Below are 144179 nucleotides of genomic sequence, written 5' to 3' on the forward strand. Positions count from 1 at the left end.
GTCAGTCTGCAGCTGCAACTCTGCTTCTCCTAGGATCCGCAGGACTGAATCAGTAGGGCTTTTGCCCCACACTTTCCTGTGGGGTTCACCAATGTCTAACTTAATTACTTCACCCAGAGTTTGACCTGTTGGGACATAAACAGAAATATAGAAACTTTTATTCCTTTTTTGTGTAATAAAGAAATAAACAACCTCCACAAAACTAAAAACTACGAAGCCAGATGCCACCTCACCCCAAGTCAGGCAGCTTAAAGGCAGTGCTCAAAGGTCTAGTGATGTTCTTCTGCCAATTTAATTTAATACCAGGAGCTATTCAATGCCAGTGAGCATCTGTAACTTAATAGCAGCAGGTGATCTTTGCAGCAATTCAATTGCTCCAAAACAAAGCAGCATAAGAAATGTTTAAAACTGGCATGAGATGCTCTTAACTCTATCTGAAACAGGAAACTATGATGTCTCTTGTCTTGCTGCTCCTGGACACTGGTTTCTGCTATTTCTTCCTCCATTGAGAACAGAGGATACAAAGCAACAAAGAACATAGCAAAAGATGACACTTTTTTTTCCCCCCTTTTCTATGCTACTATGTTATAGAGTCTGCCAAATTCCCAATGATTAATTATTTCTACAGTGTGAAACAGACCCTTAGCAACACAAAAATTGAGAAGACTCTCCATCTTTCTTGTTCTACTAGTAACATGAAAGGATTTCAAAGTTAAGAGAGAAACTTTCATATACCTTAAGTGCTTATTTATTTGTTCTGTTAAATCAGTGCCTTTTAAAGAGACATTCACAAAGAAAGCAATCATGAATTTAATAACACATTTGGGCCATTTAACTACTCTGCCTGTGTGGTATTCCTTATCCCAGGGAATACCTAACCCCTTGTTTTTAGAATGACACTACTACTAACGAGACTATAGTAACAAGTACTTGTTTTGTAAGAACAGGCACTACATACCATAGACTGATTTACTGATATCAAGGTGATGAAAAAAAGTACTCACGGTCTGTTCCGGAGAGAGAATCTTCCATTGATAACTCAGCTAGAGGAACCACCAATTCAGATGCTCCAGATTCCCATTTCTTACGATCTCCTAGAAGTGGATGGTCACCTTCTTGTTGTTCCTTACCATCTTCAGACCCAGCCGATTCAGAAATGTTTTTACAGTTCTTTTGCTCTTTCTCATCTTCTTGAGCTTTAAGATTTTGATTTAATCTTCTCAGTATTTCTCGTTTATTCTGAAAAAAATACCCGACATGTATTACTCAAAACAGTATGTTTCTCAAAGGAAGAAATCACTAAATGAAGCTGAATACAACCTGACATACTTGCACTGCCAAATCTGGCTTCTTTATTTCCTCCTCAGCATCCTGGATAGCAGCTACATTTTCATCCTTTAAGTCCAAGAAGCATGAAAAAAACAAACCAAACAAAACAAAACCTTGAAAATAGCAGTAGACATAATAATGAAAAATCATGTCTATAAATTTTCCTTTGACAGCTGCACAAAGACTGCAAAAGAACACGTGATCCTTCTGGTTTTATGGGGTTTCCCAAAGACAGAATTTCAAAGGAGAAGAGACAATTTTAGTGATATGTAAACAGACTGAAAATCAAAGTTGAAATTGTAGAATTTGTAGTCTCTCTGTACAATTGCTCTGTGTGCAATTTTTCAGTCAATTATAGTTGCATCACTCTAAGACAAACTATCCATGTGTAAAAAAATCTGCTCACAATTGAAGTATCTGTCAAATGTTTTATTTTTCCAGCTATCAACTGACATCTTCCTATTTAGCGCTTGTTACTTAAACGGTGATAGTTGAGGTAAGTGCATAAGCATTTACAGTGTAAGAACCCAAGATCACAGAAAAGAGAAATGAGAAAACCTCTAATACTGCTCAAAACAATAAGGAGAGACATGACTACCAGATTCAAGTCTTTTACACCTTATATGCAGCACATGCTTTCAAACTCACTGAAAACAAGAATGAATATAAATTAGTCCTATTATTCAAAATTTGTTTTCTCACTTCCACCAGGTTACCAACTCCTTCATGCCCCTCTTCAAAGGCTGATGAAAGTGCTGCCTTGATCAAAACTGTAACTGCAGCCTAGGGCTCATCAGAAACCATTTTTTTCTAAAAAGTAATGAATTTGTGGTTCAGTGTGGAGATGTATTTCTACTGCTGCCATGCTTGGTTTCTTTTACCCTTCTTTTTTTCCCTAATTGGAAGGAACAAGTACTCCTAACAATTTCTTTTTTTTTCTACCTGGTCTATAGGTTCTTCTAAAAACTCTTTTTTTTTCTGAAGTAGGTGGTTTGGTTGTTATTTTTCCATTAATTTTACCCTCTTAGGAAAAGTACCTACCACACCCACTTCCTTCAAAGCAGAAGTCATGGAGATGACTGGTGTACTTGGCTTCACTGGAAGCTGTGGCTTAGGAAGAGCTGCTTCAAGCTCTTGTAGTCCATGCACAGGACTGTGTTCTGTAGTTCCCACATGAAAAGGCACATCAGAATTCTTTACCCCTTTCGCTATCAGCTGTATAAATTCAATTAAAAACAAATATCATATTGACTTCAAAACTTTGCATATTAAACAGTATTATCAAATAAATGCCTGTGACCCTTAGAAAAGGATAATCATGCCACACATTTTCTAAGGAAAGATAATTTCCAACTATACATGTGAGCTGTTTAAAATTTATCAGCTTTGCAACATCTTTATGCTTCAGTAAGTTACAGATTATTAGTAACATACTTCAGGTGATCCTAATGATTCTTTGGTTTAATGTTCTTAAATTCTTGAACCAAATTCTTCATTCAAATATAACTACGATAAGGCTTCTCAGAAGAGAATTCTGACTGACAGATGCTCTCTTCTGTTTCAGAAGGGAATCTAATTATCTAAGCATGAAAAAAAAAATCACAGTACGGGATTTGAGTCATACAAAGATACAGCACCACAGACTGACTGCATTTAACAGATTTAACAGTTTTCTTACATGTTCTTCCCACGCTATCTTCTCTCTTTCATATGCTTCCTTTCTCTTTCGATCTAACCGTTCTTTCAGAACTGCAGCTCGAGCATTTACTTGGGCCTACAGTAAACCAGCAGCAAAACCAAACCAAACCAAACACCAAGAAACAAATAAGGAAAAAATATAAATAAATAAAAAAAAATTATCAAGAGCATAAAACACATTAGTACCCCATTCCATGGAACATTTTGGGATTAACTTCATTATTACTGTAGGCTGTGACAATCAAAATCACAAGTAAGTGGAACAATTGATCTATGTTGCAAACAGGGGTAACTCCTCACAACTTCATTGGCTCTTGGTTTGCTTATGTTTTTAGTATACACTGTTACCTTAAACAGTAACATATAATTAGAATCTCTACTTAAAATTACTTTTGAACTGAATTTTACTAAGTTACTCAACATATAAAGTTTTAGTAGTTGTTTTACCTCTAGTCTTAAGGTTAGGCATATGGTTAGCTTATTTTCACATTGCTCCTTGCAGATAATGGGGAAAGAAAAAAAATCATAGAGTAGACGCAGTAATAATACTTGACATATATCAATAACTGTCTCTACCATACAATATAAGAACATTACATGCATTTACCTGAAACACACTTCATCAGAGAAGTATACAGCTCACCTTCCAAACCACATATAGCCCATGTCAGCAAACTTAAGCAGCTTTGCCTTTATTTTTTTAAGCTAAAATAATATTATTTAAGATACATCTTCCCTCTTGGTATCAAAATGCTATTTTAGTTATACCAAAGTACCTTTAGGGCTAAAGCTAACCTAGAGATAAATGTTGAAGACAGAGATAGGAAGAATCCTTGACTTGCTATGCTAAGGCACAACATTTCTTTCGGGATTAACGGCTGAACATTGTTGTTACTTCACTATGGTTAAAATAAAAACCTCCTGTAATGCATGCATGAACAAATTATTGATAGCAAAAATAAATATAAGAAACTTCATGAGACATGAAACAAATTTAAGAACAGTGAGTTCTATCTCCTCTACCCCCACAATTACCTTCTGCATTTCTATCTTTTTGCGTTTCAGTTCTGCTTCCTCACTTGATTCTTGTCCATCAGAACTGGTGGCTTCACTCTGCAAAACAGGAGTCCTCAGAAAATTATCCTTTATTAATGCATTTAAAAACTGAGACATTTGAGTGACTACTTGGATCATTTAGACCAACTGTATGACTGACACGGGTCAGAATTTCACTAGGTAACTCCTCACTCAGACTTAATGTCTACTTGGATAGAATTTCATATTTGAGATTTTTAAAGGGCTAGCTTTGCTTGGTTTTTTTCAGTCCTTTGGGATATTTTTCCCTTTTTCTAAAAAAAGACATGAATCTCTTAGAAGCCAAGAAGAAAGTAATGTGCCTGCTGTTGCAAAAGAAGTTACCTGACAATGCTGATTCTCACCTGCCACCCCTCATCACTGTCGCATGCTCTGCAGGTAAGGTATACAAGAAAGGTTAGATGTTCTTGAACTCCAGTTTCTTCCATTGTATGCACTCCAGAGAAGTGAGGTGGTGGGTAAGGGGTAAATGGGTGTGGGGTAAAATGTAAACAAGTAAGTCTATCTTTGAAATCTGTTTCCAGTCTCTCTTACTTCTTTTCATAGCCTCTGCATACTCCTATTTACAGAACAAACTGAAAGAGCTACAGAAAAAGGCTCTGACAGGAGCTTTTTATTGTTCACAACCAACTTGTGGAGATCTTTTAGTTAAACAATTCAGAAGGTTTCTTGCAGTGTTAGAAAAAGAGTATTATTAGAAATAATCTGACAAAACACAATCAAGAATGTTACCAATTTTTTAAAGTTAACATTAAAAATTATAAAAATAAAAAAAGGTTATGCTTTCAATCACCTAACAGGAAAAAAAGATGACTGGAAAGTACATTTCACTTTCCAGTGCAATAGAAAACCTTCAGAAATAATAATTTGGCACTTGTCATAAGCAAAGAAATGAATACAGATTAATCTATTGTATATAAAATACCTGCAGCTAGGGTGGATGCACCTCATTTTGAGAGAAGTGCTGCAGCTGCTCATTGGAAAAACAGAAAGAAACAGTGCAGCAGAGCCATGGCTCTATGCTGGCAACATCTCGGCACTGTTATCAGTATTTTAAGGGTATTCAGGACACAGATTTCAGAGGGCTGTGTATGGGGATGACTAGTCTCACTACAGCAATCTCAAAGCTTACTTAGAAGAAGCAGAGTAGACCTAGAGTCATGAGTGTAATTAGCAGCAAATGCAATTACAGCAACATGGGCTTATGGTGGATCACCTTCGTGTTTTATGTGAGTCAGGTCTAGTGATAAGACTTCACTGACCAGCCTCCACAATAACCTCCCAGACCCTGAATTTCCTCATGCTCCCATGAGGAAATTGAGGAGAATGGTCCATGCTGGTCACAGACGTAGCCACTAGCACTACTGTAGAAAGTTTGCATGCTGTTCTGAGGTACTCTGGGTCATCTGACTTAAGATTTGAAGGGCTCCTCTTCAATGCACTAAAATGTTTCACCTCAGTCAAGGCACTGAATTTGGTTCCCTTGCATCCGATTAATGAGGTGAACTCCAAGTTAAAGAAATTAGGGGAAAAAATGGACTATTTTAGCATTAAAAACAAACCAAAACCCAACAAAAAACCAAAACCCAACCACCACCAGCACAACCTACGGCAACAACTTTTGGAACTCTGTTTAGCTGATGTGGTAGTCCAAAGAAACCGAGTGGCACTGGGCATCAAGTAAATGGATTGTTTCCAAGGGTGCCTTGGACTACTTGACACCTTAGGAAGCATTCATTCTTCATCTACTTAATGAACATATCGTTTTGGTTTTGGTTTATTACAAATATATTTTGGAGAAGTTATGTATGGGGGGGGAAAAAAAAAATTTATTGATTAACCTTATGACAGGAATTTCTAACTTTAATACACAACTACAGAATCTAGGAAAAGAATCACTTCATATGTATTCTGTTTGACCAGATGACTTTTCAAACCAACCTTCTCTCCACGAAGTTTTGCTCTAATCTGTTGACGTTCATTAAAGTTTTGTAGCCGGATCTGTCTTAATCTTGCCAAATATTCCTAAGGGAAAGAAAGTGACTAAGTTTCAGTTATACTGAAACTGTCTTCAGTATGGTTAATTTAAAGGACATAAGACTCAACAACTTCTAAAAAGAACCCAAACAAGAGTTGGGTGAGCTCCCCCATTACTATCATCACATTAGCATTTACTGATCTCCAGAAAAAGTCCCATGTAATGAAAATAAAGACAATTATCCTTGTGTTTTACATATTGGAGACTAGGACTGCTTACATTTTTCACTGTAGGATTAAGTTATAGAGAGTTATGTGTGTATGGATGCAAATTCAAGAATTTCTCTGAGACACAGAACTATTAATTTCATTATTAAAAAAAAAAATCCCAACAATAGACACACTCAAATCTAAAACTTTATAAAGTAAATTACTTCTGTGGGGTTTATAAAGTCCTTTTATTTTGTTATACAGATAAACCATGCAGGGAGACTAGGCACGATCACAGTTAAAACAGCGCTATTTGTGATGAGCACAGTGGCAAGCATGCAGCAAGCATACCTCTTCCTCCTTGTTTCTGGATTTCCTTCCCCTTGCAGAAATGGGCCTGCCTCCATAGATATCTGCCACGTTTTGCAGTGTACCCTGTTTGCCATTTAACAGTATCACATTTACAGTGGCTGGGGCAGTACAATTACCTGCTTTATCCAACAGCTTTCACTTAAAAGAAACCAAATCCATCAATGATCTGCAGTTCTTCTGAAGTTAACTGGTAACACCTTTTCACTTACATGAAACATGACAGTAGTAACTCAGGAGTTATCCTGAGTAGCCAAAGAGAGAGAGAGAGCAGAGCTTTAAGAATATAGTTGTCCTCTCTCTGCAATTCTGATCTTCTCCTCCTGTGTTAGAGAACTTAAATTCTGATGGTCACAAATCTGGATTACACACAAATTGTATAGAAATTGTGGCACAAATTGGCATTTCTGCTTGTGGAGCCTAAAATACAAGTGGAATCTTTCTATGGTCTTACACTAACATTTTTCCACAGTGACAACTTTTTAAAAAGTATACTACAAGTACCAAACTCAAACCCCTAATAAAATACTTAAATACACATGCCACCTCTAAGAAGCTGTGTTAAATCCCTAATACATATGCATTCATAGTGTACAATCTTGATTAGACGGTGTCCTAACTGTCAACAAATGATTCAATTGTAAGGAAGTCCAATACAAAATGTTGTAAGAATCACTTAACTCAAAGTTTCCTGCTAGGATTAAAACCCAAAATAGTTAAACTATTTTGTTCATAGTGCACCATAAGCCTCTGATGAATAGGTTAAATACATCTTGATTCATTAATACACAGTCAAGAAAGCAAGCATCTACATTAGATGGATGTTAGATAGATAGATGTTAGTTAGATAGATCTTCTGTCTTATTAAATACCAGCTTCCTCAAGTTTGAGTGCAGAGAACCATCAGTAAGCAAATATTCCAGTTAAGTTCTTGATAGAGAGACCTGAAGCCAAATATTTTGGCTGAACAGCCTCTCAAAATGATTAAAAAAAAAATACAAAAAAAATCAGTAGCTGAAGGAAACAGCCCATTTCTGTGGTTTAGTGATTGGGGGATTAGAGAAAAAAATTGAAGGACCCATCCTGCAGATAAGAGAAATACCATACATCAATAAGGACTAGAATTCTGGTTTCAGCTTGAGCATTAAGCCCCACCTCCATTGAGAACTATTGCCAGATAGTCAAATTATTCTCCTACACAAATAGAAGAACTTCTGCTATCAATGGCAAATAATAGTACACCAATTTGGAATCCTGACTTCAGGTTCTAAAGTCTTAAAACATCTGGAAATTACTTCTGCAACTGCTCAGTAACCTCCTTGTTTTATTACACCAGCCAGTTAAGAATAAAACATTTGGGTTTAGTTGAATGTATCACAGAAACATTAAGCTAAATACTTGGGTATCTTGCCTATCGATCTCATACATTTACATTAATGCTGACAAAGTTAGCAACAAAATGTCAGCAAGTGCTGCTAAGGACTTGTCTAAGAGGCAGCACTCTTAGCAAAAATTGTTTGTTTTTCCAAAATTATTTAGTGGTCTTCCAAGTTTTTAAGAACAAAATCAGTTTCAGACTGCTTTAAATCACACACACAAATCTAAGGATACTTCATCAAGCAGTGCTTCCAAGTATCTAAGAATTGCTTACTGTAAGCGAAATAATGCCTGAAACAAAGACCTGGCTGTAAATCATGATCTGATATTCAGACATAACTCGAGATGCTTCTATAAATCTGCAGTTGGTCTCATCTCACTGCAATGCCAGCATAGTCAGTTTAATTTCAGCAGCTGACAGTGATACTGTGAGACTTCCTTGTACAGGAACAGCATGGAGAAGCACTCAAAATCAAAATTCTCTGCATTATGAAAACACAGTTCAACAAGTCCTATTGCCAATGAGTCATTTCCAAGATACCTTTACTGCAAAAGATACTTCCTGAAGCAATACTGAACTTAGAACTGCAGGCATAAGAATACCAAAGATTTTATGACACTGCCCACTAGTTTCTCTTTAAAGAGTGAAGGCTTTAGAAACATTAACCTTAACACAGAGACTCCTTCATAATACCTTGTCAATAAGCAGAATGTGTTCTTATAAAGCACAGTACTGTAGCTGATCATTAGTTGTATCAAGCTTAATCAAATGTAATTTCAGGTTCAAGCTACTGAGTAATATACCAAGCCTGATTTTAAGCAAAACTTTAGAACTACAAACAGAGAAAAACAAATGTTCCAAAACACACAAGATCAAGTTAAAGACACGGGGGAATTTTTTTTTCTTTTGTTAATAAATGGACTGCCATGAGAAAGGTATCATACAATTCTGCTATGTTTCCATAAAATCAGTAACAAAATGATGAAAACCTACCTTACATAGGTTTTTTTTCTTCTTTAATACTCAAGGAAAATATTAGCATTAGAATTAACCAGGTTGGAAAAGACCTTTGAGATCACTGAATCCAGCACTACCTAATCAACTAAACCATGGCACCAAGCGCCCCATCCAGTCTCTTCCTAAACACCTCCAGTGATGGTGACTCTACCACCTCCCTGGGCAGCCCATTCCAATGGCCAATCACTCTTTCTGTGAAGAACTTCTTCCTAACATCCAGCCTAAACCTCCCCTGGTGCAGCTTGAGACTGTGTCCCCTTGTTCTGTTGCGGGTTGCCTGGGAGAAGAGGCCAATCCCCACCTGGCTGCAGCCTCCCTTCAGGTAGTTGTAGACAGCAATAAGGTCTCCCCTGAGCCTCCTCTTCTCCAGGCTAAGCAACCCCAGCTCCCCCAGCTGCTCCTCACAGGGCTTGTGCTCCAAACCTCTCACCAGCTTTGTTGCCCTTCTCTGGACACATTCCAGCAACTCAACATCTTTCCTAAACTGAGGGGCCCATAACTGGACACAGTACTTCAGCTGTGGCCTAACTAGTGCTGAGTACAAGGGCAGAATGACCTCCCTGCTCATGCTGGTCATGGTGTTCCTAATATAGGTTAGGATGCCATTTGCCATCTTGGCTGCCTGGGCACACTGCTGGCTCATGTTCAGCCTACTATCAACCAGTACCCCCTGGTCCCTTTCTGCCTGTCTGTTCTCCAGCCACCCTGACCCCAGCCTGTAGCACTGCATGGGGTTGCTGTGGCCAATGTGTAGAACCCAGCACTTTAGCCAGTATTTCATGGTTATGATACTGCTTCAAAGATTCTTAAAGCATAATGCAGCGTTAACATACATAGGAAGACAAGATTCCATACCATGTGTCCCTGAGCTCGAGCTTTGTTTTCCATGGCTTCTCTCTTTCGTTGCCAGAATTCTTCAACTTGCACAGCTCTGTCTGCAGCTATCCATCCTTTCTGCCTAAGGAATTGCAATACAGCCAGATGAAAGTCTCTGAAATAAGACACTGAAAAAATCCCTCTGCATTTATTCTAACTAGGACATACACAAAAAGTGTAAAATATCTGTCAGGAAGACATCTTCATAAAAATGCCTTTCATAATACAAAATGAAAGTCAGAGTTCCACAAAACGGAGGAAAATAAGCTCAGCTAAATTAAAACAATTAAAAATTAAATAAAATAAAATCAAGAAAACCCAAACAATAAGAAACAAACCCCAAACCATTACTTTGTCCTTCCAGATCCTGGCTGTCAAAACAAAAATCAATGTCCAAACAGTTATTTCTGAAAATGTCGCAGCTTGATTCATTACTGCTACAAGTTGTGAAAAAGAAGACTCCTTCCATCAGAAATGGGCAAGAATTCATCACCTGAGTCAGTCAGTAAGGTCAGTACTGCAGCAGACTTACAGGATTGACCTATGTTTAGACTAAGAGCTTACATAGTTAGTAAAGGGCTAGAATTTTCAGAAGGTTCTGGCAACTCCTTTTGAGGGATCTTAGGGAATTTTTGTTTGTTTTTTAAAGGGACTGTAAAAGAATTTTCCTACTTTAGAATTAGCCAGAACAAGATGGGGTTTTGTCACATGTTCTACCCCAGGTCAGAGAGACCTGCTTAGGTAGACGAGAAGGCTACGTTAAGTTACTGTAACTGAGCACCTGGGAAGTCTCCTACTGTACACACATGGTCATTTTGCAGAGGAGCCTGTTTCTGACAAATCGTTTAGACGTGGACTCAGAGGAAGCTTTCTATTAAAAAAACCTGAGCAGTGGTGTAAAGTAGTCTAATAAATGGTGAAATGATGACAATCTCCCTTCCAAGGTTCGACTAGCCTAGCATGACTGAAGAGTACTGGGGGTCCAACAACAGATGGGAAATTGCAATAAGCCAATAGCAATAACCCATCAGGCTGAGACTGTTAAAGGATCATTTCGCAAGACAGGAGCTATTGCTAGCAATGCATAAATTAATTAGCACACTACTTAAACATCCTTGCATCTTGTTTTTTCTAGCCCCTCCCCACACCTCTCAAGAAACAAGGAAAGAAAATATTTCTATATGCTATGGTTCATTAGAAGGAAGATAGAGATAAAGCTCCTTTGCATAATAAAGCAAGTGCTGTAGATGCTCTGAAGAGGCAAGATGATGCATGCAGGTGTTACTAGTAAAGAAACAAACACTTGTTAAGTTTCTGTACACATATTGGACTCACTCTTAAGATTTTTACTGTAACTGTTCATTACATATGAACTCAGTTGTTGGACAGTGAAATGTACCCAAACCTGTGTCATATAGCTAAAGTTTAGCTTGTAACGCTGGAGAGAAGCTTCCCAAGCAAAAAACTCCATATCCATGTTGCAAACCAAAATTCACAGGAAAAAAATTATTTCAACTGAATTTTATGTAAATGTTTCTCCCTACTCTAAAGCTGAGTGACTCATTCTGCTAAAACACATTCTAACCAGATTTCTTTGAGGCTGCATTTCTGTCCAAGAGAGACTTTTTAAAGATTGTTGAAGATACTTAGCTTTGCTTTAGTTACAGTAGTGTACACAGGAAGACTGCAACTTAAGGGGACGATTTCTCAAGTTATTTAGTTTATGTTAACTGTCTTTAGGAAAGTTGCAATTATTTAAATTCTTTGCTTGAGCTAAACATCCTGGACACTTAACTTTATATTTCACATTCAGCTGAAAAAAAATCAAGTTCAGGAAAGAAATAAAGGTAGACTTGGTATGTCAATAAAATTACTTCCAGGTAATAAAGTACAAACACTTTGTCATTCACTTCAAAAATGGAAAGTTTTTAAAGTCTACCTATTTAGAAACTTCTGCACTGTATTTCCATTTACAGTTTCCAAGTTCATTTATTTGAAAAATACTGAATCAGTTTCTCTTCAGGAACTCCATGTCACTTCTAATTTGAAGCCCTCTACAGTTCCTCTTAGTTTTAACACATTTAGAACAGTTACCCAGGCACGGGCAAGTATAATAGTAGCAGTGATACTGTTTAATGTATGAGGCAGTGTTGCCTAGCATAGGGAAGATTTGAGGACTGTGGCACTTTGTGCAAAGCACTGAGAATAAATAGAGGAGGATCAAAACATGCATCTACATCATCTGGGAAAATGCACCTGCCAGTATTGAGTTGTATCACGAAGAATTTTACAAGAGCTCACAATAGCCCAAATTACTATTAAAGAAATTAAACATTTTAGCTTGCTGTGGTAGTTTTAGGCTATGGCTTCAAAATTTTTTTCACACATCTTGAACAGAAAGTAGTAAAAAGTAAACAAACCACTATTGGGCATAAAAAGGAAAATAATGATAATTCTAAACAATCCTGTTGGAAAGATAATGGACTTAAGCTAGTAATGTAAACAATTTCTTCTCTCTTTTTGCTTCCTCCAGCTAGGAGATACTAACTTGCTTCTGCTTGACCTTGGCTGCACTGCTTTTGTTGTGACTAGTATTAACTTCTCTGCTTCTGTCTCTCGTCCCTTTTGTACAGGAGGCAAGGGGGAGAGCAGGGAGGGAGAAGCTAGTAGCTTTCCCTGGTCCTTGGCCAGGGGAGTTCTTGTGCTGTTCATTAGTTGAAAATACTGTGTATTTTGTGCATATACTTGTGCAAGTTTTCCACCAATCAATAAACAGCAGCTAACAATTCTGGGAGCATTCTAGACACTGTCCTATGCTAGAATCAAATGCTTAGATGTAGAGACAGCAGTCAGAATCAGATGACAGGAGAAGGAAGCATCTGGACAGGTAACACAAAAAGTGGAGCTATGAAGAAAAGCAACAGAGAAGGCTTACAACGTTATCTGCAACTGCATCAAGCCAAGAATTTTGGCTGAAATCCGGTTTAGTTGCAGCTGTTAGTAAACCAATTTTTCCCACTACTAGGGAAAGCCAAGTTTTCCATTGATTCTGAAAGAATTGTGGTCTGTGAAGGACTAAGACAGAAACAGACAGCACAGTACCAATCGATAAGCGATTCTGACTACATGGAACAAGACATGGAACGAGAATCTAACATGTAGGGACAGATTTATGGATCATTATAGTCCAACCTGTTTGCATTGGCTTGTTTAGACACCTCCTTCAATCTTTTCACTTTTTTCCTAACTGCATCAGCATCAGGTAAATGGTGATGACCTGCAGGCCCCTTAGGAGCTCCTGGATGTATTCCATGTGGAATTCCTCTGCAGATAAATATGTACAGTAACTTTCACTACTTTCATTTAAAGCATATCACATGTAGCTTCGAATGGAAGGCAGCCATACCTTTGAGCAGCTTCTCGGCCTTGTACTCTTGCGTTTAGTTTGGCTTCATCTAGTCTAGTGTTTTCCTTTTGCTGACGCATCTGGTCAAAAATAGCATGATAGTGTTCATATTGTCCTCTGGAAGGCACAGGAAAAGGACTGACACCACCTCCACCACCATAATACGGTGCCTGGAAATCAGAAGAGGTTGAGTGGAACAGTGTTGGTTTTTTTCACAAGTCCTTGAAATTTTCACCTCTTCAGCAGAATTAAAGCATTAATATGCCTTGCAACATACTAAAACTTAATTTTCTGTTGGCACTCCATAATAAAACATCATTTTACCTCCCTCTGTCTAGTTACACATCTTTCACATATTTTCTAAGTTATTGGTAGCAAACTGACTGTAGTGTGACTGAAGATAGATGTTCAGCACCGCAAAAAACAAAGTTTCAGCACAGAAGCTGAAAGCAACACAGTACTAACTGAAGTACCAGTGAGTGATTTATAGCCAAACATCAATTTTTTTTATGAAACCAGAAATTTTTAAGTACACTTCCAAGGTTGCTGAACGGCATTAAGTGAGATTTCACTGAGAATCACCATTGCTACCAATCTATAATTTGCCTTCGCCCCCAGAATTCGCTACTAAAGCTCAGAGGAACATCTATCTTAAGTTTTACGTGAATTATCCCTGTCAATCTCAAAGATTTTGAGTTCTTACAGAACACTTGCATGTAAAAGAAATAAAACAAAGCAAAAAAACAAACAAAACAAGATGTTGCAAGCAGCTGAGTAGTAGCCAAGGATGGAAGCAGAAAATGTGAAACTGGCAAAATAAGGTTAAGGTTGTCAGCACAAGCATCAAAATGTTCCCATTACACCTGGGGGAAGCAGTCAAATAGTCCATCCTAGTGAATCTATGGAATTTGTTTTAACAAGTATCAATGTTCCTTCCAGAGTGGTCTTAAGCATTTTAAATAAATTCAAACATGTGAGTGCAGATGTGACAAGTTTAAGATAGCCTTCTTAGAAGCTCTTGAACAGATTATGCTTGACAATGAAATCTAGCTTACATCTTGAATTGCTTGACTCCCATCAACAGCTCCCAATAATCCACATATGATACAGTAACAAGAACTATTTATCCAGGCATTCAAATAAATACACAGGTATGTTGTTCACCTTAGTAACTTACTGTATGAAACTACACTTTCTACAAACAAAAGGAAAAGTCTTGCTTTGGACACCATTTCAAGTTCCACCTATCATCAGAACTCAAGTTTTCAAGGGGATTACCTAAAGAAATAGGATGATCAATTCATAAGCAAATGCTATGAAGCAGGTGCTCATCAACAGTCTGCAGAACAGATACAGCCCCTGCTAAAATCACAAACCCAAAGCCAAGTCCTTGCTACTTCTTTCACTACTCTCCCTCAGAAACAGGTGTCAGCAACCAACCCAAAAAGACAAGAGAAGAAACCCACAAAGTGCATGACCCTGCCATCCCTTCATAAGAGGCTTTATGGTCTGCATTATTGGAAAGCTTTAACAAAGCTACTCAGCAGCACTGTCAGGGAGTTGCTGGATACACTGTTTTCATGTAGAAGAAAAGTAAAGTCAAGTCAGTAATACCCTAAAAGTACATGGAAGTCTAGAGCAATGCTAATCTAACAGCCTGCAATAAAAACTCTGCTGAACTACCCAATTTAGAGAAGACATTTCAATGAATTTTTAGGCATGTCTGCCATGACATTTTGTATCAGTGATGCTTAGATACATACAATTACTGACCCTCAGTTTCCCTAGATGACTAAGAATACTGTTAATAGTGCAGCTGTAGCTACAGCAGACAACTTCATAGGTTTGCGGAGGATCTTGCAATAAAACTGTTACAAGGTCATCTGAAACATCATCCAAACATGACAATGCTGATACACTATGTTGCATGGAATCTTGTATGGAGTGCCTGCCAGTTTCATTTTCAGTGAGAAGGATGACATGAGAATCACATAATGTTTTCTGATCTTAAAATTAAGCCAAGACCTAATAGTTTTTAAAGTCTAGTGTGTTTACATTTGGGTTTATATTTAATCTTTAGCTATATGATGTGTGGCACACCTCCAAAGATGATGTCTCTTTTGAAATAATGTATAAGCAGCTACTGAAACCTGGTCAAGTACTTGTTTATTCCTCACAGAAAACTGTCACAGGAATCAGACTACACTAAGTAACTAAATTATGTAAGAGGCAAATGACTAAATGGTTTACCAATCAGGATTTACTCAGGATTTTTTTTTCCCTCCTTCTGAATGATTAAATCAGCATATATAAGCATTTACATTGCTAAATAATGAAGAATGTTAGAACCAGGTGTTTAATACTGGGAAAGAGGTCCATTATCATAATGAGAACGTGGAGAAAGATTTCAACATAAGAACTCCAGAACAAACTTGAATGTAAAAGAAGCTGTTCATGCATAGATCCAGCACAAAAATAGCAGCAAAAGCAGGAGTGGAAAGTGGTGCATGAAAACCATTACTGGCAAAAAGAGAAGAGGTTCTGAAATGTAGTTAAGTGTGAGAAATGAAAATTGCACGTGATCTCCAAAAGCCAGGAGAGACTCTGTTATACAGTTGCTTTTAAATCATTCCTAGATTTATAATGGGCAACCCCAAAAGTTGACCTCCAAGAGCAGATCATTCTGAAAAAAAAGACCATGCCACATAACCAAAGGTGGGGAGGGAACAAACTACACCACATTTCTGCATCTGCTGCCAACCTTAACATCACCACTTCCACCAGAACCAGTCACATTCCTCCATCCTTGTTCCCTGGCTCTGTTCATTCGTTCCATCTGAAGGAGAAAACAATACAGGAAAACATAATTCCAAGAACCACTGAGTGAAAATTGAACTTCACTAATAACACATTTTAAGCATATTTTACCCTTTCTTTTTCAAATCTTCTCATTTCATCTGCCTTCAGTAAACTCTGCAATGAGTAAGGATTAAACATGTTAAGTAACTGGGAAATCAAACTAATCCATCTTCCTACACACCACAGTACAAGATATTTCACTGAAATTACTACAGTTGGAAAAGAAATTCTCAAGGATCTCATCTACCTGATTTCTCTGACGTTTTTCTTTTTCAGGCACTTCTAACCTTTTCTTTTTTGAAGGTTCCTGAAAAATAAGCATGTCATTTGATGTTACTACTGAGCCATTGTTTTGTCACGATAGGTTAGTGCTCCCGTTGCTGGTGTATATCCACAAAGATTAACAATAAAATAAAGCACTGTTACATAATGTTTAGGGGAAAAAAAAAAAAAAAAAAAAGAGAAGGAGGAAAGGTTTGAAGGTTTTATTTTGTCATTCTTGCTCTGGACTTAGCTTTTGCTTAGTTTGAAAATTAACAGATCATGATACCTCAAACATTTTCCTCCTTTCTTCTCCCGGATTATTTTTCTTCACTGGAGATGGAAAAGCCTGAATAAAAGGTGAAACTTCAAATTAGATGGTATGATGCCACAATAGGAGAAAAATTCTGATCAGAAAAATGAAAAATCTTAGACTCAGAATTCAGTATGTGCAAAAAAAGGTTGAAAATAATTACTCAGAAGATTTTCAATAAAAAGACTGCTACAATCTAGGTGTAAATGCTACTGTACTTGCTCATCTTCTATTAAAAACTCTGTAATTTTAAATTCTTTTGTCTTATTTTTTCTTTGCTGACAATGTAATTCTGCATTACAGTCTTTTCCTATAAGTCTTCAGGGGCCCTTAGATATCAGGAGTCTCTTGTGTTGGAAGAACAGAGTTATTAGGTTATCCTCAGGCAATATTGCCTAGGAAACTTACCAACAGAAGAGGAGAATATAGCCAGTGTTGAATACCTGGTAAAGAAGCAGCTGTGTGTAATAAACCACGCTGCTAACATTTTTTTCCTGAGAACTATATACTATTTTATTTTGATGACCTCAAACACTATCAAATAAAAGAGAAAAATACTCAGAAGACAGAAGCCTTTAGAGACAAGTCAATGTAGTGCAATGACATTGGAATAGCAGGAAAAAAGAAAATTTACATTAAGTTGTAGCCAGTTACCATCCTGCCTCTCATCCCTTGAGAGGAGATATAATTTGCATGAAGAATATGTCTTAGAATTGCAGCTGCTGACCACTTACATGCAGCAAAAGGGTATTTCCTCAGTTCCTACCCTGCAGCTGAGTCTATAAGCAAGTTTAATCAGTGCTGGCTGGTGAAAATGAAGAGCAGCAAACTAGCTGCACAACCAAGCCTTAAAAGTTTAAATAGGCAAGGTTTCATGATGACACCCAAAAAGCCTCTTTATTTCCTTCTTGCTCTCATTTTCAAACTCTTTATCACAGGCCAACAAGGCTTCGCTCATTGTTATCAATGAGCTTTTCTTTAAACCTCCAATAATTTCTGAACCTCATTTTTTAACCTCTACCTCGAAGACAATTCTTCTATCCACCTATCAAACTGGCAGATGGATGAATAAAGATGAATATAGTGTTAGGCTGCCAAAATACTATGAGGTGGAAAAAACTCCAAAAACCCAAAACCAACCAACCAAACACTATCACCAGAACAAAAGTGCTACTTATCCAGAAGAAAATCTCCATTAGCTCTCTTGCTGAAGCAGGAGCTTAGTTGCTTGACATGTATGGTAATTTAACAAAAAAAAAAGAGGAATACAGAGAAAGTGACTAGAAGAAATGTCCAAAATACTGTATGAAGGCATACAGAAGACTTTTTCATTAGCTCAGGGAATAAAGTTTAGGAAACTCCACTTTCAATGACAATTTCTCTGGCTGACAACACATTAGAAAAAAATGGCTAAAAAAAATGTTTTCTATCTTTTGACAATTTGCTATTATTTTTGAACAAGATGCCAGAATTCTTACCCACTATCAATAATTTGGTATATCTGACAAACTTCCATTATCTTTGACTGATGAACACCAACAAAACAACTAAAAGCATGAAAAACATGTCTAATTCAGCAGCAGCATTAGAAACCTAACTCAAGGCAGCAGTCTCCAAACATCATTATGTTAAAACCAACTAGAAAATAGCATCGGCAATGAGGTAAGCCAAGCACTGCAATTACTACTTTCGCTGCAGATGCATGTATTCACATAAAAGACATTATGAAAAGAAATGAAGAGTATTTTCCTAGAATTTAAATATGGTATGGTGGTAGAATCACCATCACTAGAAGAGTTTTAAAAAGAGACTGGATGAGGTACTTATTGCCATGGTTTAGTTGATTACATATACTCTGTATGAGCAAAATGGTTCAATTTAAGTAATTTGGCTTCTTACCTGCCTAGATTTAGTCAATAGCTTCTTCTCATTAGGCTTTTTAGGTGCATCAGAAGATTTCCTGATTGCTAAAGGCACTCCGTATTTTGCAGCAGGTTTGGTAATTTTGTGAGCTGGTGCAGCTGAAGACAGTGTTTGTTCTTGAGCTGGTCTTTTAGCTGGAAGGAGAAAATCCCTGTTTTACAGCTATTTAGGTTACAATACCAAGGGTTGTGTTTTGCCTGCCTCCTGGCATAGACTGGCCCTATGTGGCAGGATGCATTTCAGTATATAACAGATCCGGAGCTGCAATACTGCGCGGCAACCATTCAACCACCATCGTCATCACAGGGACACAGCCTGCTAAGAGTTGACACCTTCCCATCTTGGAGTCTGGATTATGCTCCACTGCATACTATTCTATCTATTGGGGTTGATGGCATGTGCATAAGTATTATACTTTTGCTGTGCTAGTAAATTGCTTTTACTATTATATTATAGTTAATAAAGTAGTTACAAATATGTAACAGTGCATATGTAGTTTTCCGTTGTGCCTCATCCTTTACAAGCCTCTAACTGTAACATCCAGTTGTCCCAAACACAGGGAAAAGTTTTCCTCATGGCACAGTGAGACGGGCCTCTCTCCACTAACAACACTGGACTGCAACTTGTGACACTAATGTCAGATTATAAATCCTAGAAGAGCTTCAGTGACCTTTCAGGATGTTGTCTTCCCTACTGAGTTCCTTAAAATACGGTAGGATTGTGGATTTAATTCTCTTGTTAGCAGGGATTACTAACATGCAGTCACAGGACAGTAGAGAAATACACGACGCAGTCAAAAGACACTAAAGCACTTATCACAGCTTCAAACAGTTACAAGGAAATAAATAAATGGAAAGAAAAATTAGGGGGGGAGAAAGGGTATAACAATGCAGGAAAATTAATTAAGGCAAGAAGATCCTGACAAAATGAACCATTATCTCATTTGCTACCAGAAACTCTACTGCTTTGGGCCAAAGTCAGGGCTTAAATCTGGAATCTGCACAGAAGCTTAACACACTTTTACAAGAAACAGTATTATCTCCTTAAATTTGGAAGTGTAGCATATTGCAAAAGGAAAAAATACACCTAAAATATTCCAGGATCATAGTTTATGTTTGCATCGTTTGTACTCTACATACATCTAGCATCCAGAGTGGGTAAATTTGCTTCCTTCTTTCTCCTTAAACTTCTAGAACACACCAAAGCTAAGTAAATTTAAAAAAAAAAAAAAAAAAAAAAAGCTCCATGCACTGTCTTGCTAGAGCTGAAAGCGAAAGTACTTTGCATACTTATTTACCTGGTGCAGCATGTGGTCCAAACTTATGGAAGATTTTGTGACTGAATTCTTCTGCAATAAGCTAAACAAAAAACTGAACAGTTAGGCAAGAGCACACATATGACAGAAGCTAGAAAGAACTCTTTTGCAAGGAAGTGTGCCACTCCTAAGAAGCACCTAACTGATGGTATTTACTGTTGATTTAAATGTAAATAAATATTCCAATTAATTTATTCAGTTTAGTATCACTAAATTAATTTTTATACATATACAAATTTATTTTCCTTAATATGAAGCTGGATTCAGTACTTTCAAACATTTTTGCATAATTACTCAATTTTTAAAAGGCATGACTTCTGGGTGGCCCATGTCACCTCATTTATGAGCTAGTTAAGAATCTAGAAGAAAGTTGTCTAGGATGTCTAAAAAGATACCCAGGTCAAACTTGTTAGTAATTCAATTGGAAAAGTTGTGTGCTACTATTCACACTCATTCTAGGAAGAATTAGTATTATCATCTAGTAGTAGTCTATTCGTAATTATACTTTGCCTGACTAACTCCAAATAAAAATTTCATATCCATTCTAGCTCCAGGAAAAAAAAAATAAATTAAGAGCTTGATCTGATTCTTTTTTTAATGTTGTAAAAGTTAGAACAAGCTTATCTGCAAAGGCTTCTGAATTCTACCTTTCATCAGGATTTTAATCTGAACTATTATTAGTTGAAAGTCTATTTCATATAGAGTTGAAAACCAATTAAATGATATGGTGTTCTCACAAAACTTTAGTAAAGAGTAAGAAACCATCAGTATTCTTTATACTTAGTGAGGTCTCCTTTTACAGTAGAATCATAGAATCAATCGGGGTTGGAAGGGACCACAAGGATCATCTAGTTCCAACCCCCCTGCCATGGGCAGGGACACCCCACACTAGATCAGGCTGGCCAGAGCCTCATCCAGCCTGGTCTTAAACACCTTCAGGGACGGCGCTCCAACCACCTCCCTGGACAACCCCTGCCAGGGCTTCACCACTCTCATGGTGAAGAACTTCCTCCTCACATCCAGTCTGAATCTTCCCACCTCCAGCTTCATTCCATTCCCCCTAGTCCTATCACTACCTGATATCCTAAGAAGTCCCTCCCCAGCCTTCTTGTAGGTTCCCTTCAGATACTGGAAGGCCCCAATAAAGTCACCTCGGAGCCTTCTTTTCTCCAGACTGAACAGCCTCAACTCTTTCAGTCTGTCCTCATAGGAGAGGTGCTCCAGCCCTCTGATCATCCTCATGGCCCTTCTCTGGACACGCTCCAGTAATTTCCTCTATGTCCTTACTCTGTCTATACTGCTCATATCAGTACTACTGTTCACTTGTTCATCTTGATCTCTTTTGATTAGACATATTCAGAAGACATGAACAGATGTAAAATGATATCAAGAGATATTAAACAGAGAAGTGAGAAATTTCTTCTTCAAGGTTATATACGTGTGGTACATTTAAGCATCAAGAAATTTAAAGATTACCTAGCAATATTTCATAGAACACACTTTCAAACTATTCCAAATTCCAAACAAAAATGGGTTGAATGAAGTATGATAAACCAGCAATGCTGAAGTCACTGACAGCAGCACCATTTTATGGAAAAAAATGCATACCTAAACAAAATATCGCACTCATGACTCCTCATTACATAGAAAACCACCAAAACAATGCACTTCAGAATTTGGTTTTTTACCAAATATTTCAGCAATCCGCAACTTTTCTTCACAGTTCACACTAAAACTCTTTCCTCAACTGAAAGTGTCTCTATTAAAAAGCTCTAGGGAATGCCATTACTCTCATTTCTCATGTTGCATATTAATATTAAAGATATTTTTAGCAAAATTAGAATTAAAATTAAACCATACCTGTGGTGTGAGGAATTTTTCAACCCTTTTGGCTATAAAGGTTTTCTCCAATATGGAGTTCACTGATGGTCTGTTCCTAGGATTCCTCTTAAATAACTGTGAAAGCAGATTGCGTAGGTCATAGGAATAATGCACAGACACAGGAGGAAAAGGTCCAGAGATTATCTTCAGTACCAAGTTCTTCATGTTACCAGCTTCAAACTATATCACACAAGACAGAAAACAGTTACTAGATTTTTGTTCCCGTCTCTCCACTTGCAAAGCCACATATATACATGAAAGAAGCAACATACCTTCCCTTGCCTCAACATAACAAATTTTTAAGGCCATTGATAGTTTACCTCAACAGTTTAAAAACATCTGCTGCCAAGTATTCTGACTATAAATCATACTGCAGACATACAAATTTTGCTGACAAATAATTATTTCCTTCAAGATCTAGGTTGACAATAATATATAATTAAAGATAAAATAATTATATGATAATCTCTCCTAAACACTTTCAACAGTTACATGGCTTCTGCCCTTTTTAGAAAAGGCACGTGTCAAAGGAAAGAACATAAAGCACTCATTCAGTGTCAAATCTACAGGAATGCTCAGACTTCAGCTTAAGTTCAGGGAACAGAACGCACCATTTCAATTCCTCTGTACACTAAAAAAAACAAACAACCCATCACCTAGCTCCCAGAAAACAACCTACTGCCATAAGCTCTCAGAAAAGTAACATCGCTGCCACAGAAAATATTGAATAAGAAATTAGAAAATTTTGAAATTAAATTCTTAACCCTTGATTTCTCCCCAATTTTCATATTATTTCAGATTATTATTTTTTCTTTTAATAAAACAGAAAAACAAAAACCCAACAAAACCCAAACAAATCCAAACCAAACAGAACAGAAAACCAAACCACCAAACCCAACCAAGATAGAAATTAGTTTCTCTTCCTCCCTTCCTAACTGTAAAATTGCTTATAAAGACACATCTTTGGAAATAACACACTTAAAGGTAAAAACACCCAAAACCCCACACTAAAAAACTCTTTTACCTTGGGAGCTTTTTCTCTAAGAACTATCCCTGTTCTAAACAGAAATGCATTAATCCTTCTGCACAAAAGCTGCTAGTCTGAATTCAGACTTTCCATAAAAATGTCAAAGTTTTGGAAAGAAAGCAAAATACTATTCACAGGATCATTTGTTACAATGTCTAAGAATTTCTGTACCTAACTTTGCTTGTTAAAAACCTACACTAAACCCAAAATGTTGGTCGCTACAGGAAGAGAAGATGCAAATGCTGAGGGTAATTTTAAATAGACATCATGAATGTCTTTCATCTACTGAAATATATTTGTAAAAAATAAGGAAAAAATCTTGTTTAAAACCCACTATTCTTTTAAAGACAAAAGAAGTTTCTACTTACTGCGTGTTTAAGTGTGCACATCTCATAGAGAACACAACCAAGGGCCCAGATATCACTAAATCAAAAAGAAGGTATCCTAAGAATTAGCTCTGGATGTAACATCGCCAAGTAACTCATACCCATGAAATCTATCTTTGAAAAGCAAAATGTTGTGCTTAGAGTATGTATAAGCTCCCTTATATGTACCTCTTCCACTTCCTACCAAACCACAAAATCCCACACAAAACCACAATTCAGCAGCCAAAAATAAAGGCAACCTAAAAACCAGATGAAGTTATATTTTGACTTCAGATTTTATTTTCACCGTTTTATCTCAACCATACCAACCAGAAATTAGACAACATACAAACAAAAGCTTTTTAAAAACATATACACTTGTCTGAAGTCTTTGAATTAAACAATGATAAGCAGGCCCAAAACTTGCCACCTAGTTCAGCAAATACAACTCTCAAAGTAAGTTTACTCTCTACCATTGGCTTGCTTAACTGAGTCACTGCAGGTTCTCCTTTCCACATGGAAGACACTAAAGGGCAAACAACTGTAATATTTTGTTATCTTTTAAGAAAACATTTGAAATTAGTGTAAGGCAATGGATGCAGCAGCTTAGTGCAGTATAAGACTAATTTGATTAATGACCACTTCCATTACCTTAGGAACATTGTCACCAGATACAGCCTACTGCCAGGACAGCAAATGTGTAAGCAAAGTATCTGTATGACTTTGTTACCTGAAGTAAGCCGAGTCACCTGTGCAAGAGCTTAGGGAATCCAATTACCATCTGTGTGATTTCAGTTCTACTTTTGCCTAAGAACACAGCTAGATCTAGAACTCAGGAGCATTAAGATAAGTCAACTCTGCATCACACTGCTTTGTACTGCACAGTCTTCTACAGTGACACTCAGTACCTTCTCAGGTAGCAGATGAACCAGGAGCTGGTCACCACCATACAAACAGAACAGCTTTAGATTTCTGAAACAAATCACTTTCTTTTCCTTATCAGAAATGATTAGTAATATGTTTGTTAGTACCTTTTATTGTTGTAAGGTTTATTCTGACATATTTCAGGAGACAAATAGTATGGTGTTCCTATGCAAGTGCGAGCCAACTCTGCAGTACTAGGAAAAAATAAGAATGAATGTTAACTAGTTAACTCACATGAAGTGCAGAGATTGTGTTCTCCTACATCAAAGCAATTTAGATTAAGCTGAGAAAATAGCATCAAAAAGGAGTTACCTGTTAAGAACTCTGGCGATGCCAAAATCTCCCAGCTGTATTGTTCCATCTTTGGTTAAAAATATATTCTTGATACAGAAATTTTAAGAAGTCTGTTAATTAAAGCATTCATACAATTGCCCACTTTTTGTTCTCAACAATTTTTGGCAAGAATGAAGTTTTCTACCAGTCACTCTGAAGCTACTGGCTTACTGACTACTAAGAAGCACAGGACTTACTCTAGTCCTACTTCATCAAAATTAAACATTATTATACATTCTAAAATATAACCTTTTCTATCCTGCACATAAATCTGAGTAGCACTCAAGTAGCCTCATCAAATAGCCTCATCTGTTTGTACAAATAGCATATAAATCACTTCCAGACAACTCCAGAGAAAACATATGTTTCCAGTATTAGAAGTGTTTACGTAACAAGACTGCTTTCCATAATTTACCAACTTACACTAGCAAGATATAAATGTAATCACTTTGGAAGTAAATTGAATAAAAAAACAGTTACCTACATACCTGTGACTTTATGTCTCGATGCAAGATTTTTCTATCATGTATGTGTTTTAATGCTAAACAGATCTGTACAAACCAATCCAGAATCTAAGCACAAAATAAAATGCAATTATCAGTATAATTTCTTTGAATTTTTCCTAGTTATGTAACTGAACATCTCATCAAATCAGTTCTACAATTATAAGACTTTATCTCTTTCCACAACCCTACCTTTATTTATACCAGAGAATACTTAAAAATGTAATGTCACTATAAAGCAAGCTTTTTAATGAAGGATGCATACTACCCATATTTGATGTGAAGCCTGAGGCTATGAGCTTCATTGCAAATTATGAGTCTCATAAAAATATGTAACATGAATTTGGCTAAAACATTCAAGATCTAGAACTTCTATCTTAAAGATTTTACTTTTGCTCTAACCAATACACGTTTTCTTGCAGCCAATCAACCAAGAGTCCTAAGAAGCCAAACACAGTAATTTAACATATTTTACTTAAAGAAGAAAAACAGTACAAAAGTAGATGCTGCCATTGAGAAAAACGACAAACCACATACAACTAGAAGATTATATGCAAGCTAACAAAACCCTTTTTAAAAGTATTTTGAAGATCACATTATAAAAGGTGACTAATTGCAGGAGCTTTTCCATGTGAATAGATTTCACATTTGAACTTAGAAGCACATACATGTCAAAACTACAGTGTAATTCAAGGTGTGTAATTTTCCCTTTTCTACTTCAGGTTCTTCTTGTAGATGTGAGCCAAAACAAGAAAAAGATTTTAACAAGTATATCCAAAATGTTTCATGATTACCCTATTCTAAACACTATCAACAGACCAAATACATTAGTAAACCTTTTAAACCACAGGTAAATTGAGATCCTACCAGCTGCAGACACAAAAGCATAGAAACATATTTTTAAACAAGGAAACTTACATCAGTTCTAACAAAAAATGACCTGAATCCTACATAAAGTGTTTTTTACTTTATTTAAGCAAATTCATACATAAAATCCTCCAATGTATTCCAGATTCTCCCATAGTACAAATGACTTTATAACCAGTATGGTATAAAACATGCTAATATACTTCCAATACAATACTAATATTTTTCTAGTGGAACAATAAACTTTTTACTTGTCACCTACATATTGCCGCATTTCATATGGTATAGTTCTGATAAATAATTACTTCAAAACAAAAATCCTGTGCCATTATATACACTTTTACAAATAACCATTTCAAAGGTTTAAAAATATTTGTGTTGTCCTTCAGCATTTTTCATTATTCAGATTTGGTTTACTTTGCAAGACATCGAACTTCCCTTTTCAAGTATCTTATACAAGTAACATACCCAGGATTTCCAGCTACTTTCAAATTATTCTTTAAAGACACTACTGTGACTGATGGCAACAAGAATCACAATTTCAGAACCTTCTTTTAGATGAAGCAACTGTATCTAACAAACTAAACCAAACTAATTTAAAACTCATTTAAAAGTATAATGGAACAAACCACTATAGCCAGCAGCTTGCTGTTACCTGATCTTCAGGGAATAAGATTCCTTTCTGGGCATTTATTTTTTTAAACAAGTCTCCTCCTTCACAGTAATCCATCACTATGTAAAGACAGCCATTTTCTGTAAAGCAAAAAACAAAACCAAAAAGTATTTTAGGAAAAAAACAAACACACACACACACACACACACACACACACACCCCCCCAAAAAAAAAACACAACCAAAAAAACCCCAAAGCCACAAAAAAACCCACTCAAGACTTCTTTACTGCAATATTCCAAATATCTTCACTGCAATCAAAGAAAAAGCAACAAGTTAAACTTTTCACATGCAGCTTCAGATTTTTTTTTTATTTTTTTGTAATTTCAAGCAAAAATGTTTTCATTTAATTTTACAACACTAAGTTTCCCATCTCTGAGAGATGGGGGAAAACAAAATAAGAGAAAAAAATAAAAAGAAATCACATCTGCTGAATCAGCACCACAGTGTGTGGTTCAAAACCACGAAGAAATTAAAGGTGTTGCTTTATAACTGCAATATAAAAGGAATTCTTCAACCTGCTTTCAAAATCCTACCCTAAACAAAGGAAAGAGAGATCTCATTTAGGTAGTTGCTTTTATTTTCCTAATTATTTCTTGGATCTTTACCTGGACAAGGTACTACTTGCACTAAGTGCAAGAACAAAACAATCACTACTTCTTATACCAGACATGCGGTTCATTTCAGAGACCAAAGAACAGTAATAAAACCTCCAGCAAACAATGACAGATGGAGGTAATTATTTTCCCATTTTTGCATGAAATTTAGGGAGACTTCCAAAAACCCTATGCAAGTTTTCACTAGGAGGTATGTATACATACAATACATTTCATTAAAAGTTACAGTTTGGGTCCCAAATGCAATCTTTTCCAGTTACTGGTGAAAAAAAAAAGATTAGGCAGAAGCAAATTTCAAGTTACCAGTATCCTAAGAACTACATTACTCACATATTAGACAGGATTTGGAGAAGTGCTGAATAAATGCATAAAACTAATCATGTTCTGCTCAAAAGAAAAGCTCTTATTTTATTAAGGGACTTAAACTCTAAATAAAATTAGTTAAGCCATCTAAATCACTTAAACTTCACTCCTGCACAATGCTTCTGAAATCTGACTTTTGAAACATCAAATCAGGATTTTTCTTTTATGCTTGCAGTTCTTTGTATCTTGGTTAAGCTTTATCATCTGTATGATTATAATGGATGATCCTAGGAGTCTGGCTTTCTTGCAGAACTGTTGCTGAAATAATTCTCTTTTATAAACCAATCAGTATGTTCAAATTCAATTACAGAATCTACCTTGCAAGAAGAAATAAAGGAAGAAAAAAGCAGTCTTAAAGAACAGGCCTCAATTACAGAGAAGATAGAAGTATGGCTTTATAAACCAGAAGACTATGGCTGTGCAGTATGACTATGGCACAAAATTCTAAATGAATGAAAAAATATAAAAGTCTCCAATCAAAAGACATATGAAGTCAGCAGGAAGGAAGGAAGAGAAAAAACAGTTGTGTCCCTAAGTAGTATCTCAAATAACACTTCGTTTTTTTCAAATAGTATTTTAACCTATATGACAGGTTCTTTTTTTAACCTATATGACAGGTTCTGATCATTTCCTAAAGCATTCGCTGCACAAACAACGGGGAGCTCTATTTCTCCTTCCTTCATAGCCTGAAGTAAACAGTCCCATCTGCTTTTCCAGCTTTGAAAGTAATGATATGATCGCAGTTACTGAAGACTGCATTCTAAGACAACAGAATTTCAGTTAAAATTGCTCTTGCAATACCCAAATTTAGACTGTTTTATTTAACCTACACAGGTATTCAAGCTGTTACAGTATACGCAACTAACAAGGAGGCATACACTCTGGAGAAACAAGAGAACATAATGCTTCCATTTAAGATTCCATCAAAATATATGCATGTAAGGAAGAGACATGAACATTTTTGTTTATTTCTTGCACTTGTAAAAATTACTATTACTTTTAAATGTGCGGGAGAAGGGTCAAAAAAACACAACCCAAAAGCAGCAAAGTAATAAAAATATGAAGAAGACTGATAACAAAGAGAAAACACACTGACTTTTAAACTACATACAGTAAGTAGTGCACAGTCACCATCATTACTTCAGATTCTAGTGTATCTTACCTTCAAATGACTCTCTATACAGGACAATGTTCGGATGTTTCATATTCGCCAATACAGCAACTTCTCTTCTTGACTCTTCTCTCTCCTTACTTGACATCTTTAAGAGGAAAGCAATTTTTGAGAACAGAAATACAAAGAGAGTAGATTGGTAACTACTAAGAATCACTCACCTTAGAGATGTTTATTTCTTTAATAACATACTGTTGGCCATTTTCTTTAGCTTTGACAAGAATTGCTTTCCCGAAGGATCCTTCTCCAATCTTTCGCACTTTAATATATTTGTCCATAGTTATCTTCTTAAGGCATCCTTACATGACTCCTGTGGGGGTGGGGGAGTGGTAGAAGGCAAACAAACATAAACCAGACTTAGTTAGCCATACTTAAGTCATCTAGCCTGCCAGTCATGTTAACTTTTTTTTTTGTTTTAATAACCCCAAAACATCAATCCATTTGTCTTCTCAGCTGCATCCTGTTTCACAACTTTTCTGTAAATCATCTAGTCTCCATTTTATTTTGGTACAGTTAGCTTACTTGGTGCGAAAAAGAGCTGCATTGCTAAAAGCAGCTTAAATCTTTTAACTTCACAGAAAGTATTAAAAAAAGAATGTGTTTTATCTTCAAATAAAGCAACCAGTCAGTGCCATAACTTCCAATTCAGATAGCACACAAACATCATTTAGAACTATAGCATTCGATTAACTGAAAGAACTTGGAAGAACTACAGCATGGTAGAGGATCTGTGTATGTTGTTTCTTAAGCACTAAACCCTGTATTTTGGAAGTCATATCACCGAGCCAAAAATGGACTGAATTAAAATTATCCCCACCAAGTTTAGAATTACTACTCAATATGGAAAGCTGTGACCTTAATTCTGATTGAAAACAAAGATGATTTATTTTTCCATGTTACATAGAAGTTCATTTCAAAATGGTACAAATCCGTATTTTTACTGTACCGACTACTTAAAACCACCTTTTGAGATTAAAGAGATTACTCAGCTAAATGTTGATGGTGTTTAAGGTTCTGTACTAAGAAACATTCAGATAAAAATAAGACACTAGTGAGTTGCGTGTGCAAGGTACAGCAATACAAAGGTGTCAGAACAGCAAAGAGAACTGGAAAAACAAAGACCGAAGTGATGAATGCCAAAACAAACTTACAGTAGATTGGAAGATCATATTTTCTACAGTAGAAAGACCTTCCATACCCTGAGGAAGTTTTGGCAAAGTAAGAATTACAAAAGGTTCCCAAATTTTTCTGCATCCAAGCCTAACTTGAGAGCATTAATGATATTTGTGCTTTGCTGTATCCAGCTTACTTCCAACAGGAAACCTTAGTAACTTGGATTTATACTTCATGCACATCTCAGATGAAGTTCCTCTCCCTGACTTGGGATAATTCTTTGTCATAATTACCATGCACCAGACATGGATCCTGCTAAATACTCTCAGGAAGATAGACCCGTAACATGAAAGCCAAGTAAAATGAGTAAGCTTTGCTAGTACAGCAAAAAAATACAGAAGAGAACTGAAGCAATCTTTTCCGTAAAACAAGAGATGGGAAAACAACTAAAACTGGATGACAGGAAAGAAAAAAAGTGAAAATATGACAGGCCTACAGTATCTTGGTAGATTCTTTTTGTCTTTAAGTACAAAAACTGTCTAGTGTGAAGTTACATTTCAGAAAAAAAAGAAAAAAGGTAAAACTCAAGTATTAACATCCTTTTTTGGACAATGGTAAAACATAGCACGTGAGAGACGATTTTAACTTCACATGGCTTCACCAAGTTTCCTGCCCCTGCTTTGCTCATGAAACAACCTTTACTGTACTAAAGCTAGACCGCACCATTAGGCATATCTTAGGGCTCCTACTGCACGCTGTTCTGTCCAAATATCGATAAGCAGCCTGTGGGGAAGAAGACAGAGTTCAAAGAGAGAATAGACTTTTGTGCCCGTGGCACGCTAAATACGAGTCTTGAGGAAAGAAATCAGCGCTGACAGGGCGTTGGCTTTTCCAGCCTTGGACAGTAAATCGTGTTATCCATTACGGACACGCACGAAAGCGGCTTCTGCGCCGGGGCACAAGTCACACACCCTCAACAGCCCGACCGACCGCTGGGCGCAGAAAAAACGAGGCGACAAACCCGAACCGTACGGTCAGGCCACGACCAAGCAGACATAAAGAGTAGTGTCCCGGCCCAGAGACAAAGAAGGCCCGCAGGCCAAGCACCGGGCCGGGCCGGGCCGGGCCAGGTAGCGCTCCTCAGCTGGGCCCCACCAGGCCACCGCCCCCGCACAGCTGGGGCAAGACCGACGCCAGGCGAGAAGCGCTTCAACGAATACCCTCCCCACCATCCCAGGCCCATAAGGGAGACAAGTTGCACCGGCTCGGTCCCGCCACCGACTGCTGCCACCGGCCTTGCAGAAGAGCGGCCCTGCGCCCCGCCTGCCTCACCCACGACCAGCATACCTCCCGACACACTGCCCAGCTACAACCGCTGCTACCACGGCCGCTCAACCCAGCCTCACGGCCACCGCGGCCCCCCCTCCTCGGCCCCTATTGGCGGGTGCTGCCCGCATCTCAACTGCCATTGGGCGAGCTGTGCCAAGGCGGGGCAGCAGTTCGCCTGCCCTCCCTTCCCGCGTTAGCGGTACTTCACCCTAGTAACGCACGGCCGAGGGCCCTGTGATGGTATGGGGGTGCGGCTCTGGCGGCCTACGGCGCGGCATGGCGAGAGGACGTGGCGGGTTGTAACGGCTTGGCCTGAGTTCTTGCGGGAAAGAAATGCAGCAGCTATCAATCTTTTATGAACTGACCACAATCTACAAGGCCGCTCAGCCTGGCACTGGTGGTACGTGTCTTCCCGGAGACGTCCCCGGGGCGGGATTTGTAGGGGGAAGCGCACTCCGGCCATCTAGTAGGACTGTGCCCGAAACACATCCGCGAGGGGTCAGACTGTCCACAGCAAGTGCCTCCGAAGTGGAACCCGGGTTCCACCTCTACTTCCTAGTTGTGAGAATTGAAGATGTCTTCTACGGGGGTCCGTGCCCTTAATATGCCATACCCAGTCAAAAATGCGTCTTAACTGCGTGTACGAGTAAAGGCTTGTGATTCATGACACTCAGTCTTGATCCGTCATGCATCGTGCACACTGAAAAGCACTACTCAGTCTTCTTAGCCCTTTATATAGGCACGCTTGTGGCTTTTTTTTTTCCCTTTGGAAAGCTACCACCGGTATTTTACTGGAACCTCCATTGTGCTCATGTAAGTTGAGTAAACTCTTTCCTAGACTCTATCTCGGCAGGTTGGCAGTACACTGTAGTTACTTGCTCAGCCCAAGTACTGCATTTCATCTGCAGATAAACATTAACTCTTGGGGGTCAGAGCTTACAGAGCCCGTGACATTTAGATGCCTCCCGGCTTAGGCAGATGCTTAAACGATGCTGCGATGTACCGATGTTTCTCCTGGGAAACCGCACTCTCGTTCTGAAGCATGGGATTTCTTTCCTCCACGTTACCGCGCGCTCTGCGCAGCGACAAGCTGTAACCCACCTTCGCAGACACGGCCACCTCCAGCGCAAAAGGCAGCCGGTACCAGTGAGCGGTCACGGCCAGCAGCACAGCGGGACAGTTGTGGCGCCTTCCACAGCCCAGTACCCACTACCGTCAAGAGCCGCCGAAAAGCGGCGCCCCTCCTGTCGCAGAAGCGGGAACCGGAAGTAGCATCGGTGACGTTAGCTCCGGCCGCCCTACTGGCGCTGAACGGCGGCAGCGAAGCGCGTGCGTTGCAGGAGGCCCCGCCCCTAGGTCGAGGGGGCGGGCGGGCTGGCTGGCGGAGCGACCGTCGGGCCGGGGGCTGAGCCGGTGTCCGCGGCGTCTTCCCGACCCCGCCCCGCTGCTGCAGAAGGATGAGCCAGCGTCTCCCTGGGGAGCAGCAGGCGGCGCCACCCGGACAGGTAGGGGCGGGGCAGGGCTTGGCTTGCTTCATTTTCCATCGGTGGAGGGCCATAGTGGGGTATAGGCCCTGCGACGTGACTGAAGAGGCCCGCGGGCCGGCCGCTCGGTCCCGCTCTTTGGCAGCGTAGCGAGCGTGGCCGAGGTGGGCTTCAGCCTGTCTGCGGTGGAACGGGAGGAGGAGAGCGAGGGCAGCTCCCGCTGCACGGCCTGTTCGCGGAGCAGCACCTTCGTCCTCCTTAGCGACACCGTTTCGTCCTGCGGCTAGCAGGCAGGAAGGGGCAGGAATAGTGGTTCCTCCTGGACCCCTCAGCTAACCTGTCCTCTTTCCCCGAAACGGTAACGGCCGGGGTCAGGGGGAGTACCCTGCATGTTTACAAAGCGTGTAATCTGTTGTCGCCTGATTTGCGCGTTCTGTGGCAGCTCTTGTTCACGTACGGAAAACTGAAGGGCTCTGCAACTTGGAAGATCGAGAGTCTCTTCCCCACGTAGACAGTGATAGAAATACGTGTGTGTTGCTGACTTTATGTTGGCTCGTGGGTTTGGTTAGAAAGCTGCTGTCACACAAGAGATAATGGGCATGTCTTGGATCCTCTTAATTAAATGAGAAGGGTGCAGGTGATAGAGGTTAAGACCGAAGGTTGATTGCGTTCTTTCATATTATGTTTTCTGCTTATCCCAAATAGTTTTCTTCCCTAGCCAAAAACAGGGATCTGACAGTAAAACGAGTATGTAGCAATTGTCACCTAAAATGAACAGTGGTAAGCATGGCAGTGGAAAATCATGTGCTGGTAGTTAACTATGTTTGACAGTAAATTTGCTGTGTCACACTTTACTGAAGTAGTAAAAAAAGGCTTTAACAGCAAAAATTTTATCATTTTTGGAAATTTTATTAGAATAAGTTCTTAATATTTTGGAGAAAATGCCCCAAATTATAATTTGGAGTGAAGGACTTGCACCTCCTTCTTGAGGCTGTTGGATCTCTGAAGTTTATGTACAGAGCTTTTTGCATTCAGATGCCTTTCTTCTTGACAGACCTGTGAAGGGTTTTATGTTCTGTATCCCTTGACAACATAGATGCTTTTCAAAAACAGTTACTGGAATGAAGGATGTGTTGGCATGACAGATTAGAAAGCAGATAGTTATCATTACTGTTCCTCTATTTAAGGAGACTTCAGAATGCTGTAATGTAAAATATTTTAAAAATCACTTGTGTTATAAAGCCCAAGCCTTTGTGAAGTAAAGTAGGTCCCTGGAGAACTCACCAACTGTCACTATTTTTTTTCTAATACAGAAGTCTTACACTGAGTAACTGTTTTAAATATGATGTTTTGTCTTTTTGGTTGGCAAGCAGATGTAAACTTGCTGCTCAGTACTCTGGGATGTCAAATTGGGAAGCAGTTCTGCTGTGGAAAAAATGCAGCTAGCATGAAATTCAGTGTGAAACAAAATGGCTTTGCATCTGTCTGCAACATCTGTCAAAATAAAAGCTATTCAAGTGCCCAGACAAACAAAGTTTGTTTCTTGTCTGCTTTGGTTACTATTGGTATGACAATTCAAAGAATTCTCTGTCTTAGAATAGTTGTTGTTATCTTGAGAAATAATACATTTCTTGGTATACTCTTCCTAAGACTGGCTGTACCCAAATCTTTACAGCATCCTACCTGTGAGTGGTTTACAGTAGTATTGTTCTCCCTGTGGTGCATGCTTGCAAGTTAAAGTGATCGTGGGGTATATCTCTTCTCTTTCTCACTTAATACTGCCTTGTAATAAGAATAAGCCTGTCCAAATCCTCAACTGGAAGACTTGAACACTTGAAGCTGTTGGTCTTTGCTCTTTGTGATTGCATTGCTCTGAGCCACTACATGAGTTTGCCTGCTTTTCCTCTTGCAAATGTTTGTACTTGTGCTCTCTTCTGTACTTGATGTTTGTCACAAAGTTGTGTTTCCGTGACTTGCAAGTGAGAGACCAGTGTGTGCTGGTACTGTATGAACAGGTGGATCTAACTGTATAATATATGTTTGTTCAGTGAATAGACACTTTGGTGTGTTGTTTTTCATGCCTTCTTTGCTTTGAGGGTTCTCTCTGTGTGTGGCTTACCTTGTGATTTGAAGAGCAGAGTTGTGTTCTTTGAGTATAAGCACTAAAGCCCAGACAGCTGCTTCAAACTCCCAACCACTGCCAAAAGGCATTCTAGGAACATTCCAAATTCTTTCTTCATATTTAGATGACTTCATATGGATAGGTGTTACTGTGCCGATTGTGTTTTCAGGGTAATATGTTACAGTAATTCACCGTTAGTGATATTTTTAATGTGGTTATAACAACAACAACAAAATAGTCAAGTAGAACTGTTGAAGAGAGTTGTGGTGGAAATTACAGTAGCCAGTTCAAGTTGTTTGAAGAATTTATTCCCTAGTTCTCAAACTCTAGGTTGCATGTTCCTAAACTTGCTTGGCACCTCCTTCGCAACAGAATAACCCAGTAATCTCTGAAGGCAGTCAGCAGTGACAGTGATCATGCACATGAAACTGCTTGTGTACACCCCCTCCCTGCTTATTTTCCCAGAGCTAAGATTTCAGCTTTATACCTACATGCTCTGAGAGTGAGTTCCCAATTCTGTGCTCCCTATGCCGGTCTTAATCCTTTATGTTTCAGCCTGTAAGTTCAGGTTCTGTGTTGACTGACTTCTGGCCTCTATTGCTGTAGTACTTCGTGCTTGGTTTATGTGCTAGGCTTTGGAAACTGAAGAGGCTTGAAATACTAGACAGATAACAATTACAAATTTTGATAGCTGTTTAACTTGAAACTTGGTTTTGAAAGCTTTTATAAAATCATCTGACAAAGTAATGTTTAGACAAAAGCCCCCTGCTCATTTAAATTGATTCTGATAAGAGGGTTGTAAACAGGCTGTAGAAGTAATGTTTGCTGGGATGTGTGCTCTACTTTAAAAAGATAGAAACCTGAAAAGTCAACATAAAATACTGAGGTAGTGTTTACACTTAATGAGTTGATAATACCTGGTATTATTGGAGAGGAGAGACTTAAAGTGGTTCCTGGGCTTAACCTGTAATAGAAAATATCCTAGACAAAGCTGTTAAAATAGTTGTAAGTCTGCTTACATCTGGAGTATCCTTATTTGTATTATGTAGTCAGTAAACTTGGATCTATAGTCCTGGAAATGAATGGAAAGAAGATGATTTATAGCTTCATACTAGGCACCAGTGTGGGTTTTGGTGTGTGTTTTCATTTGTTTTCTTCTGTTTGTAGGTTTTCTTTGGGCGGGGAGGTGGTGTTTTTTGTTTTTCTTTTCCCAATGACTTGCAGAGAGTTCTTTCCTCTTGAACTTTCTAGACATTCAGCCTTTTGGTTTGATAAGCATATTGCTTGGCCTTTCTAGTTATAGGAGAAGACTATGCTTGTTTTGGGAGGTTAAGGAAGAATAGCAAATGAAACTTGAATTAAGTTCACTTCTAAAGCACTGGTCCTTTATTAAAAATAACCTTTGCTGTTTAACAAGCTCCTGAGAGAAAAAGTACTGAAATGTGCATTTAGTGTGTTCATAGTGCAATACAGTATAATGAAGAAACATTTTAAAATTGAAATAATAAATATGTAATTTCACTTCAGTAATATGTTGAAATTACAGATGGAGCTACTGAGGTGACTTGATATTTTGTCATCCAGCCAGTTAAAATGGAAGTACTCATTTTCCTGAAAGATAAGATTGTGTTTGAGTTCCTTCTGATCTTATCTCCAAATTGCTGTTCTCTGCCAGGTTTGTTGGTTTTCATGTGTTATCTGCAGATGTTGACCTACTGCAGCTTTCCCCCTGAGGTTTCTGTTGCTAATTTGTCTCTTGTTTTTTGGGGGGGGGGGGGGGGGGGGAAAGGACAGTTCTCCACATGCTTCCAAACATGCCTATTTTCTGATTCTGAAAAATAAAAATGCAGTTTTCCAAAGAGGATATCTCTAGGAAAGAAAACTTAACATTTCTTTTTAGAAATCTTTTTTCATTATTATTTTACTTTTTGCTGCTTGTCTTGCAGAAAACTTTATATTCTCATATAAAACGCTACCAAAGATAAATAAATAAAAATATTATCAGTCTTACAGACTTACTGGTTTCCTCCTGTGTTGTACTGAGACATAAATATTCTTTTAACTTATTCTTCCCTCACCCACTATGGCAAGGAGGAGGGAGTAGATGATCTCTGAGCTCCCTTCCAACCTAAGCCATGCTGTGTTCTTTTTTTCTGTGTTTTTCAACATAAAAAATCTCTCATGAAACCACTTTCTTTTTTTTTCTCATAGAATACTCACTTTGATCCTTTGTTTTGACTTCATACCACTATTTAGCGGTAATAATTTATCTCCAGGCTCTTCTGCCCCAAAACTGACCAGGACTTGTAGATCATGCCGAAGTATGGATAATTTTAGAAGTTATACTTGCCAACCAACCACCTAAGTTTTACAGTTGGAGAGAATATTTATGTGAGGGAAACTCACTTGAGCATTCAGAACTGCTAGCACATTTATGTAGTGAATACTTCACTTTGGTGGTGTTTATGTATCTAGACCTTTTGGGTTTGGTTGGCTTGGGTTTATTAGTCACCCTTTGGTTAGTGCATATGTTTTTATTAAAAATCAGAAACAAGCCATTAACGGTGACAAGAGCTAACTGTGAATCTGATCTTAATTTATTAACAGATGTATTTATTTGTTTTATCATTTGAAGAAGAATGGAATGACAATCAATAATGGTTGGATGTTCTTTACTTACAAAAAATGAGGTGGCTTCTGTCTAGTTAGAGTCAAGAAGATCAGACATGAGCCACATCCTGGTGCTGACTGCAGATAACTTCAGTCCTTCATCACTTTGCAATGGTAGTGTTGATCCAGAGCAAGAGAGAGAGCAAGCCTGTTATCAGGGCTCTTAGCTATGAAGTTTGAATGGCTTTGCATAGTGCATCTGCAAATTTGTGTCTGTTGGCTCTACCAGGACGAGACACCAGCTTTTTAATTTCTTGATAACCGAAGACTTGTCATTTCCAAACAGAGTACAGTGAATGTGTTCATCTTTAACTGGCAATTTCTTCACTTTGAAGTCTGAAAATGAGTAATCGGGAAAGGAAATAAAGAGGAACTGACTGGTGTGCCTACATGACTTCATAAGCAGTGGTATGCCTGGAGTGTAGTTTGGAGGACATTAGCATTTTTTTCTTTATTTCATGGGATTTTGTGTGTTTATGAAGCAGCTGGAATTCAGTACAAAGACTTTAAAAAAAAATCTGTGGTAACTGTTATCAAGAAGATGCTTAACCTGGGATAATGGTTTCAGGTTCCAATTTGACAACTCTGAAATAAAATTTTGCCTGTCAAGAATGAATGCTTTTCCAGTGTTCTTTTCAATGGAATCAGTGCTCTCATTTGTCTTGGCTCACAGAGCCTCTTTTCTGTGATAGTGTCTTATTTCCTTCTTATTAAAGTCTTTTTCTTCTTCTTTGATCAATTTCAGATCATTCAGACAAAAGTGCATTGAACTTTAAAAAAGTTATCTGAAAGATACTTAACTGAAGTGTGATCGTGAACTTAGGGATCTGTGCACAGAGCTGGGGACTGTTCAGTGCATTTCTCTGAAAAGCTGAAGACAAGTAGTGTAAATACTTGTGATTATTCTGGTGGTGTGTAAAAGCTCTTCTCCAGCATTTGTGTATCCCTCGGATGATTGCAACACAAGTCTGTATTCAGATGGAGCAAAATCCTTTAACAACTGTAAAGATTATGTTTCATACTGTGACTGTATCTTTTCATCAAACAGAAAATGAGCATCATTCCCAAAGGCACAGGGGAGCAAAGTTAGGTTGTCTGCAATGGAGCCTGTAGTCATAGTTCCTGACCTTCAAAAGAAGACTCTGGGTTTTACCTTCCAGTTTTCTTAAGGAACTGCAGTGTTATCTGAATATGGTCACAGAAGGAATACTAATTTTTTTTTTTTTTTAAAGTATTTATTTTGCTAAGAGAACTCTCCATGTTTTCTGTCCCAGACAGGCTATTTGAGGCTACAGGTGCTGACCCATTAGTTTGGAAACTAATACTATATATTACATTGATTTTTAGGCTTGCACTGAAGTGGCAGCCATGGACACAGTTCCTTACTGTGACTTGGCTAAGGATCAGTACTTGCCTGTGAAGCTTTAAGCTTTTTCACTTTTATATTTAGTTCAGGTTCATGCTGAGAGATTAGGTTCTGAATAACTTAAAAAAAAAAAAAAAAGCTGATTAAAAAACTCCTTAAAGACCTTGCTGCTCATGTAGGTGCTTATTGCTGGGCTTGTGTGGAAGAGCAGTCTGATGGCAGAGGTGTTTCTAAGATACCGGTAAACGAGGTTAGGTTAGTAAATTTAAATCTGTTTTTTCAGTTAATCTAGCCAGTGTTGGTTGCAAGCAATTAATTCACTAAGGTAAATACATTAGTAACTTGCTGAATGTGAAAGAAGCAATCCATTCTTCAGGTCAGGTAGTATCTTTGTACCAGGTGGTACAAGTCTTTGTCTGTCATTACTATGGCCTAGTCATAGACTTAGCTGTTAAGACATTCTAGAGAGTGGAGATGTGGTTTTGAATACTTGATACAAACTGAAGTCAATGCTCTTAATGTTTGAAATCATATGACTAGAAGCATGAGTTCACCATTCATCCCGTAAGCAACTGGTAGCTTTCAGTTGTTTTAAAGCTAAGAAGATAAAAAGTGTTATCAAGGCTGAGTATTTATTATTGATTCTGCTCTTGTGAAGATTAAATGTAACAGTGATATTCTGTATTGGTATGTATCATAAAAATGAAAAACCTTTTCAGGCTGTTACTGTATTATGTTAAGCTTTTATAACCAAGAGTGGCAAGATTCAGGAGAATCTAGAAAGTAAATCTGGGTCTTGTTAATAGTTTCTAAGGCAAGATTGTCTTTGTGCTTTTTATATGTCATATTTTCATGTAATGTTGTCTCTGTGCTTGTCCTCGGTTTTTGTTCTTCAAGAAATACTTGAATCTGTGTCTTCTTCCTCCTTGAACATTAATGTTATTTTGGAAGTGGCTATGAGTGGAGCTAAACTCAGTATATGTATGTTGTATATTTATCAGAAATTGACTTTCTATTTTATATTTGAAGAATGCCTACTGCATAAACAGATTTATTTTTTTAAAAATTATTATTTATTTTAAACTCGGGTAGCTCCAGTTAACTGGCAGTGCTCCTTTGTGTTTCTATTTATGACTTTAAAATTGTCAAGGATCTTTTCTCTCTAAATGGCTACAATACGAACAGTACTGTTGTGGAGATTTGTTTTAATAAGCTGATTTTTTTGAAAAATAGGATTCTTGCATACTTTGCAACAAATAATCACTTTTGAAGTTTCTTACCAATAAACATTTAAAATCTTGCAATTGTTTTCCAAAAAAATTCAGCAAATGACTCCTCTGTTGCTATTGTTGCATTTCTTCTACTGTAGAGCACTTTCTTCTGTGTAAAGATGTTATTCTTAATTTTGTCTGCTTTTGATTTATGTCTGCATAGTATTTCTCAGTAGGTACTGTCCTTGTGTAGGGTTTATCAGAGTTAGAGGACAGATTATGCCTTTTAGTTCTTAGTACTGAACAGAAGGATTTAACATTACACTGATTTGGAGGTTTATCAAGATTCTTTTTGTTTTGAGAAGTAGCTGTTTTGTAGCACCCCCAATTTTGAACATTGTGCCTTTTCTTTTGTGTGTGTGTGTGTGTGTGTGTGTGTGTGTGTGTGTCTTCCCCCCCCCAACCCGGTATTTGGCGCAAACTTGTATTCTGGGAGAATACTTCTACATTTTCACTCCAAACATCTCTCAGGAAAATAACAAATTTAAGATGTCTTTGTTTCCTGTCACCCCTTTGAGGTATTTAAAAGTGTTTTTATATTGCTTTTACAGGACAGCAGAGAACATACCTGAGATTTAGAGATTATTCAGATTGCCTGACAAGAAATGTCTGTAAATCAGACTGCTTTTGTCCTGCTGTGTCTTCTCCAGAGACACTTCACTGCACTGGAAGTCATTCTCTCAGCTGACTCTCCTCTTTGCTTGACCTTTTAGTTGTAGAGCTTGAAAGATAAACTGGATGTCTGGTGTTTGAGAGCAGAGAAGTGCCCAAAATACTAGACTGTGCAGGAAGGTACACTATTAATGTAGCTGTTTCTGGGCTGCTCGTCTTAACAATGTGGCTCTGCGTGGACTGTGTTTAGTTAGATCACAAAATCATTGAACTGGGTTGGAGGGGAGCTCAAGGATCATCCTGTCCAGCCTTGTTTTGCCAAAAGTGCAGTCTAGATGGTATGACCCTTGACTGCCTCTTTGTTGTTTTGATACCTTTACAAACAACTTTTTGTGATTGCTAACTGAATAGTGGTATTTCTCTTGCTTATTTTCACCTTTGTAATAAAGATTAGGGAAAGTAGTAAAAGAGGCTGTATGTACCAGCTCGATGGTTCAGTGCACATTTGTACACATGGGATATGCAGAAGTATCCAAGTATCTATGTTGAAGCTGAAATACTTTCATGATGGTAACAGCCCAAGAAAGGGGGTGAAGAAGCATCATCCAGTTAAAAATTGCTGAAGATTTGTGTGAAATGATTTATGTATAAAATGTTCTACATTCCTGCTACCTTTTTTTTGTAAGTTGTAGTGTTTTTGCCTTGCTATTTGCTTCCCCAAAACATGAAATACACTTGTTTTGTTATATTTCAGATGAATCTATCAGTCTTTTGGGCATATTCAAATAGGAAATAACTGATTTTCTTTATATAGGTTTTAAAGCAGCTAAATGGAGTCTGAGCAGCTGTTTCATAGAGGCTACTATCGAAACAGTTACAACAGTATAACTAGTGCAAGCAGCGATGAGGAGCTTTTAGATGGAGCAGGTGTAATTATGGACTTCCAGACCTCTGAAGATGACAATCTCTTGGATGGTGATGCATCAATTGGTAAGTTAATGTTTCTTTTAGCTTAAAAATTCCTCTGGGCTGGCTTTTTATGGTCTTCTGGGTTGTAGTTTGTTTTAATTGTGTTTCAGGATTTTTAGAGTTTTGGTGTGTTTTATTTTCTGTTTTGTTTTGGATTTTTCTGTGGTTTGGTTGGTTTGGGGATTATTTTAATAAATAAAACTGACCCATGCACAGGATTGATAGTATTTCCAACTTGAACGCAAAGTCTGAGGCTATTCTGGTTGTTGTTTGCATAAATTCTCTTCATCACTTCAAGGAGAAGGAAGTTTGCAGTAAATAGTTTCAGAGCCAGTGTTTTGCCCCTCACTTACTGGGAAGTTGGATTTGTAAATTGAGCCCTAACAGAATAAGGGGTTATTTTGTTTGCATTGTCAAAAGCAATGCTAAGTGCTGCACATGCCAGCAGCCAGTTTCTTACTGTAATGCTGAAGTATTAGGATGTGCATTAGAGCACAGATACTACTGGTTTGTTGTCTGTTGTGTGTTTGTTTTCTCTTGGAGTTTACTTTTTTGATACTGATGTCTCTGCTTGCCAAAATTCTGGTCACTCAGTAAGAGGCAGTGAACATAGTAAGCGCTATTATTTAAGTCAACAGTGGTTTATGTATCTATGCACGGAAAATATTTTCTTGTACATTAAGTAGTAGTAAATATCTCGGTCATAGATCAGAATCTGGCGTGAATTGACTTTTTAAGGTGGTAAGAATGTACTTCCAAAAATACTTTAAATTTACATGCAGGAGGTCAACATTGTGTGTTTCTCACAGGAGGTGCACATCTTTGTTTCTTATTCTTTAAGGTAGTTTTTCATGTATCTTTCTAATTCAAGTCTCATTGACAAGACCAGACAAACATTTTCTTGCTCAACTGTATGTGCCCTTTTTGTCCTGTGTTACTCACCTAGCATCAACTGTTTGTTCTGAATATTATTTAATTATTCTTATCCTTTACTTACCTCTTTACTAATGCATTTTTGTTCTATTAAGTTGTAAATGCAAATGAATTCGATGTACAGAATGTGTCCCAGCTCCTGAGGAAGGGCAGGACCATCCTAGTAACTGAAAGATTCTCTGTTTTTCAGCTCTCCAATGCATGTAAATGCAGAGGCATTAGACCTAACTATGTGCTCTAACTGGTCAACCCTGCCACAATCAGGAGCCTTGTTTAAACAGATAGTTTCTGTGTTAAGTGTATAGGGCTGGAAGAATTTATGAGCCTGGTTTCTTAGCAACATGAATAAAAATGGCAATAACATATCTGTACTTAAAATCATAGTGCAAATAATGTAGTTAAATTGAAAGCTGCATAGCTGCAAAATGTAAGCTTGGAGTGTAAATGAGCACAGACATGAATGTATCCAGCCTGGATAAGGTGCCATGGACAATAGTGTGTTCATCATAAATTTACAGTTTCTGTTGTAAAATGAAGAATTACAGATTTTTAAAAAATCAAAGCCATGCAGTGAGGACAAAATGAAGGATTCTGAAATTATCTTTGTTTTTCTCCTTTTTTGCCTCATGAAAATTAAACTGTACATATATTATGCAGATATAAAAAGAACAATATGGAATTCATAAAGTCTTTCTTTTCTCCCTCATGAAGAGGGTGTAGGTTAACAGAATTCCGCTTCTTTTAGTAGACTTGATAAATCCCTTGGCTGTTAGGCCAGGAATTCTGTGCAGCACAGCCATTCACATTATCACTTATATTCAAGCACTTAACTGAAGCTTACAAAGCTGTTGAGGCTTTGGTGAATATGCCTTCTGTTGAAAACGTGTGAAAATGGGGTGATATTGGGAAAGAATACTAATAGTATATGCTACTGTCTTAAGTTATATGGAACTAAACAAGTGAATGTTGACAGGAACTCAAAAGACTTCAGAAAGTCTTATCATGTGTACTTTAAGGTATCTTTAATATTTAGTTGATAGAGATTTACCTTCCAGTGTCCACTTTGATTTGTGATTTTAATAGTTTTGTGTAGTGCCACCTGGGGGTTTCACCATTATGTTAGAAACAATGCTGTACAACGGTCTTGTTTCTCTTAATGCCATCTGAAAGCATGTGTGTTACCTGTCCTTCACTGTGTCATCTGGAAAGGTTACAGAAATTGTGAATATGTAGTATAGACTAAATATGTGTGTGCATAGTGATCATATCATAATTACCTATGTGGTATATAATGTGTCTGTTATGTTCTCCACTAGCTGGTTTCTTTTTGTCTAAGTTTCAGGCTTTTAGTGGAGCATTATGAATACCAAGCAGGTATCATGAAGTTGTAAATTCTTTGATCGTTGTGTGTTACATCATGCTAAATAATCAAATTACAGTACACATAGAGGCTGCAATGGCTTGCACCAAAGCACTGCCTAGAATGGATAATATCTGTGAGGTTTGGTCAAACATGCTTTTATGGCTTATCAAAATCAGTATCTTTGTAGTAGTGAAGTTCCCCTATCAAACTGCTGTCTAATGAGAAGTATGGTGATACTATACTGGTAACAGGTGTCTGCTTCTCGGAAGGGAGGATGTATTGCCAATACTTGAACATGGACTGTACTACCATGGATGCAATCTGTGGATTCTCATTTTCATGGTGGCTTATCTTTGTTTTGGTTTTAGACTTTGCTCTACTTCTTGCTAAGTCAATTTAAATACATAATACTTACCATTGAAAAGCTATCAGTTCTTTAATATTTAAGTCATATAAGCTGATATTTGCTGCTGCTTTAACTTTTATAGGAATAAATCAATACAACTTATTTTTTTAAAAAATGTTACACTAGGATGGGTCATTGCTTTCCATGACTTAAGGGAATTTTTTTTTTTTTTTTTTTTAATACAGAAGTGAACCTTCCAGAGTTGAAATACCTTGTCAAATTAATATTTTACCAGAGGAATGTAAATGAGAAGATAATGTCTAATGCATTATTGTTCTCTCAGCATAGACTTGTGTTGGCTTGCTTCTGAAGCCTGAGAGACACACAATTCTTTGCTACTGGCTGAACCTGAGGGACTTGAACATCTCTCCTAAGAAGAAAGACTGAGAGAACTGGGGCTGTTTAATCTTGAGAACGCTAAGAGGGGATCTTGTTAATATCCATAAATATCTGGGAGGGGGGACAGGGGGTGTGTGCCAAGATGAAGGTGCCAGTCTCTTTTTGGTGGTGCCCAGTAATAGGACAAGAAACTGTGTGTAGAAGATGGATCACAGGAAGTTCCACCTCAATATGGGGAGAAACTTCATTACTTGGAGTGTGCCAGAGCACTGGAACAGGCTGCCCAGGGAGGTTGTAGAGTCATCTCCTCTGGAGTTGTTCAAAGCCCACCTGGATGCATTGCAGTGTGTCTTGCCCTAGGTGATCCTGCTTTGACAGCAGGGTTGGACTAGATGACCTCTAGAGGTCCCTTCCAACTCCTAGCATTCTATGTATGATTCAATGATTCAAACCTTTTTGTGAGTCAGGGTTAGCCAGCTGTTGAGGTAAAACTGAGAGATCTTCATAATTTTGCTCAGAAGTGAGAGCTGTTTGTATGATGTAAGGGAGGACTGCATCAGTCTGCACTGTATTTTTTTAAAAATTTAACTGTAGGGCGAGCTCGGCAGGAGATGGATTATTGTGATGTCAGACTGCAAATGTTTCGAGGCACTGACTGTAATCAGATGATTAAACCGTATTTGTAGTAAAAATGGTTTGCAAACAAATGATCTCACTAGTGTTTACATCTCAAGGTACTTTGCTCTGTCTGTAGGAGTCAGAGTCCTGGAAAAGCTGGGTGTTCTTAATAGCTATTTCTGCTTCAGTCGGAGGAGCATGGTTGCTTATATTGTGGCTTCACTGTGGAGACAGTTTGCAGTCTGGCATATGGTGTTAGCACAAAATTGGCAATAGTTAACCTTAATATGACAACCTGTAAACTGGTAATTCAAAAACTGCTGCTACAGCCACTACTATCTCCTTGCAATGATGGCAGAGCCACTAAAAAACACAATATGTCAAAAGTTTGTGTTGTAAAACACTGCATCTCTCCTCAGCTGGCCTTACCCATGAGTTAGAGTCCCTCACGTAAATGCATTTTTGGCACTCTGAATACTGGTTTTTAAAATGTGATAGAGTCAACAAATATGGCATTATCTGAAGAACAGAGTGTAATTTTCAACAAGCGCAGGTAGTCTTTTAGAATCAAGAAATTCATACTGCATCAGGGGTTAATCGTTCAAGCAAGACCTAGCCATAGTTGTTGTTCCAAATGACACAAGAATGTTCTTTCATAGGTATGCTTGTTTCTATTTAGCTATCTCAATTTATAAAGAAAACAAAGAATGCAAAATAATAATAACTTATCTCCTGCATAAAGGACTTAAGTTCCTGTTATATGCTCTGTGTGGAAATCACATTGGTAGATACTTCCTGTTGACTGCAGATAATACAAAGAAGTATATTCCACGTACTTTTGTACCATTGGCACTGTTTGTGTTATTCATGTTGCACAAAACTGACTTGACTGAACAGTCATGATGACAGTTTCACCTGTCTCTTTCCTGAGTTACATGCAGCCTGTTTTCCAAGATAGCATTTGCATTAGAGGTCTCATTGTTCTCAAGTAAGGAATACATTCACTCACAAGTGATGTTACACAAATTGAAGCATGACTTACTCTGATCACAGGGGCAAGCATGAAGTGCAGCTGGTTTGTTTTGAGTAGTTAAATTATTAGTAACTGATTATCTTCTTTTTCTTTTCTGTTGGATTGTATTTAGAGCTACAGACATTTTGCTTGTGTTCTATAGCACTAATGCAGCTGAACACAGGGTATCGGATAATACAGATCCACGTTTGCTTTTCTATTAGTATTGTGTTAATTCAGTCTATTTATCTGGAATAGAATGTATATGTTATGTTTGCATGAATAACTGAGTTAATTAACAAAGTTATTCCTTAAAAGATTTCAAAGTTCCTGGCAGAAAGCAAAAATAGACTTGGAAGATTCTTAGGTTATGGGTAAAAAAATGTTTTTTCTTAGTTTCTGGGTGTAATTTTTAAACTGAGTGAGTTGCAGGTGTTTCTTTTGCATGTTACCTGTTTATCATGACGGTGATTTTTTTCCTGAATTCTGATGTTTCGGTGTTTGTTGTTAGGGTTTTTAAAAATAATTCTTGTCCAAACTGAAAAATTAACTTGATAATGTTTTAGTTGGAACAGCCTGTCATGATGATACAGTGATAATATTTTCAGCCTTCAGATTTTACCTGGATGGGTATGGCATTAGACTTTCTGAGGTTCAGAAGTTATGATATTGTGGATGTAGAGTTTTAGTAACCAGTTTGGCGCTTATTCTCTTAAACGTTTCGAACCAAATACTGACTATTTCAGTTTCTCACAAATGGCATGGTTGCTTCTTTGAAGACTTTTTTTTTTTTTTTTTATAGTATGAATGAACTGTGTTAGTTTTAAAACCTTACCCATAACAGAGCTTCAGTGGTCTCACCAGTCTTTCTTGACAGTTATAGTTGCAAAATTAGATTTTATCATTTTCCAAAACACAAGCATCTCCATTTTCAGCCTGATACTTTGAAAGAAGATGAATTCTAATACTAGTAATCCATTGTCTCCATCTTTCTGAGAGCATATAGTTTTGTTTTCTTTCTGCAGTTCTGCTGAAGTGCTTAAGACACGTTGGCTTTGTTAACAGATGCTGCTAAGGCAGTGCTGACTTTACAGCCTGGTGTAGTGCTACTATTATGTATTTCTCCCAGGCATACTGTATGAATAGTGTAAGATGAAGGAATGAAAGCAAAGGAAATTTGATGGCATGTATGTAGAAAGAAGAATCTGAAGTGTACAGTAAAATAATTTAGTCTGTTTGTAAATTCTTTATGTACTAAGTAAACATTTTTCACTATAGCTTTAATAATATTTCATTTATTCATTTTGCCTTTGATTTGTTCTCTCAAGTCAACTATAGGAGGGAGTTACAATTTTAACCAAACTGGTATCAGGCTGCACTTGTTTTCTACGTTTGAGAATATCTTGCTCACTATCATTTTTAAGTTGAAAGCTTTTTGTTTGCTTGGATTAAACAGAAATCTTGTTCTAAAAGAGGATATCATCATGTCCCTGAAATTCAAGAACAGCTATATTGGGTCAAACCACAAATCCACCTAGCTCAGCATCCTGCCTCTGACAGGGGTCAGAAGTCAGTGCTTTAGGAAGAGTAAGTTACGGGCTAAGTGATAGGTGTCCAATTACTTGTACAGCAGTTTTGTATGGCTGAGGGCCTCTCTCAATTGAGTAAGGGGGTTTAAAGTTTTAGACCTTATCAGTGCATTTTTTTTCCCAATGACATTTTCTTGAAGCAATTCTTAAGCGTTTGCCAAAGGATGGTGTAGTTGCTAACAGCTTAGCTACTTTTTATGTGAAGAACCATCTTTTCTTTATTTTGAACTGCAGTCCAGGTATAAATAGTGCTGAGAACAGCTCTAACTTGCCAGTCTTGCCTAGGAAAGCACCAACCTATGTGTTAGTGCGGGCTGACACGTTCCTTGTCAGTCACCCTTAGACAGCATAAATGCTTAAGCTCTCTTTTTTTTTTTTCCCTGTTGTTGCTAGTTGCAGCTGTGAAAAAATCTTTTTGCTGATACAGAGGGGTTTTAGGGGGTATTATTAGCTTATGGAAATGAAACTGCTGTTGATAAAAAAAGGTTTGATATGAAACTAGGACAGGGTGACCTGAAACTAGAGTGACTTCACTGTCTTGCCAAATACCCATACTCTGGTAAGGCCTGCAGCATAGTGCTGGCGCTATCAGAGGTGGTAGTTCCTTTTCCACTTTCAAGAGGAAAAAGAATCAGGATTAAAATCCCAAGTTTCCCATCAAAAACAATTGCATCAAAGCATCAACTGCAGCAAATCAGTAAGCAGGTGTATCTGCTAATCATCACTGAGAGGTATCAAACTATTGACAGCTTATGGTTTGCTGTAGCTATATGTGATATATAGGTACATTATACATTAATAAAAATTTCTTGTTGTCCTTGCTGTTGTTATTTGTAGTGTTCTTGATCCTCTAAAACATTAAGTATCTTAAGAGCTCTTTTGTTAAAGTAGAGGATGAAAATTTTATTTCCATTGCTGCTTGCTTCTTTCCATCCCCAGTTTTCTCTTTTACAAGTTAAGGACTTCTGGTTTGATCAGTTGGACCTTGCAACTATGGCATGCTTTGGTCCTTTTTAGTACCTCTTACTGAACCTTTTCTGATAAAGTTAAGGAAGGGATCAAAACACAGCATTTTGGAGATGACCATATCGTGGAAATAGAATAGCAAGTCTTATTTAGACAGTTACTAAATATTGAGCTTATAGTTTCATGGAATTCAAGTATACCTGTCATAGTATAGTATTATGCATTAATAACATATAAAACTGCTATTGGCACTATGTTCACACAGCTCATGTTTGTATGGAGAAGATGTAATATTTTTGCAGATAGAGTGGAAGCTTAATATAATGACATATTTAGGGAGAAATACATATCAGTGCTGTACTTGTATCCCCAGTGCATAGTTTCAACAGTAAGTTGGAAATAGTGGCCAAAAATAAACAACACTAAAACAGAATAAGGGCAATCTAGCAGATAAATGAAAATAAGGAAATAGATTTTAGGTACAGAATGATCTCAGTAGCAGAATTTTGGCTGGTCCTGGAAAAGGAAAAAGTAAACTTTAGGAAAGCTGCTAAGTAAACCAGGATCTCTCCTACTAAGGATGCTGAAAGTTCTTGTTGATGAGTTTTAATTACAGTGTTAGCACATTGGAATGTAAGGAAAAGTCACATATACAAAGGTGAAAATACAGCAGGACCTGAAAAGAAAAAGAGTATAGATAGAAAGGAGTTAAGAGGCTCTTTGAGACTCAAGGTAACTTACGTACGGAAAATAGCCTGGTTTTCTTTCCAAGTCCTCTTCTCATGACTGGTAGAGTAAAAGTCAGTCATTTTTTATGTCAATGTAAAGCTGACTAACTTAAAAAGAAACCAAACACAACAATAAAAAAGAAAACCAAAACCAACAATAACAATGGGAAAACCCAACCTCTCATAGCTGTTAGCTATATATATAGTCTGTTGGTATCAAGGATTTTCTTCCAGCATGGTTGGGCTAAAGATCAGGAGCGTGATGGCCAACACGAGAAAGAAGTGAAAAGAAAACCAAAAAGAGTAATCATATCTTCAGTGTTTTGGACCTAAATGTCAAAGTAGTCTTTCAGGAGCGAACATATGGAGGTTTTTTCCAGTTTATTTTTGGTCTTCAGTGTTAATGCTGCATCATTAATTCATTTTATTCCTTTTTTTTTCTGTTAATTTCTTTCTTCACCTGTCCTAAAGTTTTGCATGGCAGGGAGAAGCCTTTACTTGCACTTCCCTGATTAGCAGTCAAGGTTCAGCTAGCCTGGAGGAAGTCAGCCTCAGAACTGATTATAAACAACATGCTTGTGGCTATGTGACCTGTTCTGCTGCATTCTGTTTGCTGGTTGGATTTCACTTCAGTTACCATTTTCCTTCTCTGGACAGCGAGTAAAAGCACCATTGGAAGTTATGCAATATTACAGAAGAATCATTCAAGAACCTGTGGTCTGCTGGTGAAGAAGCAAGCTTATTAGGCTAGATCCTAGAATAAAGTATTCTCTGCTAGGTGAAATGGTGTGAGTGGAATTAACTAATTTGTGGAAGACAAACAGTTATGGGGAAAAAAAGCCCCTGTGATTAGTAGCTTCTTTTTTTCCTTTTTATGTCTAATAAAATGCAAATTAAAAAAATCTTGCTTTTTATTACTACTAAATGCATTCCTTGGGGGGTTTTTGACTCCTCAAGGCCTTGAACTAATCAACAGCATAGGTTACAAATTTGGTTTTTTCTGCTTTTATACTTGGTCTACAATTTTTCCTGTCATTGTCTGTCTGCCCATTGAGGCTTTTGATGAGATGGCAACGGAAACAGCTTAAAGGAATGTATTTATAGCCCAGTACAGAGCTGAGAGCCTTTTGCAAACACCACTGTGATCAAGCACAGAGTTCTATATAATGCTGATGAATGAATGAAGTATGGGACTCCATAATGTAAGATTTTAAAAACAATATTTTTCCCCAATGTAATAATTTGAAGCTACATGTAACTGAACTTCCCCCCCCCCCCTTTTCTGACATTGCATCTTTGATTCTGGATCCTGTTGGTACTGAAGCTGGTAGAAGAGCATTTGTCCTCCTTTTATAATCTTTGGTGTTCTCAGTGCTGACCCTGTTTAACCTAGATTTTGTGATTGTTGTGTGATTCTGTGCAGAATGAACAAATTCAGACTGAAGGCACTGCAACTTCAGTAAGCTGAGTAAGAGAAGTCAAGATGGTGGAGGGATTAGATGGGCTTAATTACATCACATAGATCAAGAAAAGGTTAAATTAAAGAATAAACTGGAAAAAAGGACAGTAAAGCTGAAAAGGAATGGAAAGAGGAATAGAACATAGTGGGGTTTGAGAGATTTTGCGTATAATTTACACACTGTTGTAAGTAGATGCTTTCATGACCAACCTTTAACCAAGTGTACATACAAGTTAAATTCTTTTCAGAATGGTTGGAGATGGTAGCTATTTTGAGGAGTGCTCTATTATGTAGCATTTTTTTCAAGAGAACATTTCTATCTCTGCTGAAGGAGAAGCCTTAGTTTTGAGTAATAATAGGAAAGTTAAGGGTAGCCAAAATCTTTTGCATCAGTAACACCAACATTTGTAATTATCAGACACATTTTTGTCATCTCTTGTTACTTTAATGAAATCATTCAGTATCCCAAAGCTTACATTCAGAATTTCATGAAAGGCTTACTTACATTTTCATTAACTGATGCAATGAAATTGCACATTCTGTTACTGAAATAAACCAAACAATTGAGAGAATACATTTGGTTTATATGTAGCAATGTTCTTCACTCTCTTCCTTAAACCTAGCTTACTTTTTAATACGAAATGATGGAGTAGTGCTTTAGAATTAAGGTCCTCCATCCAGCCTTGGGTAAGCAGGCCATCATATGTCTGTGATACTCCTCTTTGCCTCTGTTACCTCAAAACACCTCTCCCTGGATGTCTCTCGTTTGTTCTTAACATTTTCAGATATTTTTGAGTGTTTTTCTTTCTGTAAAATGGAAAAAGATAAGGTATGGAGAGAGGATTAATAATTTTTTTTCCTCAATTCTTAGTAGATTTAAAGGTGTGTAATCCATATACGTTGTGATATTTCTAAAACAATGGTCTAAAAGCCCTTTTGTGCAGAGATAGATGGATCTCAGCAGTATGTGCCTGTTGAGAACAATAAGAGCTTTCAAACATGGTTATTTGGCCACGGAGGTTTTTTTGGAGGGGATTGAGCCCTTAGTCTGTAATTAGTGTGATGAAATCTCCTTGAAAGCAAGATGGTATGTAAACCTGCTGTTTATGAGCTCTGTGTACTAAATTGGCCACTTCAAAGCTTTCTCAGTCACTGAAAAGAAGGCCAAGTTTAGGCTTTACAACAAGGCTCCTAATGTTATGTACACCATAACACCTGAAATAGTTATTGACATGGTGTCTCTAGTTAACTATGATTTTAAAATTTGCTGTATTTCACAACAGAAATAATTGACATACTCTTTTGCATATGAACCTGTCAGTTAAAGACATATGTCACTTCAGATCAGGTAGCAAAAGAGTAATTTGGAAACATTAAATAGTGTAAACTTAAAAAAAAGGCTGGCTTTACTAGGTTAGGTTATGATGCATGGTACCTCACCCTCCTGCTTGAAAGCCTCCACCTTTCATGCTCTTGTTGGAATGGGAATACACACAGTGGTAGTGGTTACGAACAAAGGAGAACACAAGCCTTTGGTAATTGAGAAGGGAAAATGACTGTTCTGCTTTTTAAGAGTAGACAAAGGACTGTATTTGGCAGCCAGTCTATAAGCAGTGACGTTGGAAGAAGAGCTGTTGCAATTTTCAATTAAGTGGGCTCTTGAAATTTTATGTAGCAAATACGAAGTTGTATCTGTTTTAGAATGCAGACTTCTTTGCATTCTTTTCCCTTATATCTAAAGTGTATCAGAAATGCCTTCCAACTAGTTACACACTTTATTTTTTATAACTCTGAGTGTTAGACTTGCACAGACATTTTGCATATGCCTTAGTTGAATAAACAAGTTTAAGCCAACCAGTTTGCCATTTCTTTGCTATGACTGATTTTTATCATCAATTCTAAAGCATTGTAGCATTGGCGTATAAAAGATATAACTTCCTTAAGAACAGTCTTGGAAAATTATCTAAAACAAATGCATTTGAAAACTTGTGTTTGTCTGTCATGCTTTCAGATGTGGAAAAGCATACATAATAAAATCAATTCCTGTATGAGTGAAACTGTGGTGCTGGAGATATGCAGTACTCGCAGCAGTACTCTAAGTAATAAGTGGGACCCCTCATGCAAATCATGTATGTTATTGTGTATGCACATACACATGTACAAGATATGTTAGGGTTAGACTGAGACACTATAATGACTTGCATATCCATTTTCAGCTCTGGAGAGCTTTTTTTGTTGTTTTGTTTTCCTTTTATGCAGCTTGACAAATAGGAATCTCTTAAGCAGTAATGTAGTTAATGTATGACATTTTACTGAAGAGGAACACTTAAAACAACAGAGTAACAGATCAGGAAACAATTTTGTATTACTTGCTGGAAGGGAAGAAAAGGAAAAACAATATTCACATCTTGCATATGCATTTCATTACAACTGAACTATGGAAATCGTGTAAAATAGTTTTCTTATCAGTACTTGCAAAATAAAGCCAGTACAAGATCATGCAGTAAACCTAAAGTAACGAATGGGTTACATAATAGCGTCTGTTTCAAATGCAGGCAATTATGTAGTCAGTTGAAGATTTCCTGTCTTTAGATTCTGGTTGTTTGAAGTGCTTGGGTTTTGCCATAACTGTAACAGTCACTGATGATGTATCCCTTGAATGCCTTCATTAGCGTTCATGTGGGTTGTTGCCTATTTTTGGGTCTGTGACTTTTAAAGCACTTGTACTGTTTTGTCAGTGTGTAGATTTGAGGCAAGCTGAAGTATGGTCTTGTGTTGTGGTATGTTTGACGCTCCAGCCCTCCCAGTCGTTTTCATATGTATGTATGTTATGCAGTTGTAATTATCACACACACACACAATGAGACACCAGACCATTCAGTTACATATGCAATTAAACTTTTGGTTATATAGGTTCAAATCTGATACTCACTGCTGTAGAACTGAAAATTCTACATCATGAATGGGTGGAGGAGGGAAAGGGGACAGTGAAAGTTAAGTATGCTAAGCCAGTGGAGCAGAGCGGTTGGCTTGTAGCAAGTTACACTCTTCTTCCTTGGGGGTAATAATTTTGGTGTTTGAAAAGAGTAAATAAAAATGTGAGACAGGCGTCCCCTCCCACCAGCGGTAATGCATGAATTTTGCCTTCTAAATGCAGTTCTGTTAGACGTTCCTGCTGGTGTGGCTTCAGCGGGCTGAACAAAACACGTGTGAACAGATATTTTTGCGTGTTTGCTTTTTTAATGGGTCCAGTAACGCCACCGTTCGCTTACTGCAAGGGCGGCCTGTCCTGGCAGCTGCACTCGTGCATGCGAACTTGTGTGTCTGGCCCCACGGCGCTTTCCTTTGACACCGAAGCCGTAGGAGGGGCTGGGGTGTGCCCCTCCCGTAAGTTGGAAACGGTTCTTTATTGCGTTCCTCTTCCCGCCACCAGTAAAGCGCGTTGCTCTCTTTTCTCGGGCGGACGCGACAATCCGCAGCAATAAGCGCTGCGGCCGGGGCGGGAGGCGCAGGTAGCGGGGCCGGTGCCGGGCGGCGGGCGCGGCTCGCACTGACAGGCGCTGGCAACGGCTGCGGCCGCCCTGCGCTGACATCAGCAGCGGGGCAGAGCCCGGCTCCTGCGGCGGCGCGCAGGCCGGCTCCTGGTCAAAGATGGCAGCGTCCCCCGCGGCCGCCCTTGTGTGCGAAGTGCCGCGGCCCCTCTGAGCAGGCAGGCGGGCTACGGGTTCGGCACGTCCATGGATGTCTCTTCTGATCCGTACCTGCCCTACGATGGCGGGGGAGAAGATGGCATTCCGCTCAGGGAGTTGCATAAACGAGGTATGCCGAATTTACGTTCGAGTAGCTTGTTTGCATATCTGGATATGCGAGGCTGCTGTTCAGATATGAAGCAGAGGTGGAAGGGCTTGCTAATGATCGCATTGCTTTGTTTCGCCAGCCTTTGGAGGGAGGAGAATTCAGTTCTGGCTCGTTCCCGTGTTGTCAGTGATTGTTTTCTCTGTGAGCAGATTAGTCCTGCTCCACGTCTCATCGGCTTGTGACTCCATCTTCGATATGTGGCATTCGTGTCTCTCGCCCTCCCTTTCTTTCTTTTCTTTTCTTTTCTTTTTTTTTTTCCCTCCCTTTTTCTTTCTGTATTTTAAATCAGTAAAACTGCCTAGCGCATTGAAATCACACACAGATTACGCCTGTGACTGGCGATGACCAAATTGGCAAGAGTTTATTAAATCGACTATTTGCATGCCTTTGACTGATTTGAATAGGAACAGTGTTTATCTAGTTTTGAAGTTTCCGTACGTGCTTTTAGCCTTGGCCCTTTTTTGACGTCTTTGATACGTGAAGGAAAAGCTCTACAATTGTAACACGTCAGTTACACCAATATTGATGAGCTCTTAAGAAACTCGAGCTTTGTGGTAGGTTCTTTACACTGTTGCTTGCAAGGAAGCAGATTTAAAGAGAAAACGTTCCTCTCAGTGTTTGGAGAGGAAAAAAAATCCTCTTTTAAGCTTGCCTTCTGTTTCTTTCTGCGAATTTAAAGCAGAATACCTTCTGTATAGATTTGGTTTTGCACTGAGAAGCTGTAGTATATATAAGTAAAGCTAAACCTTCACATACTGAGGATATAAGTAGTTATTAGTGGTTGTTTTGGGGGGTTTTTTGGTTGGGTTTGATAGTTACACTGCAGTGTTTAAAAACAGTAAATATCATAAAATCTTTATTTTTGTTTAAATTAATCTAAATTTGGAAAGCTATCAGCATGTATGGCTGTTGGTGATGGCATTAGAGAGGAAGCAGGCTGAGAATAAAGATCTGATTTATATACCATTAAGGGCTTTTTCTGTCCATGTTAGTTTATTGAGTCACCTTTCTGTATATATACTCTTAGTTCTATAAATCAGTTCACACCTTTTTTTTTTTTGTTCCATCCAGCATTTTTTCTGTGTTTTATTAGTTCACATAAAAGTTGTTTGTTGTCTTTTTATGATTCTTGGAATGTTTTTCAGTGTATGTTAAGAATATCAACAAGTTCAAATTCAGCTTAAGACAAGCAGATTTTATTCTGCCCACATCATTATTATATAGCAACTGATAGATAGTTCTCTAAGTCAGATTTTGGAATAATTTCTGAAAAATCAGGGGTGTTGTTTTCTTAGAACATTTGAAGGATGCAAATTTGAGATCTAGTTGGTGAAGGAAAGGTGCAATGAAGACAAAGCCAGGCTCTTTTCAGTTGTGCCTAGTGACAGGACCAGAGGCAGTAGGCACAAACTGAAACATGGGAGGTTCTCTATAAACATCAGGAAGCAGTTTTTTATTGAGAGTGACTAGGCCTTGCAACAGTTTGCACAGAGGGGTTGTCAGATCTCCTTCCATGGAGAAGGAGATCTTCCATTCAGAAGCTATCTGGATATGGTCCTGAGAAGCCAGCTGTAGGTGGCCCTGCCTGAGCAAGGGGTTGGACTAGAGGACCTAAGGAGATTCCTTCCAACCATTCTGTGAGTTTAGATTTGTAGATAGATTTAAAGATGAAGACTGGAAAACAGCCTTAATATTACACCTTCAAACTCTTCAAATTATAGTTAGACACTGAAATGTGATTAGGTGTATATTCCTCAAGATTACCAGGCTTTAGATGATTTTACAATACAGAAGTAGATATTTGCAGTGCTTAATAGCATCTGGGGGCTTGGAATATTGCTATTAACCATACAGATTATGAATACTGCAGTGAAAACAGTCAAGGGTTCAAGTATGTGTTCCCTTTAGTGGTGAAGTAGCCAGAAGCCAGCAAGAGAATTTCCAGTTTTGACTTGTCACTTTTATGCAGTCTCACTGAATTCCGTTAGGGCTTATACTTCCTCTGTTCTAATACTGGATTTCAAAACCAGTGTTGCTAGTGCTTCTTTGGTTTGCTAATGGTGAGTTTAGATTTAATTAAAACCAAACAAAACCCCCAAAACAACAACAAAAAAACCCCACCAAAACCAACTAAACAAACAGAAAAACTATGCCAAAACAAATGCACCCCAACCCCCGTGAAAACCACAAATAGCAGCAACAAGACCCCAACAGTGTTACCACAATCTCTTATAAATCTTGTCAAGTGCATAGAATTCATAACAAAATTGAGGCTCCAGACCAGTTGGCTCCATAGATTTAATCAAAATTTGTATTTCCTGCTGATTTACAATACCACAGTAATTTGTTATTGTCATCTAGCCATCGAAGGCTTAGAATACTAACAGACAAAATGAGAAATTTAAAGTAAATTCTTGACGTTTATTTGTATTTGTGAGTCCTAACAAAAGATACAAAACTTTTCTTCCTGTCATGTAGGTCTCAAAACATTGTAATAACGAGCTAAGAGAAATTGGATATTTTGAGAAAATGAACTTAGTTGGTAGAGCTTGTGGATTGTTTTCTCCTTACACACTAACAGATGTGGGAGGAGGTGGTTTTCAGGTAGCTTTGGAAGGCAGAGTCCTTACTCTGTCCTGCAGAGCAATGTTAGTGTCATGCAAAACTGCTTTGTAACATCAAAGCATTTGTAGCACTAATTGAGTGCAGTGGCATACTCGAAGTGCCTGTCCCTCAGCAAACATGAAATGAAAGTTTAAATCATTAGGGGTCTTTGAGATTCATTTGACAGCCTTTTCTAACATTCAAGTGTCAGAATTCGTTATTAAAAGCCTCTGTTAGTTTACAGTAAGATGATGTTTGTGGGGGGGTTTCTTGGTCCTAATACACTGTGGAACATCAAATGGAAATTTTAAAATCTGTGTTTATTGTGTGATGGTTATTCATAACTATGTGGGAAAAAAAATACAGATTTTATTGAATACTTCTTATCATGAGTTCCTCTTACTTTCTCTGCTCTGAGACTTCTCTTTATGTAGTACTAAATGCACTGTTCTAGACCCCCTTATCCTCTCTGATACACCAAAATAAAACTGCAGGAACACAGTTCACTTCTTTCTCTGGTAACTAAAAGAGTTAAAAGTATTACATCTTTCTTCAGAAAGGATTGTAATATCTTTAGTTAGAGTGGCACATATTGTAAGTAACTGACATGTACACTTCTTCATAAGAATGTTTATTATAATAAACCCCATACTGGAAGAGGTGTTGTGTAAACTGATTGTGTGGCTCAGTTCTTTGCCTTTGGATTATTTTTTGCATCATTATTGCTAGCTGGACCTTTTTGAAAGGTCAAAATTATCAGTATCTTGGTTGTCTTCCAGCCTTTCCACAGACGTGCTCACTCTCTTTGATTCCCTTTCCCCCTTTTTATTTTTTTCCTGAATAAGAATTCATTTTATCATTCATTAAAAACTTGAAGTCTAACCAATAGTAGCGGCAGGCTATTAGTTGCAAAGCTTGAGCTTCAGCAAGCATAAAGATAAACTCCCTATTATTTGTTACATATACATAAGCATGATTTGAGTTTTAGGTTTAGGAAGTCCACAAGTGAAATTAATGAAACGCTGTTCCACTAATAATCTGCAGTTCAGTCAGTAGCCAGATGTGAAGTTTACATATCTGAAGAGCACACTAAATTTACTGATAAAAACAGTAAACCTTTCCTTTTTTTCTCTTTTGAGAGAGAAAATAACTCATGATTTACTATGCACCAGTCATCATTGCATGTAGGTGCAATTCCTGTTGCTTAGACTACTAAAAATGGGCAAACCTCTCTTCCCTTCTTCACCCCCCTGCACTTCACCTATTACTATAAGCTATGGGACAGAGGATATTTAGTGCTATCCTAGGAACTGTTTGGGTCAGATGCCTGCTGAACTGAGATCCTCTAAATGGTAAAAGTCACACTTTTATATTTTAGGCTGCATTTCTGCTTATGGGTTTCTTATGCTCATAAACTTAAGGATTACTAAAAAATCAAAAGCCATTAGAGACTGAAATTCTCAGTGTGACCTTTAAAGTAAATGGGTGTGAAAGTTGTGTACACATGCTCAGAGCTAGAGTTTGACCCTGGAATTTTAGTGATAGCAGAGGAAGAGTAATAAAATTAATTGTTTAGACTAATTAGGGATTCATGACAGAAAATGCAGTCAAGATGATTACAGTTTTGTAACACAGAGCTCTTTGAGAAAAGGCATTACTTGAAGAAACTCAGCGTAATTGCAACACTGAATTTTTGCTGCACTTCGGTTTATGTTTCCTAGTATAAAAAGGGAGTAAGGATTTTCAGTTACACGTTTAGCGTATTCGACTTCAGTAGTTAACAGAAAGTACCATGAGAGATGACTATAGTTCTTTGTAGGTAGTTACAGCTTATCTGTCTACCTGTGCTGTGTGACTGGTACATTTCTCTATTAGGCACATATTTCATAATTTTGGAAATAATTTTGAGGTGTATTGTTATCTGAGATATTAGAAAGCCTAATGAACAAACCAGGATTATGCCATCCTTGGGCCTGAGTGTGGCCTGATTGAGATAATCATATTAGCAGACATTATTATTACTGTATCCTGTCTTTGCCTTACAAAACAAGGTATCAGTAAGTAGCTCTTGGGTCTATGCAGCAGCGGTGCTGCTTAAAAATCTGATTACCTCTATTTCTGTTGCTCTGACTCACAGTGCCTTGGCTACTGTTAGGTTGCTTTCCTTTTGTAACATTTGCCTTACCTAACTTTATACCTTCTGTTTTCCCCCTTTCTGCACTGTTCATCTTATATTTAAGCTGTAAATTCAGTAGTGCAAGGATCCCCAAAACAGCATGCATATCTGAAGTCTCATTGTAGACATAACCATGTAAATACAATCCATTCTGCCTTTAGGAGTGCAAGAGAATAAATCTGTAATAATAAAGCCTTTTTTTTCTGCTGCATCATAGAAACAGAAATGTTTCTTCCATCTTAAATAAAAAGCCAAAGCCATTTATGTTGTTTTTTCTAATCTTGCAGTACTTAACCTCTGTTTTGCTGTGCATTTGCAGTACATGCAAGTCTTCAAAAGTCTTCATTTAAATCTGAGGTGCTATTATTCTACTTTCATTTAGTTCCTACTTTTTCAAGGTATTTATAACACAGACCTTCATTACTATTTTTTTTGGCAGAAGAAATGGAGAGGAGGGGATTATCACTCAGTACATGGGTAAAGCATTTTATTTCTTTTCCATGTCCTGCATCTTTCTGTTCCCTATCTATCATGATTTTACCAGCTAATGTTTTTCAGTTTGTGTACATACAGTTATGTCATTTTTTGATGCATTTTTATTGTAATGCAGAGATGAATTTGTGTTTGTAGGCCTTTGATACAGTTTAGAAGAGCCATCTGAAGACACAGACTGACAATTCATTTATATACAAGGGGCATGTATTACTTGATTAAAAAGACTTTAAAATCATTTTTCATCAATAGTAGCAATGGACAGCGCTATGGCATGGCGTGCTGTGATTCTGGCTCTGAAATGTAAAAGATACTTCTAAGCAAGAAGAGATGATAGTGCTTAAAGACTCCTCTGCAGTGCTTGCAGACACATTGAAATAAATCGTCATCTTTTGCTCCCTCGTTTTTTAATTAAAAGCCTCATATTTTGGAATCTGAATATAGAGGCAGAAAGAAGCTGAGGCACTAGCACATACCCTCTGTGTACAAGAAGTGTAAATGATCCTTAGAGTCTGCATTGCATTCAGGATGTTTCCGCACCTCTATTCACTTTGCCACCTAATACCCAAGGACGCCTGGGTGAAGCAAAGCCTTGGATTAGTATCTGGCATCCTGAAAGCTACAGCCCTTGCTGATGTTAATGCTCAGCAGGTTTGGATGGTCAAGGAAAGCTTATTCCAGCCTTTGGAGTAAACTGATTAGCTTCAGTTTCACTTGGCAGAGGTGCATTTTTTTGCCTTTTTTTAAACACCACCCACACACACACTGCTTGGAGTAATACAAATGTGCTATTTCTGTGCTACACAAATGTGGCACTTCTGTCAGCCAGAAGGGTTGCTGAGGGAAAGACTGTGTGGTTGTGCACAATCTAGAAAAAGGGATGTGTGAGCAGCAGCAAACTAGTGTATTTTTGCTGTAAGAGTTAGTAGTTAAGTATCTTGTAGACAAATACCTTTGAGCAGTTGGGTCCTATTATTGGTTTGCTATTGACTTCAATATTGTTTGTCTGTTGTGTTTGCAACTCTGAAATGTTTATCATAGGCACTTTTGGGAATTTTGAGCTCTGACAAATGGATCTTACTGTCCAGTGTCTGGTTATTAATGTGCATGTAGAAATTTGAATCATTTCAAGCAGAAGGACAAGCTTGAGGTCAAGCTGTGCCGATACGTCTTGTTGTGCTAAGTGCTTGTTGTGGTTTTGAAGACTAAGGCTGCTTGTATTTTGATGAAAAGCACTTGCAGTGAGTTGTAGCCTGAGAAAGGGTCTTGAAATTTGAAAACTGGAAGAAAAGGGGAAAGAAGGAAGGGAAAATACTTTCTGAGCACTGAGAATGTTGATAAGGCTATGTTTGCTAAATCTTAAAATGTATTAAGGTAATGATGATTTCCTGTTTGAAGGTTACAGTGTTTTGATAAAAAAGTATGGTAGGGATTTTAACTAAATCCATTTAATTGAAAATAAATGTAATAATATTTTGATGAAACTGGTAATAAATTATGAAAATTTGCATGTGTTTGTGCTGATGAGAACCATTATCATCAAAGCTGGAAGAAGCTTCTTAGTGTGTGAAATGCTGGAGAAGGAAGGGAAGGAAGGGAGGTGGAAGTTTGGAAAAGTGTTGAGTATTGGTAAAGGTGTATTTCTTGAAATTCTCCTGTTGAATAGTTATATACTACATGGATTTTACTAGCTGGAGAATGTACTCTCACAGCTGTCAGGTTTATGTATGTTAGATAAAGAGCATCAGATTTTGTATGGTTGTCTTCACAGTGCTCTGTAGGACAGCCTTTCTACCACATTAATGCAGGGTATTGCTGCTACCCGTTACTCATTTGGTACAAGATTGTAGCTATTCAGCTGCATCAGGTGTTCATGGCAGCTCTGTATTCTACAAAAACACATCTTTAGCTTTGTATCTTGTTCTATGTCTTCTCCCCATCATACAGTAATAATTTATATTCCAGTATTTGCTGTGCCAGCAACTGCTGGCAAAGTAGGAACCTCACATGGTTTGGGTGGGATTTTTTATTGTATCTGGGCAATAACCATTCTTTGTTGTCTACTTCAAGTAGAGTACAAGTTTAGGAAACTGTTTGATTACATTGTAACTTTGTAGGTAATTAATAATTAAACTGTGGTTGAATTTAATTTATATTTCTTTGGTTTGCAAATGAGGTTTATTTAATAGAAAAATAACATTTTCGTAGTGTGTTTTGTTACTCTTTTAAATTTGAGAGCTAAACAAATCATTACATTGTCAATGTTCTTAATACTTATTCCACAAACATGTATCTTGATTCCTTTCTAATTATGAGAATTGGAAATGGCAAGAGAATTGAACCCCTTATCCTAAAGCAAGGTTTTCACAGTCACCTCTATTAGCAAATCCGATTTAATTGGTTGTTGTTAGCCTTTTATTAATGGAAGCATAGGTAGTGCTTCTCTACATTTGCCTTAAGAGAGACTAGCAGCAGCTAGGGAAGAGATTTGCAGAGCTTATCTATAGGGAATAAATGAGGGAGAATTTAATATGGCACAGACTGGGATAAAAAACCAGCACTGAGAGAGGTGGCAGCCAGGCTAGTACGAGAGAATGGTATTACAGGATGTTAGGGGTGGGAAAGGACCTTTGGAGATCCTTAAGTCCAGCCCTCTGCCAGAGCAGGATCATAGAATCTAGCACAGGTTGCTGAGAAATGCATCCAGATGGGTCTTGAAAGTCTCCAGAGGAGACTCCACAACCTCTCTGGGGAGCTTGTTCCGGTGTTCTGTGACTCTCACAGTGAAGAAGTTCCTACTGATGTTGAGGTGGAACCTCCTGTGCTGTAGTTCATATCCATTACCCCTTGTCCTATCACAGGGTGCAACTGAAAAGAGCCTGTCCCCTCCGTCTTGACACCCAGACCTCAGATATTTAGAATAGAATAGAATTAACCCCATCAAGTCTTTTCCTTAACACCTCCAGTGATGGTGACTCCACCACCTCCCTGGGCAGCCATTTTATAAACATTTATTAAATGCCCCCTGAGTCTTCTCTTCTCCAGACTAAACAGCCCCAGGTCTCTCAAGCTCTCCTCACAGGGCACATGCTCCAGGCCCTCAGTCATCCTGGTAGCCTTTTGTTGGACTCTCTGGAGTAGATCCCTATTCCTCTTGAAGTGGGGAGCCTGGGTATTGGCATTGTTGAGGAGTTACCTCTTGTGTTTGCATTTTCTTTATTTAATTTGAAGACTGTTTGCTTGTTTGTTTGTTTTTAAGTAGTCTTTTTACAGAATTTTCTAACAGACATAAATGAGACCTCTCAAGCAATGGATGACTGAGGCACACCTTTGACTCTAATACCAGGTGTCACACCGCTTTTGCTAGATCTCAGACTTCACAAATTGCAAGGGGAAAGGCACATTTTACCTCTGTCTAAATCTAATTGTCAGTTGTCGGTGAGAGCTGGGGCTGGTATACTCAACATTTGTAGTATTTGGAAGTTAAAATAGGCCCTTGGAAGACTTTTTTGTAAGTTGGAAACTTCTACTGGTAACACTAGGAAAATTAAAAAGAAAAACATCAAAAACCCAAACAAGCATAGCCAACTCAGAAAAAGCCCACTTGTCTAATCATCTGAGTGCTAGTCTAGTGAAATGAGTTCTAATACCTGCCTGAACTGATAGAAGTCCTGGCCAATTAGGGCCTACATTCCTAAGAATAGAGATTATTGTGGTATGCCACATGCTGTTAGCCAAATGATTTTGTTCTTAGTCAAACAAGTGAGAGTAATCGCTCTTTAAGTCATTGTCTATATGAACCTCATTATAAACATTCTTTTTACAGTGATTACCGTTGCAGAAACAGTTGGGTGGGCAAATGGTGACCATAATGTATTTAAGCAGCCAGCCATTCATTATACTTTGAATCTGTAAATATACCACAGGAATTCAAAAAATCTAAATTTTTGCATAATTGATGACAGTTGTAAGCTTAAAAAGAAAACAACAAACAAACAACTTTCTTGATCACTTGTGACTAGGGAAAAATTCTCAGTACCCCTCTTGTTCTCGTTACTCTGATCACTGAAAGAAATACTGTTGGAATGTTGCTCTGTTGGCTGCTTGTGAATGAACTAGCTAGTGATGATGAATTAGTAGAATTAGTAAAACTTTTCAAGACTGAGGGCTGTTCTGTGAGTTACCTGAGAGAAATAAATTTTTAAAAAGTAAAAATTTGCTTGGCTTTTTGTTACTTTATTTCAGCTGTACTGATAATCTGTTGCTAATGTATTCATAGGTTTGGTTTAGAGATGTAGGAGATAAGTAATCAATGGTGTGTGTATTTTAACATATGGAAGTGCTGTGAACTTTAATCATCTGGTTTTGTTTTCTTACAGTCAGATTTTTCTTCTGGTAGTTCACAAACTGAACAGTAAACTTAAAATGTGTGTTGAAGCTGCTCTCTTTTTCTACTTTGTTCTGTTGAAGTTTCTCTGAAGTCTGCGTACGAAGCAGAACGACAATTGACAAATGCGTTCGTGTTTAACCAGTGGAAATAGTATCACTGACGTGCAAATTTAATCTGCAGATGAGTGACAGGAAAAACAGACGTGCAGCGCTGAAAGACCTAAATGAAGTAAAATACGCATATTATGGGATGTGTGTCAATTTTGTGCTTGGAAATTTTAGACCTTGTAGAACATTACAATATCCATCTTATTGCAGAATTAATTTCTTCCTGTCTTTCCTCTGCCACAGGAACTCATTATACAATGACAAATGGAGGAAGTATCAACAGTTCAACGCATTTACTGGATCTTCTGGATGAACCAATTCCTGGAGTAGGAACATACGATGACTTCCATACCATTGACTGGGTTCGAGAGAAGTGCAAAGACAGAGAAAGGCACAGACGGGTACTTGAGACAAATAACAGTACCGGGAAAATACTTTTTGTTGGGTGTTGGTCTGATCTAGTAACACACACAAATGTACATGCTTTACATAGCAAGTTAAAATTACTTGAATGCTGTTAAAAAGCACTTATTTCATTGATACCTACAGTCCTGCAACAGCATTAGAAATTGGAGGGGAAATCGTAATTTAATGGAGGGGGAATAGCTTGCCATCATCCAGGTGACATACTAACAGTACCGTGTTGGGTTTTGTTTTGTTTGTTTTTATGTATGCTAGTATATTTAAGGCTGTTTTCCAGTGTAGATATACTTGTACCAGCACAATAGTGGTTATGGTGGTAGTGAGCACCAGTGTATATTGGTTTTACACTGACACAAGTGTGTCTGTGCTAGTGCTCTGTAGTGCTGTGTTTGTTTGAATTATGCAGAGTGACAATTCTCTCATCTGAAACACATCATAGCTTAACAAAACAGTGATTTAAATATGTGTGGTAAATGTCCTTTCTAGTCTCCCATCACAGAACTTGCCTTTTGTCTCTCCTCTATTGATCTCTTCAGAAGATCTCCAAAGTTCAGGCTATTCATTTTTATCAGTTTTGCACTAGTTAAAACCCAAAACATTCAGAATTGCACTATAGTGCTTTTTTTAAGGAAAAGATCTGAGAACACACAGCTTGTTTGAATGCTTTTAATGGAAAGTAAGGTGTTTTCCATATAATACTTCATAGCTTTGTGTCTGTGGTGGGTTGAAAATTCCCCCCACCATTAAATTTGCCACACCAGCACAGTTCGAAGCAAGTGAAAGCTGTGTTTACAAGCAAAACTACAATGAAATGTACACAATGAATATGTACAAAATATATGGTATTGACAATATTTGCATGTATTTACAACTAATGAACAGTACAAGGAGCCCCCTGGTCAAAGAAAGACCAGGGGAAGTTAATAGCTTCTCCCTTCCTGCCCCTCCTCCCCTTACCCCCCTGTACATAAAAGGAACAAGACACAGAGCAGAGAAGTTAGAACTTAGCCAAAACAATGCAGCCAAGGTCAAGCAGAAACAAGTTAGTATCTCTCCCAGAGCGAAGAAGCGAGAGAAGTGAGATTGTTTTGGTACAACTAGTTTTAGTCCCTTATTTCTTCCAGTGGGATTGTTTAGAACTATGGTTATTTTCCTTTTTACACCCAGTAGTGGTTTGTTTACATTTTACTACTTTCTGTTCAAGATCGGTGAAAAAGTTTTAAAGGCATAGCCTAAAACTACCACAGTGTCCAACCAGTAATTAACACAAAGCAGATGTGTAGGTTAGTATCTAGTGGATATGCCATTGGGTAGAACTCTGAGCCTGACTGTCTTGGCAAGGGAGATCACGTCTGGAAGCAGGTTATCTGGAGTGAAATCTCCCAGCTCTAACTCATTTAAATGTCTGAGACTGGAAGAGTCAGGCAACACAGTTCAGAGTTAATAGTCACAGCCCTGTTGTGAAATCTATAAATACGTCCTAAATGGTAGGAGAGTATTTGGCCATGTAATGAAAGATGTGGAAAGAAGATGGAGTGAGTGCTAGTTCATGGCGGTTTTGAAAGACATGCTCCTGTAGAAACAACTTTTTAAAATTAAAAATGTAGAGGGGAAACTCTATGTGATCCTGCTTTAGTAGAGGGCTTGGACTAGATGATTTCAAAGGTCCTTTCCAATACGCAACATTCTGTGATTCTGTGCAGTATTTATTTGCTTTAGGGGTGGTACTTTTTTCTAGGTTTCCGTGTGTAGTGTTGTACTTTGTTGGTTTGTGGTTTGTTGTTTTATATTTTTCCTTTCTGTTTGTTGCATATACTTTCTGCATTCTTTTACAGCATGAGAAAATCCTCAGAATAGGATCCAATTACATAATGGAGGTTAAATCATAAAACAAGTTAAACACAATTTTCAGCTAAGTGTGCAAAGTAAAGTAAATAAGGCTAAAATAAGAACTACTATTTTTTTTCAGTACAGTAACTTTAGATGTCATTAGTAATAGTTGTCTATAAATGTTATAAGGCAGTTAAGCAGTTTCTGGGTTGGTTTTATTTTTATGGGGGTTTTCGTCTATAATTAAAAGAAAGGTGTTTGTATTTGAAATAGGAGTTTAGGAATTTGGACTACATGGAATGGCTTATTAATAGCACACAAACAGTTTACTTGAGAATAAAAAAATACTTATATTTAGAAGATAACTAATTTTGCAATTACATGTTTTAGATGTGTATCACTGACAGTATCCATTTATCTTAAAAATGTATTTCCTCGTTTTTAGTTCTTTAAAACAAACAAGCTTAGTTTTTTCTGTCAGTTGTTTAACATCTGAATAACCAAACTAATTTGTCTATGTAAATCAACAAATATGAGGAGAATACTTGGAGATTAAAGAGAGGGTATATTTGCCTGCAGCTTGCATCATGTGATTTGTATGACATACTTTTTTTTCCCCCCTCCTATTTATATTGCGGAAATATGCAAGTACACATGCAATTTCTCTTTGCAGATTAACAGCAAGAAGAAAGAATCAGCATGGGAGATGACAAAAAGTTTGTATGATGCGTGGTCAGGATGGCTAGTAGTCACACTAACTGGTTTGGCATCAGGTAAATTAAAACCCAGGATTTTTCTTATATTTGTCAGCAAGTGTAGTTACTGTGCTTTTCATTTGTGCCTTATCTACCAGTCTGGATAAGAGCTGGTTCAGATTACTGCTATACTTCCATGAGGGAAGGAAAAGGTTGACGACCCAATTTACAGGTGTTAGCACATTGAGGGGAGGTTTTGCTAATTAAGTGGAAAACCAGATCCACCCAAAATTTAGTGAGAGTTTCCCAAAGTTACTGATCTACCACCTACTAAACTACCAATATTATTTAGTGCTGTCATTGGGAATGGTGTTTTCTCTTTCTGTTAAATGCTGGCGTTTCCCTCTAGGATTTCTTGTGAAGGTGTATTAAGTGGTTCAGTTCTATGAATTTGGTTTGGTTTGGGAGGGGTTTTGTTGGTTTGGTTTGTTGTTTGCTAGGAACTTTACTGGTTTCCTTAGCTTATTTCATGTGGACCAAAAAGCTGATAATATATGTAGTTTTGGTAAACACACTTAGTAAACATGTTATACATGAGCAAAGTCTAGCTGCAATTTGATTTCATACCTTCCTAGAGGCTGTTACACAGAAAATACTAGCTTTAACAGGCAGAGTATATTGGCTTCTGCTTCTGCTCTTTAAGGTGTTTTAGAATGGGTTTACAGCAAAAACCACCTGCTAGTTTGTGGGTCACCTGTCATGCAGTGCTGCTTTCTTTCAGTGTAGTCTGGAGTGACCAAAATGTGCAGGAGTGAGAAGTCAAAAACACTGTGCAGTTTTTCCACAAAAGTATTTCAAACAAGTCTTTGAATGCTAGGAAAATTGGTTTAGCTGCAGAGTATGGCTATGCCTATTAAAAAGGCATGGTAACTATCTAATTGCTACTTAACCACTTTGACAAATCACATATAAATTAATATATATGCAGAGTTTGTAGCTTGTTTATGCACCTCTGAATGTACAAACTGGGAGTATATAATTACTGGAAATTGCTTGTAGTAATTTGTGTTTTGTTTCCACACACACATACACACAAGAAACTGCTATGTATATTGACATTCCTTTACTGTATTTCTGAGCACCAAAGGGAGCAAACTCTGACCATGAACATTCTTGGTTTTTTTCAGTTTCAGTTGCTTTCTGTTATATATGTCTAGTGAATCTGAAATGGTACAGCCTTGGTTTCAGATAGGGAGATCTTATGTTTATGCATTTCAAATAATTTTGTTAAAATTCCATTTTCCTGAAGTATTGCCTTTGAATTTGGCCCAACATCTCAAATGGAGGATCTGCCAAGATCAGTAAATGTAAATTAGTAAATCAGAGGTAATTCTCTACTACCAATTTGCAACAGTAAATTCTAGTTATCTCTAGACAGCTATTTCTAGAAGTGATTAATACTTTTAAAAAAACTCCAAATTGTAACTAATTAACAGTTGTACGTGTTCACAAAAATATTGACTTTGGAAGTAGTTTTTCAGTATAATACTGCCAGGAAAAACTGTTCTGCTATTGTAAAGTAAAAAGGATCTTAAACTATTTTTAAAAAAACCTTTGAAGCAATTTTGGGAGTAGTGCCTACTACTTAAGGACTCTTCAAGAAGTGGTTGCAACACAGAATGCCCCTTAAGCTTTGAGTTTATGAACTGCTCAGAATAGAATAGAATAGAATAGACCAGGTTGGAAGAGACCTTCAAGATCATCATGTCCAACCTATCATCCAACACCACCTAATCAACTAAACCATGCAACCAAGCACCCTGTCAAGTCTCCTCCTGAACACCTCCAGTGATGGTGACTCCACCACCTCCTCAGGCAGCCCATTCCAATGGGCCAATCACTCTCTCTGTGCAGAACTTCTTCCTAACCTCCAGCCTAAAGCTCCCCTGGCACAGCTTGAGACTGTGTCCTCTTGTTCTGGTGCTGGCTGCCTGGGAGAAGAGACCAACCTCTGCCTGTCTACAACCTCCCTTCAGGTAGTTGTAGAGAGCAATAAGGTCACCCCTGAGTCTCCTCTTCTCCAGGCTAAGCAACCCCAGCTCCCTCAGTCTCTCCCCGTAGGGCTTGTGTTCCAGACCCCTCACCAACTTTGTTGCCCTTCTCTGGACTCGTTCCAGCAAGTCAACCTCCTTCCTAAACTGAGGGGCCCAGAACTGGACACAGTACTAGAGGTGTGGCCTAACCAGTGCAGTGTACAGGGGCACAATGACCTCCCTGTTCCAGCTGGCCACACTGTTCGTGATGCAGGCCAGGATGCCATTGGCCCTCCTGTCTGCCTGGGCACACTGCAGGCTCATGTTCAGCCTACCATCGACCAGTACCCCCAGGTCCCTCTCTGCCTGGCCGCTCTCCAGCCACTCTGACCCCAGCCTGTAGCTCTGCATGGGGTTGTTGTGGCCAATGTGCGGAACCCGGCACTTGGATGTGTTAAGTCTCATGCCATTGGATTCTGCCCATCATTCCCCCATATCTATAGTATTTGTTACCTACAGTAGGAATTTTACATGCTCACCATGTTGCAGAATGATGGATCACATTACTGTCATCAGAGTTTATTTGGTGGAGTTTTTTAATGTTCCAAAGTACTGTTGAAGTGAGTTCTGTCAGAAGATCTATTGTCTCTTTCACCACAAAGTGTGTCAGTCCTCTTCTGATTCTTAACTCTTAGTTTCAGTGGGCTGTTGGAGAGCTGTGGCTTAGTTTTAAAAAAACAACAACAAAACAAAACAAAACAAAAACCAGAAAAAATTAACTTGGGAAATATACAAGGTGCATGAGAGTGCATGAGAGTGATTGCCCATTGGAATGGGCTGCCTGGGGAGGTGGTGGAGTCGCCATCACTGGAGGTTTTCAGGAGAAGACTTGATGGGGTGCTTGGTGCCATGGGTTAGTTGTTTAGGTGGTGTTGGATTGGTTGATGGGTTGGACGCGATGATCTTGAAGGTCTCTTCCAACCTGGTTTATTCTATGTATTCTATGTATTATTAAATAGTAATCTCACTATACTGTAAATAGGACATACTACTGGAAATCAGTAATATTTTAAATGGCATCTTTTTTTTAGGATTTCTGTCATTTCACTTTGTATCAATTAACACCACACTTTGCTTCATTTTAGCTGTTTGTGTTCCTCCTGTTTAACAGAATATTAACACAAAACTGTTTCTACAACAGGGGCATTGGCAGGATTAATTGACATTGCTGCTGACTGGATGACTGACTTAAAGGAAGGCATTTGCCTTAGTGCTTTGTGGTTTAACCATGAGCAGTGTTGTTGGGGTTCAAATGAGACAACATTTGAGGAGAGGGATAAATGTCCACAGTGGAAAACATGGGCAGAACTAATAATTGGGCAAGCAGAAGTAAGTATATATCCATTTTTCTGATAGTCTTGCTTAACAGCTCAACAGAATACGGAAAGAAGGCAATGGCCTTAAGGTTAGGATACTAAACAGAGATTTGGGTTGTACAGTCTGCTCCACTGTTTCAGTGTTTGAATTTATTAATAGATTATATAGTAGTAAATAAGCATTTTGTGCACTGCATGGGGGCTTGGACTGTTTCAGGTGTAAAGTATAAGTTAACAACTGTTAATAACACAGGAGTCTCTGTTCGTGATCATAGCTATACATTAAAAAAAAAGAGAAAATGAAAGCTGTGGAATCCTTTGATATCAAAGAATAGATTTGTTTTATTTGTTCTACCACAAAGTCTTTAAATAAAAAAGAGTTGTTCAGTGTTCAATAGATTTTAGCAGTTATTAGCTATTAAACATACCTGTGCTGTGTTTATTTTTCCTTTTTAAGGTCAAGTGTTAGAACACTTCCTGCCTTGTATAACCCAGGTTTTGCTGACGTGTGGGTGTCATGACTTTATGCTTTTCAAACAAAACTCATCTCCTCCTTGCTGAGTAATAATTACTGTCCCTCAAAATGTGTACTGAGTGTACATGCACAGCAAGAAGACTCCTGGGTTATTTTAAATGGTGATTTTGCTCCTACCTGTAATCTGTATTCTGACAAATTTTCTTTTGTTTTTGTTTCTAGGGTCCAGGTTCATACATAATGAACTACATAATGTACATTTTCTGGGCTTTGAGCTTTGCCTTCTTAGCAGTTTCTCTGGTGAAGGTATTTGCTCCCTATGCCTGTGGCTCAGGGATACCTGAGGTGAGGTCTAATTAATATATACATTATAGATGTTTCATATTAATGTGGAAATTCCTGCTGCTTTACAGGGTCACAGGGGAGGCAAGAGAGAGTGCCCTGTAGCTTTAATGAAATACACTAATACAAGTATTCCAAGTCGAATAATGTAATTGTACCAATTGTTGCTGAGAAAATTACTCCAAATTTCAGAGTATGTCCTAAATGTGTAGATTTTGCTGCACACCTGTGTCCGGACTACTCTTTAAGGAGCACTTAGCTTAAGAGAATTCTGAAGAGTGATTTCCAGACCTCCTTGCAGTCTCCACCCTCCCCACAGTGACAAGAGAGCAGTGATTCATGGACAGAATAGGGGTCCGGTGGTATAGTAATTGATCTTTTGTATTGCACTGGCTGTAATAGCCTTAACTAGCACAAACAGTCAGACAGTCACAAAGTAAAATGTGTAGTATTCTCAAAACCTCATTGTTGTTACAATTGCTGTCCTCAGCTGTGAACAGAACAGGAGGGGAAAATCTGACATTAGAGCCCAGTCACTCTTCAGTTCTCCAGTCACTCTGTAAATATTTCTTTATATATGTGTATCCTACAAGTTGAAGGACAAGCTCTGCCTCTGAATAAGCCAGAGTAGTTCTTTGCCATTGTTCCAGAAGCAATTTCATCCTAAATTGTTTTCAAATTTTAGCTGACCTTTACTTTCTAGACACAACTGCCCAGTGTTTTGTGTACATGTCCTCCTTTCCTATGAGAACTGTACTATTTCCTACACAGGGGCATATTTTCCAGGATAGTAATATGACAGTGTTAGGCAAAATAATATCTTAGAGAAGTGGCACATCTTTTCTAGTGGAAAAAGGCTGATCTTTTCCACCTTTATCTCAGGGTTTCTACTGTTGTGTTTTGATGCAGAAAGGAGAAAACAGAGAGGGGTACAATTGCTCGAATGTGATAATGCTATAATAGGTGACCTTGACTGTAGTTTTTGCAGGTATACTTTTCCTTCAGGAGTTTTATGACTTCCACTTAATAATTTACATCATAAACCAAAGAATGTAATCTTAGAAGCTACTGGAGATTAACTTTCCACTAAATGTAGTTGATAATGTTGTTGTCCTGTCTTTTAGAGTAAGTTACAAATGGAAAGCCTCTGGCAACCAAGTGGTCTCTGAACAATACATGGTTTAAAGTGTGATAAAGTTAGTCATGTCCAAAGGCTATTCTTGAACTTATGCAACAAAAGTTATAAAATTAAAAGTGCTCTAAAGAAAGCAGAATACAATACAGAAATTGTTTTTTGTTTCTTCTAGATAAAAACTATTTTGAGTGGCTTCATCATAAGAGGTTATTTGGGGAAGTGGACTTTGATGATAAAAACAATTACTTTAGTCTTGGCTGTCGCATCAGGTTTGAGTTTAGGAAAAGAAGGTCCCTTGGTACATGTTGCCTGCTGCTGTGGGAATATTTTTTCCTACCTCTTCCCAAAGTACAGCACAAATGAAGCTAAAAAAAGAGAGGTAAGTTCTTGTAAAAGCATTTCTAAAATGTATTGAATATCCATACCTTTTACAATTATTTGTTTAAAATATTTGTTCTTGCAGACAGTGTTTAGGCTTGCATTATCAATAGTTATTTATTGTGTTAAGAGCACTTTATTATTTCTAGTATTAGCACTTTCGTGGACTCCTTTGAGTGCTTCACTGGGGAGGCTTTAACCAGCAGCCTTGGCTTCCTCATGGCTGGTACCTGGTCAGTGGCTGAGGAGGCCATGCCTTAAGAGCATTCTGATGCACTTACTTGTTGCTTTTCTGTTAGCAGGTCTGTGTGTTCATGATAGAAAGATGGAAGAAACTGATCACTGTAATGAGATTCTGTTCTTCATGTTTAAAGCATATCACAGGCTGCAAAAAAAACAATGTTCACAGTTGTGGGTTTTTTTCCCAGGTATTGTCAGCTGCCTCAGCAGCAGGGGTATCTGTAGCCTTTGGTGCCCCCATTGGTGGAGTCCTTTTCAGTCTGGAGGAGGTGAGTCAAGAAATGGCACTGAAGGATCGATAGTTTAAAAAGTCTCTTTTAGTATGAATAACCTCAAACTCCTTTAAAGCTACAGAATCATTCTTAAGAAGGGAATTATGTTTGGACCAACATGTTAAAGTCAAGAATCCTCTTAATGGCAAACTTCTTCCTTTGGAATGTCAGCTTTACTTTGTTCTCAGATATATATTTCTGGAGAGGGGCTGAGTCAGTCAGTAGTTACAGGTTATCTGCGCCTAGAGATACAGCAGATTTTTATTCTAGGAGTGTAGTCTAAAAAGATAAATAAAATTGAGCCTTTTCAATTTTGAAAAAGGTTTTGGAAACCTATTCAGTTTTGTGAAGCAAGTTTTTAAACATAGTTTTTCTTAACATTTCAGACACCAAACACTACTGAATATGTTAATTATTAAAAAGGCAAATATGGTATAAAACTGACCTCCTAGGCAACCAAACTTAATTCTTCAAAGAATGTTTCATATTAAATTAGTTTTCATTAGTTGTCTTCAAACTTCATAAGAATGTTATATAGATCATTAGCATTTTTAAAGAAAGCAAACATTCTAGAAGTCTCTGAACTAGAAGTAAAATATTCTGTCAATTATAACTTTCTGTTTCAGTGGGGGATTTTGAGGAATTCCTTTGGTGTCAAAAAAATTCCAAAAAAGCTCAGAAGAAAACTCTTGCAATTCAAGTCAGGCTGTGTGGGGCTTTAGCATGAAATGGCTTGTTCTCTTTTGAGGATGAATACATTTTTGTCAATGTTTTAATTGTACTTCATGAAAGTAACACATCTGCTAGAAACTTTTCAGTGTGGCTTGAATGGAGATGAAACTGTATTTACAGGAAATTTGAGAGAGCAACTAGTACCCAGTCTGGTTCTTATCAATGCCGGAAAGAGATGCTTATAAACATTAATTACTATGCATTGTTTCTCAAGAGACTTAAACCAGCAGTGGTTTCAACAGTGGTTTCGACCGCATATTCAACACTGCTACATACTGACTTTAAAACTGGTAGAGGTATGAATTGTTGTAGAGCTTTTGAAAAATGTAGTATGGAGCTCCTGTGGTCCAAGTGAACAGTATTGATAATGTTCAGCTTACACTATGTGAGCAGCAGTGCTCTAACACATGCATGAAATGGTCTTTCCAGGATTTTTAGTGTAATCACTAATAATTGTCATCTGTTGCCTTTTGCAGGTCAGTTACTATTTCCCACTGAAAACTTTATGGAGATCATTTTTTGCTGCTTTAGTAGCTGCATTTGTTTTAAGGTCCATCAATCCTTTTGGTAATAGCCGCCTAGTTCTTTTTTATGTGGAATACCACACTCCTTGGTACCTTTTTGAACTGCTTCCTTTCATTCTTCTGGGAGTATTTGGTGGGCTCTGGGGAGCATTTTTCATCCGAGCAAACATTGCATGGTGCCGTCGACGTAAATCTACGAAATTTGGGAAGTACCCTGTCCTGGAGGTTATTATTGTTGCAGCAATAACAGCTGTCATTGCATTCCCTAATCCATACACAAGGCTAAACACCAGTGAGCTTATCAAAGAGCTCTTCACAGACTGTGGGCCGTTAGAGTCCTCCTCCCTCTGTGACTACAGAAATGATATGAATGCAAGCAAAATAGTAGATGATATTCCTGATCGTCCAGCAGGCACTGGAGTCTATTCAGCTATATGGCAGTTGTGTTTAGCACTCATATTTAAAATAATCATGACAGTCTTCACCTTTGGTATCAAGGTAAGTGTGAATGCAGTGATTATTATTGCCTTTGTCATTTTCCATCTCTCAAAGCTGGCAGCTTTATTTGTAGATATTTTTTTTTTATGTGTAGTTCTTTAAACAAACAAACAAACAGAAAAGTCTTTTTCCTGTTAATTAGTAAGCAGGTCTTGTAGGAAACAGTATTAAGTTTAATTAAATTCAAACTAGCTCTGTCGTAGTTTGGGCTGGGTGCCCTCTGCTACAGGGGTGTTTCCTGTGTCCAGAAGTCCATCCCAGTGGGTGGACTCAGGAAATTAGGTATTTCTACCATAATCCCTTGCACCACTATAAATTTTGCGGTGGGGTCTGGTACTTCCTCTTTCCTTCCCTCTCCGAGACTTGGTAACTGGGGGAGAGATCTCCCGGCCATGGGCCTGATTGGGCCCAAGGCCACAGGGGGATGGGCAGTCTCAGGCCTGGCCAGCTGAGACTAGCCCAGCAGAGGGAGTGGGAAGAAGGAGCCCTGGGGGTTTTGCATGCACCCTCAGGTGGGGATGGGATCTTTCTTTGTCACTGCGCTTTGGGTTTTATGTAACATTCACTGCTTTCTATTTAAACTTTCATCACTTTTGCAATCCGTTTGTCTGAGTCGTTATTTCTGCCTGTGGTGGGGAGGGGATCTGCCCCAACCCATTACAAGCTCTTTGTTCAGCTGAACAGAACCCTGTGCTAACTATAACAGAGAGCAGTAACTGTGTGGATGGATCAGTGTTTACATGGGCCTGCTTCAACAATAAGGTTGATTCTAAAATTTCCAAGTGAAACAACCACTTAAGTTCCTTGATCCTGTTATGTGGAGAAAAATGAGGCTAAGGGGAGACCTTACCTGTCTCTAAAACTACCTGAAAGGACATTGTAGCAAGGTGGATGGAATCACTGTCCTTGGAATTGTTAAAAAAAAGGTGTAGATATCATGCTTTGGGACATGGTTTAGTGGTGGACATGGCATTGTTAGGTTAATGGTGTGACTCAATGGCCCTGGAGGTCTTTTCCAACCTATTATTGATTCTATGATAACAGCCATTTCTTAAATGAATCCTAACTCCTTGGAGGTGCTGATAGAAGCAGAATTGCAGTAATATTTACTAAGCCATGTTGGTGGCTATGTGGCCTTTTCAGGTTTTAATTAATAATGGAAAAAAACAATTTAAATAACTAAAATTACAGTAGGAACTGATTTTACAGTAATGTGTTATCTGCTTTTTGCAATGGGAGTTGTCCTGCTTTTTTCTCTCTCAGCGTATTTAGCATTCTATATATAGTCCCTTGTAGAGGAAACTGCAATACAGTAAGCAAAGCTTCTTTAAAAATTACCTGTATAGTGGGCCATCTAATTTATAGCTGTGTCAGGAACCACTCTGGGAAAGCAGTCTGATGTGCAGAGCTTGTTTAGTAAGTGAATGTTGACTCAGATGAACATGAGGTAATACAGGAAGACTTTTCAGTACTAGTAGCATAGCTGATATTTGACACACATGGTTAAGAGTTGTGTTGCTGGCATTGAAAGTCTGTGGTCCTGTATTGATGATAGATTTGCTATTAAATACACTGTAAGATAACAAATGTGCTCACAAAATGGATTCAGCTAACTGTGTTAATCAGAGGTATCAATAGCATTGTGGTTTACTAACCTTGCAGGATCAGTTTATATGGTTTTAACCTGACAGTTTGAGCATTCTCATCTCTTTTTGGAAAAAAACAATAATTTACTTGTAGAACAATGCATCATGTATGTTCCCATTAGCATGACAGCAGGTTTTCTGGTTTTGTTGCAGGTTCCATCTGGGTTGTTCATACCTAGTATGGCAATTGGAGCAATAGCTGGAAGGATTGTTGGAATTGCAGTGGAGCAGCTGGCTTACTACCATCATGACTGGTTCATTTTCAAGGAGTGGTGTGAAGTTGGAGCTGACTGTATTACACCTGGTCTTTATGCCATGGTTGGAGCTGCTGCATGCTTAGGTAAATAAAAATATTTAAAAGTAATTATCTGATTTCTTGTGTGTTGCCAAAATAATGATTTAAAAATTAAAGGAAATACAAATGTGTGCTGTTTTGGAACACCTTCTCATATGCACTTCTCTCTCTTCAGAATAGTGCATTCAGATCTCTACATGAGACTGTCAGAACTTTGTGGTCTGAGGAATAATGTGTAAAACTTAAATTCTTCTGTTTCTCATCAATAATACTGTTTGGCTTTTTTTTCTTTTCTTTTTTTGGTATCAAGAGGTGTGACTACTATATCAGTCAGAAAAATCAGTTTCTTGAAATGTAGTAGAGAATTTGCAGAGTCAAGTACTGTTGAAATTATTAAAAGGAGGGGACATGATAAGCTGCCAAGTCTATATGAAATGCAAAATATGTTCTTGCAATTAGTAATCCACACAAAACTTTCTGAAGTGTCTAATGTCTTGAGTCCAGCTTGAGGTACCTTTAACAAGTCTGATTTATCAACAATTGAAAATCAGCTTCATGGACAGAGGCTTAACTTGGATGTCTGAACTATGAGAAGTTTTTGAAGGCCTTGTCTTGTCCTGCCTTATAACTTCATTGCCTTAGAAATTAAACTTAAAAGCTGTTAGTATGGATTCCACAGAAAAGCAGTTTTACTTAAAGTGCATTTGAGCAATCAAACTCGTGGCACTAATTTAGTTTTTGTAGAAGTTGTTCTGGTTCACGGTAGTTCAACATCAATCACATTTGAATGCACCGAAAGAAAGATCATATTCTTTTATTGAATGAAGATACAGCATCAGAAACCTTGGCAGAAAAACACAACCTGAATATTAACAAAAGTGAAATACAATCACTCTTGTCTGCCATTGTCCAAGAAAGATTTCTTGTCATCAGTCAGAATTCTCTTTAGCTTTTATTATTCAGCAACCGTGTTAAATTCGTAATCCTCCGGACAGTGTAGCTGTTGCATTCTACCTGTGAATTCCCTGCATTAGTTCTATTCTTCTTCTAAATTCTTATCTTACTGGATTTCCTTGCATTTCACAGTATGTCTGACCTCAGAGAGGTGTGGAGAAACACATCATTCTGTTCCTAGTTTATGTGAAATAACCACACATATTTCTCAAATTCCTTTATTTTCCCACTTTCTAGGAAAGTTCTCTTTTCTTTTTTTAACCTCTTAAAGTTGTCTTTATTTTTCCTGAATGCTTCTGTTTGTGTTATACAGAATGATATTTGTCAGATGACCTTTAATGGCGAAGTTATATTTGTAGTTCTCAACAGGAAGGCAGAAAATTCTGAATTTGTTATTATCTGATACTAGAATATTTTGGCTACTGTTTTTCTTGCAGGTGGTGTGACAAGAATGACTGTGTCCCTCGTAGTTATTGTCTTTGAGCTAACAGGAGGGCTGGAATATATTGTTCCTCTAATGGCTGCAGTCATGACCAGTAAGTGGGTAGGAGATGCCTTTGGTAGGGAAGGCATCTATGAGGCACACATCCGACTGAATGGATATCCTTTCTTGGATGCAAAGGAAGAGTTTACTCACACAACCCTGGCTGCTGATGTTATGAGACCTCGAAGAAGCGACCCACCGTTAGCTGTTCTGACGCAGGATAATATGACAGTTGAAGACATAGAAAACTTAATCAATGAAACCAGCTATAATGGTTTTCCTGTTATTATGTCAAAAGAATCACAGAGACTGGTGGGCTTTGCTCTAAGAAGAGATCTAACTATTGCAATAGGTAATTATCTTCCAGTATTACATGCTCATGTATGCCAATTTCAATGCTTTTATAACTTAAACCAGAAATTACACTGTAAACTTATTTCAGGTTCAGATACCTCATGCTGTCTCTTCCTATATTGTAGTATATGATGATCTTCAATAGCAGGCTTTGAAAGAGCAGAAATGTTATTCTTTCTGTCATAAAACCAGAAGCTGACATATTGAAGTAGACCAAAATGATCTAATCTGGTAACTTCATTTGTTTCAAGGCTTTTGCTAATATCTCTTTTCCTCCAATGGTACTACACCAATGTTCTTGACATTGAGAGTTCAGATTTTAGAACTGCAGGATCCTGTAAGGGTTAGTGTCCAGGTAATTTTTAATTTTAAAGGTATATCATACTTCTCTCTGACAGTATGTTACTTACTGTTGTTATAACAACTAAGATTGTATTATGAACAGAGAAGTGAAACACTGATTATTTTAATTTTGTATTTTCCAGTTTGCTTGTGTAAGGGAAGTTTGGCTCTCAGTGCATGAGCACACAAGGCCTGCTTGGGCCTTTTTGATCTATGTGTTAGAACGTGTGTGATATTTGTAACAATGCTTTGTGCCCTTGCAAGAAGCACTCAGTAGATTTTTGAGGATAATCATAACCAAATTATTTAAAAGTAATTGTTATGTAAGAAAATGTTACAAAACTCCTATTTAGTGCACCTTAAGCTATTTTTTTTTCTTTTTTTCCCCTGTCATTTGTAAGATTTTACATTGACAAGGTACACTTGTAAGATTGTGCATTAACAAAGACACTTGAGAAAAAGATGCAAAAGTCTCCTGAAGCTTTAAATTCTTAAAGTTTTGTGAACACAATATTGTTTACTTGAGTGAAACTCCTCCCTGTGGTCTTAATACTGTGGACACTGCAGTGTTTTGTTATGTGGGGTGTATAGGAATGACCAAAATTTGGAAATTATTATAGGCATTATGCTAGTTTAAGTTTGCATTTACTTAAGAGTAAATGGGGGAATGGCCAAACACTTATCTAATAATAGACTTCCACAGGTAAGACTCATTTCAGCTGCTGAGATTCTGCAGAGCAAGTTGCTCTTGGATTTTGACTGGCTTAAAAGAGCTGAAAGTGTTCAGTACAGGGGGGGATGCGGTCGTCACCAAGGGGATGAAAACATGAAAAGGGAAAAGAACCAGTTCACAAAAAAAAAAAATTCATTTTAAACAAGGAAGAAAATATCTGCAGAGTGGTCAGAAATGAGCTTCTTGGTTTCAAACAAACAATAACTACAGCCACTAGACTCATAACATGACTGAGACTGTCTTTATTCTGGACTGTTTCGTCAACAGCCGTCTATGTGTTTCCTGCATCTTATTTTTAAGGTTTTTACCACTTTACAGTAATACAAGTTATTATTGGAGTGAGAGAAGTAGTGTGGTAGATAACATTTGTAGTCTCTGCACAAACAATTCTTAGCAATAAACCAATGGCTGTGCAAACACATCAAAACAACACATAGCAGAGCATCAGCACCTAGAGAAAAACGCTGGGGTCTAGTAGCATTAATTTGATCTGTTCTCACTACATTTCCTAAATTCTTCCTTCTTTGCTCCTTTTCCAACCCCTTCCCTCTTTTTCTTAAAGAAAGTGCTAGGAAGAAGCAGGAAGGGATTGTTGGCAGTTCCAGGGTCTGTTTTGCCCAGCATACCCCATCACTTCCAGCAGAAAGCCCTCGACCACTGAAGCTTAGAAGCATACTTGATATGAGCCCTTTCACCGTGACAGACCACACACCAATGGAAATAGTGGTGGATATTTTCCGGAAGCTAGGTCTGAGGCAGTGCCTTGTCACACACAATGGGTGAGTAAAGTGGCAGCAATGTTCTTCATTCTGTTAGAAACAGTTATTTTCACTTCCAGCATGAGAGTATCTGAACCAGGTTATACTCCAGGATCATGGTGCTTGAACATGCAAGTTTGTTACCCCAACTGTTCGTTAAGAGGGTCCTGTGCTGTGGCACCTCTCTTAAATTTTTACATCTCCCTTGTATTTCAAGTAAGCAGACAGTTGATTTCAGTCATTGTAAGATGTTCTGTTCAAAATTAGCTCTCAGGTTTGTATGTACAACTGGCTGTGTGGAGGAGACATAATTTGTCTCGCAGAAATTTAGTTGTGTGGTGCACAGTCCAAGGGCCTGCGTTTCCCTTAGATACGTGCTGGCAGTGTGCAGTGCATCAGCTACTGAACATCTACAAACATGAGAGTTCATGAAAAGTAAGGGAGAAAATCCAGTCAGTATCTCCTCCTCTGGAGCTTAGTGATGGCCATTACCACCAAGCTCTTGTTTTTGAATGCTAACAACTAAACTGCTACTAATTGTAGAACTTCAATCTGCAACTTTTGTTTCTACATTTCAAAATGTTTCAAGGAAGTAATTTCAGATTCAGAATGTTTGTAAATGAGACTACAAGGAGTTGTCATGTGATTACCCACTAAACAAATCAGCCCTAGGCATGGAAACATGAATGTTCTTTATAATTGCCTCTTTTCTAAACTGCTGCTGCCTTTTTTTTATATATATGTATGATTTTTTTGTTTCTGTCTAGCTCTTCCTTTAACATTCTGCTTTCCTGTATCTCTTGTGCTAAACACACACAGCATTGCAGCTCCTACTGCAGTATCTTTCTTACTCTTCAGCATGTCTTTTAAGGCTCACAGGAGTGAAATACTGTCTGCTAATTCACATTACACAGGATCAATGTCACAAAGCCCAAGAAACCTGAAATATATGGATGAGATTTTTTTTGGTTTGTTGTGGGCAAAAGGTCTCTGCTACAAGTGGCAAATATTTAATCAGTTTTTGAGTTTATTTTTTCAGATGTATCTTAAAGTGATTGTAAATGTTCTGCTTTTCTCTTTCTGCAATGCCATCCCTGCATTGAATGGCAAGTAGATGTTTTCAGAAGCATACGTTACTTTTAAATTCTTTCTGTGATGGGTAAAGGACATAGTGATCTGACACTTAGAAGTCAGTGGAAGCATGCAATTCTTGTCTTGGGAAGGGAAATTTGAATTGATAAAACTTCAATGAAGACTATTTACTGTGATTTTTATTTTTTAACTTAGTTTCTGTTGTGGTTGAGTTCTCAAACTTTGATATTAAAAGTTGACTCTTAAGAGAGCTTTGACAAAACAAACTGTACTATAAATTTTAAACTATTTTGTGATGAAGTATGAGCAAGTCTGGATGGCTTTAACAATTTACAAGCATGTGCTATTGCACGAACACGCCGTCCATTACAAGATCAGATAGTAAATACTAGTACCAGTGGTATTTGGCCATGGCATATAGCCATGTGGACATCAAGGACTAATCTCGACTCATATAAATACACATATCAGCTTACAGGTTCCAATCCAGATTGGAATAGGAGCTGTGCAGAAATCAATGCTGATGACAAGTGTAAAGACATATAAAAACTCAGCCTCACTCTTCCTGATTTGTACCAGAATAACCACTCCAGGGAGCTGCTCTTGATGAGAGCATGAATGATATGCTCTGTCATGAATGACAAATCTTTCTGAATTTGTCCATTTTAGGCACACCAGAAAACCCTTAATTGCAATGACTTTGCAGTTATTGCTTGGTTCATCTAGGTGGCTTCCTAATGTGAATAATTATCTGTATGTATGAGGAGAAGTAACTGTTAAATGCAATGGAGCTGATTTTAGTTTCAGTGCCTCTACAACATTAAGATACGTGAATTTTGGGAGAAGGGATGACACACCTCCCTGATGTATACTTGATAGGAGAAACATGCTCTAGGGTGTTTGAAGATTCAATTGTGTTCATAATTTTGGGAGAAAAAGAAAAGAAAAAAGGCAACATCTGGGAAAGGCTACTGACTGTCAAATCATTTTTCATTTAATTATCTCATTAGTCATTTAATTATCTCATTAGTCATTTAATGATCTCATTAACTTTCCTGTAACCATTCCTTTTTTTTTCCCCTTGCGTTTTTGTTGTTGTTTTGCTTTCCTCTAATCCTTTTTCATTATGATTAGAACTTTTTATTTGATTTCACACACAGTTATTAGCATAACATGATCTGTTTCAGGATTGTCTTGGGGATCATCACAAAGAAGAACATATTAGAGCATCTCGAGCAACTAAAGCAGCACGTCGAACCCTTGGTGATTAGATATATCAGATCTCATAATTAGACACATTAGAAGTCAGGAAGCATGAAACTTGTGAACTGTTCAGGGCCTTTATAACATCAGCTGAACAATGAAACAATGTTATGCTAAAAAATTTGTATTAAAACCATAAAACAGTATGTGCAAAATTCTTTTGTAGAAATGAAGCTGTTAATATCGATGAACTGTTAGTCACAACATGAAAGGAAAGTAAACAACAGACTTTGTGATATTGTTGTTCTTGAGATCACAGAGATCCATCTAGTTGTTGTGCTGATTTCCCCAGGTGGGAAAGCATGCAGCTGGGAATACTTTTCCCTGCCTAATGCAAATTAAGAGTTTCATAGATGTGAATTTATTTTTCTGACCTTGACACCTTTAAGTAGTTGTGAAACAGCAAAGTAAGTATCACATCTCTTGAGAAGCAAAGCCAAGCATGTTGTTAATGTACTGCAACATTTATCAACATGGATCTTCCATTTATCAACATGGGGTCTTAAAAAGTACTCTTATTTTTAGTGAAATTCTGTGATTTTACGTGAAGTCTTCTGATTCTGCTGCTGTTACCTACAGCAATGAGCATAGTCCTGGATAAAACGTTCAATGACATCCCAAGCCACTAAGTGGCATACTACTGTGTTACAAATAATTTCAGAATCTAGACGCTGTTTTAATCGTGATGTTGTGAACTAACCTTAGATAGATGGCAAGACTTTGTCTTAATTTGGACATGGGTTGCTGGACACATCTCTACTAAACATACCCACCCAGTTTAGCTGCTTATGTGCAAAATATGCTAATTATGTTCTCAGTTTATGCTAATATTTCACAAGTATTTCATGCGTCCTTTAATAAGACAAAATAAAATGTACTGACCAGAATAACAAGGGCAGCAGCTCATTCATTCTGCTCTTTGCTTCTCCTGTGATATTATCCTTTTGGATGGTCTCACCCTTTTTCATATCTCACAGTGTTACATTTTTTTTAAAACCATGAAGACTTTGTCATAAGAGCACAGTACCTAAATTGGAAAATTAGAATTTCCTTTTATTATTCACAATATGTTTTCTGAAGCTGTGAACTCCCAAATCTCGTTAACTGTTGTTTACTTCACAAAAAGGTTCATGGCTAATACCGTGTGCTCCTATGAATACGTTCGGCCTGAGCCAGTGCATCAATTTAAATACAGAGGGAAGGGAAATTCAGTTTTCTCTTAGGATTCTGGGCCATCAAGCAGTACATCACTTGTGATGGCTAGGTTTGGAACATGCCTCCCTTATGAGATGGAATCAGTATCACTTCTTTTTCATGTCTCTTTTTTTCTTTGCCCCTCTTTGTTACTTTTTTGTTGGCATACGCTAATCAAAATTTCATTTTCATAGAAACAAAAAGTTAAATAGAAATTGTCATGGGCTCTACTTGTATTACTGGTATGTCATTAAAATGGACTACAGCTGTCAGAGACCATCTGATATGGTGTCTGAGCATTGTTGTCTTTTAACAAACCGTTGGTTCCTCAATGTTTTGATTAATAAAATGTTTTTGTTTAAGTAACCAAATCAGGCTGTTTACTTTTGCTCTATTCCTGTCAACAAAAAGTACTTGGCTACAGATTTGTTCTGCTTTGTTATTGTCCTGCTTGGACTAATATAGCTCTCCCATTTATCCTTTTCAGGCGCCTCCTTGGCATTATAACAAAAAAAGATATCCTCCGTCATATGGCCCAGACGGCAAACCAAGACCCCGCCTCAATAATGTTCAACTGAAACCCATAGCTGAGGAGAGAGAGGAAACAGAAGAGGAGGTTCATTTGTTGAATAGCACAACACTTTAGTCTGAGGGATACTTCTATAATCAGAGACGAGAGCTGGGTTTTTGCATAACAGTGCTGCTGGCAATCAATCAGGAGTTGGTCTGAGGGAATACATGGCGAGGAGGAAGGCTGATGGGAGCGTGGGAAGGGAGGAGCTGCTGTCCTGCACTGGATGCGTCCCGAGACGTCAGGTCTGCCATGATAGTGCAGTGGGTGAGCCGTGCGAGGTGGCACAATTCTCCCGCCCCAACCTGGTACTTCAGCATTGAAGAGATGTGTTATTAGTCCCTGTTTCTGGAGGGATCATTCTGAATTGAGCCATCTTACAGAGACTGAAAGGTCTTGCCCTTTTTACCATTGAAAACTGTTGTGTTAACTCATGAAACGTGTTAATTATTACATGTCACCTTTCTACATTCCAGAAGAGCTTTATTTCTCTCTCTCCTGAGCCGTAACAAAGCCTCTTTAAAATTGGTATGCCCTGTTGAAGCAGTTGTTTCTCATATTGAGATGTACTGTGAGTTACTGAGGTTAGATCACAGGAAGGGAGGGTTTTCTTGTGCCATTAAATGCATAAGTTTGTACATCACAGAATGCTTGGAGCAGTAGAGACCCACTGCACCAAATCCAGGTTGAACAGGGAATACCTTGCAAGAACCATGTGAAACTTCTTTCAACCCCATGTGCTGTTGTGATACGAGAAAAATTAAAACCAGTTGAAACTACTGTTTCAAAGGAAAATACTGGTTTTGTTGCAGAAAATATCAGTAACGTGACCTGGTCTTATGCAATTTTTGTATTATTGAGAACACTATGATGATATATACCAATGTTGTGCAGTATAAGGAAAAGTACTGCTATTCTACTAGTTAAGAGCTGGAACAATTCTGTATACGTGTATCTGGTAAAAACTGCATGCTACAACACTGGAGATCCTCCCCTTGCTCCTGACCCCCCTCCTCCTACAACTTGAGAACGGTCAGTTTTTATTTTTTCTTCTCCACAAAAGATGTTCCACTGCTGACATGGTAGGAAGAAATGTAACTCATAACTTGCACTAAATGTATATTATTTTTCTCAAAGTTTTACCATTCTTTATTTATATTTGTATGGATTAAAAAAAAAAAATATCTATTAAATATGAATCAGTTAATAGCTCACATACCTAATTACCTTTTTAATGTGATTTTATAGAATAATTCATAATCCTCTGCAATAGAGGATTAGCAAATGTTTACAACTTGATGAAGGGTTAAACAAAATGGTTTCTTTACGATCCAACATGCATCTATGATCATTTTCAAATGTAACTCTCACTGCCGTTACCTTGACATTTCCTTTTTCCTTTGCTAAGCAGATAACTGGAACAGCAATACTCAAAGTTTATTATCAAACAAAACAAAACCAACACAACACTGCAGGGTTTTAAAAATAATAGGAAGAAAGCAACTATAATTATTAGGTTTCTTTTTACCTTTTCCAGAATTATATAGAGATATAAATGGTATATAGCCACAGAAGATGAGTAGCAGGGTAGAATCAAATACTTGAAATGGTGGCAGGACTTGAACATTCAGCAGAAACGTACAGGCTAGCGGGTAAACTCATTGATCCCCAACTTCTTTACCACCTTCTTTCCAGCCACTAATTTGTTTCGTATTCATTGTATCAAGTCACCACTACCACCACAAACACGTGCAAAGGAAAAAAGATAATAGGCTGTAAGCCTAAAGAAGAGAGGAGAATGAAGAAAGCTGCCTGGTAAAAATCATGCTGTATTACAGGGGATGATGTAAAATGTCCTTTTTTAAATTATGCCAACAAGACCACAACATTCTAAAATGCCTCAAATACTAGGTGTCTCTGAAACATTCATTGCAGTTACCTCAAACGTCTTTATTTGCAAAGTACACCCGAGTTCTGGTACTTCTGGCAAGCTCCAGACTCGTGCCTGTGCTTAAGCTGCTCTGCTGCAGTCTTGGAATTTTTTATTTTTCCTAAGTACAAAACTGCCATCTACATCTCCTCTCCTGCAGCAACTGCAACCAGCAGGAGGGGGAATGTGCCTGTGGGCTCATGCTGTTTGGCCTTGGTATTGGAAAAGGGTTTAGAACTGTAACAGGGAATCGGCTTGTGTTAGAAGGGAAGCGTTGCAGCAGCCTGCTGTATTCTTCAACATCAAATCAGTGCTAGTGGTTCAAAATTTATTTTAAATTACACAAGCCAGAAAAAACATCACAAAGAGCAGGATGTGGCCCTCTGATAGAAGGTAGTTCTGGAAGTTATCTGTACTAGTTTCTGTTGTCTAAATCTTTTTCCTACACCAGAAGAATGTAAGTGCTCTACATCTTTGAAACCTCTGCCCTGTTGATGTTCTCATGAACACTGCTGTGTCTGCTGTAATAACTGGCACCTAATTCTACAGGCCATGCTGTCTGAACTAAAATACAGCTCCCACCCCTGCTGTTTTATAATTTCAGTATGGATCCCAAGTGCTGCATATAAGTTGTGTATCTCTGCTCTTCTTACCTGCTAAACTTTCCCTGTTGACATTTAAGATGTCTACAGATAAGCCTGTGTTGGAGGTTCTGATAATGAAGTGTGTGTGCCTGTGCTGTGCAACAAGAATTTTCTAACATTAAAACTTCCAGCGCCTTACTCAAGTTAATAATTTGGAAAAAAAAATATTAAAATGTGATGGATGGGAGGGGGAAAGTGTCAGCATTTTTTTAATTATTTTTTTTAGACCACTCAGTTACTGGTTCATGAAAAATGCATTCTTTGTTAATCTGTGATGTTGCCTAGAGCTGTATTTAATATTGATCTTAATGTTTTTATTTATAATAGTGTGGTAGAGCTGCGTATCATTACAGTAAAAATTCTGATTACTGTGATGATTTAATCAAACATTAAAAACTTCTGTATGACCATTTACTGTTCTGTCATGTTTTCCTGCTGTTTTCATGTTTGCCTTTTTTTGTTTTTTCTTTCCCTGAGAGAAAAATCACAAGTAGACACTTAATGTACAAAACTAATAAGCAGATGAAGAGACTTTTTTTTCAAGGAAGTACCTCTTTTTGAATTTACAAAACATAAATGTTCTGCTCCTGCTAAACAGTCCCTGGAGGCTTGTGCTGATGTTTGAAGAAGAGGGACATTTATAGGCTGAGTGAAAAAAGGGGGGGGAGGGGGAGGATTGTCAAAAGTAGACAAGGTGGGCAATTCTAGGAATGGAAAATACTTTATGTGAATACTCAGGATATACTTTTGAAGCAGTCCAACATACTTACACTGTTAATTAGTTCAGTTTTTGCTGGAGGAGTGCTGATGAAAAGTAGGGAAAGCTGTGCAATTTGAGCATGTTGCTAGTGGTGTATATAACCTTACTTAGCAGTCCTACTGTCATTAGCAAAGATGTGAAGTCAAGTCACTCCAGGCCTGTTAAAAGCAAATGTTCTTTTCCAATGGCTTCTGGACTATCACTTCAAGCACTTGCTTAAGAATAAAATTATGTGTAATGATGAGAAGATAAAGCAGGGGGGCTGTGAATTTGAAAACGATTTGCATCTTGTACAAAATTATTTTTGTCCTATTTATTGAAGTCCTGATTCATTAAAATGGGATGATTGCATGACTAATATGGTAGCAAGTGCAGTGGAATTTAGACTTATCTGGCAATGTCAGCTGGGTTTTAATCTTATGTTGCCTGTTAATTCAACTAGATCCATTAGACTGAGCCCAGATTTAGTGCTTTGTTGCAATGCAAAAGGGACAGCTGCTGCAACTTGCATTTATACCTGTTTGTGGGACACAGTTGAAAAAGCATAGGTCAGTAAAAACCACTGAAAACAAAGTGTGGTAGGTGAAATAAACTGTGATTGAGCTACACCAAATTGAGTCGCTTCTCTGCTGCTTACAAGTTACAGCATGTAGATAATAGCCTGCCCTGTTCATTTTTCTTTAGAGCAAGCAGCATACCAACACTATCCTGCTCAGCTTCAGCTTCACAGAGCAGGAGGGCCGTACTTCGGCTTCTCCACAGGCATAGCGCGGGGAACCCTGTCCGGCCAGGCGAGCCGGGGCCCAGGGGACTGGCTCCGCCCGCCCGCTGCCGGCCCAGCTCCTCCCACAGCGGCAGCGGCTGCAGGTGGCCGCCCTTCCCACCCACCCTGCGCGACGCCGCGGGCGGGAACTCGCCAACCCGCACCCGCCGCGGCACCCACAGCCGTCCCGCGGGGTAGGCAAGCAGCACGGCAGGCAGCTGGTTCTTTACAAAAGCTTTACTGACTGTGGGCGACAGCGCCACCCGCTATCGAAAAAAACAAATCACAGACACAGAACAAGGAAATCCCACGCCCGAGAGCGCCCACGCTTCTGGGACCTGGCTCAGGGTACCAGCTGGTCCACCTTCTCCTCCCGGCGGCTAGCCAAATGCGCCTCGATGATCTCGGCAAAGAGGTTCCTCTTCAGCAGGGTGTATGCCAGAGGCAGCAGCTGGCCAACGGTCTTGTGGAAGTACTGCAGGCGAAAGGGAACACAAGAGCAGCCCTGGGGCCTCAGGGGCTTGGTTTATAAGCACAGCCACCCCTCCTGGCTGCGCCCCATCCTAACGGCAGGTACACCTCTGCGCCCTGCAGCAGAGCTAGCCTGGGTGACCTGAGCTGCTGCAGTGAGAAGGGGAAGTCTGTTCTTAGTGGAGGAAAAGATGACAATTACTGTTAAGCACACATCAAGCAGCTGTTCAGTTTCAGTCCTTCCACATAGCACAGCTCATTACAGACCAAAAATTAAGTAGAATCTTTACCTGTGATTAAGTGCTTGTAAGCTAATGACCTTCTTTACAGTATTCACTAAGACAACCAGAAAAAGACACACGGTGGGAGGTCTCTTGTGCAGCCATGCAGACACAGTGGGCAGGTAGTAGGCCTAGCTTCAAAGTATTTCCGCTGGGGTTACTACAAACATCACTCTGTTCCTTGACCCCATTGAAGATGTTTGCACCCATACAGGTATTTGGGGATGGGGGCTAGAACTGTTTGGTCTATCTGGATCAGACATCCTGCATTTCCAGGAATCTGACAGCTCATTGTCTTATCCACATCAAATCACAACAGTGAAATGCTGCCTAAATTCTTCTGGATTCCTGGTTTGTGCTTTCACACAAGCAGTTCTGAATTCAACATGGAATGGTACCTTAAATGTGACTTTTCAAATGGCCTCTACAAATCAAGAATATTCTTATAGACTTGCAGAATTCCTAAGGATAATTATGCAACAGAGTTCGAATAAAGGTCTGACAAAACAACTCCTGATCCATGCATAAAATAATTTTGTGAAGTGGGGTTATTGTAATACTCACATGTGATCCATAGCAAAACAGGTCCATACCCAGTTCATACCCCATTCCATAGTCACACTCGTCATTAGCAAACTGAACAAAGGTCAGCATTTCTTGGATAGGTGCAAAGGCCTTCAGTCTCTCATCATCTGTGGGAGCATCAACTATGGCCTTACAAATCTTTTTAAGGTTAGCTGCAAAAAAATAAAAGCAGAAATATTGACAGGTTTAAACAAAGAATTTTAATACTGCACAGAAATAGGTTGTGACAATGCTCATGTCATGCTTACATGAAGACTAAGCATAACCTAAGCTGCTGGTGAGAAAGCTTTCTCCTTCCCTTTGCTGCTCATTCTTGCCCCACGCCTATCTGTCAGTTCCCCATAGATAGACAAGCATTCGTATACTGAACTTGCATCAGGGAACTGATTCTGGGTAAAACAACACAGAGAAGAGGACAAGTAAGAAACAAAGCACTTAAATCTATTAATGTAGATCAGTTCTTCAAATCCATTTCCTGCATGGCTGTGCCAACACAAGAAAAGGTCACCTGAACTACTTTGGGAATTATTATTTCAGATTTGACATGTTTTAGTGTTTCTCATATGGTTAATTTGAAGAAAATACTTGAGCTCAAGTGTGATGTTTAAGACTTCTGCTTTCTACTCCCTCATATTCTCCAAGTGGGAAAAATGAATACAGTTTGGTTTCAGAAGAATGCCTCTATAACTGATGGTTATTGACTTAAACAGAATATAGAAACAAGATGTTTACCATTTGTTTCAGGAAGTTCTCTGTATCCAACATCATTTTTGTCTACAGGCACAACTAGGCCTGCTCCATGAAATGCTTTGGTCACCACCTAAATAAAGAGACAGGAAACTGAGTATAGCACTGTAAATCAGTACTGTGACATAAAACCACCTCACCTCACTAATCATTAACACCTGACCACTAGTGATCAAACCCAATATGCACAGGCTCCAAGACATCAACTTTGTTCTAAATTATATAGCAGTTACTTTTAAGTGTTAAGGTTTAAAATAACCAGAAATTCTACTTCAGTCAAGTTCTGAACTTCAGGAATCCTGGCAGTCACTTCTGTAGCACTGGATTACATTTGTTTAGTCACCTCCTACTATAATTTCTGACAGATATGTGAAAAGCCTCTAGTGCTAATCCCCACCATCCTTAGTGGTCCGGTTTCAAACAGATCCAACCCAAATGTTTGGGTTTTAGTTTGTAGACTGTTTTCCCTAGTGGGTTTTTTTTAATTGAATGCCAAGCTATGGTTTACAAGAGTAAAGTGTTTTGATTTAATCCTTTTATTTGAAACATGGTAATATTTACCTTGCTTCTCCTGAAGTCTTACAGAGGGAGCTGATTAGCACTGGGAAATCCTAAATAAAGGATGCTTACTGACTAGTAGTAAAAAAACCCACAAACAAAGCAAGACAGACAAGTGAGTGAAAAAAGAGTTTAACAGAACTTAGTTCTTTCCAGTGGATGAGGAAAGTCATACTTTCTTATCTCTCTGTTTCATCTTCATGGTTTTTTGTTCCAGAGAATAACCCAGTTCCTTTGCTGTTCTTGTTATTTTTTCATCCAGGTCTTTCAAAATAGCATTTTTCTTTTTATCAGTCACTTCCTTAATTTTTTTTGACAAAAACAATCTGCAAACAGAAAAACCATGTCTTAAAAGAGCTTCGTATAACACAAACAAATGAATAGCCTTCTAATCACTAAACCTCCAAATCTTATACAGGAGATTAGCAGTCATGGGTTTATTTATACACATAGACTTGGGAATGCAAGCCTCTTAAGAAGAAAGAAAAAAAGAAGAGTTTGGCACAGGCGGTACTGTGGCATTTGCTGTCCATATTTGCATTACAACACGGTTTATGCAGCTTGTAGGTGCTGAAGATTCTCCTGTTCATCTTTCTGTCTTAAGAATCCCATTTGTTGCTTCAGTGCCACACACAGTATTTGTCATCCAAGTCATGGACATAAATACATATTTATGAGTCTCACCAGGGTGCTTTCAAAACAAATGTCCTCATTTAACTCTGCAGTACATGAGAGTTCTTTTGCAGAAGCTACTCTTCAGCAGGCTTTCACCTACTGACATGCCTGTCCTTATAGAGCTTTCCATTTCTAACAGACAGGTGATAAAATCTGTTGTTTACTTTCATGATGCAGGACCATGTAAAGCTTCATGAATCATACTGAGTTCCACATCTACGTAAATGTTATCCTGCCCCCAGCCATAACTGGTACTTCTTGTAGCTACTCCTTAAACAAAAATACATTAGCATTTTTATGTAGGCAAGAACAAACAGATGCTACTAATTTCCTACAGTATTCAGACTTCCTTCACCACTGTTTCAGATGCCCATACTTTCTTTGAGGTATTTTGACACACTAAGTGGGCTTTCCCCCCCCCCCCAGTAAAGTCTATCCTTGCTGCTATATTCAAAGAAAGAGCTAATTAGCACTTGCCTGGTTTGCTTGTAAAATGAAAACACTGTCAAAAAGCCCTTTAAGGCTACCTATCTTAGATCCTGCCAGCAGGAAAAAAAAACAAACAAGTGAGGGGTTTTGACAAAGAAAGATACAGAATACAGTTAGCTGCATTATTCCACACCACATGCCCGGATTAATAGTTTCCCTTTTAATATTTATAAAAACAAATAAGAATCTTACTTGACTGCAGCAAAGACATTATCACCAACTTGGGAAATCACACAGCCTTTCTTAGCTTCATTTGCACCAACCCACACTGGAAGCTCATCTGGCACATCCCTGTTTAGGAAAAAAGTACACGCAAATAGTCAAGCTGCATACATTTCTCCTGTTTCAAACTAAAACTGCCTCCTCACCATACTGCCATCTCATTCAGAAACCTAACAAGAAATACTGTTACATCTACAGCTCTAAAGGCTTTGAAAGGAGTCCATGTCAATATGTGCAGAGAGAATATACATTCCCTTTATAAAGCTTGAATTTTTCTTCCAAGTATCACAGCAGAAGTTAAAAGATTTAATCCTCCTGAGCACCTTGATGTTAATCTAGTCTACAACTTCAGTACCTCTGGTCTTTTTCAGTAAAAGATACCAACCCACATGTTCATATCCCACCACAGAAGAGACTGTTTGGCCATAATACACAATTCTCAAACCCTGTCTCATGGAAAGAACATGAGAAAAAGCTGCACAGTTATAATCCAGTGAAAGCATATATTAAATAAAATACCTGAAATATCCCATGTGATACTGTGTTTTGCTATCCCCAACAAGTATAGTCTGGAATTCAGGAGGATCATAGAAGAATCTCCAATGAAGATTGAAGTTTGGATCTGTTGATTTTGCTTTTCTGTGTCTTCCAGCAAGGATATCATATGGTCCAACCAGCCTAAGTCCAACACTTGACACAAGTGCATCTGAAAAACAAAGAACAAACTGTTTCACTTTCTGGTGGGTACTAAACCAAGAAGTTTGTATCACTTGGGTATCAAAAGTTTCCAAACAAACACACACTCAGTTTAATCAAAGAAAGCCAAGACATTCTTTTATTCAGTTAGCTTTCATTCAACAGTTAGGTTATTACAATTCTCTTAACAAGTAGTGGTCAACTGTTCAATGTCCAGATGGAAATCAGTAATAAGTGGTGATCAGCATTGTGACCAGTACTGTTCAGTATCTTGATCCATGATACAGACAGTGAGATTGAATGCACCCTCAGCAAGCTTGAGAAGTGAGCCCAGGTGAACCTCATGAGGTTTAATGAGGCCAAGTGCAAAGCCTTGCACTTGGAATAGGGCAACCCTCAATATTGATACAGGCTGGGGCATAAAGGGATTGAGAACAGTCCTGGTGAGAAGGGCCTGGGGATACTGGTAGATGAAAACCTAGACATGACCTGGCAATGTTACACTCAAGACGCCAAAAGGCCAACCATATCCTAAGCTGCATCAAAAGCGTGGCCAGCAGGTCAACAGAGATAATTCTTCTCCTTTATTCCATTCTGGTGAGATCTCACCTGGACTACTGCATCTAGCACAAGAAAGATGTGGACCTGTTGGAACAGGTCCAGAGGAGTGCTGCAAAAATTATCAGGGACATGGAACACCTCTCTTGTGAAGAAAAGCTGAGAGAGTTGGGGTTGTTCAGCCTGGAGAAGAGAAGGGAGACCTTACTTTAGCCTTCCAATACCTAAAGGAGGCCTGTAAGAAAGATGAAGGCTTTTTAGGAAATCCTGTTGCAACAGGACAAAGGGTAATGGTTTCAAACTAGAAGAGGGCAGACTCAGACTCGATCTAAGAAAGATGTTCTTTACAATGAGAGTGGTGAAACACTGGAACAGGTTTCTCAGAAACGTCTTTGTGATTATCTCCAGTTTTCCTGTTTACAGCCCCTGTGGTAGTTTAGGCTGGATGCCTCCAGCTGCTGCCACACAAGATACACCTCCAGTGCCCCAAGTGCCCAGCCCAGTAGCCGGACACAGGAAATAGTGTATTTCATACCCATAATATCCTGCTCCCTATAAATTCATCTGCCAAGTCTTTCACTTCCTCTTTCTCCTCTCCCTACTCCCATGAGAGATGCTCCCTATCTGGTAACAGTGGGGGAGTATCTCAAGGTCACTTAGGCCTAATGCCAAGAGAAGGGGGATGGGCAGTCTCAGATCTGGACAGCTGAGATTAGCCTAACAGTGGAAGGGGGAAGAAAGAGCCCTTGGGGCTTTGGGTATACCCTCAGGTAAGGAGAAGGGAAGGGCTGGGAGGCTTCTGGGTATACTGCAAGGGATTCTGTATACTTCAGGTTTCTTTTGCCACTGTGCTTGTAGCTCTCTAACACTTTTCCATCTAAACTTTCCATCACTTTTGCAATCGACTTGTGCGAGTCTCATTTTTTGCTCTGGTTTGGGAGCAAGAGAGGATCTGCCTGGCCTCAAACTGGGACAGTCCCATAAATATCCTGCATCTTAAGTGAAAACTGAAGCAGCATTAGAGTGCAGCTGATCATTCGCAGTTTGCCTGCCTTCAGGCTGTCTTTGAGAGTGAAGGTTAGAAAAGACAAAAAAAAACCAACCAAAACACACCAACAACTCAAAAACTCACCACTTGGTTTCTCAGGATCTAGTTCCTCACAGAACTTCCAAAACTGATAGAAATCTTCAGGAAGCCTAAGCCTATAGCACGTTTCTGCTTCTTGACGAAGACTGTCAGGGATATCTGCCTGATTTGATCTTCTCTTTTTGATATCTCCATTTTTCTCACACTGCAAATTGAAAAAAAAAAATAATACCCCATACAACAACAAAAATCCCAACAATCCAACCAAATTTCCTTTAGTTACTTTCTATCAGTTCTACTAAAGGTTTTTTTACAGAATTTCTGTATTAATGGAGGAACTAAGACCATTAAGTCATGCTTGTTACTGACACCTGCATAGGTACTGGTTAGACCATCTGTTCTGGACAGAATCTCCAGGAAGTGCATTACCTCAGAGATAAGTGCTAAGCATATAAAACAGCAAAGTGATATTTTCATATTAATGGGTCAATAGAACCAACACAAGCACTTTAATTAATCAAGCAAAGGACTATGAGATCCCATTTAGTCTAAACTCTACATTATTTTTAAAATGTCCATTTCCAATAACAGCAGCTTGCATCCAAGAAGCTTGTGTGCTGTACATACAGTTTGAAGCAGGGATACTATTTTGTCATGTTTGGTTAAATGACAAGTAAAATCCACAAATTCTCTACTACCTGAACTCTGCTATTCAACATCTGAATTGGTACAGCTGACAGCACATTTCAGAAAGAATTTAAAAGTTTTGAAAGTGTAACGTGATGACACAGGCAAGGCAATGGCCCATTCAGGTATGCACACCCCTGAAGAGGAAGCCTCAACTACCTCATTCCCATAGAGGGCTCCAAGAACTGGTAGGCGTCACTACCTTCGTTTTCAATTTTTTTCCTGTTAAAGCAAGGTTTATTTCCCCGTTTCACCAGTACAACGAGGAAGACATTTCACCTCTTACGTGGGCCTCCATCAGGCACTGTAGCACAAATACCGTGCCAGACAACCCTTGCGGATGGGGCGGCTGCGACTGTTTACAGCACACCTGAAAGGCGGCAGAGCCTCCGTTGGGAAGTGATGCTCCCACGCCACAGAACGAGGAACCCCGGGGCCTTCCTCAGAGCAACGGAACAAACCAGACCGAGAATCAAGGAAGCGGAGCATCACCACAAGGCATCCGCGCCAATTAAGGCCTGCGCCCTTCGGAGCTCGCTCCCTCCTGGTCCAGGAGTGCCCCAGGCCGCAACTGCTGGCCCCTACAGCCGGGCCCTGCTGTCCCCTGTGGGGCCGGGGCCCGCCGGCAGGCTCTGGCCCGCCGGGCGCAGCCACTCGCCCGAGACCCCCTGCTCCGCGCGCGCCCGCTGGCAGCCACCTGCTCGCCGGCCGGGCCCGCCACCCCGCGCGGCCTCCGCTTCCCGCCACCTCTCATGCTCCCGCCGTCCGCATCGCGCCCGCCCCGCCGCTTCCGAGGTCGCGTTATGCGCTTCCACGCATGCGCAAGCGGCGGCGCGCACCTAGCCGCTCGCGGCCTCTCTCGTGTACAGTGCAGGAGGAGGAGCTGGCTTGAAGGGGCTGCTGGTAGCCGACTCCGAGAGCTCGTCGAGCAAGCAGCGGCCGTGCGCGCAGCGGTTGTTGCTCCCTACATAGACACCTTTCCGCAAGGTGAATGAGCACTTTTTCAAGGGCTATAGGCAGTTGTACATCTCCGCACCCAGCTTCTTTCGGAGCTGGCTGGCAAGAGAATGCGGCATCGGGCAGAGGGGGCACGGCGCTGTGTCAGCCCTGAGGTAGAGCAGGCATTGCAGCGTCTGAGCGGGAAGGAGGTGGGATGAGAACGAACGCAGTTAACCCTTGCTTGCAGACAAGTCTATCGCTAGAGCTGAATGCTAGAGGGAAAGCCGGTACGCATACAGCCACGTTCCTTTAGTAGTAGGGGAGCTCGTCTCGGGGCTGCCTATAAATATGTTCGAGGCTGATTTTTTTAACCCCAATTATAGATGAGCAAATTCCTCTAGTACAAATTAGTCATATGCTGAGGCGAGGTGGGAAAGAAAAAAAATAATTGCCTGGATCAAATGTGAGCTTTCTCTTAAGAACTGAAGGCACAGGAGAAAGTGATAGAGTTTGGGGGGTTTTGTTGTTTTGTTTTTCTAACTACACAAAAAGGGAGAAAAAATAAAATCCAATCCACTAAGCTTCTGCTTTTATATTCCTGGCAGCTGTCAAATGCTAAAGTGTCATTGCATAGTTTCCAAGGGGAAAAAAAAGGCAGTGTGTGATCAAAGCAGCAGCATGTAAGAGGCAGCAAGTGGGACACATTTCCTCACCTTATAGAGCAACACATAACCATATTATACAATGATCCACTTATTTTGGCAAAGCATTTCAGCAGTATGCTTAAAAAGAGGCCTGGAAAACCTCAGGCACAGAATGAGGTGGTGGGAAGATAGTTATACATAAACCTTTGCAGTTTTGTTTCAGTAAGTTAGATTGCAGTGGGTTTATTTTAAAAATCATAATATAGCTTAGCTACAGGATTATTTTTTATATGCATCCTTGCTGAACATGGATTGCAAAATAACTCCATTGGATTTATGCAGTACATTAAAGTTGCAAATGCTTGCTGTGGCCTAGATGATTATTATCTTAGGCCTAAGAATAAATTGCAATGCCTGTCAGCCACCTATGACACACAGTTATGTGACTAATGCAGAAGCTTGTTAAGTTCAGGTCTGCCTAGAGTGTTAAGAGTTACACCATGTCACAGAAAACTTGACCCTGACTAATGACCTGATTTCTTGTATGTAATACCAGTTAAGCACTTGATAGAAACCATGGCTTGATACCTTGTAGATGCAACCAGGTATTTAGATGGAAAAACTGACATTTAAATCAACATATTAAATTCTTTGGTTACTGAAATCCTGCATACTAAGGAAGAAGTGTTAAGTTTCAAAACCAAACCTTGTTTAAGGGATGAATTACATTTCATAAAGCAGAAATGAGGTACAAAATCTCACCAAGAAACCACAAATGTGATTTTCTTCCTAAAAAGTGTGGAGTACTGCCCTGAGGTTTCTTCAGGAAGTGCTTCCTAATGTTAGTCGCAATCCATAATTTCTTGTATACCAGACCTGAAGTGTGAAAGCTAGGCAGAATGGCACCCAAAGGAGTGACATTTTCCTCAGTAGCTCAGTGTAAAGTGTGCTAGATGACTTTACAATAAAGGCACACCTTTCCCACCCCTATCACAGTATCACAGTATTGCCAAGGTTGGAAGAGACCTCGAGGATCATCGAGTCCAACCTGTCACCACAAACTTCATGACTAGACCATGGCACCAAGTGCCACATCCAATCTTCTCTTGAAGACCTCAAGGGATGGTGACTCCACCACCTTCCTGGGCAGCACATTCCAATGACGAATGACTCTAGGTGAAGAACTTTCTCCTCACCTTGAGCCTAAACTTCCCCTGCTGCAGCTTGAGCCTGTGTCCCCTTGTTCTGGTGCTGGTTGCCTGGGAGAAGAGACCAACCCCTTCCTGGCTACAACCACCTTTCAGGCAGTTGTAGAGGGCAATGAGGTCACCCCTGAGCCTCCTCTTCTCCAGGCAACCAGCTTCTCCTATCATGGGTATCGTATATATACTCTAGTTTAGCTTACCTGAATGCCAACCTCAAGCAGCATCCTGATCGTGACAAAGGTACCAATACTTCCAATTTCAGTATTAATGCTAAGGAATGCTGGTCTGTCACTAATTACTATTTTTTGGGAGTAAGATTTTGTCCTATTTCAAACCTCTTGCTTTGCAGATGCTTATCCTGCCTTTCTGTTCTCCCCCCATGTCTGCTGAAAGAAACCCTTTGCATAACCATTTTCATTTCCACAATGTTTCTAAGGGGAATGTGAAAGTGACATGGATAGCCCAAGCATGCCTCATAACTTAGCTTGAAGTCTTAAGCATGTATTCCTGCCTTGTTAGTCTTCTGCTACACAAGTAAATGAAGTCAGCATGAAATCTATTTTGGGTCAGGAAGGAAAACCAGAACCTTTTCACACGGAAAAATGTTGAAAACCTAAGAGATTGAAAAATAACTTACACACCAAAGTCATCATACCATTAAGAGAAAAGTAACAGAGGTGTGAAATAAACTTGTGGTGGCCTCATTTTAGGTATGCTAATATATTTTCATTCAAATCATAGAATCAGTAAGGTTGGAAGAGACCTCAGAGATCATCAATATATTGTAAGTCAAAGTTGCACTGAAAAAAAACACCCTGAAGTCGACTAGAAAAATACTCCCCTGCTGACCTGCTGTTAATACTAATGCTGGGTCTCAGAAGCCTAAATTGGAGGGCCTTTCTGCTTCACTGGATACAGCTCTTGTGAGCAATGTTTTCAGAACAGCGGTTTTGATCTTGAGTACACACTTTAGATGTGATAAACCCTTTCAGTTACTCTGCAGTTAAATCTGTTCTCATCAATTCTTTCCTGAAATATGGAAATAGATTGTGGGGTGCCGTGACACAAGCCCTTAGAAAAGAAACTGCAAGATAGCAGATGATTATTCAGTGCAGTACAGTAATTTTTTCCTCTGTGAACAAGAGGTAACTCAATCTGTGTGTATCTACTGCTGAATAATTCTCATTTTTCAAGCCCTAGATTTGAAAAACACAATTTTAATATTGGTAGTTGTATTGTCATTCCTTCTGTTACCAATCTATAAGGCTGTAACGTGGTATATTTTTTACCAAAAAAAAGATAATCAGCTAAAGCAGAGTTTACAATATACTATCTTAAAAACCTCTCCTTCAAACTAGTAAACATGGCCTCCTATATCTGTACCATCAAACTGCTGAAATAGGATAAATGGACATTATCTCAATAAATATGTCTGCAAAGTAGCTTCATCAAGCTCTGAAACCATCTGTATGACTAACTATGCAATAACAGATTTTGAGAGATGCCACAAAGCTGGGTCTCTTCTTGAAGCAAAGGTTTTTAGATCTGCTTTTTGAAGAGCCATGGTGAAAACCTGCCCCTTAAGGTCACCAAGACCTTAGTGTCTTACAGGGATTTTTCCTCTCCTATAGCAGTTTTCAAGATTATTGCACAATATCTGAAGTTACCAAAGCATGCCCCGTGCAAAATCTGTTCCTTAACTTCAGAGTTTCATTGTGAGAAAGCCTTTGTAAGTTAAAATCCTAAGCAAAAGCTTTATCAGGTAACAGGTACTGGAAGGAAAGAAAGAGAACTTGCAAGGTTATTAAAATCCAGTTTATGCTTCATCACAGCCATTCACTGACCCATTTCTGCTCATAGCTTTCCTGCAAAGTTGATTGCTTTCCTCCCACCCATTACAAGGTTCAGATTGCTCACCTGTGAAAAGTATCAGAAAAATTGAACTGTGCTGCCCAGATCAGATAGTCTGTGCTGAGATGTGTATTGAAGGTCAGAGATCTCTATGAGACACAGTCACACAGTAAGATGCCAGTAAGGTTCTCCCAGATTTTCCTCCCCTGCCCCCAGACAAAAAGATACCTTTGATTAAAGTCTTGCCTTATGTTACAGTATTTTTGTACAAGGGTAGGAGTCCAAAATCAACTTACTAAGTGATATTATCTTATTTATTTACAGGGTACTGGCAAGAATCTTTATAAGGCAACCCAGTCTGCATTAGGAAGTTAAGACGGGACGCAGTACAGGTGGTTCACAATCTTATTTTCCCCTACCCTTCTGCATATGCAACTGAAAGGCAACAGCTAGAATAGAATAAACCAGGTTGGAAGAGACCTTTAAGATCACTGTGTCCAACCTATCATTCAACACCCAACCAACTAAACCATGCAACCAAGCACCCTGTCAAGTCTTCTGAACACCTCCAATGATGGCGACTCCACCACCTCCTCAGGCAGCCAATTCCAATGGGCAATCACTCCGTGTAAAACTTCCTCCTAACATCCACCCTAAACCTCCCCTGGTGCAGCCTGAGACAGACTACCTGAAAGGTGGTTGTAGCCAGAAGGGGGTTGGTCTCTTCTCCCAGGCAACCAGCACCAGAACAAGGGGACACAGTCTCAAGCTGCGCCAGGGGAGGTTTAGACTCAAGGTGAGGAGAAAGTTCTTCACTGAACAAGTCATTCATCATTGGAATGTGCTGCCCAGGGAGGTGGTGGAGTCACCATCCCTTGAGGTGTTCAAGAGGAGAGTGGACATGGCACTTGGTGCCATGGTCTAGTCATGAGGTTTGTGGTGACAGGTTGGACTCTATAATCCATGGGGTCTCTTCCAACCTTAGTTATACTGTGATACTGTGTTCTCTTGTTCTGGTACTGGTTGCCTGGGAGAAGAGACGAACCTCTCCCTGTCTACAACCCCCCTTCAGGTAGTTGTAGAGAGCAATAAGGTCACCCCTGAGTCTCCTCTTCTCCAGGCTAAGCAACCCCAGCTCCCTCAGCCTCTCCTCATAGGGCTTGTGTTCCAAGCCCCTCACCAACTTTGTTGCCCTTCTCTGGACACACTCCAGCAACTCAACATCCTTCCTTAACTGAGGACCCCAGAACTGGACACAGTACTCGAGGTGCAGTGTACAGGGGCACAATGACCTCCCTGCTCCTGCTGGCCATACTGTACCTGATGCTGGCCAGGATGCCATTGGCCCTCCTGGCTGCCTGGGCACACTGCAGGCTCATGTTCAGCCTACCGTCTACCAGCACCCCCAGGTCCCTCTCTGCCTGGCCGCTCTCCAGCCACTCTGACCCCAGCCTGTAGCTCTGCATGGGGTTGCTGTGGCCAATGTGCAGAACCTGGCACTTGGATGTGTTCAATCTCATGCCATTGGATTCTGCCCATCTGTCCAGCCTATTGAGGTCCCTCTGCAAAGCCTCTCTACCCTCCAGCAGATCAACTCCTGCCCCCAGCAAATTTACTGATGGACTCAATGTCCTCATCCAGATCATCAATAATGTTAAAGAGCATGGGGCCCAGCACTGATCCTTGGGGCACACCACTAGTGACTGGCTGCCAGCTGGATGGGATGTGGCACCATTCACCACCACTCTCTGGGTTCAGCCCTCCAGCCAGTTCCTAACCCATCGCAGTGTGCTCCCATCCAAGCCATGGGCTGACAGCTTGGCCAGGAGTTTGCTGTGGGGGACAAGTTGAAGTACTTTAAGGTAGTTTGAAGAGTACCTAAGCAGCAAGGGTGTGCAGTCTCATCAGGCACCATTGTGTAGTATAAATATATATACATACCGATTGCTGTTCGAGGACTGGGTTTTGACAAAGAACGCGATACTGCGCTATTCTTGCCACAAGAGGGAGCCAGTGAAATTAATATTATTTCAAAGGGCTTCAAAGAGAAAAGACAACAAATACACATCTCAACCTAAGATTTGCCACGCTGATAGCCTTTCGTATCGTTCAGTAGAACTTTAAAATTAGACATCTTGTTTCTGAATACCAGATAATTTGATCTTGCTCTAAATAATCCTAGCATATGTAGAACACATTGACTTTTTGTGCATGCCAGCTGTCATGTTGGGGTTGTACAGAATGCAGTGGAATTACGCTGTTTAAGAATAGTTTTAACCCTGCAGTTTAAGTGAAGGTCTGGTTCTTAATGAATTGCTTTACAAAACTGCCAGCTGCCTTCTCAGGTTAAGCTTCAAATAATCCTCACATCACACAGCATCTCTGTTCCTTGGATTATTAGCTTCTGTAGGGCAGCTCCATGTTTTCAGGTTGAGAGGATACATCCTCTGTTCCATCAAAATAAGGACGAGCAGGAACTGTGGACATATTCAATGTCAAAGAGAAGATTTGCCTCCAAGAAGGTTGTGAGCAAGCAATGCTGCAGCAGATTGCAAAGATGAACAGAACCACTGCTGAGTCACCACCTCACTGCTGCCTGTGCTGACAGGTTGTCCTGAATCACTGCCAGCTCCCCTTACAATTCTCTTAAGTAGGCTATAGACATGACAATGAATGAAATAATACAGTGGGAAGAGGAGGAAATAAAAAGTCACGTCACTGGAAGACAATCCATCAGGGTACTGCAGGACATATATTTCCTGAGAAATCCTGAAGGTTTCATGTTTAGTATCGTGAATGTTTAAAACAGAATATGGGTGAAGATACGCAGTAGCCTCACTGTGAAGGGCCTGGAGTTAGATGTACATTTTATTATAGTGATTAGTATTATTCTGCATCTCTTCAGTGAGTTTTGCAGTAGTTTCTCTGCACTTCAATGTAAACTCACATCTTGGTACTGCATTTTGAACTGTTCTAGATCTGGCAGCAACAGTAGACTTATCATTTTAAGGCGATGTTTATGTTTTACTGCAAGCTAAAGTCGTTATTTCTGCTCTATTTTAAATATAGGGAAACCATTTTGATCAGTGCTTGGAACACTGATCCCTAAATCTGTGCTATTCACATTTAAATTACTGTACAGAACTGAAATTTATGTAGGGCCTTTTCTTATACCTACCAGTTAAGTTTTTACAAATAGCTGTACACATAGTATTATAAGTTGCCTAATTCACTTGGAAACACAGCTATGTATGTTCCAAGCAGCAGTGAGGCACAGTTCAGCTAATGTATTATCCCAAAAAGTTAAGGGTCTTCCTGTAACAACTTACTTTTTTTTTTATAAACATTTACATTAGCAGCCCCTTATAGGAACTGTTTCCCCCAGCAAAAGTAGAACCATTGAATTAGCATGTCTAATCCCATTTAATTTCTAGCAGGGTAGTTTTTCTGAGCCAGGCAGTCTAAATACAAGATCAATTTTTTTTTTGTTATGTTCCTTTGTCATTTATGTGTATTGTGCTTCTCTTAATCTGTAAATTTTCACCTTAAACCCCTCCCTGCTTACCTACAAAACACAGCATGCAAGTAAGGAAGATAAAATGCATTAAGTCAAATGGGTGCCACTGGACTCAATTGAAAAACAGTCTTTACTCTGATACATAAAAGTAGACAAACAGCAAGTTATTTTACTCGGTAATTTCTCAATAGAAATGCCCTTGCAAGCCTTTACCTTTCTAGTATGAAAGGAGAATCACTTGATAAACGTGCTTACCCCCAAGACAAACCCTGTATACATTACTTCACAGTTGGGAACCACTAAGACTGTTATGTCTGTCATATTTACTTATATTTATACATACTACACAATCTTCAGTTTCAGAACCTGAATTTGTGGGATAGTTCCCTAACATACAAAGTGATCCCTGTTCTGCTGTCACTAGAGTGACAGTCTACACAAATAATGAAACAGTATGTATTCACCAAGTGTTGACATGCCTTGGTTTCCTCCCCCAACAGATAATAGGGTGAGGGGTAGAAAATAGTGGCTCTGAGTCATCTATCTTAAGCTAGGGTGAGTCAGGAAGCAAGCAATTCAGTATAGTTTTTTTCCACTTCAGAGCCTAAAGTTGGGTGAAATGATCATATTCCTATTATCTGGTCTTTAGAGAGAGAATTACTGGCTGTAACTGACTGGCAAGACTCCTTTAAGAGCAGGGTAATTCCTTTTTTTGTATTTTAACATCCTGAGAGGCAGTAGTTAACATTTTCAGATAAAGTACTCTTAAATAATAACTTTTGTAGTCATTACTGCTGTGAGAGTCCCCTGTTCTCCCGAGGATTTAGCATATGATTCAGGTGAACAATCTAGTTATATTTAGCAGCTTCTGTAAGAAACATTTTTTCTTGCCTTTCTTTTGCTCACCCTAGCAACCATAAAACATTAAAAGGAACAGACTCTGGGTTTAGCATAAATCTTAGAGGCAGCACTAAAGTATAGCATTTACTTTGGATTTATGTTCATATGTATGGCTCTTCCCTCAGACCTCCACTCCATATGGCTTTTAATGCATCAGTACAGTGGACTTCTGCTCTAGACTTTTACCTAGTAACACAGAACCTGCTGTATTATCACTGTGCTATTGCCAGCTAACAGCTTCAGTGCCTAGAGCTATGTAGCATTAGCACAGTCGGTTCCCAAGTAAGTTAGGTTTCTGTTTGTAAGCAAAACCAATTGATTCAGGTGCAGCACTGTGCTAACACAGCTCTACTGTTTCCCATTCTGGAGCAAGTCAAGGATGATACCAACCTAGGATTGTTGCACTGTGCCATTGCACTACACAGGCAATGTGTTCACTGTGATCCCATTTCCCATTCATCTCTCTTTATACTGTAAGCTACTGTAAACAAGTGTCACAGCAGGGAAATACACCTACAGCTCTCCCCTATGAATATAACATGTTCAAAGACATTGTGCAAGACAGCCTTACACCTAAAACAAGAAAATAACCTTCTTAGGGAAGGTGAAGCCTGGCATCCCCCTTATTGATGTCAGACCTGCTGAAGTCTTGGGGTTTGCCAACCCTTTCACATCAGGGCTGAATTAGCCCTTAGTGCAATAAATTAATGACTGCAGACTCCACCAGGAAACTGCTAATGCAGTGTGTAAAAGACCAGGCCTTCATGCCACAAGAAAAGACTAATTTAGAGAGCTGTAGTATTAACAGTGAAATAAAGAAATAGGTTAATAACACCAAAAGATAACAAGTACTTCTTTCACAGTAGGATTTTGTTTTTGGCATCATCACTGTTTCCTGATGAGATTTTGTAGTTAAGCTTTGTCGGGATCTACTGCTTGTCATAAGCTGGAAATGGCCACAGTTCCCAGAGATTAGGGACATTCACTCAGAAGTATTACAGTATGAAACTGCATTTCACCACCTATACATAGTAGTGCACCAGCTTTGTAAGTTATCAACTTAATTACCAGGACAATGCAGACTTTAATATTTTTACTTTTTTTCCCTCATAATATATTGTCAAAAAATACACAGGCTCTGCCTCTATCTTGAAAGCTGATGTGGCACCCTTCTTAGGGACTCTGAGTGAACAGTCTTTGGCCAGCTATCAAAAATGGCTTTAAAGAAAAATGCAATTCCCTGACACCAAGGAAAGCCTCACAACTTCCCACAGCAAGAAGAAGCATGAAACCAAAAAATAATTCCCTACTGAAAATACCCACAACAACCTACAAATCAACTCCAAACTAACAATACCGCACAAAAAGCCCAAATTACAAAGAGTTTTATCTAAGTATTACATGTACACAAGTCTCCACAGCTAAAGAGCACAGTTTCCCAGTTTAGAGACCAGCAACTGTCATACGTTTGTCCTCAACTAGACCTTTTGTGCCAAACAGCAAAAGAATAATGTCTAAGGTGTAGTGGTGAAGAATTCAAGAGCAGCCCTCTCTCTTCAGGCCCTTCTGGTTCTGGACATATACCAAGAAAGCTGTTTTTTTTGGTTGTTGTTGTGGTTTGTTTTTTGTTTTTTTCCCCCATGTTTTCTAAGCTAAGACTATATACAAAATAGCTTCAGGACACAGGACATTCTATGTTACATTTAGAGTCACAATTTATTAGCTACAGTTTAGTCAGGTAATCCAGTTCTTACCACTCATCTCTCTGGGATTGTTTAGCCTGGAGAAGAGGAGGCTCAGGGGTGACCTCATTGCCCTCTACAACTACCTGAAAGGTGGTTGTGGCCAGGAAGGGGTTGGTGTCTTCTCCGAGGCAACCAGCACCAGAACAAGGGGACACAGTCTCAAGCTGCGCCAGGGGAGGTTTAGACTCAAGGTGAGGAGACAGTTCTTCACTGAGTGAGTCGTTCACCATTGGAATGGGCTGCCCAGGGAGGTAGTGGAGTCACCGTCCCTGGAGGTGTTCAAGAGGAGAGTGGACATGGCACTTGGTGCCATGGTCTAGTCATGAGGTCTGTGGAGACAGGTTGGACTTCATGATCCTCGAGGTCTCTTCCAACCTTAGCTATACTGTGATACTTCACAGGGAAGTTAGACCAGCACTTCATTTCAACACAACCTAGCTAGGACCTATACTAATACACAGATATTGCTTTCTCAGCAGAAGAGTAAGTACATCAGCTATTGTTAGACAAGCTCTTCATTCTTCTACTGCTCTCAGACCAAAAATGAACAAAACCTCTTAATTACTCATCTCAGCACACAAAAAACCCCCAGTCAACTCTAAAACCACAACTCTTACCATTGCAGAACAAATCCAGAGTGCTCACAAACGTATGACTTTATGGGAAAAGCTGTAAGACTTCTTAGTCACTGTTGTTCTCTTATATAGGTGTGCCCTTATCAAGGTATCAGCATTGGCTAATGGGTTGCAGGATCTCAGCTGTACCTGCTGCCTGGCCATTTAACCCCTGCATTTTCATCAGGTGTAACTGGAAAAAGGAGGCTTGGGGGTTTTGATTGTTTAGGAGAGCATAGCTTAATGAATTTATAGTTCCACCAAATGCACAGTATAACTCACCATCGCTGCTTTTTTTTCTTGTATTATACTTTCTTTCACTTGTTCTAAGTTTTCTTGCTTGCCCCCTCTCCTTTGCATTGCCTATCAAAAGAGATTATAGGCTTAAAATTTTCTCTGAAAAAGAAAAGGAATGAGCTAGGCAGGGACTTCATCATAGAAAATGTACTCATTAATTGGCAGTTGCAAGAGAACTAATTAAGTAAAAGGCAAGTACTGAAAAGCAGCAGACAGGATGGATGTTGTGTGAAGGATTTGAGAAAACTCTTCTTCAGATACCACTAGTTGTGCTTTCACTGTAATTGGACTGTGGTGCATTAATAGTAAATAATAAATCCCGGGTATTAGAAATAAATTCTAGCTCCCACTTCTTTTTAATGCTGTTTAAGGTCTCAGTGTCTTCAGAGTGCCTGTCTCCCCACTGAAGCAGCCAAGGACACCATTTAAGCATCACTGTATTTTTTTCAAATTGGTATCTCAGGTTTTTATCGCCTGTTACGTGCCAAGCCCTCATGGTGCTGAGGCAGCCTACAGCATGGAATTTAAGCTAAAACTTCAAATATCCTAAAATCAATATCCTTTCTCCTAGAAAATTTGGGGTCTCTGACCGTTTCTGCAAGGTTCTGGGAGCTCTGAATTGTAGGTTAAATACAGCTTTTAGGATCAGACTTCTATGAACAAGCTCACTGCACTGTAAGTTTTGCAGCACAATTCATAGCTCCTGCACAAATTTTAAAATAAGACCAAACTGCAGTGTATAGCAAAATTTAAAACAACCTTGCAAAGTCATTGACTCCATCTCTTGCCTTTATTTCACCATCAAGTGTGACTCTCACAGAAGTCAGGCTTTTACAAGAACATTTCTTCCAATTTTTGTAAAATTGAAACAGTTCTTTTCTTTACTTTTTGATCCTATCTGAACAGAACAACTTATTTGTGAAGCTTGGTGCCTCCTGACACAATTAAAAATACTTAAATAGCTTTCTGCTAGTTTCATGTATTATTATACTGAAAGACTTCAAGAACTTACTTCCCTGACTGTCATCAGAACAGTGCTGTGATTAAACAAGGGAGAGGTGTCCTCTCTGTGCTTTGTCATAAGCTGCTGTTTCACTTTGCTATTGTCTTCTCTCATATTCACCATTAGTATATTAGTTTTGCTTTGTGATACTCCATTTTCTTCCTTTCCATCCTCTTCAAGTATTTATCTTGACAATATTTAAGTTGACAATCTATGTAAAATAGTTTTTGGAGAGGGGGAAAAAAAAAATAGTCCAGAATGAGTCAGCTAAGCTAACAAAGACATAATTTGAAGGGGGCAGGGTTGTTATGCAGTTATTTTGTGCATACATACTTTGAAAAACAGCCACAACAACTAAGACTTGTTTTCATCACCCTACAGTTGACTGCACACTTATCATATTAGCAACTAATGAATTGTATGATATCAGTAATCAAGTGGGTTTTGTAGTATGAAAGAAAACCAAGTATGTCCAGAAAATGGAAAGCTTGATTATGAGAGAAATTAAGAGCTATAATAATTAAATAAGTAATTTTTCCCTTTAAAATAAAGCATGGTGATTTAACCATGTGGCTGTTAATGGTTATAGGAAGCAAGCAGTTAACTTCCTATAAATCATAGAGAGCATTAACCTCTTACAGTTCCATCTTTTCTAAAGTAAATTAAATACCATATGATCTGGCAGCATTTCTGACTAATAATAGTACGTATCAGCAACTCTTGAATCAGTCTATTATCACAAGATTAATTAGTGTCATCATTTTTATTCATCATTAATTAAGTAATTTGTAGCTAATTGCTTACTCCTTGTGTTTCTTAGAAATCTTTCCCTAGGATTTTTCCCTTTTGCCTGTATGATATCATCTCTAATGGGATGCAGCACAGCTGTTGAATTAGTCCACATGTTTTTTGGAAAACAGGAGGAAAATTAAATAGTGTCTGGTGCTTCTTATGTGCCTGTAGTAAGTGCATTTAATCTTGTTTCCATGTAATTCATTTGTTTCAGTTCTGACGGTCACTTTGGATTTCACTGAACTGTTCCACAAGTGAAAAATGGATGACACTTTTCAGGAGCCTTAAGAATGCAACATGTGGCTAAAGAAGATGGGAATCTCTTGTGAGTATCTGATCAGAGTAGACAGAGTAATATGGAAGGTGAAAATTCATTGCATCTAGCTTTGAACCAGAATGTGACTTATCACTTTAAATGAGTAGCTTTACTTGGGGTCCATCATGAACAAAAACGTTGTCATGGAAACCTTGATGGGATAATTGCTCTCTGGGCAAAGCTGTAAGGCCCGAGAGACTGTGGTCAGGTGGCCATTTCTTTCTGAAGACTTGGGCTTGTGTCTAGTAAAGCAGTATGGAATTGGTTGATTAAAGGAAAGCTGTTCTAGTAGGATCCAATAATGTGATATAAGCAGTTTTTCTTGTCTATCAAAGACAATTACTGTATGTCACTTTGATTTATTCACTGGTAAAAATATTCTAAAGTTGTTTAGAGGAGCCCAAGTGTGGAAGCTAAAGAAGGTTTTGTTACAGAAGATAGTTTTGCTCCAAGTTCTCCTCCCTTCCACATTGTCCACACTCATACTGTAATTATCACGATTGTGTTCTTTCCTGCTAGCCTGGATATCTCTGCATTACAGTGTACATATACCCAGAGTGCCAATTACACTACTTGAGATAAATATCATCCTGTATAATTAGTCTTCTTTAATTTCAGAATTTCAAAGTTTAAGTGCAAAGGGCTAAAATAATCATGCAATTGTGGTTGAAAATGTTTAAGAAGTACTTCAAGTACTTTTGTGAACTAGATGATTGGAAAGCTTATCAAGCCTTCTGAGTCATACTATTCTGGTTATCCAGGAATCCAGAATTCAAGCTGCACGTGTCCTTGATGTAGTTTTTGGAGCAGTTTCCTAAATTCATCACATGGTAGATATCACAACAGAAAGAAAATGAGAACTAAGAAGAAATGGCACTGTGTTGGAGATAGATGTGTCTGAGATTGTAGACGTCACTTGTAGGATGATTAAAAATAAAACTGCAATTCAAACTGGCTCCTTCTGAGTTTCAAAGCTGTCATGGAAGCAATCTGTTCACACAGTACTGCTATACATCAGGGCTGGATGCAGTCAGGATGTGAATAAGGGTGCTATTGAACAAAACAATGCATCCTCTGTCATATGACATGGAGAGCACATCAATCTGTGCAGAGCAAATGGGGTTGAGCAGGAACTGTAGCTCCATTATGTGCCCCCTGGTAAATCTGTCCTTCCTTCTGGAAGCACAAATACTGGAAATACAGGTATATAGAGAGGCTTTCCAAAGGACTGACTCCCCTTCTGGGCCTGTACAGCTAACACTTATTATGAAGTTTCGGTCAAATATCTCTGTGCATGAGGCACATAAGTGGATGTAGTCAAGTGGTTGGTACTCTGTGATACTACCTGAATATCATTCCTTTAAGCAGATATTAACTTCATGAAAAAAATATGTGCAAACAGAAAGTACTAGAATGGAAAATCAGTTTTGCAAAGGTGCTGGAGAAGAGTGAGGAGAGGGTCTGTGTTTACTTCCCTGAATAATTTTTCTGCAGAAAGAAACAAATTAATGAGAGAACCTGTGTGAATGTTTGCTGTAAAGTAACTTTGCAACCACAAACTCAGCCAGGTTGTATGTCTTTTGAAAGCAGAGGCTTGTGTGTGGTTGTGTTTGTCTCTCTGAGGAGCACAGCTAGTCTAACTGTAAGATCCCTATGGATTTAGAGAATCAAATGGAAATGTAAGACTTGATTTCACCTACAGATGGGTTGGATTCTTGCTTTTTAGCTCATAACTCAGGATCAGTTTAGATTCAGGTTTTGTCCCAGGGTGAGTGTGCTGCTCTCTTTAATTCTTTCCCCAGGACATAGAGAATCCCTCTGTTCCTTTGATTATCCTGGAAGACTTCTCTGTATCTAATCCAATTTGAACATAGATGATTTGAAGTATAGACTGCATTCATGCTGCAACATCAAAAGTGCTTAATACAATGGTATTTATACTTATTATCTGGAAATATTTTTCCTGGTGCATCGTAGGATTTGGGCTGCCTTTTCCACAGCTGCATCAAATGAGAGTCCTGGTTATCCTCTGATGGCTATCCTTTCCCTATATTGCTTCCAATTGTCTATATTTCATAGAAGCCCTCAAGTGCATAACACTGTAATTTGTAGTATTAAAATTTAATCCAGTTTCTGTTACTTCAGTCCTGAAAGACATACAGTTCTCTGTATATGATATTCTGATCCTCACACAAATCAGTCCTGCTTTCCAGTTCTTAACATGAGCAAACTTTAATTAGTACATGTATTTTTTTTGTGCCCAGGTCATTAATGAAAATATTTATTGATGATCTGGATGAGGGCATTGAGTCCATCATCAGTAAATTTGCTGACGACACCAGGCTGGGGGCAGGAGTTGATCTGCTGGAGGGTAGAGAGGCTCTGCAAAGGGACCTCGACAGGCTGGATAGATGGACGGAGTCCAACGGCATGAGATTTAACACATCCAAGTGCCGGGTTCTGCACATTGGCCACAACAACCCCATGCAGAGCTACAGGCTGGGGTCAGAGTGGCTGGAGAGCAGTCAGGCAGAGAGGGACCTGGGGGTGCTGGTCGACGGTAGACTGAACATGAGCCTGCAGTGTGCCCAGGCAGCCAGGAGGGCCAATGGCATCCTGGTTTGCATCAAGAACAGTGTGGCCAGCAGGAGCAGGGAGGTCATTCTGCCCCTGTACACTGCACTGGTTAGGCCACACCTCGAGTACTGTGTCCAGTTCTGGGCCCCTCAGTTTAGGAAGGAGGTTGACTTGCTGGAACGTGTCCAGAGAATGGCAACGAAGTTGGTGAGGGACTTGGAACACAAGCCCTATGAGGAGAGGCTGAGGGAGCTGGGGTTGCTTAGCCTGGAGAAGAGGAGACTCAGGGGTGACCTTATTGCTGTCTACAACTACCTGAAGGGAAGTTGTAGACAGGCGGATGTTGGTCTCTTCTCCCAGGCAGCCAATACCAGAACAAGAGGACACAGTCTCAGACTGCGTCAGGGGAGGTTTAGGTTTGATGTTAGGAAGAAGTTCTATACAGAGAGAGTGATTGCCCATTGGAATGGGCTGCCTGGGGAGGTGGTGGAGTCGCCATCATTGGAGGTGTTCAGGAGGAGACTTGATGGGGTGCTTGGTGCCATGGGTTAGTTGTTTAGGTGGGTTGGATTGGTTGATGGGTTGGACGCGATGATCTTGAAGGTCTCTTCCAACCTGTTGGTTGTTTGGGTTTTTTTATTATTACTATTATTATTATTATTATTATTATTATTATTATTATTACAAGAACTTATCCTAAAATGGATCCTTGAAGACCTTCATTAAGAATTGCCCCCCATCTAAGCAGCTGAACTTTCAGTACAAATCACTGCATTCCATTTAGCCTGTTTCTTACTTAGCTCATATTTCTTGTGCTCATTTCCTCCATTATGTTTAACTAATACTCCATGCAGAGCAGCTCAGGCTCTGAAAATAATTGCATTCCTTTGGAGGTATATGCTTACCTTTTCAATAACTTTCTGAAGTCCAGTTGCAATCTTTTCCATCTCCCTTGTTTTATATTTAAAATAATGTAAGATTTTTATGGAAAAAATCCTGTCAAAATAATCTTTCAATATAGACAGGGAGGCAGATAATAGATCCTGTTCTCTCTCTGTGTATTTATTACAGTGAACATATGGGTACAGAGAATGATTAGGGCAGACTTCCCTGTTAGTGTTGTTGGAACGTTACCTGAGCTCTGAGCTTTTAGCAGCCCCAGTCGCATGTCTGTGCAGCTGCCTTCATCACCATCAGATTCACATAGGATCAACACCTTTATTTAGGAAAGTCATTCTGTTTGCCAAGCTTTGAATTGTTGAAAACAGGGATTTTTTTTTTTCTTTCTTGGAATCTGCCTTTCTTCCAAGTATTTATGTGGGATCAACTTGAGCCTTAAAAAAACTTTTATTTTTACGGGGCTATAGTGTAAGAAATGTTTTCTTTATGTCACTTCATTTCTTCTGTGATATGCTGCGATAACTCTCTGATACTCAGTCTGTCATCCACAAAGTTTTATTCGTTTCCCTCCACATAATAGGGGACTCTTTAGAAGTGCAGGTGCCAGCTGTGGTTGACTTAATCTCAGGAGAATGTTTGTATTTAGATAAGAACATTATTTTCTGGTTTTATCCTCATCTGACAGCTTTAATCCTCTGATGTTATGGTAGGCAGAGAGTGATGCCTCTGTTCTCATTATATGCATCAATCTTTCACTTGACTTACTTGATATTACTTATATGAATTGCTCTGTTCCCATTCTGTATGGACCAAATTTTCCTTTAATCACATGTTTCCTAACTCTGATCACCATGTCTCTCCCTCAAAAGATACACCATTTACATTTAACATTAACATTACTGTAGTCAAAAGATATTTTCACCTATATTCAATAGAAAATCTCTGCATTTCAGAGATGGATGGAGGGAGGAGCCTATGAACCACTACAAATGTTCCTGGTAGCAGTAGGAGTTGGCACCATTCAGTAACTCACTTGGATTCTACAATCTGAGATTAATGGGATGACTTGTGCTTATGAGAAATGTCATTGGCTAGTTCTCAAGGACAGCCAGACCACCATCACAGATCCTATAAGAACCTTTTCCTCATAGGAGAAACCCCCTTACCTTAAAATGGAAGCACTGTGGTGTCCATTCACTTTCAGCATTTTGCTTTCAGTCTTGTGCAATCAATCTTACTCAAGACATTCTAATTATGCAACACCAAATGGACCCTCATCTCAGATGAGGGCTTTAAGGTCTACTGATAATGCATTTAACCTTTTCCAGCATCAAAATTTGAATTCAGAAGTAGCAGGAAACTGCAGAATCTGAAATTACACTAAACCCAAAGTTAATGTTTTTGCCAGGGAGTGTAATTAGCCAATAGAGCAGCTTCTAGCAGGAGTAGCTGATCCATGGTCATTAAAATGTCAAAGACTTAACTGTGTTTTTGTTTGTTTCCTTGTATTTAATATGAGCCATATGGCAATGAACAATACTTCATTTTGAGTATCCAAAAAGAGGAATTCTTATTAACGAAAGCTTTATAGTAGCATGTGTGAAAGAAGGCTTTCATTATACTTGTAGGGTTACATTATATGGGGTAACGTTTGGTCTCAGTTAATCCATCTAATATTTTAGCAATATTTTAATGAAACCTTGAGCCAGATGTCAGTGTAGTAATAGGTGCCTGTTTTATCCATTGGTTTTCAGTAAAATATTGAGGAATGAAGAACAGAATGTAACAAAGGGGAAGTACAGTGATAGTCATTGATTTCAACAGGGTCAAAATTGTATGGAATATTTGTATGTTCAGCAACATAGTGAAATATAAATATACAGATCTATGCATGTAACAGAGACAGTTATTGTAAACCCTGTGATTCTGTCATATTAGTGGGTCATAATGTTTTATAATGCATAGGCAAACCCAAAACTTTTGTAAAACATGAATTGCATGTCAGCTTCCTTCCTAGTTAATGACAGCCACAAAGCTGGTGTCAAATCTATCATTTCTAAATGAACACGAATTTGATACTGCTCATTCTGCTTGTTATTGCCTAGTGAGGCCATCACTGTTCTTAGCCCTTTGACTAGAAGTGTGCATTAGATATTAATCTATGCTCATTACATGCACATTGCAACTGAATCCTGAGTCTTTGGATTGGTTGCTGCCGCTGAAGGAACATAGATTTAACTTATCAGGGCACTACTAGACCTTAATGGTCCTGACAAACCTCATTTTGGGCCTCTGCCTAAACCCCTGTCTGTAGATCCAGGAGCCTGATTCCAGCTCAGTTCATGGCCTTCAGTCCCCAACAGACCTATGTTAGAGGACTGCTAGTCTCCAGCTAGGCCAAAGCCCTGTCCTGCCTGGCTGTGGGACATTGATCAAGCTGTGTTGATGAAGGCCCTAACCTGAAGTCTTATCTTCTGGCTTGACCTGAGCCTGCTATGTAACCATGAATTTGCCTGATGATCTGGATTCTTGACTAAGCCTGGCTGCCAACTCTGATCCTGCCCTATTCACCTTGCTTGGGTACTATGGGGCTGGGCCTTATCTGACAAGATGCCTGCCCTGCTGGCTGGGCATCATTCTCAGCCCACACCTTCCCATCCCTTAAGGAGCAGCAAGCCCTCACTGTAAGCTATCATAACTGTCTGCTCAAAGAGATGGAAAAGCTTAGCTTCAGCTCCCATTCCAGCTGACCAAGGCGTGTTGCTTATGAATGCTGGGTATAGTGAGCATGGGTATAGTGAGCCCCTGAAATATTAAAAAGAAATCTGAGGCAAATCAGCCTTAGTTGGATTCTGGTCACTAAAATAATTATTTAATGGTCACATACATGAGTCTGGTTAAGGAGTTGTTACAGAGCTGTACTTGGTCATGTGCATTAGAATATTGAATCTGTTTGGGACTGTATTTATCAAGATTATGGGTCATATTCCAACCTATTGCAAAACAAGAGGCATTTGTCAGCCCATGGTTTCTTTGTTTCAGAATAGTTAGATATCACATGATATAACTACCACAGATGCCTGAGTGGGCAATTCCTGCATTCCTGATTTACTGTATCTTTAAAATTTAACTGCTCTTAGGCCCTTGAATGCTCTTGTGGCTAGGTAATATTTTAGTTCCTGTGGCTTTTGGAGAAATCTAACTTTTAGTTAATCTGCACAACATTCATATCCCTCTTCCCCCTCCTTCCTATCTGTATAACATTTTTTTGTCTTCAGACTATTACATCTAGCAGTACATGACTCATGGCTCATTGCAGCTCTGTAAAATGTCACTGTTATGAATATATTGCACACTGAGCCTCCCTTACACATCTTTGGTGCAGTATTTATTATTCACTTCTTGCTGAAGCCAGTGAAAAGATTCCCATTAGGCTGCAAAGACATTTGGAGCAGGTCTGAGTTTGCCTTTACTGTGCCTGGCTACTGAGAAAAAGAAAAAAAAACCAGCATGTTTGTAGTCTGGGTAGCCATATCTTTTATAACTGTGATGTAGTCACTACTGGTGACTAAAATGAAAGTTTCAGCTTACACTGCTCACAAGACTGCATACTACTGGATGCATTCCTGTGTAATGTACTTCGGTGATCTTGCCCTGGCAAGGGGGTTGGACTGGATGATCTTTCAAGGTTCTTTCCAACCCCTAATATTCTGTGATTCTAACATGGTGTGATACTCTGGGCCTCTGAAAAGCTGAAAAGTTTTGACATGGGCTAAAACCCAAGTTGCATTAATAACACCTCACTTGCTTATTGAGCAGGAAATCTGTAGCAGACATCCACTGCAATGCCACCCATGATGGTCTGCCCCACTGATCCTAACCTGTAAATTGTCAGCTGGCTCATGTCCATCCCTAGGCTGATCTTTGTGCATTCCCACTGCTCTTTCATATGAAGGGCAAATTCCTCTCCTTGGTTTCCCTGTCTCTCCTTTCTAATGAGCCTCCTTTCTCTGAATTTTGCTATAACCCTTATTAACTGCATCTAATTTCAGTTCTATGTAATTTTGCCTGCCTTGAATTCTTTTTCCAGTTCATACATTCCACCCAGTATTACTGCTCCCTTGTCCCTATTCCAGGGAGGTGGTGCAGTCACCCTCACTGGAGGTGTTTTAAAAAGAGACTGGATGAGGCACTTAGTGACATAGTTCAGTTGATTAGATGGTGTTTGGTGATAGGTTGGACTTGATGAACTCGAAGGTCTTTTCCAACCTGGTTAATTCTGTATTCTTACATGCCTCCCTCTCTTACCTTCCTCTGTGCTGTCTTCCACTTTGACTTTGGTTATCTTTACATCAGTAGAAGATCCATACCTCAACAGATGTGCTTTGATACTATTCCCTCAGTCCTTCAAAAGTTGTGCTTTTTTACTTTATTCTCTTCTATGACATTCTCTTGAAACAAAACCTGTTTTCTTACAGTCTCAGACCATTGTTATACTTAAATCATTATGTTAGATCGTGAAGACACTGATGCTTTCTTAAGAGAAGTCAGGATGCATTTTATCAGCCAGGATAATCTGTGACCTGCTAGCATGAACAGGATCTAAAATAAAGGTATGCTTTGGGCTTGATTTTCATGGAGTTCTGTTTCTTGTTGACATATTTATGCACCCAGTTTGCCATATATGCAGTCAAAGAAACCACATGAGTAATTTATTTGTGCAATGTGATAAAAATATGCCTTTTTTAAAGCATCAAGGTCATTTTGTATGACAGCACTGACCCATGCCATTCTGTGTGTGCTGACTCATTTGGCAGACCTCCACAATAGCTGTGATATACCAGCAGGGTTTTTTTTGTGAAACAGGAAATCACTGGCTCAATTTCCAAGCAGGGGAGTGAAAACAACAGTGAAAACTCGCCTACACTGATTTACAAGACAAATACACAAATGTTTGGAGAAGTCACCATACACATTCAACCCATTCTTAATAGTTTGCTCCTACTTTTAAAACAGCAAAACTGACTAATAATGTTCTTTATATTATGTCTTTGGTATTTGAGATTTACTAACTTCTACTACAGCTGGAACAAACTCTTAAAATAGCATTTGCTGACAATACATCATTACAGCACAAATAAAGTAGTTTGAATCCATTGCTCCTAGCTCACTGGTGTTCTTTGCTAAGTATTAAAAGTATAGAACTGATTCTTTGTCAAAGCTGATGTGAATTGACCCTACCTCTGCAGGAATAAATGGAATAGGAATATAAGAAGGCAGAGAATAAGGCTCAATGTCTCTCTAGGGAGGTGACATTTTTGGCTTAAAAGTTTTTATAGTCATTTATGACTGATTCCCAGACGACAAACATTGTCCAGAATTAAATGCTTCAGATTTGTAAGCAACAATGAGTCATGGGTAGATGTAGAGAGAAAAGTAGCAAACCCAGCAATGACAGAAAGTGGATGTTTAGAATAATACAGAATAAATGTGAGATCTAATAGTTGAATATTCATAATTAATCTCATCTCTTTCCATTTTCTAGGAAGATGTTAATACAGTTTCATTAGGAGGTTTTTTTAATGTCAGCAATCCCAAGTAAGATGAGTAATTTGTTATACAAACTAGCAAAATATTCTAATTCAAATAAGAATCTATAATGCAAGAGAAAAATCAAATAATTTTTAAAAGGTTTTTTTTTTGTTTTAATGGAGTTTGATTTTAAACAGCTTCTAGTTTAAACAACCTTTTAGTAGTCTGATCTTCACAGTACTGTGAATGAGATCAACTCATCCAGACAGCTGGTTGCTGATCCGGGTACTGGCACATCAGGTGAACGATAACTTAAGATATGGAACTGTGGGTTCATATTGCAATATGTATTTTCTCTGCTGGAAAGACTGTGAATAGCTGGCAGTCTTGTCTCTAGGGGATCAAAGCAGGATGCAGATAGGAGATATGATGGCAGCCATTTTTGCAAAGATTTTCTCTGCAGATGTGGGAAGATGAAACACACAATGCAATTTCTACGTGAGCACATCCCACTGCCCTGCAATGAGTTTTCTGTTCCCTTTCACTCCTGAAAGATGTGCTTAATAAAATAACAGATAATGACATCTATGCATTTAGTATCTGATACACTGAGAACATATTTCACAAAGTCAGAATACATTTAAAAACAAATTCAGTTTTAAAACTGGACTTCATACTAAAGTGGGAAAATCATGCTTCAACTTTTGATAGCAAGGGAGAAAAATAGATTGCTGTTAAACAGTCTTTGTCAGGGTTGTTTCAGGAATGCTTTTTTTGATTATGTGTCAATGGATATTCTGACCCTGTTTGTATACTGGAGTATAAAAAATTTCTAATATTCATGTATTAAACACTCTCTAGGGAAAAATGAACCTTCTGCCTCAGGTGACAATGAGAAAATTTTATTTTCTAGGTGTAACAAGGAAAGGAAGGAAAAGACACTGTCTCTAAAGAGGGGAACTTCCTGTGTCTGATAAGTCTATGCCTGGCCTTCTCATGTGACTTCTGTGTGCTACACTGAGCAGTCCTAAATGTAATCAAGAGATTAACCTGAGTCAGAAGGGCTCTTTTTGAATAGAGCCAACATAAAGCACTTTCTTGTCTGCTTCTCCCTTTTCTTCTGATCTTTTGTCTTATTGATTAGTGACTGCAGGTCAGCTTTGTGGAGAAAAGCTCTCATCCATATATTGCCATTTACTTGAATTGAGATAATTTATGTGGAGAATGTGAAGCTGCCTAACAGCATCTGCCTTTAATCAAGCAGAAAAGCTGCTTGTTTCTCCCACTTAAATTAGGATAGGAACTAGAGTTTAAACTTATTATTTTAATATATTTACATGGGAAATAGAAATTATTTTTGCCCTCAGGTTTTTCAGAGGACTGATAAGAACAGGTCATTATATTTTATCCAGAAGCAAATACCAGAAACACAATAGAGAAGACATGGGAGGCACCCTAGAGTAAAAGCTTTTGTTATCAAAACTTGAGACTTTTGGCATTTAGGACACCTTTTGGGCCTCATACTGTGCAATATATGGGGCAGTATGTGGACTGCACATAGCTAATAACATGTACACACCTAAAGCAATGGCTCTAGCAGGATATGTGATGACATTCTAGAATGTTAGCCCTTAGAAAAGGTGATAAAAGAAAAGAGTAAAATGTAATGAATGAAATAAAGAATTTAATACTATCAGCTAATTAAGTGGAGACGTGTAATTAATTTTCCACATTCAGTGTAACAGAGATACTTGAAGACTGACTTATGATCAGTCTCCCTCTTGCTTTCATCACTGAATTCCAAGACCGACTCTGGTATGATTAATAGCACCACCCTGAAAAAGCTGCAGGAGTTTGTTTAACAGTGATATGAGAGCTCAGTATCTTTAGGTGGATCAGGTCCTCAGTTCCATTTCTCCCTGCCTGCTCTTTCTGGTGCCACTTATTTTATAGGTCTACTCTGAGGTTTTGTGTCTTTGTTTTTATTTTTTCCTCTTTCCTTGCTTGCTATAGAAGTTGGGTTTCATGTTGTTTTCAGGCTGCATTGGATGAAGGTGCTGTTATTTCAAAAGAGGGTATGAAGAAGTTAGTTTTAATAGTTAAATTAAAGGTTTACTTTGGAGCAGGCCTTGGAAAGTTTTAAGCTAAAATAGATTCCTTCACTGCCACAGGCTGCCCTTCTATTGTGTGAGAGTAGGCTCATGCGTGTGCTACTACTGTTCCAGCATACAGATGCCAGCTCTGTCCTGCTGGCAGGAAAACAGTATTTCATTCTTTTGGGTTTTTTCATTTGAGCACTGAAGGTCTTTGGTTTACTATCTCTACTCATTTTGAAAAAGAGGTGGCTCTGGCTGATGCACAACCTGGGAAGAAACCAAATTAAGTCATGGGACATAGAACTACACACTTGTCCTGGTTTGAGGCCAGGCAGATCCAGGCAGGGGCAAAAGAATGACACTCACACAAATGGATTGCAAAAGTGATGGAAGGTTTACATGGAAAAGCAATTAGTGTTTTACAGAAGCTACAAGCACAGCGACAAAAGAATCCCAAAGCCTACAGAGTCCCTTCCAGCACACCCAAAACCCTCCCGACACTTTTCATCTCCCTACCTGAGGGTACACCCCAAACCCCCAGGGCTCTTTCTTCCCCCCTGACAGTGATAGACTAGTCTCAGGCTGGCCAGGTCTGAGACTACTCCTCCCCCATTCTCCTTCTGGCATTAGGCCTAGCCAGGCCTAAGAGGCCTTGAGATACTCCCCCACCATTACCCAATAGGGAGCATCTCCCACGAGAGCAGAGAGGGAAAAAAGGGGAGGAGAAAGACTTTGCAGATGGATGTATAGGGCACAGGATATTACGGGTATGAAATACGTAGCTTCCTGTGTCCACCTACTGGGCTGGACACCTGGGACACCGGAGGTGTAACTGATGTGGCAGGAACAGGAGGCACCCAGCCTAAACTACCACAACACTGTTCCGTTAATTAACCCTAAAACCACTAAGAAAACAAGGTAAACAAGTAGCCAGCTAGAAGGAGGTGCACAAGCACCTCACAATAGCTGTGACTTTTAACTGATGGCTACAAGGAGTTTCATCAGGGAATGAAAATAATGTGCTAAATTCCAGCGCTTCTGAAGTCTCCTTTAGGAGGAAAGGACACAAATCTTTTCAATTTGCTCTGTTTCTCTCAAAATTCTCTGAAAACCCTGTGTCAGCTGCAATGCTAAAGAATCGCCTACACTTCACAGCCCTTTCTGTTGATGTAGATGATCTCACACACACATTTTAATTATTGATGACTTGATCCTTTAATCTTTGCGGGAATAAAACCATGTTGGTTTCAGCAAGAATATTAAGACGAAAGGTATGATCAGCCTTGTCACCAGACAACTGTCTTTGTTTTTAGTAAAGAATGTCTAATGCTGATTAAGTTCACCCTGCAGACTTTAGGTTTTATGGTACACTTAAACCAGACCTTTCCTCAGGCCAAAACTTCTAAATTCCAATAATTTTGCTTGGGGACTGCTTCTTTCTCTGATGATTTTTTTTTTTTATCCTTCTGCACTTGGGTCATACTACAAGTCCATAGTTGCACCCTATGGACAGAATTAGGAATTTCAGTGCGTGGTTCAAGCTGAGTTTTGCACTAATGAATACAGGAGTTATCATGTTGATTTAGGCCCTATCTGAGTTAGCTTGTTATCAAATGAGTGCACAGTGTCTGGTCCTTCAAGAAAAGATGTAAAAGCTTGCAGGCTCCTCCTGCATTGAGGCTTCTGATCTCAATTTAGAGCCTGATCTCAATTTAGAGATCAGAAGTGTGTAAAGTAGCCAGTCTAATGTCCTTTCCAAGATCTGTATCAGTCTTATGCTACCACTTGATACCTTCAGTGGAACGCAAATTGCCAGTCTAACTTTTGCACATTAGTAGATATCTGATAGCCTCTGGCAGTTAGTTCCTTAGTTTTATTTCTGTTTGTATGAAAATATAGTTCATTGGTTGGGAATTTACTTTCTTTTTTGTTTGATTGAATATGTTCTTATTCTTCTGTCAGAAGTTCGAGATGATAGTTTTTCGTGTTCCATTAATGATATACAGGATATACTTGATGTCACTTAGTATTCTTCTTCCTTCTTGTAAAGTATGAATCCTTACAGCATCCCTTCATCTTTCTATGTCAATAACCAAACATTTCCAATTCATACTTCTACATGGTAGGTGTCCAGTGCTCTACAGAATGCACCAGGCAAAACTGTACTACTTAATCATATGAAAATAGCGTCTGTAGTACTCATGGGATTTGGGGATTTTTTCTTCAGTGTTTGTTTTTCTTTTTAAGGCAGTCTTTCTATAACAATGTCTTTCTATAATAACATGCAGATCTCTTTGGATATAGTTAAACTGTACAGGTAGTTTATATATTTCTCTTAAATGTTCATGCTCTTAAGTGTGCATATTAAAATACTTAACTATGCTATCATCATGCTCCTGTTTAGCTCTTTCTGCACTTTCCTACAGTCTTCTCTAGACATTGCAAACAAGTAGCTTGGTATGATACGACATTTTGTCACCTTGCAAATACATTTTTTAATGCAGGATTGCATATTCCCTTTACTAATTCAGTAATTTTATATGTAAGCTGCCTCTGTACTCTCAGATCCACTGTTCAGGTTTGGTGACTTACTGATTTTGAACTACTAATTTGCTTTTTTTCTTCCAAACCTCTTTTTCTGAGTCTCGCTCTCTGTTCATTCTGTCTCAGTTCAATGGTTTTGTAGTGCCTGGCACCTGGGTGTTTCTTATAGTTTGAGTGTATTTGAAAAACTTGATGAATGCCACACTCTGGTGTGAATAGACAAAATCCAAATTGTTAGCTTCTAGCAGTGTCCTAGTCTATTTACTGACATGTGTTTCCTCATAAAAGTTGTCAGGAAGGTTTCTCTTATATGAGAAAGACTCTTAAAACTTATCTTAGTTGCTCCAAATAGAACCTAATGCTCTGAAAAAGAAACTAATGAGCAGGTAACATAGTTTAAATACACCAACAAATATTCTATGTTAGTATAATTCTACAATATTTCCACAATATATATTTCTACAGCCAGTCGTCACAAAAAGCAAAGATGATTATTGGTACATTGCCTTAAAGTGTACCCTCTCAGGGTAAGACTAGTGGGCCTAAAGGGAAAGAAGTAGCCACAATTTATAGCTTGGAGGTGTATAAAAATAAAACAAAACAAAAAAGCAAATGTGATGGTTTCATCCAAGCATATGGAATGAGTTATAACCTACTTGTATTTTTTATTGGATTTGGGTTTGTCTTTGGCTGTTGGAGAAAAAGTGGAATCTGACTGTAAAACTTATTTTTTCAAGTAGCTGGGTATGGAGTACATTACCATAAAGTGTCACTTTTTGGTTAACTCTTTCTGTTATGGGTGAATACAGCATAAACATTCTTTTACCCTTCATAAAATAGAAAAATAATTGTCTATACATTTATAAACAGGAATAATGTTGAAAATGGTACATAGACAGAATTTGCTGTAGTAATACTCTTACTATGTAAATTGTTCTAAGTGCAGTTCCTGAACCACAGCTTTTGAACATATAATCTAAGAAGCATCTAAGATGAACAACAGAGCAGAATAATGACTTGTTGCTTTATCTGTACTGCTAGAATACTTTATTATGTGGGGTTTTTTTCAGCTATAGATAGAATGTTTGTTTACTGAATACCAACTGGGGATGAGAAATATTATTTTTTTTTTCTCCAAAGCAATATGGCACATTTCAAATATTCTTGTTCTTCCAAAGACAATCAGAGCTTTTACTTGTAAAAAACTACAACTGAGTAGCTTTTTGTACTGTATGAATAACATATAATTGTGCTTTCCAAACACTCCCACTAAACATTGTAATACGTATCTGCATGGAAATATTCTGTGGAGATACATATAACCTGTTTTGAGTGATTTATTTTTGTGCATTTAAGTTCCACTTTTTGTTAAGTTTGTAAGCTAGACAGCTCTTGACAGGAAGATTTAATGATTACTGTAAGGCCAAATGTATTTTGGAAAACAATTTTATCCTGTACACAGGCTCTTCCCAGAAATAACCTTCCCTTCTATTTACACCACTTTGCTGTTGCTGTGCATGCATTAATTTGTGTTTGAAGCAGCAAATACTGGTCAGCAGTGAAAAGATGCTGGAAAAGGTGACAAGATGATGATGACAGAATATCATGAAAACAGAACAGATGTTGCCTAATAAATCATTTAATCTTTAACATTTGATACATTGCTGCTGAAATTCTGGCTATTCTATAAATGCCTTCCATTGTCTCTTATTACCTTAAAAGCCCAAAGGCTGTTTGGAGAGTTGTTATTTAAAATGCTTTGCCATTTAATGTAATTAATAATAATCCACTTTTAGCTCTTCGCTAGGCAAGGCTAGACAATATGAACTAAACCCCCACAATGTTCTACCATGCCAAACTGTGAAGTTTTACTCTCAATTTCAAGTAGAATTGAAAAACTGTCCTACTGGCAGCCATCTCTTCACTGTCTTGGAGACCAAGCACCTGAAAGGTGTTCTTTAAGACAAAACTGAAATATGTATTTAGGCTTTGTAAAGACAGCAGATTTTGAGCCTGCTTTTTGTTTCTTATGTGTCAGTGCTGAAATCAGGAATTAAAGAGTTGAACTAAGCAACTTTCAAATACAATATAATACCTGTAAGTGAAGAAATCCTTCAGAGGATCGGAATCATAAAATCATAGAATGGTTTGAGTTGGAAGAGACATCTTGAGGTCATCTAGTCCAACCCTCCTGCAGTGAGCAAGGACATTCTCAGGTTGCCTGGAGCCCCATTGAGCCTGACCTTGACTGTCTCCAAGGATGGGGCCTCAGCTACCTCCCTGGGCAACCTGTTCCAGTGTTCCACTACCCTTATGGTAAAGAACTTCTTCCTAACGCCCAACCTAAATCTACTCTAATTTAAGACCATTGCCCCTTGTCCTATCAGTGCAGGCCTTTGTAGACAGTCCCTTTCCATCCTTCTTGCAGCCCCCTTCAGGTACTGGAAGGCTGCTATTAGGTCTCCCTGGAGTCTTCTCCAGGCTGAGCAACCCCATCTCTCTCACCCTGTCCTCGCAGAACAGGTTTTCCAGCCCTTTGATAATTTTGGTGGCCGTCCTCTGGACTCAGTCCATCAGGTCCATGTCCTTCTTATGTTGAGGGCACCAGAGCTGTGCACAGTCTGTTTGCTCATATGTCCGGCAAGGGTGGCATAGCTCCCAAAGCTTACATGGATTCCATCAAAAATTGTCACTTGGGCTCACTGATGAAAGTCAGTGAAAGAGGAAAGGGAAGTACAATCAATAACCAAGGTATAAAAACAGTTACAGAAACATAGCTAAAATAAATATGCAGGGTCACATGTTTAATAGGTAGAAATAAACCTGTTAACTAGAAAGTGGGTGACTTTTTGGGCCCAGTTGAGGCCTTGAAGGAATGCAATCATGCCGTGGACTTAGCCAAATCAAAAAATGTAGGGAAAGTCAATAGCATTTCCAGGAGAGAGAAGATTATCCAAGTTGTCTAGAAATTTCAAACTGCCTGGAAATTTCAAAGTACATATTGGTTCAAGGAGAACATATGAGAATGAGGTTATAGGGGAAATTCTAGCTATTTTATGAAAACTTCCATAGATTATGATCAGTCCACGTAGGAGGAAGAAGAAAAGGGGGGAAAAAAGAGACTTTTGAGGATTTTGCTTGTGTGGGTGGAGTTTTATTTCTTCCTGAGGTTAGCTGAATTGTAAAGTAGAAAGCAGGATATAAATAATTCACTATTGTCCCAGCAAACTGAAGTTTTCTGCAGGAGAGTAGTGATCAGTGCCTGTGTCTGTATACAGTAGTATCAGCACTCCTGATCAGTTACTCAGATAGACATTAGTGCCTGCTGGGAATTCATTCTAGGGTAAGCACAAATAATATATTGTGTATTATCTGAAGTAGAAATAGAATAACCTGGAGAAAAATTATAAATCCTTGAACTGACTAATTAACTAACTAAAATTCCATGAAATATTTACATCAAGAAACCAGATTAAGTGATTAGCAGTTTCTGGACCTGAGATAGAAGGCAGTCTGTTTTAATTGTATCCAGCAATGGGCAGTAGTGCAGCCACACCATTAGTCATTTCCTCCATGTGGGTCTTGAGCCATTTGTACTGCCTGCTTTCAGTCACACTTTTTATTTGGAAGAGCAGAAATTCTTAGCTCACTCTATGATGTGTTTAGGTTGTACTTGTGCTGCCGTTCTAATAGCAGAGTGAAAGAGGCTGGTAAATAAACAGTGCTGCTGCCATGCTTGTCAATTCAGCCTTCAGGCATATTTTCAATAAATGATGAGAATATGAGATGCAACTGCATGGAATTGTGAAGAACTGCCAGTTTTGCAGAAAAGAAAAGTATAAAATAAAAGAGCAGTAAAGATAACCTGTTTAGAACTGATACGTGTTTTGGCCACCAAAGTGTTTTTATAGAAGCACTGTGCTGAAGTGAAGATGTTTAAGCAAGTATTTATGTATCAGTCCTAACTACCACAGTGGTTGAGGAAATATGATGAAAACAATATCAGCTATTCAGTGTGTATGAATACAGTTTAATGCTGTCTGAATTGATTTCATACAGGATTTTTTGGTTTTATATAATGTTTTACTTGCCTTCAGTGAGAATCAGAATCAGAAGGAGGGCTGTGCCCTAAAAACAGCTTTTCAATGGTTGTGCCCTGTTTCATAACATTCAGTTACGAGAATTTTCCTGTTGACTTCAGTGAGAGTTGGGCTGGGCTCATAATGCTTGGTACAGAGAACATTTGGAAGACAACAATAATGTCATGCTGTTGTCTTTCAAAATATCAGGAGTGCCTTTTTACTTCTACTGACAGAATCTTCCCTGCCCTGCACTTAAAACATAACATGCCATTCATATACTTACCTTCTCTAACTTTAATACTTGGTAGCTTATATAGTTAAAAGTATCTGTATGAAAAATATTCAGTCAATACATTTTTATTCTGTAGAATGAGAGTGGAAATCTAAGTTCAAAGGAAGAGGCAGGTAGTCAAGTTGCCTTTAGTCAGCATGATAAAAGCACATATTGGGGTGTTGAGCCACAATCATATGATATCTGGTGGCTAATCCAAACTAGACCGGAGCTGTAACATATTGCAGTGATGTATTTTCATATAAAGGAAGCATGGAAGAACAGCAGTAATTTTAGGAAGAATGCTTACAATAAAAGTAAAAAACCAAACCCACCCCAAACTTGGTTTTTCCTCTTCCTTTAGTTTTCTTTTCTTCTTTCTCTTTTCTGTTTATCTTGTATTTTTACCACTGCAGTTGAATTTAGATAAAAATTATTTGATGCAGTGCTTCTTGCATGTTATTCTGATCAGTAACAGTGAACTGTAGCAGCCCTTTGCCAAATGTTAGTGATTCCTGATACATAAGAAAGAGAAGAGTTGTAGATTATTTCCAGAAGATCAGTAATAAATAGTCAGATTTCCTTTTTGTCAAAATAGCCTCCACATCTTAATTAGATTTTCATTCCTCTTTGAAAGCAAAAAGAAATATCAGTGCTGGATACCAGCCTCTGCTGGGAAGTGGGATTTTACAGTGTTGGTGATACAGGATGTCAGTATTTGCAAACAGAATTGTCAAGTCTATTTCAAACGAGAAGTGAGCATAACCTGTAAGATTTGAACTGGCTATTTTATTGAGGTGTTGCAGAAGCTGGACACATGCAAGCAACTCTTCAGTCACTAATAGCTGATATTTTGTTTGAATAACATTCCTGTATCTTTCAAATAGCTCTCATTCTCTACCAAAACAGAAAGCTATATGATACAATTTTCATTACTTTCTTAATGATGCACAAACCAGTTACAGATGTGGGTTACCAAATGAAGAACAAAAGCATGTAACTGCACCCTAAGGAAAAAAAAAATAAAAAGAGAGAGATGCTTGTGTTTTTAACAGCCTGTTTTTCACAGTGACTAACAGAATGGTAATTTCAGTACAAGTTTTGACATGGAAGAGCTGTGAATTCTTCACTGGAGATGGCTGGAGTTTTGCCTAATTAGTTCCCTTTTTTTTTTTTCACCCTTGTTTTGCAGTTTTGTTAGTGGTATTGAGTCAACTGGTCAAATTCTGTTGTCTATGATAGGTAGTGGATTTAGAATTACTTGCCTAAATTTTGTGGAAGGCTGTAACTTTTCAGGCAGTGGCTCCACACTATGTAGCATCGTCAATACTTTGTGAACACATACAAAAGTAGTACTTGAGCCAGTATTGCCAGTTCATAAATCACAGTCATCTCAATCAGTGTTTTTTCCTGTGAGTTTGAAACCAGAACTGATTTGTTTTCAGAAGCAATAGTTCTGTTAAGAGCTAATTCTGGGACCCAAGTAGGAAACTTGCACCTTCCCTAACCCCATGCTAGGATGAGACCTTATTGCACACTCTTGCTCCACACTGCTAGATTTTTCAATGGCAGTACATCCAGCTGTGGAGATTAGGCAGACACCCCCAGGATCACTGCTGAGATTCTATAAAATCTGCTTGGTTTATATACAGTCTGGGAATGTTTAATTAAAGAAAGCTTCTAGCTGTAACAGCTGTGAAGAAAAGCTTGGAAATGTGAACATAAATGCCCTTGCATCAGAAGACAATTAAAACTATAAAGAATCTGCAGGATTTGAGATTTCATTACCATTTTTTAAGGAACTGCTAATGTTGCCCTTATTACAGTTCTGTTTGGAAGTAGATCTTTACTTTTGTGGAGGGTGTCTATTTGCTATGTTAAACCTTGCAGAGATGATGCTTCTCAAACAGATGAATCCCTTGTGTAGTTTCATTGGCTTCCTGGAGCTTTTCTTAGTGCTATTTCAGGAGAATCTCAAATGATGCATAAATGCTTTCTCTGTCTTGTTCTGCATACACAGAAATGATGATTCTAACTTGTCCTTTAAGCTTTAGCTGTTCAAAGAGTTGAGTTCCCCACTAAGCTTCATAGTGTTGGGTCTGAGTGGCTGGAAAGCTGCTTGGCAGAAAGGCACCTGGGGGTCCTAATCGACAGCTGTCTGTATGTGAGCCAGCAGTGTGGCCAGGTGGCCAAGAAGGCCAAGGGCATCCTGGCCTGCATCAGGAAGTGTGGTCAGAAGGACTAGAAAGGTAGTTGTTGGCATTGGTGAGGTTGCACCTTGAGTACTGAGTTCATTTTTGGGCACCTCAGTGTAAGAGAGACATTGAGGTGCTGGAGCAAGGTGCAGAGTAAGGCAGAGAAGCTGGAGAAGGGTCTTGAGAATAAGTTTTATAAGGGGTGGCTGAGTGAGCTGGGATTGTTTAGTCTGGAGAAAAGAAGGCTGAGGTAAGGCCTCATGGCTCTCTACAACTACCTGTTATGGCACAGGAGATTTAGGTTAGATGTTAGGATTCAGATTTCCATTTCATAACATTTTGTATCTACACATACTTGTATGTAGCAGTAAGGAAGAAAGTAGCAGTTGCAGAAGTTACTGCAGCTTACCAAGGTGGAAGCACTGATGATAGAGAAAAACTGAATAAACAATTTTCGTTGAGGTCTTTTATGTTTCTTCTCAGCTTCTAAGTCAGTACTGCTTAGTATAGTTAGTTTCAGAGATCTAGCTAAAAGCATTCCCTATGTCCCTTATTTAGCATGTGGAGAGATGGGTCAAAGCAGATCAAGAATCTCCTGGATCTGAAGAGGTACAATGAATATTCATATACTCTGTCAAAGCCAAGTTCTTTGGCCTTTTTGTCATTCATTTGCATGAGATATTCTTGATGAATTTATTTGTTAGCTTCTTCTTGGTTCAGCTAAATATTATTTGCATACTGACCTACTTAAAACTGATGTTCCATTCCTGGAAAGATGTCCTTTACTTGAATTTGTGGGTTTACTTTGGTTTTAGATTTCTGTACATCATTTTTAACTGAAGCTAAAATTTGACCTTTGAAGATGTTCAGAAAGATTTTGTGATTCAGTACAGATTTCATCCTTCTGTGACAAGTTCCAGTTTGTGATTGCTTGAAGAATGACAAACACAGAGTTTCTGGAAGAGCAGGACTGAAAATGTGTGAGTTTGCTGTCATTATGTTACACTATCAGAATGATATAGAGTGTCTGCAGAGAAGACCAGCTTTAGAAAATGGTGTGCTTCTGTGGCGGTGAGAGGAAAATAAGGACTGATAAAGAGCATGCAACTACTTCCCAGAACTTCTAATATTAGTTGAAAATGAATACTGACAGTGGCTTTATCTCTAATTCACATTTTCCACTGTTAGAAGAAGAATGCAACTATCAAAATTAAATTCAAAAGTGTAGGTCTGTGGGTTTCTAACTAGAAGGTTTTGAAATTCTAGCACTTCTTCATTTTTTTCTTTGCTGTAATCTTATTGATAAAAGATATTGATGGCAATCGGTCAAAAGCCCCACTAAATCAAATAAAATCAAATAACTTACACTCAAAGGACTATTTCTTTTCTTTTTTTTTTTTTTTCTTTCTGTCACTGAAGCAAAACATAAATAGTTTCATTGCTGTAAATAGAGCAGATCAGTGCAGGTAACCAGACTTAAGAATAATTAGAACATAACCAGTCTTGAAACGTTTTCACAGTATCACAGTATCACAGTATAGCTAAGGTTGGAAGAGACCTCGGGGATCATCAAGTCCAACCTGTCACCACAGACCTCATGACTAGACCATGGCACCAAGTGCCACGTCCAATCCCCCCTTGAACACCTCCAGGGATAGTGACTCCACCACCTCCCTGGGCAGCCCATTCCAATGAGAAATGACTCTCTCAGTGAAGAACTTTCTCCTCACCTCGAGCCTAAACTTCCCCTGGTGCAGCTTGAAACTGTGTCCCCTTGTTCTGGTGCTGCTTGCCTGGAAGAAGAGACCAACCTCCTCCCAGCTACAACCACCTTTCAGGTAGTTGTAGAGGGCAATGAGGTCACCCCTGAGTCTCCTCTTCTCCAGGCTAAACAATCCCAGCTCCCCCAGCCTCTCCTCATAGGGCTTGTGCTCAAGGCCTCTCACCAGCCTTGTTGCCCTTCTCTGGACACATTCAAGTGTCTCGATGTCCTTCCTAAACTGAGGGGCCCAGAACTGGACACAATACTCAAGGTGCGGCCTAACCAATGCGGAGTACAGGGGCACAATGACCTCCCTGCTCCTGCTGGCCACACTATTCCTAATGCAGGCCAGGATGGTGTTAGCCTTCTTGGCCAGCTGGGCACACTGCTGGCTCATGTTTAGGCAGCTGTCAATCAGCACCCCCAGGTCCCTCTCTGTTTGGCAGCTCTCCAGCCACTCTGACCCCAGCCTGTAGCTCTGCATGGGGTTGCCGTGGCCAAAGTGCAGCACCTGGCACTTGGACTTGTTGAATGCCATCCCACTGGACTCTACCAATCTGTCCAGTCGGTTGAGGTCCCTCTGCAGACCCCTTCTATCCTCTAACTGACCAACATCTGCTCCCAGCTTGGTGCCATCTGCAAACTTGCTGATGACTGTCTCAATCCCCTCATCCATATCATCAATGAAGGTATTAAAGAGGAGGAAAGATTTAAAGATTTGTAGGGATACCAAATAAAATCAAGTCAATTTATGTGCTGTGTAATAGCTTATGAAGGAAAAGTTATTACTCTGAAATTACCTTCTGTAATAATGACATCATGTTGTTACTAATTACTAGTAAATTAGTAACTTTTTTCCATAACAATAGAACTGAAACATAATCTTTAACCATTATCACCATCCCCATGTTCCCCATGCCTTTTTGTTTCCTGTGATGCAAAGTAAAAAACTTGTCTGACTGTTGGGCTTGCTGATCTTAAGGGTCTTTTCCAGCCTATGAGTCTATGACAATAAATTGAATATTTAGTAACCAAGCATCAATAAAAATGTAAGAGTAATATGGATTCATGTACTTTTAAGTGAATGCACTTCATAATTATTTTCTGCTATTGACAGTTAGAAGGGGAAAAGTTCACCAGAGATGTGCAATAAGTTAACTGTTCCATTTATTAGTAAAACAAATTGGGAAGCAATAAAAACATGGAACTTGCTATGATTTCTTGTATGGCAGCAATGCAGAATGGCATTAGGTTTAAAAGACTGAGAGAGCAAGAAAATCATGAAGGTACCAGTTCAAAGAGAGGTCCCCACTAAATACCAAATCAATTCAAGTTGTGCTGCTGTTCCAAGTTCATCTGGCTTTCTGACAACTGTATTTTGTATGTTTAAAGCATACTGTGCATGTGAATTTGTTTGTCTGCCCTGTCTGATTTTGGCTCAGATTGTGGCTTACTAATTGTTTTGGTTGTTGATTCTTTGTGGACTTCTTACAATGTTGGCACAGTTCTTTGCATAGGAGATGGTCTGATACCTTTTACAGTTCCTAGTTATTATGGTGCTACAAATAAATAAATACTATTAGTCACAACAGTGTCCACTAGAAATTCCTGGCTCATTGCTGAAAATGACCAAAGTCATAACAAGACAAACCATCTCCTGAAACAGACTGCTTTCTGCCAAATCCCTTTGGAAGTCATATGTAAAAAAAGCTCTTAAGAGTTTGCACTGAGTTGATGCAATGTGTAGCTTAATGATATATGAGAATGAGTTGATATAATGTATGCTGAGACATAGCACAATTTTTAACTGTGACTTAAAAAAGCATTATAAGTGACCTCTCAACTAAACAGTCTCTGAACAAGGAGAGAAATGCTGGAGAAATGCTCTAAATGATGAGAAATATTTTTTCAATTCAGACCTCTGCTCTAGTCAGGTGTGATCTGTGGGAATCTCTTCAGAGAAATGTTGAGATTCAGCAAATCTGTCATTAATTTCACATGGGGAAGGCAGTCTCCTGCAGCGGCACTGAGTGTTCTCTTTTCTCTCACTCTCTCTGTTTTTTTTTTAATCAGCTAGGATGCTACTAAACAACAGGAAATTCAAATCGTATCATTGATGTCAAAAATGAAATAAACAACCTATCAACACTGCAAGCAATGTAAATAATTTTTGACTGCTTCAGGAAAAGAACAAACAACAAAACACAAAAAAACAGAGACCACCCAAAGGAAATGTATTTAGAATATTTAAAAAACAAGTGCATTACATGGCCAGTGTTGAGTTTTAGCTAGTGGCAGCTTGAAATGTCCAATATTTCTCAAGATAGCAGGGATCATATTAAATCAGAATGGATTTTATTGTAGAACATGATTTTGTGACCTGTGGAAGCTCTTCACTAATGTTCTGTCAGTAAACCGAATGATGAAGTTTCTTTGATTCCTTTTTTTACAGTGAAAGAATTAGTTCCACTTCTGGTTGCTGTCAGATCATTCTTGTCAGGAAGTGTAGTCCCACAGGTAAAGTCCCTGGAAAGAAGCATTTGGAATGAAGGAGACTGCACCAAGACTAAACTATTTTTATAAAAAAAGATTATGAGGAAAGCTTCATGTCCCATTGTGACATATGCATCTACCCTGTCCTCTTTCAAATAAAATGAATCCAACAGCTGGTTCTTTACAGAGAATAGGATGGAAACCTTACAAAAGCCTGTGAAAAAAATTCTTGGCATAAGTAGTGAAGAGCCTGCACTCTTTGTTCCTGGTGACTGCTTACATCATGTTTGCCCTGGGATGTTGTGCTGGGAAGTAGTGAACCTTTTATTTTTCCTATCATAGGTGGCTTGTCAGAGGCAGCTTGGCTGTGTTCAATGCAATTCCTAGCCCAGGATGCCCCTAGGCATCAGATCTTCTAGAAGTGCCAGAGCTGCTTCTTTAGCAGATATTTTTAATATTCCTTTTACAAAGATTAGTGTACATTGCTCCACAGAGTAGGGGATGTTGATGGTCCTCTTCATATTATTTAATCAGCAGTCCTGCTCTGTGATTCTAAGTCCATGCTAAGAGTTCCTTCCTTATGTTTGAATGTTTTGATAACTGCTTTGAAGGGCTCTTGTCCCCGAATACATCTCTGGAAATTCAGCAGTTCCAAGCTGAATTAACGTTTGCGTGCAATCACTGCTAAGCTGGGGACAGAAATGTGGAATCAGTCTGGCCATCTATGATTGCAGCGCTGGGAGAGAGATTCTGATCTTTCCAAGACAAGGAGAGAATCACATACAGAACAAACATTGATAATTGTAAATACTGGCCACATCTGTTCTAAGTTACACCATCTGTAAGACAATCAAGTAGTTGCTAATTTTGTCAGTTAACTCTGACCTTTATTTTCTCTGTATTTTCTTTCCTATTATTTAAATCATTGCTGTCCTCCCCTGAAAATGTCTGTACTTTCAGTGAGATTCAAGTTCTTCATCCTATGAAGAAGTTGTTATCAACTAAGGCAGATGAAAAAGGGCTAGGAAAAAAATGACCTCACTGGGGCAAATGTTTCTTCATCTGACCACTCCCATGTCTTCCTCACGTATTTTTTTCTTGTTATAGGGAAGTCAGGACCGAGGAGTTGAGTCCAAGCAGATTCTGGTGAGTCACTCTTCTCTCTGAGGAGTCTGCCTTGCTCAGTTCTTATCTATGGCTCACTGCAGCTGTGAGTGGTGGGGCATATAATTTTCAAAGGGCACATACTAAAACCCTCTTCATCTGCTTCTCCCACTTACTTCTCTATAAATTACATTTTGTTCTCTTCTAAATTGTTGTTCCTGGCATTAGCAAGTTATTCAGGACTGGACTGCAGTTGCAGAAATGTTAAAAATGTACAAGTATTCCTTAAATAACACTTATTTATATAATTCTTTTATGTGTATAAAAATAGATTTTACTGACTTAGAATTATAGCAGAGAGGAAAACTACACATCTTTACTGTGGTAGAAACAGAGCTATCCACTGTTAATGCTATTGTACCTACTGGATTTAATGAAAACTCTTGTATTTGATGGATTGATCTATTTTCAAACTTTGCCCATTCTATTTCTCATTATTTCAGCATGTCAAGTTGGGATAAACTTTCTCAGTCTTGATGCAGGCAGAAACTGTATTAATATCTGAGATGCTTTGTATGTGACTAGATGACACTTTTATTCCTGAATACTGTGTGAGTCAGCTAAAGGAGAAAATCCAGAAGATAAAGGCACATAATCTCAGGTCACAGAGTGATGGACCACTCGTGTTTTGCTATGGCTATTCCAACTAGTAAAGGAAAATAACTCAAGAGCCTTGTCTTTATGTGTTTCTATTTTAGGAACTCGTAACTTCTCCGATTTTTTTCCTTTGGGCTGGAGTTCTGTAGGAAGAGGTTGTTCTTGTTCTGAATTCCTGGGTGATTTATGGAGATCAAATCCAACAAAAATGCTAAAACAATAGCTAATGTTTTAAGCCTAAAAGAAAATGTTAGCAACCTTGAAAGGAAAGGATTGGTGTGGCTGTTGCCTTGCCTGCTCTCAGGCTATTTTAAAATGTGACTTCAGGCAGGCAAAGTGTGACCTGCAAATTGAGTATTAGGGTTCAAACTTTGTTGTTCAGATGTGATTCTGGTTAGTAGAAGAACTATGAAATCATAGAATCATTAAGGCTGCAAAATACCCCTAACATGTCACTTGTAACTAGGATAATAATTCTACGTTTGTTTTTACATGACACTTTTCTTGGCGGGTAATCTTTTCCCTGTTTTATGGATGCAGAGTTTAATCTATTTGCTGTGTTAGTTACAAAGCTCAGGTTTCCTGAATTCAAGTTCAGTGCTCTGAACTTCATTCAGATAGAGCTATGACATTCAAGCTGAGTGCTTGTATGTTCAGGTAGCATTGGAAATGTTTTATCTGGTTATGAAGATGTAGGCATTTATACTTTATCAGACAGTGAAAAACAGATGGCCTTTCTCTCTGAACAGGGTTAGCATATACCTATAGTCATCAAGAGACAGTAGCTGTGAAGCATAAAGCACTTAAATGCCACAGAGCTTGAGCATATGGGCAAATCAGACAAAGACTTTTTCTACAGGGCACAGAATAGGAAACAGAAAGCTTGCTTAGATGTTGCATGGCCAGCAACCTTTAAACCATATAGAGAAGCTGCCAAAGCTAGTTGATGAAGTTTGCAGCAAAGATTTGCTATGTGGCATTGTGTGTTTGCCATTAACAGAATTGCTGCAGCAAAACTAAATTCAGACCATGCCTAATACCACCAAATTTTCAGTAAGGATGCAGCTCTTTTCCATCACAATAGGTAAAAGAGAGCATCAATGAAGAAAAAGATAGCTTGACATCTGAGTTTTTGCATGTTGCAGATGAAGGTCATCTTTGAATAATTTCTGCACTGACTACCAAATTTCCCTTTGAGAATTTCTGTGTCTTTTCAGAAATGTATTCACTTGCAATCTGAGATTTCTAGGAATATAAACCTATATAAGTTATTCCAAAATATTGTTTGAAACCTCAGTATATATCCCTTAAAATTGTTGCTGCAGTATATGCATTGAAGCTAACCACAAATGAAAGGTTTCCACAGAAATATTCAGAAAGAATCACAGAGAAAATTTGAGATGCACTATGAAAGAGCTTGACTCAGACTAGCAGGACTTAGTGTAACCAGTTCCTTCTGTCAATCACCTCATAAAAGAAAGGTCCACCTAGTTTTGCTGGAGTTCTCATTTTATAGCAATGAAAGGACAGCTCAAAAAACTATAAAATCTATTATCTGCAATAGTAATTATTATTGTTGGCTGTGTCTGTATCACCTGCTATTTGTGAATGGCACAACTAGTGGTATTTTTGTGAGGGCTGATCAGCCAGACATCAGGGATGATACTGACTTTGAAAGGCTTTGAAAGATAGGCTTTGCTCATGTTAATTTTTTAACATGAGAGGAGAGGCTGAGAGAGCTGGGATTGTTTAGCCTGGAGGAGGCTCAGGGGAGACCTTATTGCTCTCTACAACTACCTGAAAGGTGGTTGTGGCCAGGAGGAGGTTGGTCTCTTTTCCCGGGCAACCAGCACCAGAACAAGAGGACACAGTCTCAAGCTGCACCAGAGGAAGTTTAGGCTGAAGGTGAGGAGAAAGTTCTTCACTAACAGAGTCGTTAGCCATTGGAATGTGCTGCCCAGGGAGGTGGTGGAGTCACCATCCCTGGAGGTGTTCAAGAGAGGATTGGACGTGGCACTTGGTACTATGCTTTAGTCATGAGGTCTGTGGTGACAGGTTGGACTTGATGATCTTCGAGGCCTCTTCCAACCTTGGTGATTCTGTGATTCTGTAATTTTGGTTTCAAACAAACAAAAAAGCATTTGACTAAGTTTCATATTTAGAATAATGAGTTTTGTTTGGGCTTTTTGTGTTATTTGAAATGAGGTATCTATTTCAACTGCTTTCTTAACTGTAATTTTTAAAAGTCCCAAACAAATTGAAGCAAAAGATTCTGACAGAGCAGAAATTAATTTAGGTTTGGTTTTATTCCCTTTGAAAAAATTTGCCTTGTGTAGAATTTTTAAGACATTGAATGTCTTTTTCCCAGCTTGAAACTGTTGTTTTGTTGTTTTTTGTTTTGTTTTGTTTTGCATTTTTTAAAGGCAAAGTTCTCTTTTCCATCCAGATTTAGTCTTTTTTATACACTTGCAAACGCTGTCTTTCTCCAATGGCGACCAAATAGGAAAACTTTAAAGAATCTGCTCACCATGATGATGACTGTTGGTAAAGCAGGAAACCCCTTGACTCCATAGCTGCTTAGAGTGCCAGATCTGAGGGTGGAGGTTAGGTCAGTTTATTTGAGAGGTGTCACCTCCCAGCATCTATCACAAATCAGCAATATCAATTGTGTATTTCTCAAAAGTCAACCAGCAGGTATTGACACTTGCAAATTACTAGGCAAAGCCACATACTGTTTTTCTAATAAATACCAAGCAGACTGGGGCTTAGTCTTTCCTTCTGCTATGGATATTGCATGTTCTGGGTACACTGTGTCAAATGCAACCCTAACCTTATGTGTCTCAGTGATAAAACATTGCAGCCATTTACCACTGTAAAATGTCTTGTGCCTCAATGGCACAATGTGAAATGTGTGTTATGAGTCGTCTTTTCCTTTTCCCTGCCAATTTTCTTGCCTTCTCTGTTTTATCCTCAAGTTCTTTGCTTTCTGAAACAGAGGTGATGTTTTATTATGTATCTGTTTGTACTGCACATCAGGGACATGAATTTGAATTGGAGCTGCAGAAATAGAGTAATATAAATAAAAAAAGGTTTTCTCACCCCCTTATACAGATAAACCTGAAGATTTACTGACAGAATGAATCTAGGCTCAGTTGAAGTGTATGGGAAGACAATATTCCATAGGAAGGGAAAGAAAGCAGGAGTATTGGGAGGCTCAGCTGACAGATGCTGTCCTCTCCAAGCTTTAGGGAAAATGGAGCACTCTGTGAGGATGTTAAAGTCTGGAAATTCCAGATATGTGGTTAATGGAGTTGAGTGATATGCAGATCAGTAAAATGTCTGCAAGGAATTGATGTTTCTGTCGCAGATCCCTTACTCTAATAGCACAGGCTGAGCAGAAGCCATGGTGTTGCCATATTCGTGTATCAGCAGCAAGCAGTTGAACAAAATTTGCCAGAGTTAATGATGCTTGAGCCATCATTAATTCCTAAGGGGACTCAAGGAGAAGAATATTGTGGAGATCTTCTTCTGCTTGAAATTTCCTGCAGTCTAATTCCTCTGTGTATTGTAATAGTAGTGATGTAAAACTATGCGTGCGTCTGCTATTGCATCTTCTGCTTGCTCTCTGTCTTTTTTATTGGCTGAGATTAGGCTGTCTCAGGAATTTGCAGCAAGTTTTATCCTTAAGATTATGACTCCAGGACTCCAAATATTATGTATATTTCTGCTGTACTTTGTGGTTATAGCAGTTTCCAATAAGGCTTGGAGAGTACTGTGTAATTTTTTACTGAAATAATTTTAGTACTGTTTCCAGACAGTATTGTTAACTTCAGAATGAAGCTAATGTGGTGCAAATCAGTCCATAAATGTGTCTTACAAGATTCCCCCACACTTTATTGCCAAGTTTCAATGCAAGATTTCACTGTAATGCATACATTTCAGTATTTTAAAGCACTGAGCTACAAGATGTCTTTAATATGGATCATCTCAAAGGGATGATTTTGTCGTCTCTGTTGGGTGACCTCATGATGTTGGTGTGAATTCTTGACTCTTCTGAGTCCTAAGAGAATGGCAGCATTTTACCTCTTCAAATGCTTCAGGCTTCTTAGTAAAACAACAGTTCAATGATTCATGAGCTGTTAAGTTGGCTGCTCCGTCTTGGTGCCATGGGGTGCTTGGTGCCATGGGTTAGTTGTTTAGGTGGTGTTGGATTGGTTGATGGGTTGGTCGCGATGATCTTGAAGGTCTCTTCCAACCTGGTTGTATGTATGTATGTATGTATGTATGTATGTATGTATGTATTCTATGTATGTCTGTTCCTACCAAGGCTGGCACCGTGGCACGTTGCTGGTAATGGAAGACAGCTTGTAGAGATGTGGTGTATCATTCTCCCATCAGAACTATTCCCCTCTTCTATGCATGTGTATATGGAAGAGGATGGTGGTGGTGTGGTGTGCATGCATGTGTGCACTTCCATCTGTAGCCTTTGTTAGGTTTAGTAAGTCCATCACTAGAGTATGAGTGTGTCAAAGTTAAAGATTCTGTACTGTTCTGATAAAAGTTTCTAATGAGGTACTAAATATAGATTCAAATTGTTTCAGTTGTCCTTACTGCATTCTAAAATGTCAGTCCCACTTTCTACCCTATTCTACTCTTTTCACACATACAGTGTTCAAAGGATACACAGTTTAAGTTACCAGTCTTTGAACATATCTCCTATTTTTCCAGAAACAGTAATTCTATTGCAATATTGCTGCAACAGTATAAATCTAAGACATGCACACTGATTTTAGGAAGGGCCAGGAAAAGAAGAAGCAAGGTTCAAGAGCCACCTATCTTCCTAAGAAAAAGTATTAGCAACATTATCCTAGAAGTGGAATATTTACCCACAGCCAGATGTTGTAACTGTTTCTGTGAATCAGGTCTATTCAGTTACTCCATTGCATTTAATTTGTAGCAGAGAGTCTTGACTCTGATAATCTATGCTGTGGTGCCACTGAAATTCATCAGAGATGTCAGGAATGGTTTTGACTCCACAGTTCCTTGGCCTTTGTGCTTTGTCAAAAAGATTTGCCATTGCCTTGGTTCCCTAAACAGTTGTGTCTTTCCAGAGAGGGCTGTACCGAATCCAAAGGAGCGGGAAGAGATGTGTCATCATCCAGTGAAAGGAAATCCTGCCATGATGCCTGAGTCACTAAGCTAACATCAGAGAGCAGCATCTAGTTCCAGTTTTGTGCTAAATTGATACTTCCTGATAAAATTATATCACTTTTTCCTGCTCTTAGCAATGTAGAAAATTATTCTGGTTTCCTAGTTTCATTGTAATGGAAATCTTTTACTGAAATTTAGGGTAGAACTTGCAGATTTGAATACTCATGCACTTTCTGAACAATTTCACTAAAGCAGTTTTTGTGCCACAGAGTTTTTGTTTAAATTTAAAAAAAACAAACCAACAACAAACAAAACCAAAAACAAAGCCAAACCAACTAGCCAACAAAAAAACCCAAAACCAAACAACCAAACCAGAAAAAAAGAAAGGCAAGCCAGTAAGTCGTTGGAGCCTCTCGGGTGGTTTCCATGGGTTGGCTGAAACTGGAAGGAATTGTCTGCTCAAGTGTTGAAAATAAAGAAAAGTATCCTTTGTGAAAACAACACAACCAATAATAAAAAAAAGTGCAAAATATTGTCCCTTGTTTGATGAGACTCTCTATTTCCTTTTCAGTCATAAAACATAAAATGAGTTAACAGTGCTTAGAGGTAGAACAGACTGGAAATAGAATAGAATAGAATAGAATAGAATAGAATAGAATTAGCCAGGTTGAAAAAGACCTTTGAGATCACTGAGTCCAACCTATCATCCAACACTATCTAATCAACTAAACCATGGCACCAAGTGCCCCATCCAGTCTCTTCCTAAACACCTCCAGTGATGGTGACTCCACCACATCCCTGGGCAGCCCATTCCAATGGCCAATCACTCTTTCTGTGAAGAACTTCCTAACATCTAGCCTAAAACGAGATGAAGAACTTCATACAGGAGTAGGTTTTATTTTTGTATCAGTTTGTTCTCCTATAGTATATTTGAATTGTTTACTTTTTGCTATTTTTTTTCTGTTGCTTGGAATACAGTTGACACTCTAACAGATTCACAGATTCACATATTGCATCAGGTTGGAAAGGACTCTCAAAGGTCAGCTAGTCTAACAGCCTGCAGTCAGCAGGGACACCTCCAACTAGATCAGGTTGCCCAGGGCCACATGGAGTCTGAACTTGAATGTCTCCAGGGGCAGAGCCTCAACCACATCCCTGGGAAACCTGTTCTGGTATTTTACCACTCTCATTGTAAAGAGCTTTCTCCTAATGTCCAGCCTAAATCTACCCTGCTGCAGTTTAAAACCACTGCCACTCTTCCTATTGCTACAAGCCCTTCTAAGCAGTCTTTCCCCAGCCTTCCTGTAGGTCCCCTTCTAATCTTGAAATGTAGCTATAAGGTCTTCCTGGAGCCTTCCCTTCTCCAGGCTGCACAGCCCCAATTATTTCTGCCTGTCTTCACAGGAGAGGTGCTCCAGCCCTCCATCATTTTTGCGGCTCTTCCCTGGACCCACTCCAGTAGGTCTATGTTGCTCTTGTGTTGGGGGTTCCATAGCTGGATGCAGTACTGCAGGTGAGGTCTTACCAGAGCAGAGTGGCAGAATCCATCTCTTGTCCTGCTGGCCATGCTTCTTTTGATGCAGTCCAGCATGCAATTAGCCTTCTGGGCTGCAAATGTGCATTGTTGACTCATCTACCAGTACTCCCAAGACCTTTTCTGCAGGGCTTCTCTCAATTTTGTCATCCCCCAGCCTGTATGGGTATTAGTGATTACCCTGACCTAGGTGCAGGACCTTGCACTTTGCCGTTTTGAACCTCATGAGATTTTCCTCAGCCTACCCCTCTGGCCTGTGCAGGTCCTTCTGGATGACATCCTGTTCAGTCTTGTAAGCCGCACCACTCAGCTTGGTGTCATCTGCAAACATGCTGAGGGTGCACTCAGTCTTGCTGTCTAGATCATTGATGAAGAGATTGAATATCACTGGTCCCAATACAAACTCTTGAAGGAAACCACTTGTCAGCTGTCTCCATCTGGACATAGAGCCATTGATCACTACCCTTTTAATGTGACCATCCAACAAATTCCTTATCCACTAAATGGTCTACCCCACTAAATGGTCTACCCCTCAAATCCATCTTTCCTGATTAGAGAGAAGGATGTTATGGGGGACTGTGTCAAAGGCTTCACAAAAGTTCAGATAGATGATATCTGTTGGTCTTCCCTTGTCCACTGGTGTAGTTACACCATTGTAGAAAGCCAGTGTGTCTGTCAGGCAGGACTTGCACTTGATGAAGCCATGCTGGCTGTCTCTAATCACCTCCCTATCCTCCATGTGCTTTAGTATAGCTTCAAGGAGGATAATATCAACTGATTTAAGATTCAGTTAGAATAATCTTTAACACAAAATTTGAAGTCTGGGCTTTTTAAACACCCCAAGAATACTGAATAAAAGGTGGGTTTGTGTTGTCAGGTTTTGAGCAACTAGAAATTAATTTTGCTAGAACAACAGCATTAAATGGACTTCTACAGTTAGA

The 144179-nt window shown here is 38.9% G+C and overlaps 3 protein-coding genes across 6 annotated transcripts; 1 reads left to right on the top strand and 2 right to left on the bottom strand.

The window, feature by feature from the left end:
• Positions 1–2696: 2696 nt before the first annotated feature.
• NEK1 (NIMA related kinase 1) lies at positions 2697–29083 on the bottom strand. Its single transcript, XM_054165992.1, has 22 exons — positions 28911–29083; positions 28741–28837; positions 26582–26679; positions 25045–25128; positions 24536–24603; positions 24331–24417; positions 23303–23357; positions 21887–22087; positions 20009–20069; positions 18688–18845; positions 16765–16824; positions 16462–16521; positions 16284–16328; positions 16117–16191; positions 13356–13525; positions 13142–13273; positions 9929–10031; positions 6661–6744; positions 6064–6147; positions 4063–4140; positions 3008–3103; positions 2697–2901 (listed from the first exon to the last, which is right to left on the bottom strand). Exons 1-22 carry the CDS (start codon positions 29025–29027, stop codon positions 2890–2892), a joined length of 2025 nt encoding a protein of 674 aa, XP_054021967.1. The 5' UTR covers positions 29028–29083; the 3' UTR covers positions 2697–2889.
• Positions 29084–32536: 3453 nt separating this feature from the next.
• CLCN3 (chloride voltage-gated channel 3) lies at positions 32537–86540 on the top strand. Of its 4 annotated transcripts, XM_054166004.1 has the most exons (14): positions 32537–32696; positions 41531–41706; positions 64969–65126; positions 67652–67751; positions 70908–71095; positions 71780–71902; positions 73207–73413; positions 73841–73921; positions 75133–75678; positions 77478–77664; positions 79011–79409; positions 81049–81265; positions 83524–83599; positions 85281–86540. In XM_054166004.1, exons 2-14 carry the CDS (start codon positions 41547–41549, stop codon positions 85437–85439), a joined length of 2601 nt encoding a protein of 866 aa, XP_054021979.1. In that variant the 5' UTR covers positions 32537–32696; positions 41531–41546; the 3' UTR covers positions 85440–86540. The 4 variants fall into 4 exon arrangements, with proteins under 4 accessions (XP_054021979.1, XP_054021995.1, XP_054021986.1 ...); XM_054166020.1 differs by lacking the exon at positions 83524–83599 and having other exon boundaries at positions 32538–32696; XM_054166011.1 differs by lacking the exons at positions 32537–32696; positions 41531–41706 and adding an exon at positions 54697–54917.
• A 3188-nt stretch (positions 86541–89728) lies between these two features.
• On the bottom strand, positions 89729–97324 carry LOC104306739 (histone PARylation factor 1). Its single transcript, XM_054166050.1, has 8 exons — positions 97215–97324; positions 95876–96035; positions 94009–94195; positions 93460–93558; positions 92279–92429; positions 91531–91618; positions 90778–90950; positions 89729–89936 (listed from the first exon to the last, which is right to left on the bottom strand). Exons 1-8 carry the CDS (start codon positions 97269–97271, stop codon positions 89805–89807), a joined length of 1047 nt encoding a protein of 348 aa, XP_054022025.1. The 5' UTR covers positions 97272–97324; the 3' UTR covers positions 89729–89804.
• Positions 97325–144179: the final 46855 nt, after the last annotated feature.

The sequence above is a fragment of the Dryobates pubescens genome, chromosome 1, assembly GCF_014839835.1.
Source record: "Dryobates pubescens isolate bDryPub1 chromosome 1, bDryPub1.pri, whole genome shotgun sequence".
In the NCBI taxonomy this organism is placed as follows: domain Eukaryota; kingdom Metazoa; phylum Chordata; class Aves; order Piciformes; family Picidae; genus Dryobates; species Dryobates pubescens.

Excerpts from the sequence above, each read along its gene's own strand:
- CLCN3 (XM_054166004.1), top strand. The coding sequence starts at position 41,547 with ATGGAGTCTGAGCAGCTGTTTCATAGAGGCTACTATCGAAACAGTTAC. Across the intron at positions 77,665-79,010 it reads TGGAGCTGCTGCATGCTTAG|GTGGTGTGACAAGAATGACT; the intron begins GTAAATAAAAAT and ends TTTTTCTTGCAG. Across the intron at positions 79,410-81,048 it reads AGATCTAACTATTGCAATAG|AAAGTGCTAGGAAGAAGCAG; the intron begins GTAATTATCTTC and ends TTTTTCTTAAAG.
- NEK1 (XM_054165992.1), bottom strand. The coding sequence starts at position 29,027 with ATGGACAAATATATTAAAGTGCGAAAGATTGGAGAAGGATCCTTCGGG. Across the intron at positions 18,846-20,008 it reads TGGACCACATGCTGCACCAG|CTAAAAGACCAGCTCAAGAA; the intron begins GTAAATAAGTAT and ends TTCTCCTTCCAG. Across the intron at positions 6,148-6,660 it reads CCAGAAACAAGGAGGAAGAG|GAATATTTGGCAAGATTAAG; the intron begins GTATGCTTGCTG and ends TCTTTCCCTTAG.
- LOC104306739 (XM_054166050.1), bottom strand. The coding sequence starts at position 97,271 with ATGAGAGGTGGCGGGAAGCGGAGGCCGCGCGGGGTGGCGGGCCCGGCC. Across the intron at positions 93,559-94,008 it reads TATCACATGGGATATTTCAG|GGATGTGCCAGATGAGCTTC; the intron begins GTATTTTATTTA and ends TTTCCTAAACAG. Across the intron at positions 92,430-93,459 it reads AATGTCTTTGCTGCAGTCAA|ATTGTTTTTGTCAAAAAAAA; the intron begins GTAAGATTCTTA and ends TTCTGTTTGCAG.